Source organism: Pinus tabuliformis, chromosome 6 (genome assembly GCF_031772625.1).
Source record: "Pinus tabuliformis cultivar Carrire ecotype Pingquan chromosome 6, CPIR1, whole genome shotgun sequence".
Taxonomy (NCBI): domain Eukaryota; kingdom Viridiplantae; phylum Streptophyta; class Pinopsida; order Pinales; family Pinaceae; genus Pinus; species Pinus tabuliformis.
The window spans coordinates 2,106,131,506-2,106,275,684 of NC_142292.1; positions in this window are offsets into that span (position 1 = coordinate 2,106,131,506).

The window sequence follows — 144,179 nt, forward strand, 5'->3', positions numbered from 1 at the left end:
TCGACAGTGAAAGAACCATTGATACAAGTGATAATTACACTCACCAGGCACACGAACCTCACTTCTTGAAGACAAAGCAAACCACTCTCTTGTGTTGACAAGCAAGAGTTGAGGAAAACCTTAAGACAGTGGCAACCAGGCCATCATACCAGATGGGACTCCCACACCAAACAGTGTGAGGTCTAGTTAGGACTTCATACGGGGGTGATCCCCTAAATTTCGGCGGGTCCAGCACCATCAACAAGATCCAACTATGATCTACTATGATAATTATAGTTGCATCAAACTCTCTGCAAAACATGTTTTTCACGATTGATCTAAGCATATAGATATCTTGTATCACCATTAATGAGACTGTGTGCAGAGGTGGATAATGTTGTTAGAGTAAATTCTGGTAAAGTAACAAGATGCTAGCATGTTATCAAAGGCCTTGTCAAGAGCGAACTTCGAGTTCCTCAAGTGCAGGATAGGGGTGGGTCATAGTCCCTTTCTTACTGAGAGGGAGTGTTGAAAAAATGAAGAAAGAAATTATCAATTTGATTTTTTCTTAATTAAATTTGAGAAAATTTGAATTTCCACATAAACAAACAAATTGGACGCAGTTAACCTATGTGACATGACTTGTATCACCTAGTTTACTCAGTGAATTCGATTTGGAGAAGTTAGAGTTTAATTAAGCATGTGTGATTGCTAATTTATAGAAATGAAATTCAGTTATCTCAAGTTGTTTTCAGCTAAACTAGTTCCATCTGTTGGAGGAACTAGTGGAAGGTCAGTTGTGCAGTGGGACTTCATTCTAACTCAGTGATCATCCAATTAACTGATCAATTAGCCCAAAATAGCTAATCTATACAATGAATTCAAGTTCTCCAACTGTGGTGGAGATTCTAAGGCAGTGTAATATCAATTGTAGACTAGTCTTGAGTGAACATGTGTTGCATGCAGCCAGATGATCAACCTTGGGAATTGTGCAAACCATTTTGGAGAAATTCCTAAATAATAGGGGACTAATTTCTCAAAAATTGCACAAGAAAATAGGGGCTCAATTAGAGGTAGAAAATGGCTAAGTTTGGTTCAGAGCTTCTCAATGAGAAGAGAGATAGGTTATGCACTTGTAGGTTGTGCTCAGTTGAGGAAATAAATTGTAATACATATATATTCATCATATTAATGCAAACAAACAATGGGGTTTTTTAGTAGTTTTCTTTCCTCGGAAAAAATATTGTTTGCATGTTTGATATTTTTCTTCTAAATTATGAATTAACTTCCGTAGAGCAGTAGAGTAGGTTTGTGCCTTGTGATTTTTATTAAAACTTCATAAGCAAATGCAAATCTACACCATAATTTCTACAATTATCTTGTTGTCCACTTGACGGTTAAATGATAAAATTATGTTTCTTTTTCTTTGTGAAGAGCCACCCTCAAAGCCACATTAATGAATTTAGTTGGCCCAGTGCAACGACACATAAAGGGGAAATAAAATCAAACTAAAGTAAGACAATGAAATGAATTGTTTAGATCGCTATTTGCAATAAGAAGTATATTATATTTAATAAAGTTGGAAAAACATGTTCAGATTACATGATGTAAACTTGATAAGATAAGAAAATAATCATGTACAAAATTTATATTTTATAACTTACTTTACATCAGTTGAAAAAATTCCAATGCCTCGGGACAATGCTTTCCCACACTCAATAAATTGTCTTTATTATTCATTGTGAATAGTTTACATGAACATCCCTCGAGGACCTCCTCGACAAACCATGCCCTATGCCCTCTTGACTTATTATGTTGATATTTTATTTTCTTCGAGTGTTGAGCTAGCAAAAATCAAGGATCAAACATAACAGAGAACTATTCTAAGTGCTTTTCATAAATATGATCAATGAATGAACCATCAAGCCAATCTAGGTGGAAGTGTTCCTTTGCAACTTCCACCCAAAGACTAAAAATGTTAGAGGCCTTGATATCTAACCATTGATGCTCAATTTATTCATCACATATTACATGCACTAGAGACCTTAAGTCCCTAGCCAATTTAGGAAGTTACCTCCCAAGACAATTAGTGATGTTTGAATGGCTAGTGGTTGTGTTAGTGTTGGCATTGATGTCAACCAGAGTGGCATGGATGTTTGTCACAATAGATGCAGGAAATAATGTCCCAAGAGGACTCCCATGGTTGCTTCAGTAATCTGTAGAGAATCATCACAGTAGCAAGCTTATTGGAAAAGCCATAAAATGATGACTACAATGATGGTGGAGATGGAATCTCATGGTAGTTGCATGCTTTATGTAGAGAATCATCATAGTAGCAGTGATCCAAGGGATTAGTAAATTGCCCAAATTCAAAGTGTTCAAAGTACTTAAAACTAGTGCCAAAGCGTAGAGATCTCCGACCTGAATCCAACACAACTTGAATCACTCAAAACCGATATCATATGCTCCCGATATCGTGTTCTGATCATTTTCCCAAATAGGGAAAAAATTTGCAGATTGGACGCAGCACTACTGACTAGGAAGTCTGTATGCTGACTAGGCAAGGTGACTGGGAAATCTGATTATACCTTATGGACCAATGGTAGAATGCTAAGTGGCCTCCCCTTATTGGTTTGAGTTGGCAAGGTCCAATTGATCAATGGTTTCATTTCAGGTCCAATGACAGGGTGCCATGTGGCCCAATCATGGGTTGCCACGTGGCACCCCTGTGGCATGTAAAATTTTATTTATGGCCAAATGATCCTCTGTGGGAATCGAATGGGCGACCTCATGCTTGTCAATGCAGTGCTTTACCAATTTCATTGCGGGTGTTACTTAACATACATAGCAGTGATTTGTCATTTAAAGTTTCAGCGTTGCAGTGTTGGGAGAAGGGGTTAGGGCAAAGCCCTGGCCCCCGATCACCTCAAACCCACGAGACCACAGGTGGAGGGCTAGGGGCTCGGGCTTAGACCTGGCCCTAGGTCATGGGATGTGCATATAACCGGAGGCAGTTAGAGTAGAGCATTGGGCGACGGGTGTTAAGTTGAAGGGGGTCAGCCCCAAGGTCATATGTCGACCACATGATTGTGGTGGAAGGTGCTAAGGCTAGCGTGACAGACACAGGTGCTAAGGTTAAGCTCAACCTCAAGGCATATGGATTCACACAAGACCATGGGCGGAAGTAGGACATGGCTTGGCGAAGGACACAAATGTTAGGCCCCAACCCAAGCCATATGGCCTTTCATGTGACCCAACGCGTGGTAAGAATGGGGGCTCTGACAGTTAGGGTGGGCTGTTGGCCCAACCCTCGGCCTTGTGGGTCACTAAATGACCACAAACCTAAATCATAATGGGCTAAGTTGGAGGGGGCGGGTTTTTGGCCATGGGCCTCAGCCGCATGGCCCATGTGGCCAAAATTTTCCGCCCAAGGGTCATTGGGCATTTAAAACATCCAACAAAATGCACCTGAATTAGCAGGAATCTCATCGGCGCCAGGGAAAATTGGTGCTTGGAGGTTCTGTAAAAGGCACAATTCGTAGGACAATTAGCGGAGAGAGCAGTATGTAGAGTAATTGGCAGAAAAACTTCTTTAGAGCATAACTTCTTCATTTTTTGGCCAAATTGGGCCCAGCAAGATCCTAGCTGGGGGTATTTTACTATTCTTGAGCCATTAGAAACATAATTTTTACATTCAGAGCAATTTAAATCCATGTCAGCACAAATTTTATCACTTAATGAAAGAGGCCCAACATTGGAAGTTGGGCCAGGAGATGTAGCCCAACAAAGGGGTGAACTCCTTTATCATTTTGTTGTATTATGTTTCTGATATGGTATATTTGTCTATGTTTTTAAGTTTTTAACTAATTTTTAAAACCATTATTTTATGTACTTTTGCAAAGTGATCCATTACCTAAAAGACATAAAATTTACTTGTAAATTTTCCCATCACCTAAAAGACATAAAATTTACTTGTAAATTTTCCCACCACCTTCAAGTTTGGATTACAAATCAATTTGGTATCAGCTCTCTAGGTTATTTTGAAGGTTTGATTTTGTTTCCAAGTGTTTTCTTATTTTTACAAGGTTGGAGCTCAAAAGAGGATATGGAGAAATTTTGGAGCCAAGGTCTCAAATTGTTTCAAGGAAAACACACATATCTCAAGATTCACCAGTCATGGCACATGAAGAAGGTCCTGAAGGGATGTCTGAAGATGAGAGAACTTTCATAAAAGCTTTCTTTGAAATGTCTGAAATGGTGAAAGTTCTTTATGAGGAGAGGAACTCAAGGTTGCAAGGAGAGAGCTCAAAACCTCCAAAATGAAATGGAGGAAATGGAGACAAACATCCAAAAGGAAATGGAGGGAATGGTGAGAAGCCACCACCTTCACCTCCATCTTCATCCTCATCCTCATCTTCTTCTACTTCTACCCTTTCAAAAACACCTCCAAATTCTCCAAAGGGACATGGTAAACGCCTTTGTTAAAGCTTGACATAAAGTTTGAATTGCCTATGTATGATGGAGAGGTAAAATTGGGTTCGTTAGATTGAAGTGTATTGAAGGATACAAAGAATCAAGGATGATGAAACCAAAATTTAGCTTGCTTCTCTTAGGTTGGAAAGTGCAACACTCATTTGGTGGGAGGCCAAAACTCAAGAGGACATGAATAAAAGTGGTAAGGTTTTATCCTCTTGGAATGATTTTGTTGTTGCAATAAGAAGACAATTTTATCCATTATCATACATGCAAAAAGCTATAATGGATTGGAAAAACTTTAGGCAAGCTAAGGGTCAAAATGTGCAAAGCTATACTCAAGAATTTAGGAAAAGAGCTTTGATTTTGGGTATAGATTTATCCTCTCAAGACACTCTACTAAAATACATTGGAGGTTTGCATAGTTACTTGAGACACACAATTCTCATGTTTAACCCTACAAAACTAGATGAAGTTTCTGTACAAGTAACTCATTTAGAAGAAAGAGGGAAGAATGTCTATGAAGAAACTAGTGAGAAGTCATTTAATTCTGGAGACAAAATAAAAGGGAAGTTCAAAGACAGGGATAAAAGGTATGCTTCAATCAAGAAAGAGGGAGAAAAAATCACATGTAAACATTGTTCCAAAGAAGGCCATGATGAAGACCACTATTGGAAAATTCATCCTGAGATGAGACCCAAAACATTTAATAACAAGGAGAAAGAAAATATTGTTGCAACTACACAACAAGATCTAGGATCTAATTCTGGAGATGAAACAAAAATCATAGCCATGGGATTGAAAGGTAAGGATTCTATTGCAAGTACTAGTTCTTCTAGCAAGCCCATTGAAACTCAAAATGAAAGAGAAAGAATAGATATTTTCCATATTAGATTCATCACAAAACATAACAAAGTAGATACTTTGTTTGATAGTGGATCACAAGAAAACCTTATTTCAAAAGACATTGTCAAGAAACTAAATTTGGAAACCATTCCTCATCCTAAACCTTATCCTTTGGGTTGGGTATGTGACAATGCCAAATTGCAAGTGACAATAAAATGCATACTTAAATTCACCATCACTGCAAATTTTATTGATGAGGTAGAACTTGATGTAGTACCACTTGACATATGCGGGATTGTTTTGGGAAGCCCATACTTATATGATAGGAAAGCCATCTTTCATCGCCATGAGAACAAGTATCATTTGTTTAAAAATTGGATTGAGTATATTGTTAGAGCACATCGCAAGAAATTGAATTTGTCTCTTTTGAATGCTAGACAAATGAAGAGGGTTGTAAATTCTAGGCAAAATTTTGCGTTGTTAATGATTAAACACAAAGATGTTGAGGAATCTAAAGCCTTCCAAGAATGTGATGAAAAATTAAAATCTGATCTAGTTGAAGTTGTTAACACATGTGATAATATGTTTCAGGAGTCTAGTGTGTTGCCTTCTAAAAGAGGAAAACAACATGAAGCTCAATTGCGGCAGAATGCATCACTTTTGAACATTGGTATGAACAAGATGCCAGTGTTAGAGAATGCAGGGATCAAGAAGCAGATGCAAGAGCTACTTCATAAAAAGGACATTAGTTCAAATACATCTTCTTGTGGGTCTCCTAATGTTTTTGCTTTGAAGAAGGATGGTGCATTGCAATGGCGATCATATATTGTTAGGATTCAAGACAAGTACAAGGCTATACATGATAAGCATCGTATGGACTATAGTTTTTTAGGTTGGAGGTGAAGTAAGGCTTTCAATCAACAAAGAAAAGCTTCAAGATGAAAATAACTTAAAATTGGGTGAGTATCCTTTGATTTAAGATCAAGGAGTGAATGTTCAGATTCTTTCAATAGAATTTTTCTCTCCTGGATATCTTGAAGAATTGCAGCAAGATTCTATCTTTGACAGAAAAAAAAAAAAAAAAAAAACTTCAAGAAGAAGGAACTTGAAGTACTTTCATATGGGGTTCAAAGGTACAAAACCAAGCAAATATAAATGGATTGAGATTAGAAGGGTGAGGGAACAATACCCTCATCTGTTTGTTGACTGAAAATAGTATTTTGGAGGTCCAAAAGCTTCCAAATGGGAGTACTGATTCAAGGGATCAGTAAAGTGCTCAAAATTCAAAATGTTCAAAATTTCTTGAAATTGATTCCAAAGAGAATAGATCATCGAAATGAATCCAACGCAACTTGAATCGCTCAAAACTAATATTGTATGCTCTCGATATCACGTTCTAATCGTTTTCCCAAATAGGTAAAAAAATTGCAAGTTGGATGCAGAACTATTGACTGGGAAATCTATACGCTGACTAGGCAGGGTGACTGAGCAAGCTTACTATACCTCAAGGGCCAATGGCAGGCTTCCAAGTGGCCTCACCTGATTGGTCCAAGTTGCCAAGGTCTGATTGGTCAATGGTTTTGTTTGAGGTCCAAAAGCAAGCTGCCACGTGACCTAGTCATGGGTTTCCATGTGGCACCCCTATGGCATGTAAAATTTTGTTTATGGCCGAACATGCCTCCATGGGAATCAAATGTGTGACCTCATTCCTATCAGTGCAGTGCTTTACCAATTGTGTTGCTGGTGGTACTTAACATACATAGCATTGATTTGTCATTTAAAGTTTTGGCGTTGCAACGTTGGGAGAAGGGTTCAGGGCTAAGCCCTGGCCCCTAATAACCCCTTTCCCATGAGACCACAAGCAGAGGGTTGGGGGCTCTTTGTTAGCCATAATCCCAGGTCAAGGGATGTGCATATAGCCAAAGGTAGTTAGAGAGGAGTGTTGGGCGACAGGTGCTAAGGTGAAGGGGGCCAGCCCTAGGGTCGTATGTCAACCACATGACCGCGGCGAAAGGTGCTAAGGTTGGTGCAACATAAACGAGCGCTAAGGTTAAGCCTGACCTTAGGGCATATGGGGTCACACAAGTTTGTGGGTGCAAGCAGGACTGGCCTCAACGGAGGGCGCAAATATTAGGCCCTAGCCTAGGCCATATGACCTTTTATGTGACCCAGCGCGCGATAAGAACGGGGCCTCTGATGGTTAGGGCGGGCCGTTGGCCCAACCCTCAGCCCCATGAGGCACCAAATGACCATGAACCCGAACCTTCAGGGGCTAATCTAGCTGGGGTGGGCCGTTTACCCTAGCCCTCGGCCGCATGGCCCATGTGGCCAGAATTTTCCACCCAAGGGTCATTGGGCATTTAAAACATCCAAAAAAAATGCACCTGAACCGATGGGAATCTCGCCAAAGCTGGGAAAAATTGGCACTTGATGGTTTTGGAAAAGGCACAATTCATAGGACAGTTAGCAGGAGAGTTTAGTTTGTAGAGCAGTTAGCAAAAAAACTTTTCTAGAGCATAAATTCTTCAATTTTTTGCCAAATTGAGCCCAACAAGAACCGAAGTAGGGGTTTTTTACTATTCTGGAGCCATTACAGACCTAATTTTTACATTCTTAGCATTTTAAATCCATCTAAACACAAATTTGAGAACTTAATGAACGAGGCCCAACATCGAAAGTTGGATGAAGAGATGTCGCCCAAGAGAGGGGTGAACTCCTTTATCATTTTGTTGTCTTGTGTTTCTGATATGGTATATTTGTCTTTGTTCTTAAGTTGTTAACTAAGTCTTAAAGCCATTATTTTATGTACTTTTACAAAGTGATTCATTGCATAAAAGACATAAAATTTTACTTGAAAATCTTCCCATCGCCTTTAGGTTTGCATTACAGATCAAGCAAGCTTACTGGAAAATCCATAAAATGATGACTATGGTGGTGGGAGTTCAGCATTCCAAGCACAAGAAGAAGATTCAAGGAGAAAAGAGTGGCAGAGAGTTTGCAGCCATCCTAGAGTTAGCATATGGGCCCAAAGCCTATATCAGACCTCCCTCCATTGGAAAGTGCTTTGGAAGAGCTTTCCAACAGTATATGGAAGTCTAAAAATGGACTCTTGGATCAAAAGATATGGTCTGCCGAATTTCAAGGACTTGAAGTCCTAAGAAGGTTGAAATATCAGAGGTCGAAGCCAATCGAGACTTGATATTGAAACCCTAAAGACTAGAATATCGGAGCATCAGAGTAGGTTGCATCAAAGCTTATTATATTGGAGTTCATCAAAATATCTTTGGTCTGGGACATCAGAATATCATAACTTCTTAACAACAGTATTTTAAGAAGTTATGATATCCAACAGGGCTGATATTGCTAAAAACGTCGAGGAAAGTTGAGCCAAATTAACAAAGGATTTGATGCAAAACCAAGTTTGATCGGGACTTTTTCTCTCTCCTCCTTAAGGACACGTAGCAGCATGTCAATAGGACCGAGAAAGTGAAATGGATAGTGATGTAAGCATATCAGAGAATAGCAATATTGTAACTCTTATGAAAATGGTGGTTGAAAAGTTAAGTTGAAATAGGGGGGCTTCAATATTTTCAGGCACATGGTCATATGGATCTTAAAGGGACCAAGGGTTGAACAAAGGGAGCTAAGGATATCAGACTGAGTAATATCGTAACATTCTGTTTGTTGAAGTTACGCTACAGAAGGGCTCTATTACAACGTTAAGCCAACGGTCACAGGTCTCAGTTCTATGAGAAAGGAAATATCAAAGGAACTAAAGGAAAAGGGGGCAAAGGATATCAGAGAGTGCAATATTGGTACATTCTACCTATGTAAGTTACAATATGTTGTGCTCCAATGAGGCAGTACAACGAGTTTATTGGATGTATAATTCATCTAGATCTACAAAAGGATCTAAGACAAGGCAACGAGGACAACATTTAACAGAGACGAATTTGAGGGAATGAAGGAAGCAATCAGTTTCTTTGAGTACATGTCTGGTTGTGTTAAGTGTGGAACAGAGTGGCCATCCCTAAGGGATGTCAAGCTTTATGGATCAATAAATAAGAATGGGACTCTCGAAGGAGTGTGCAAGCCGCCTGAGAATTAAATTCTCATCATGGATATTTATGCAGTCAGACAGTGAAGAGCTCCAAGATCAATTGATGTCTTTAATACTGTGATAGGATTCACCCAGAAGATGCAACAACAACAAGAGGAGCCATGCCAAAGTACATTTGGATATTAAGTATATAGACAACAGAGACAACCTTGCGCATTGTGCTTCTGTGAATCAAAACCATCATTGCAATTGAGCAACTGGGGGAGTTGATCATATTGTGAAATTGTGGTGTAGAAGAGAGTTGTGAGAGTAGAAATAGAGGTCTAAGCACCGAGAGCAGACGGACTGCTTGTGCAGCAATAGTAGTGGGAGTGTTGTGAGAAGAACAACGAGGGCAGAGTTGAAGATGAGTAGAAGAGTGATTGTTGTGAAAATAATAGTATGAGCTGAACTGAAGTAGTTGCAGTAGAGAGCCTGTGTGAGAGAAAGCATAGTGCTTAGGAGATGTTGTTGTGAGCAGCGAGTAAAGAATAGTTGCATGAGACCAAAGGGAGTCAATGGAACAGCAAAAGGCAAAGAGAAGAAGTCGACTCTGCAACCAACCGTTTTTGTATTTTACTTGTAATGTATATGCCTCTATTTTCAGTTTGAAAATTGTATGAAATAGTAAAACAGTGGCTAGCATAGGTTGGAAATTCAAAAGAGGTTGGTGCCTCTTGGAAATTTTGTTCTTACTAACCAAAGGGGTTCGGTGCCTCCTGTAAGTGCTTAATTTACATCATAAACAAACAATAAATTTGGTGGTTTTTTTCCTCTAGTTTTCCATGTGAAAAAAAAACAATCTGTCAAATGTGTGTTTCTCATGTGATTGGTTGTATGAACATGAATGTTTAAACTTGTTTTTTACTTCCTTTATGAATGAATTCTCTCACAAGTAAAAAAATATAAAAAGGGACTGTAATCATACTAAAAAAAAGAAAAAATCTCACTATTACTGATTCACCCCACCAATAATTCCTTATTCCAACAATTGGTATCGGAGCACAGGTTCCTTCAGGAACAGTCTAACCACTGGAAGGTAGATTCATAAGGAAATATGTCTAGGAAAGAGATTCAAGAGGCTTACTCAAGTAGAATACCAATCCTTGATGGGACAAACTATACCTTTTAGAAAGTGAGAATGGAAGTGTATCTTATGTCCCTAGGAGTAGATGTTTGGACTTCAGTGCTAATAGACTACAATGTCCCTGATATTCCTCCCACTGATGTAGATGGTAAAATATTATGTGGAAATAATGCTAAATCTAAGAATGCCATTCTCTTTGGTCTTATTCAATCAAAACTTGTAAATGTTATGCGTTGTAATTCTGCTAGGGAAGTATGGGTAAAGCTTAATCAGAGTCATGAAGGCGATGAAAAAGTGAAGTAGGTGAAACTTCAAACTTTCATAATAAGGTTTGAGAGCTTGAGAATGAGTGAAGATGAAAGCATAGCAGAATACTTCCTCAGAGTTGATGAAGTAACTAATATGATTAGAGGACTTGGTGAAGAGGTCAAGGAAGAGATGATTTTTCAGAAAATATTAAGATCTCTGCCCATGATATTTAATGCCAAAGTATCAACTATTGAGGAAATGGCTAATTTAAAGGATCTCAAGATGGACCAGTTGCATGATACTCTCACAGCCTATGAGATGAGAGTAGGAAGAGAAAATTCTAAGCCTAAGGAAGAATCATTCAAAGTAACCAAAAATTCCAAGGAATACAAAGATCATCAAGATTGCTCCAGTTGTGAATATGATCAAGAGTTAGCTCAACTAGCCAGAAAAATAAAGCGTGGCTCAAGAAAATATAAAGGGAAGTCTCCCTTTAAATTTTTTCACTGTGGAATAGTTGGACATTTTTCTTCCAAATGCCCTTATAAAGAAAAGGTTGAAAAGGAAGATGAGCAAAAATTTGGATGCAACTCTCAGAAACATCAGAAGAAAAAGATCTATAAGAAAAATGGGTTCTACTCCAAAGAGGATAGATCAACACCAGAGTCATATAGTGCAAACTAGTCGGAGAATGACTCAGATAAGTATTTACTTATGGATTTTGAAATAGACTCCAAGAAACAAGGTATTATGGACTCTAAAGAGGAAGAAGAACAAGAAGGAATAATGGACCTTGAAGGGGAACTCATTAGTTCCCTTGATGAGTTAAAGAAAGCAAGGAAGAAGAATAAGCAGCTGAAGGAATAACTACAACATGTTGAAGAAGGTATGTATAAATCTGATAATGAGGAGTTTTCTTATCAAAAAGAAAATTTTGAAGAAGCTATCAAGAGAAAATATATTTTAGTTCTTCTGCTAGAAGAAAAATAAGGAACCTGTGAGAAACTAGAAGAAGAGAACAAGCAATTAAAACAAGATTTGCTCAAGTTAAGGAAGGAAACGATCTCAAAGACATGCAAAGATGATATTCTGTCTTTGAAATTTAAACTGGAAGAAGATAAATGAAAGGAATAAGTTCTTCAAGACTTGATCTAGGAATGGGAAGAGAATTGTCAGAGTCTTGAAGCAGAGGTTGTCTCTCCAAGAACTAATATTGAGGGGATAAAGAACGAGAATCGTTTAAATGAAAAAGTTGCAAAAGGCACAAGGAAACTAAACCAGATTCTAAATAGCCAAAGGCCATTGAGAATCAAAATAAGTCTGGTATATTCAAAGACACGGGAATCCTCTATGGAAATGATCAACTTTAGGTCTACGTGATTCAAAGAACCACAAAGATATGCGAAGAGTCTTCAAAGAAGAATCAATGAAGAAAAAATAACATCATGGCAAAGAGGAGACCATCAATGGAGAACAAATCAATCATCCAAACAACCAAGGTATCTTAATGCACAATCTCATAAGACTTCCAACAATAGGCATGCCTATTTATTTTATGGTATTTGTTATAAAAGCCATATGTTTGGACATAAAGTTGTTGATTGTAGAGGGATCAAAGTTGAAAGAAATGAAAATCCAAATATAATAAGCAAGGAAACTTTTAGGGGCTAATATTCGTAGGTGGGCTAATTTTCTATACTTTTTTTTCCGAAAAAAATATTCGACAATTTCCATATTTTATAAAAATAATTCACCCAAATTTTATAATATAAATTATTTTACCTTAAAAATCGCCAAGATATTATATAGACTAATATAATATAATCATAAATATAGATATTTTTACAAAAATATCGAACATTTTACAATTTTTCTATTTGAGACTAGTAAGATTTGCTAAGGTTTTTAAACTTTAAGATAAACTTCCATCGTTAAAATTTTCCTTGATAATAAGTACAGAATTTTAGATCTTAAAACTCTTCTCTTAGAGATCGAAACGCTTTCTCTCCCTTGTTAAGTGAATTAAAATGATTCAAATGTAATATTTTTGGGCACAAAGCAAGTGAGTGTAGAAGCATGTTTGAATACTAGTCTAAGTCTCAAAATTATAGACAGTCAGCTATCCAACAAGATAAAGGAGCTGGAAATGAAAGACTAAAAGGAGCATGTAGTGTGGACTTGCTTTATCAGCTCATAATCAAGAAAAAAAATGGTATGTGAATAGTGGTTATTCCAAACATATAACTGGGGATAAAAAAAAAAAAATTGCACTGAAATAAAATGATAGAGGAAATAATGTCACCTTTGGAAACAATGCTCTAGCAAGAATCAAGGGTAAAGGCATAGTCAGTTTTCATAAAAAATTGAAGCACAAAATGTGCTATATGTCTAAGGTCTCAAGCACAATCTGTTTAGTGTTAGCCAAATGTGTGATAATGGCGATGATGTGACCTTTCAATTTAAAGACTATAAGATCTGCAACATGAAGAATGGAAAACTGGTGGGAAAAGCAGTCAAAACCCACAATAATGTATATGTTTTTAACGATTCTAGGGTTAAATTCTATTTAAGCAAACCGAATTAAGCATGGTTATGGAACAAGAGGCTTGGGCATACAAATTTTGGCAGTTTGATAAAAGTTAGAAATATGGGCGTCGTGATAGGATTACCAAGACTATCAAGGCCTTATAACTGAATTTGCAAGTCATGTTCGTTTGGAAAGCAGACGAGGACTCATTTCAAGTCAAATTAGTTCTCCTCATCCAAACCTTTGGAGCCCATTCACACAGATATTTGTGGACCAACTAGATAAAAAACCCCAAAAGGAGAAAGGCATTTTATGCTGCTCATTGATGACTTTACCAGAGCTGCTTGGATTGTGCTCTTAAAAGAAAAGTCAAAAGAATTAAAGCATTTCAAAAAATTTAAAGCTCGATTAGAAAATGAGAAAGAATTGAAGATAAAATGCTTAAGATCAGACAGAGGAGGAGATTACACCTCAAGAGAGTTTGAGGAATTTTATGAAGAGCATGTCATTAAGAGGCAGCACTTAGTGGCTAGAACTCCACAGTAGAATGGAGTGGCAGAGAGGAAGAACAAAACAATCCAGGAAATGGCCAGAGAAATGTTGGATGAATCAGGTGTGTCTCACATCTTCTGGGGAGAAGTAGCACAAGAAACAGTGTATCTGTCAAACAGAACTCAACTCAGGCCTAACAGTAATAAAACTCCCTATGAGTTATGTAAGGGAATATCTGCATCAGTTAAACATCTCAAGGTGTTTGGAAGCAAGTGCTTCATGAAAAGGAATGATAAGAATCCTGGAAATTTTTACTCTCGTACTAATGAAGGAATATTTCTTGGGTACTCTACTCAAAGTAAAGGATATAAGTGTTACAACAAGCAGACAAAGAAGATTGAGGATTACATTGAAGTGATAGTAGATGAAATAGATTCACAACCTGAGTCCTCTAAAAGAAATATGAACTCATATGATGAAGAAAATTCAGATATAAGGTCCGCAAATCTAGAGGAAACAGATTCAAATAGTGAAGGTGAGGAAGCAGGCACAGCTCCAAGGTCAAAGACACCTTCCAAGTATGTACCGAAAGAACATCATGAGAGTCAGATACTTGGAGATCAAAGACATGGTGTCCAAACCAGGAGAAAACTTGTTGGCAATACAGGTTATTCAAGTCTGGATTTTTTATCACAGATAGAACTCAAGAATCTCAGCCAAGTAAGTGAAGACAAGTTCTGGTTGAAAGCTATGAATGAAGAACTTAACCAGATTGAAAAGAATGACGCTTGGGAGCTTGTTCTAATGCCTACAGAGAAAAATGTTATTGGAACCAAATAGGTTTTCAAAAACAAGCTATATTTTCCCAAATTATTTGTTTGTAGAATTCAGAATCATCGCTCTTGTAACATATAGGTCTTAGGAGTGGAGAGCTATTGAAAGAACTTGAGGACTTCGCGCTGGTTTGGAAGAGCGGCGGTAGGATTTCGGGAGCGAGGCGTCGCAGATCAGGGGTTCCTCCGTCGATGCCGCAGCACCGTCCAAGACCCACAGAACTTGGCAGCGACACGGGTGTTTGGGTTCTGAACCTATTTTCCATTCTGGGCGGGGGTGAGGTGGCTTCCTTGTTGCCTCTACCCCCATTTCCTCACCTCTGCACTGATCTTCCTATGCAGCGGCAGTGGGTTTTGGTTTGGTTTTCGCTGGCTATCATGTTGGAGCATTGAGGGAACAGGGATGTGGAGGATCTTTCTCTGCACTGTTTCGTGCCGCATCAATGGCTGGTTTCACTGGTTTTTTTGCTGGCTGCTGTGGATTTTTGGGGTAGTTTTCCTTCTCTCGTTTGGTCTTTTCCTAGAGGAGAGTTTTTGAGGGGGTGGGGAAGGAGGGCTACCCTGGCAGCTCTCTTCCTCATTTCGTGCCTCTCCTTCTTTTTTGGGCAGCCTGATCTAGAACTACTGTTTCTACTTCCTTCCACAGGAGCTTCTTTCTTTTTGCAGGGCTATGGTGCCGCTAGGTGTTGTACCTCTGCTGCTATTTGCTATTTTGTAATAGATTTGGGTATCCTGTCCGGGTCTGTTTTGTTGCAGATTTGCTGGGTTTCTCATTCCTATTGTTTGCTGCCCTTTCTAAGGGCTTTTTGGATACTTCTATGGGAGTATTGTTTTGTAGTGGCTCTGTCCACATTTCTATATATGCTTCATGCATCTACAACATGTAATCTTCTAAATCTTCTTATTAATGAAAATTACGAATTTTCTCCTCGAAAAAAAAGGTTTTCAAAAACAAGCTGAAGGAGTAGGGTGAAGTAATCAGGAACAAATCTCGATTGGTCTGCAAAGGGTATGCCCAAATAGAAAGGGTATATTTTGAGGAAACCTTCACACCAGTAGCATGGTTGGAAGCTATAAGGATCTTCTTGCTCTTGCCACCCATAAAAACATCAAGGTGTATTAGATGGATGTGAATTCTACATTTCTCAATGGATATTTAGAAGAAGAAGTTTACATTGAATAGCTAGAAGGAGTTATACTCTCCACAAATGAAGGTTTCATATGAAAATTGAAGAAGGCTATGTATAGATTGAAAAAGGCTCCCAAAGCTTGGTGCAAAAGGCTAGATAAATACCTTCAGCAAAAAGGCTTTACGAAATGCATGGTTGACAATAACATATATGTAAAGTCTGAAGGCAACCATCTACTAATCATAGTTGTGTATGTGGATGATATAATATTTGGCAGTGACATGGAACAATTGGGGCATCAATTTTCAAAATGTATGCAAAGAGAGTTTGAAATGTCTATGATCGAAGAGTCGTCCTTCTTCCCGGGTTTTCAAATTGCTCAGTCTCCACAAGGAGTGTTTATATCCCAATCCAAATATCTCAAGGAAACTCTAAATAAATTTGGGCTAGAAGATTGCAAGCCAGTAAGCACACCTATGACTACAAGCTACAAGTTGTGCAAAGAATATGCAATACCACTAGTAAATCATATTGAATACAGATCCATGATAGGAAGCTTGTTGTATCTTACAGCTTTGAGGCCAGACATCATGCAAGTTGTGGGTCTTGTGGCTATATTTCAGGCTTTCCCGCGTGAAATTCATGTTGTTGTTGTCAAAAGAATTTTTAAATATATTCAAGGAACAGAAGAATATGGACTGTGGTTTTCTAAGAGCGAAGAGTTTAAGTTGAAAGCCTACACTGATGCAGATTGGGATGGCAGTCTTGATGACAGGAAAAGCACCTTTGGTGCAGATTTCTTCCTAGGAAAATGCTTGGTGTCATGGGTTAGCAAGAAACAAGCCTCTATTTCTTTATTGACTGCTAAAGTAGAGTATATTTTTTTTGCTACCTATTGTACGTAGATTCTATGGATGAAGCAAAATTTAAAAGATATTCAGGTAGAGTCGAATGATCCTATTCCAATAATGTGTGACAACACAAGTGCCATCAACATCTCCAAAAATCCATTCATGCATTCAAAGACTAAGCATATTCCTATCAAGTTCCATTTCTTGAGGGAACAAGTTGCAACCAATATTGTCAAACTTGAATATGTGGCCACTAAAGAGAAACTTGCAGATATCTTTACTAAGCCACTGGCAAAAGAACCATTTGAATATCTCAGGCAGGAGCAGCGCAAAAAACAGCTGGAAGATGAACATACACTTTATGAGCTACGGCAAATCTGGGAAGACCGAGAATTGGCCCGAAAGAGACCCGGTGATTTGACACCGATTGATCGAGAGTCTATGCTCATCCGGGTGAACACTCATTTGGAGAATTTGTTGGCGAAGGAAAACAGAGACAAGGACATGCTTCGTCATATGAAAACTCACTATTGGGCTCGCATGCATGTTTGCAAAGCAAAAATGAAGATCCTTAAGAGGCGATTGAGCAAGGCACTAAAACGGTGGAAAAAGCCCGATCCACTCCAAATTTTGGCCGAGGCTTCATTAGCGGGGCACAATACATGATAGAGGGTCTTTACTCCGAATTTGAGTAAATTCGGAGAAATTTTTGTCATTTTTGAAAATTTTGTCCTAAAAACAGGTTTTTTGGCTCAACGCTTAGCGCGCGCGCGACCCATAAGTCCAAATCACAAATGGCTTGTAGTGTTGGATTTTTCATGATGAAATATACATGCTAAGCTATGGCCAAAGCATTTCATCAAGTTCTAGGTGACCAAAAGGCTCAAAAACACCATGAAAATCACCTTTCTACCACCTTTTGCACCAGCAGGAAGTACTTCCGGGAGAATGCACTTTTGGAGGGGCAAATGGACACCAAATTGGAAAATTTCACTTGGGTTGGAAAGTAGACATCCAGGGATTTCCAAAAAGCCAACCTGAGCTCAATTTGGATGTCGGGAAGTGCCCCAAAAATAGGTGGAAAGGCGCGCGGCGCATAGGGCTCAGGCGCGCGGCACACAGGGTTTTTTGGCACAATTTTCATCTTCAGCTCAGGAAACGAAGCCAGTTTGACCAGTTTTGACTTGTGATGTGATTTTTTCACTCCTCTTGATGTAATTAATGAAACATGATGTAATTTTGGCACTTTATTACTTGTTCTAGAAGATTCATTCACTAAAAAGTGAAAATTAAATGAATGAATCAGTTTCCTACCTTATAGAGGCAAGTTGTTTTGACTGCCCAGATTGTAGTGCTTTGTTTAGAATTGGTTGAAACAGCTCCTAGGATGATGAGCTCGACCCCTAGAGGCAAGGGAATGGGTTGGCTTGCCTATATTATGTATTTTCTTAGTCATTTTCATGGTTGGACTCTTGGGGAAAAGGTTTTGAGACTCTATTATACATTTTACTTCAGCATTTTGGCAAGGGAAAGACCAGGGTTTTGCAGCACTGTTTGGAATTCATGTGGCTTTATGTCTTGATGGTGTGCTTCTTTCAGTACTTGTAAGTTGTTATGTGTATCATTTTCCTTCTCTCATCTTCTGCAATTGAACAAATGAAGTGTTAAGGTAGAATTCATAATCTGTAATGCTCTGCCTTTAAGTTTGTTTGATCTCCTATGTTTTCATCTGTTTAAGGAGAATTCTTGAGGTTTCCTTGCTCTCCTTAGCTCCTCACCTGTCTGATCTACTCACCTCATTAGCTTTTAAGGCATCAAACAATTGCCTACCTTGCTCCAATCAGACCTCTGCAAAAACTGTGTCTCATCCCCGCACCCAAAATTGCCTTTCCCTTTGATTCAACAAAAACCCCAAAAAATCACCTTTAAACCTCTGCACTTAATACCTAGCCTAAGATTAGTTACAATTTTAGTCATCTCGAGCCTCATTGATTATATTTTTCCGAGATTGACCCAGAGAGAGCCCTCTCCTGTCCTCGTAGGGCTAGCTACGAGGTTGAGCGTGGTTTGATGTTGCCTTGAGTTTTGCCTTCCTCAGCCTGGGGCAAATTCAAGCGTTAACACTACGCATGAAAACATTGTTGGCACATTCTTCAACCCAAAAGGCATTACAGTGTACAGAAAACATCCCCACTCAGTCACGAAGGTCATCTTGCTTCTATCCTCAGGCGTGATTTTGTTCTGATGGTACCCAGAGAACCCATTAGTGAAAGAGTATGCTTCTTGGCTGCCCCCATTATCCAGGACCTCTTCAGTGAACAGGGTCGAGAAGGGATCATGCACGCAAGCATCATTCAGCTTCCTGAGATCCACACATATCCTTATTTCTTCTTTCTATTTTTTTTCTTGAACCAATATCGGGCTTAACCAATCAGATTCTTCCACTGGTTCAATAATTCCTGCAGTGAGCACCTTATCTAACTCAGCGCAAACCCTTTCCGTATACTTAGGATTAAGGCGGTAAGGTCTTTATTTTACAGGCTTTGCATCTGGTTTCAGGGTGATCTTCATGACACCCAGGTCTCCTATTATCCCTTTTAAATCAAAAAACTTCATGGGGAACAAATCCTAATAATCGTGGAGGAGCTCAATGACCTTGTCTACTGTCGCATCATCCCAATAGTCCCCAATATTTGCAAATTTTTGTTCTGCCTTTGTGCCAATGTTGACATGCCTAGTTTTTAGTGGCGCAGTTATGTCAAGATCCTCTATTTGCAGACCTTCAACCTCACAGTGACCTTCAGTTTCTGGAATATTAATTTTTTGGGGATCCTCGTCTTCTTTTAAAGTGGTCATGTTATAGCATTCCAGTTCGTGGCTCACCTGGGTAGTCCAATCAGGTTGGATCAAGTCCAAAGGATCTTGCGGTATCCTAAAGATTTCCGCTTTAACCTCCTGTAGCGCCATGTCAATACAGTTAAACCCATCCTCAAAGTTGAACTTCATTAAAAATCTCTGGCGCAAGATGTCTCATTCTTCAATGCCATGGCAGAGCTCAGTTTCCAAGTACCAATTCATTGCTATGACGCCCAGGGTATGAAAAAAAAGATGCACCCATTCAGGTTGAGGCTCCGCTCCATAAGCCTTAGTCCATTTGGCCAAGTGATCATGTGGGTCATCCCTTCCATCATACTTATCTGTCATCCACACTTTTGGCTGCCCAAAATGTATTCTCATTGTCCTCCTATAGTCACGCAAATCACCAAAACTATCCTTGTGCGTACCCCACCATCTTGCAGGCATAGCGTGCAGTACCCAGTCCAAGGCCTAGAAGTGATGTTTCTCTAGCACTTCTCTTTCAAATGCATCCAAAAAGCAATGAACATCAGTTATCCCATCATAATTAGGCAGATCCCTAACTTCGGATGACACACATCACAACGACTTGGTCGTCATATTACAACGCAGCATAGATACTTCATGCAGCCGATTCTGCCAGTGCTCCAATTCTTCATCTGAATATGACATGTAGGAGCTTTCGTGGTCCCATGCAAGACGTCTGTCTGCTATCGAATTCACCGAATCCTGGTCTCGCATTGTTATCTGGTAAATCTAGTCCAGATCGTCATCGCTTTCATAATCTCTGACTGGTTCTGTATAGCGTGGTCCCTTCGTGGGATCCAGCAGCACCACTACGCAGAGCGACTTCTTTTCAAATATCATCTTCTGCTTCTTTAGGTTGATTACCCCATTCATGTCAATGGCCCAATCAATTCCAAGGAGCGCAGGGTAGGGATTTCTATCATCCACAATCTCTATTACCTAAAAATCCACCAATGTGCTTGCGCCCTCGATGTCAATTGTGACCCCTTGCAGCCTCCCCATTGGGATAATTTTTTATTGATTCACCATTCTTAACTGTATCAGAGACCACTGGAGCACAGGTCTCCCCATTCTTTCCCAAGTCTGTTTTGGCAAAACATTCACGTCGGACCCCAGATCTAGGATAACTTGGTCCATCTCATATTCCCCTATCTGCGCGGTGAGTCTCATTTCACACCCAGTCCTTGCCTTATGCTTGCCAAGCTTCTTGACCACGCATGGTTCACCAGTAGCACCATCCTTACCAGTGCACTGATTGATCAGTTCCTACAGGCCCTTCACAACCTTACTATCATGGAGCAACTTCATGCAGGTCTCCAAGAATGTGGTAATCACAGATGGGTCCATTTCTTCTGCTGGTTTCTCCCGACTTCCTGAGGTAGAGGACTCAACGAAGCTTTTCTTTGCTTCCATCAATGTTTCTTTTGCACACTCTAGATCAAACCCAGTCTCCTTTTTTGGTGCTTTTCGGACCCATTCGCCGTCTGCACGTTGCTTGCCTTTACCCCCCCTCGGGTTGTAGTTTCACTTCGCAGCATAATGTTTACCTTAGGGTCTTCCTCGCGGGGCTCAGCCCTCATAATCTGGAGGTTTTGTGTCAGATGCAGAGGCTGCACCCCCTTTTCGTGAATCTTAGCCAATAATATTGGGAAATCCTTAATCACATGCTCAAACTGAGTATAGTAGCGACATGAAAATCATGTCAGATTCAGACAATCCCTTGCATAGTTTCGTGGGCCTCTGCAATTGTAACAAATCAGCTATCCTCGGCCTCTCCTAAGCCCTCCTCCACCTCGGCCCTAGATGTGCCCCTGATACTCACCTCGCGTTCCCCCAACGCCTTGGTTTGAAGGTTGTGTTTCTGTCTGCACTTTGTATTCAGGTATCCTGTCCATCATCAAGGCGTAACTTTGACAATTGTGCTCGTCATGGCCTACTAATTAACAAAAATTGTAAAAGATTTGTTGCAGTGTCTACACGAATTTCTGCAGCAAATGGAAATTGTCGGTCGCATGTTTCCCAGCCACCTAGCATATACCGCACCATAGCATAGACCCTGAACTTGGCCCTGTTGTGACCTCCGGTTGTAGAGGAATTGGTCCTCCTGCTACAACTTAGTTCACCAAGACTGGGCAATGATCCTTGTCATGCCCCTGACCCTTGCATTTTATGCACCAAACTTCTTTGTGCGCCTCTAGACGAGCTATTCTATCCTGCTTCAAGCTTTGCATTTTCAGACAATGGTTTTGCAACTGCACATGAATCTATTGAACCCCCAGATTCAGATCTTACATTGGTGTTTCATGCAATCTCGTTGCAATCTCCAAGACTTCTACCTGAGTCATAATCTTTTGTTGTGACAGCGCAACCCTTAGGTGAGGCAAGAGCAAAGCCACGAACCATTTGTGTTGTTGACCATCTGTTAAATTCACATTAGCTTCGTTGATTTTACACTTCAATCTCTAATCCAACTCCCAAGGGTTCTCACCTAGTTTCATCACGATTTCCTTGAATCCCACAATCGATTACGCTTCAGACTTAGGCCTACTGAATTCTTTATTCAACGCAGTCTGGATCTCTGCCAACATAGCTACCTGGTTATCATTAGAGTACTTGATGTACCAGGTTAGTGCACGATCCTGCAAAGCACTAACCAATGTCACCTTCTTCATGTGATCATTTGTGATGCCTTGAGTTTCCCATACAGCCTTTATGATGAACCAAAATTGGTCTGGGTCCTCATTTCCCAAGCCTTTAAACAACATCATTTTTACTGAATTCACCATACTAAACTGCGGTGGAGGTGGTGGTGGTGTGGGTGAGGTCGCAGGTGATAGTGGTGAAGATGGAGGTGGTGTGGGTGGATGTGGTATTCATGGGAACCCCTGTTTTATCAACTGAATTGCACTTCATGGAGAAGCCTATGCTACTCCCTCGTCATCACTCAATGGAGGTGCAATAAGTGGGCTATATTCAGGGCCCTTTCTTCCTCCATCCCTGAAAGGCTTTCCACTTCGTGAAGCTCCAAACATCAAGGTAACCGCATAACCCGTTGTTCACACAAGAGCATCTTAATCCAAGTATTTAGCGATTTTAAATACTTACCTCACGGTCCTTTAAAGAAGCAGTGCTTTGCTTCGTTGTAACTGACAGAGGTATCAACTGCGAACTCTGTCACAAATCCTCCTATGATGTGGTCGAGACAATGGTCAACATCGCGTGTGATCTTATCTTCAGAAGCTTCCAACCTCCTTACTAGCTCTAGTGTCCAAACAATCGGATTGTCAAGCCTCCACCTTCCTTGGCCATCTGTCAACTTCGTGATCCACTCATATAACTCAACCAGGAAGGAACAGAAGAAGATTTTGTATATTTTTGTGTACAGGTATCTATCAAACCATTGTTCTTTCGTCAATCGCGGATTCTTGTTTTCTTGCACTGCGAATTCATGGATCTTTCTACTCAACCAGGTTTCGACTTCTTTCTTAGTTAGATTCCAATGATATGACATCACACATCTCTCATGCAAATCTTGGTCTTGGCAACGGAAACATTTGTTGGCATGATGAGCACTAACCCAAGTTCAACGTTAGTCAGCCAAGAAAATCCCTACACTATCGTCCCCTTTGGCATCAGCCTGCGGAGCGCAGACCGAAGTCTCACCCGAAGCAATATGGGGGGATGCAGGAACCAAGTTTCCACACCTTGAGATGGTCGTGATGTCAATCTCTACCTCCTGACCCTGCCTTCATGCGTATCAATAAGCCTCTAGGGCTTATCAATGTTCCTTCTCTTCCATCCTTTAGTACCTCCACAGAGGTACCCAACTGATCTTCCCGCAGCCCTAACCAAAGGTCCAGGAACTTACTCACATCTATGACCATGTTACTATATAAGTTCCCAAGTTATCTTAAGTATTTACCTACTCTAACATGCATTTACAGTTATCTTTGCGTAAACCTATATTCTTGCTTACATTCAATTAACATTTATAATCAAATACTTTCGCGTATCAAATAAGCATTATAATGTAAACCCAGATCGTAACATAATATAATCATATGCATTAAAGAGAGACAAAATACATAGTGATTGTAGAATACTTCTCTTTATTGATATCTCAAGTTCAGTACAGACTCTATCTGTTGTGTGCACACAACTGCAAGGGTCCCCACACTCAACTGCGGACTTCCACCCTAAGCCTCTACGCACTCAGCTGCAGAGCCTCTACTTACGCTAAGACCCAAGAACACTTAGAACTTCTTACCCACAAACTCTTCCTTTCTTACTTCCACTAACTTGACTTAGACTCTTCTAAGACTCCCTTTTTATAAAATCCCATGTTCCATGTACCATGGGTAGATCTTTACAGCTGACATGAGACTTTACAAAACAAGGGCAGACAACCCTTTATGACTCTTGACATCTTCACACTCCGCGACCACAAAATGCAAAGACTTTACATCTTTATTACAAAATTTGGGATTTTTGCCCCAAAACATGGGATTTTAGCCCCAAAACTGACTCTTGCAGGAACTCGTTCCCAACAGAATGACTAGAGGTTGTGTTAGTGTTGGCATTGATGTCAACCAAACTAGCATGGATTCTTGTCGCAACGGACGCAGGTAGTAATGGCCAAGGAGGACTCCCATGGTTGTTGTTGTACTCTGTAGAGAATCATCACAATATCAATCTTATTGGAGAAGCCTTAAAATGATGACTACATTGATGCTCCAAATGGAATCCCATGGTTGTTGAAGGTGTTATGTAGATAATCATCATAGTAGCAGGCTTACTGGAGAAGCCGTAAAACGATGACTATGGTGGTTGAGAGTTCAACGTTCCAAGAAGAAGAAGAAGAGTCAAGGAGCAAAGAGTGGAAAAGAGTTTTCATCCATCCTAGAGGTGGCAGATGGGATCAAATCTTATATCATACCCCCCACCATTGGAAATTTCTATGGAAGATATTTCCAACGGTATGTGGAAGTCTAAAAATGGACTAATGGATCAAAAGATATGGTATGTCGAAGTTCATGGACTTGAAGTCCTAAGAAGGTTGAAATATTGGAGGTTGGAGCCCATCGGGACCTAATACCGAAATCTTGGAGACTATAATATCGAAGCATTAGATCAAGCCGCATCAGAGCCGATTATATTGGAGGTCTGCACATTAGAATACCGAAACTTCTTAACGACAGTATTTTAACAAGTTACAATATCCAGCAGGGTCGATATTGTTAAAAACATCGAGGAAAGCTAAGCCAAATTCATAAGGATTTGATGCAGAACCAAGGCTGATCGAGACTCTTTCTCTATTATCGGAAGGACATGTGGTGACATTTCAATGGGTATGAGAAAGTGAAATGGATAGTGATGTCATAATATCAGAGGATGGAATATTGGAGGATAGCCATATTATCTCTTGTGAAAATGGTGGTTGAGAAGTTACGATACACGGGGGCTCTGATATTTCCGAGCACATGGTCATATGGAGCTTAAAGGGACCAAGGGCTAAACAAAGGGAGCTAAGGATATCAGACTGAGTAATATCGTAACATTATGTTTGTTGAAGTTACGATACGTAAGGGCTCTGATACAACGTAAGCCAACGATCACAGGTATCAGTTCTATGAGAAAGGAAATACTAAATGAGCTAAAGGCAAATGGGGCCAAGGATATTAGAGACTACAATATCGTAACATTCTACCTATGTAAGTTACAATATGTTGTGTTTTGATGACGCAATAGAACGATTTTAATGGATGTATAAGTTAGTTAGATTTGCAGAAGTCTTTGAGACAAGGCAACAAGGATAACATTTGGCAGCGACATAGAACAATTGGGGAATAAATTTGTAAAATGTATGCAAAGAGAGTTTGAAATTTCTATGATCGGAGAGTCATGCTTCTTCTCGGGTTTGCAAATTTCTCAGTCTCCACAAGGAGTGTTTATATCCCAATCCAAATATCTCAAAGAAACTATGAATAAATTTGGGCTAGAAGATTGCAAGCCAGTAAGCACACCTATGACTACAAGCTACAAGTTGTGCAAAGAATATGGGATACCACTAGTAAATTAGACTGAATACAGATCCATGATAGGAAGCTTGTTGTATCTTACAACTTTGAGGCTAGACAGCATGCAAGTTGTGGGTCTTGTGGCTATATTTCAGGCTTTCCTGTCTGAAAGTCATGTTGTTGTTGTGAAAAGAACTTTTAAATATATTCAAGGAATAGAAGAATATGGATTGTGGTTTTCTAAGAGCGAAGAGTTTAAGTTGAAAGCCTACACTGATGCAAATTGGGATGGCAGTCTTGATGACAGGAAAAGCACCTATAGTGCAGATTTCTTCCTAGGAAAATGCTTGGTGTCATGGGTCAACAAGAAACAAGCCTCCATTTCTTTATCGACTGTTGAAGTAGAGTATATTTTTCTGCTACCTATTGTACGTAGATTCTATGGATGAAGCAGAATTTAAAATATATTCAAGTAGAGCCGAATGATCTTATTCCAATAATGTGTGACAACACAAGTGCCATCAACATCTCCAAAAATCCATTCATGCATTCAAAGACTAAGCATATTCCTATCAAGTTCCATTTCTTGAACGAACAAGTTGCAACCAATATTGTCAGACTTGAATATGTGGGCACTAAAGAGAAACTTGTAGATATCTTTGCTAATCCACTGGTAAGAGAACCATTTGAATATCTCAGGCATCATATAGGAGTTGTAACTCTTCTCTCCAAATGACTTCATTTTAGTAGGTGGTGGAAGCTACCCAGCATGTGGAAGCCATGGAAGAGTAGATTGCAATGGTTCAAGTGGAGGATTCAGAAAGTATTCCTTGCCATTGATGCCAAAGGGGGAGAAGATTACTAGGGCATCGAATAATACCATGTGTATCCTGAAGGGGAGATTATGGTGTTGCCATCAATGGTAAAGGGGGAGATTGTTGCAAATTTGGTGGTGTCTGAATGTGTTGGCTTGATGGGCCCTGACCCAGGTTCAACGTTAGTTAGCCAACCAAACCCCTACACTACTGGCCCCTTCGGCATCAGCCCATGGAGCGCGGACTGAAGTCTCACCCGAAGCAGTATGGGGGGATGCAGGAACCAAGTTTCTGCACCCTGAGATGGTCATGATGTCGATCTATACTTCCTGATCCTGCATTCATGCATATCGATAAGACTTTAGGGATTATCGATGTTCCTTCTCTTCCGTCCTTCAGTACCCCCATGAAGGTACCCAACTGATCTTTGCGTAGCCCTAACCAGAGGCCCAGGCACTTACGCACCTCTATGACCACGTTACTATATAAGTTCCCAAGTTTTCTTAAGTATTTACCTACTCTACCATGCATTTATAGTTATCTTTGTATAAACCTATATTCTTGCTTGCATTCAATTAACAGTTATAATCAAATACATTCACACATCAAATAAGCATTATAATGTAAACCCATATCGTAACATAATATAATCAGATGCATTAAAGAGAGACAAAATACATAGTGATTGTAGAATACTTCTCTTTATTGATATCTCAAGTTCAGTATAGACTTTATCCGCCCTGCGCACATAGTTGTAGGGGTCCGCGCACTCAGCTGCGAACTTCCACCCTAGGCCTCTGTGCACTCAGCTGTAGAGCCTCTACCTACACTAAGACCTGAGAACACTTAGAACTTCTTACCCACAAACTCTTCCTTTCTTACTTCCACTAACTTGCCTTAGACTCTTCTAAGACTCCCTTTTTATACAATCCCATGGTCAGTGGACCATGGGTAGATATTTACAACCGACATGAGACTTTACAAAATAGGGGCAGACAACCCTTTAGGACTCTTGACATCTTTGTGCTTTGCGACCACAAAATGCAGAGACTTTACATCTTTATTAGAAAATTTGGGCTTTCTGCCCCAAAACATGGGCTTTTAGCCCCAAAACTGACTCTTGGGGGAACCCGTTACTAACAGGCCCCCAACACAAACATGGTGACTCGCCCTTGAGTCACTCTTCGGACACAAAGATCTTGGTGTGAAGACCCCCCAGTTCGACCTGTACGATTACTACCTCGGCAGTGCACTGCGTAGTCACCTGCTTTATCTCCTCGACCAACTGCTCTGTCATTGGCCCTGCACTGTCAGCCTGAATCTTCTGCTGAGTCTCCTGCAGACTAGTCATCTTGCCTTCAATTGAGGTTGTGATCAAGTACGTCTTGTCAACCCAAGGCCTCAAGTGCACCTTCAGCACTCCCTCTTTGTGCTGAGCTGCATCCACATGTTCCTTCAATTTCTTGGCCTCCTGCAGCTTCACGAGTGTCTATGTGATGGCGACATTACGCGTTGTCCCTTTTACCTTGTCATAGCACTTCTGTAGCTCTCACACCTCTATTTCCAACCTCTGCAGAGTAGGGTCTTCTTGTAGGATGGTTAGTACTTCAAATTACTGTTTAAAGAGAGGTTTTAAGTCCGCCAATGCACTTTCTACTGTTGGTATTACCTCTGTTACAGTAGTCGTGTGCTTCTCCTTAACTTCTGGTGGAGTCGAAGGCTAGGCCTTCAACTACAACTCTGCAATTTGGAGGTTCAGCTCCAGTTGAACCTTTGCCAACTCTGTGTAGGCATCACGCACCTCCGTAGCGAGTTTATGAACATGCACATCTACCAGCTCATCCTCAGGAATGGCCAACTCCGGGACCATTCAACATGCTTCCTCCATGACCTGGAAAATGTGTGTTTTCTTGTTGGTCACGTCATTTGCAGTGGCAATGGCATAATCTTGTTGTACAGCCATCTGAGCATTATTAATCTTCTACTCATTGATCACTTGCAAAGCACGTTGTTCACGAGCCCTCAGTTCCATGATCACCCCATCCTGTAGTAGGTGGAGGGCCTCACTAGGAGGCACTACCAAGTTCAGTCCTACTTCCTTGAGGGCACTCACAGCGGGCCTTTCAACTTCGGTCTTTGTCGTCAGTGCTCCATTTGGCAACACTATGTCTTGGGAGTCCCTCGCGTGCAGCATCTCGGTGGCTTCTGAAGTACCAATGGCCAAACTGATGGATTCCGTGCTGGTCTGTGATGCTCGAATCTGCAGCTCTCACAGATGTACCTAAATCTCCCCCAACGCATGTTGTTGCTACTGCTCAAAATGTTGTAGCAGTTCCGTGGTGGCATCTTGCACTGTATCTCAAATGTCATTCGGATCCCCCTCTGTTAGGATGATCGGATCTACAGACATCTTGTTGGCCTTGGACTTCTTTCACGACCTTACTTTTCCTTGTCCTCTTGGACTCTTGATACAGAACTGAAGCGTCTACAGGTCCGCTCCTCCCTACTCTGTCTAATCATCCTCTTCTTCCTTTGCCTCTGGGGAGGTCGACTTTTGTTTGTTAGTGCCATGCTCCTCTCCTCCTGTTTGTCCGCATGTCTCCTGCATAGCAGCGCGATCTGCCTTAGCAGCCTTCTTTCTCCTTTTCTCAGTGAGCTGCTCCATCTTGAGCTTGGCCTCCTCCTTTTTGCAATGTGTGGTGGACTTTTTCAAACCCACTACCATGTCTGAAGCAATATGCCACTTTTTCGGCCAGCACTCAAGAACTACAGTGATCGCATCATCTGCTGCCAAGTAGGGCAATTCATGCCACTTCTACTCAGGGTTCTTCCACGCCCTGATTGATACATGGTGGAAGTCATTCTTTAATTCCACGTACTCTTGCAGTTTATCAAAGATAGTAGGCGACAACCATGTCTTGCGGTTGATGGCCATGTGCACGTTCATCTCCATCAAGATCCAAAAGATCTTGCTATCATTGATCCGTTGAGAATCCTTCATTGCCCACAACGAACCATACTTCACGACCTCAGTTAGGTCCGGTGTGACCGAGGGAAAAAAAATTTCTTCGGGTAACTCCCAGGCTACCAGCACGATGGACAGCAAGAGCCATGCATAGTGGAAGGTCTTGCTGAGATCCTGCGACTCACAGCAGTTTGCGAGGAATTCACCGCATAGGTAGCACGCCCAATTAAACTGAACCCCCTCCATGCATTGGGCCGCTAGAGCCACGACGAGCACTGGCGCTTCATCAGAGCAACACTTCTGCATGACCTTCCCTGCCAAAATCTATGTGGCCACTTTGACCACAGGGTCGGAAATACTTGTAATAACATAGTCACATGGCTTCTTTACTAATCTGAACTTCTTCTTCATGGCTTCCATGAGGGTTTGCTTGCCCGCCTTTCCACCAAAAATTATGGCCAGATTCTCCCCTATATATGGCAGTCGCGTGATCCTATGGATCAACATATCAGTGATGGGTATCGGCTCCTCCAGCTACAGACACCCATCATGTACCAAGCACAATAGTTGCTTGATTACTAGCAAGGTAATGGGTGTGCGATTGTAATGCAGCACCCATAGCAGGTTGAGCAGGCCTGCCTTATCCACACCTTTGAGCCACTTCTGCGGCTCCAATGCGGTCATCCCGGTGGTCTTATGGAAAACGTGGTGCATTAGTTGGTCTGTCGCCAAGTGAGGGAATCACTCAATGTCAGCTAAGTCCCAGTCCTCCAATTTCAACAGTGGAATCCACCCCAAGCGCGGTCCTTCAAAAACAATATGGTCCAGCAGCAGAGGTGTGTAAAAGGTGACCTTGCCCTCATCAATGTCCTTATGCACCTTGTCCTTCCCCTGCGTAGAGGGACGTACTCAAGCAATTCAGTAATGGGGTCAGACCCCTCAACTTCAACGTCCTCCATTTCCACCCCAAGATCCTCATCATCCATTGGGATATCCTCAATTTCCTCCTCCTTCGGTTCTAGGTTAATTGGTTTTCCCTTTTCTTGCGCGGTGGGCTTGTCCTTCAGTGGGTTTCTCCTAGGTGACGTGTGCACCAGCTACGGTGTCACGGCTTGCTTTCCTTTCTTACTTTTCGCACTATCATAGGTCAGGGTAGGCCTTGGTCTAGGCAACTGTGGTGACTTGGGGACTTCAACTGGTATCTCTGCAACCTCCGGAGCAACTCCCTCTACTTCCATAGCAACCTATAGCACAGCTAGTGGGCCCCAGTATTGCAGCAATAATTTTGCAACTCCTGGAACTCCCTTCTTTAATTTTATCAACCCGGTAGTTCGTAACAAACTTGGAAGCGACGGTGCTGTATGCACAAGTACTAGCTCTTGCCGCAGCTGTCACTTGGTCAGCTGGCACAAGTCCACTAGGAGCTTAAGACAACTTCTATGAGCTCTTAGAAGAAGATTTTTAATTGATGGATGAAAGCTAACTCGAAGGAAGCTAATCTATTTGCGAAAAGAGATTGAAATACTAAAGGAAAACGCAAACGCTAGCAAACCCTAATTCTACCAGCTAGTCCCACTGATGCAAAGGAGAGAATGAAAACTACTGAAAGAGATGCCATTACTTATATGAAGGTAAAATACATATGTCTAGACTACCTCTATCTGAAGGAAACATCTTTTTGTATTTTTTATTAAGTCGTCAGTTTCATCATGCATATGCTTTCACTGTTCTTTGACTGTGCAGGGGTGGATCAAGGAGAAGAAACGCTTGGAAGAGGTTGGGAAGGTTCAGAGAGTGTCTAAGGAGTCCCTAACACCCTTCCAGAGAGTTTCACAAAGTTTGGCTATCAAGAAACCTCATTTGTGAGCTTCTACAGGAAGTCTGCAGGGGTTCTATAGGATGTTTCAGGAATTTCTACAGGATGTTCAGAAATTTCTACAGGATGTTTAAAAATTGGATTTTGGAGGATGGGTGAGTGAGGGAAGATGCATGAATGGATATGGAGGTAGGATAGGGGTCTGAAGTGGCCCAGGGACTAGTGGATGGAGTGGTGAGAAGGTGTAGATAGCTAAGTTGGCTCAAAGAAGGCTGAAACAATGATGTACAAAAACTAGGGTTATGTGAGCAAATGTGGCAAACGTGAGGTAAGGATTCTAAGTAGAGGGTGGAGTGGATGGTGCTGATGGAGAATAAGCAGATGAAGGAGTGGTACAGGTGCTCTGCAAGTCGTTTTTCCAATCTGAACCAACAAAGACTTGTAAATTCAAAGACCTAGTTACGTTGACCTAATTTGCTAGCTGTCAGTAAAGAGAATGAACAGAAGTGTGACCTGCAATGAAACCATGTATTTTAACTCATGCAACTAAGAAAACGAAATTCTGAACTTGTAACCAACTTCTACGCATGAAAATCAAACACTAGTGATTGCATGGCAAAGCAAAATCAGTGTTTTTGTGGGCAGCAAAGTCATCCTAGTCACAACTCTTTATCCCACTGAGGGAGAGGTGAAACCACAGATTTTTGCTGGCCCTTTTCTTGAAGCTTTTTCTGTTAACAACCTATCAACTAAATCTGAGCATGAAAAGCTATTTTACTCATCAAAAACAACCTAAATAATAAAACAAGGTTTAAATCTAAATAACAGATTTTATTCTAAGAATGCAGCAAAGACACATGAAAGTAAACAAAGGAGGTATTGGGCACTTGAGATGGGCACAACCCCAAGAGCTACAGCCTCCTAAGAGAGATTTAGAGCTGGTGCAAAGATGGATTCATCTTTATTGATCAAAAGAAATGTTACATTCCAAAAACTGTCCACAAGGAGAAATTGAAAATGTGTTGAAAGCAAAGCTAATCTACTGCCTAAAAATCGAACTACAAAATGAATACAAAAATGACTAACTACTGGCTAACCAAAATGAGGCCCTAAGCCTTCTTATTTATACAAATTGAGGACCCCAACAGTCCTCCTAAACTTTAGGGACTCGGCTGCCCAAAACTTGCAGTTAACAGCAGTCCTACTTGACTTGCTTGGCTGCCCTTGTGGTAATTGATTTGGTGGCCCTTGAACTCCGAGCTAATGGTGGAGAATTCAAGGTAAGGGCCCATAAATGAAGGGGACACCTTCCTACAAATCCTCTCCCTTGTTCTCCCACGAATTTGGCTGCCAAGTGCTCATTAAAACCTTCAATTTTGTCTCCAAATTTACCAAAAAGGCTACACAAAGCACACATTAGACTTGTTGGCATAATGACTAACCCAATTCACTCTATTAGCATAAATATAATCAAAAAATGCAATAAACTAACGATAATGGTGGATTAAGTCGAATTAGGAGGTTGAATGAGCCCAAATAATTATCCATTTTTGGGGCTCATCATCACCCCCCTACTGAAAGTGTTGCTCATCCTCTGAGCAACCAATCTATCTCCTCGTCTTTGATGGCCCTGGTGGCCTCCCTATCATGCCAAGCTTCTGAAGTGATGGCCTCTTCTCGGTCATGAAACCATGCTTTTCGCTCTGCTCCTTCCCACTGTCTGCTCCTTTTCCTAGAGAATTTTCAGCTTTGGTATGATTGTGCAAGTATATTTAATCAGATGGTGGCAATGGTGGTGAAAGGAGGTGAAACCAGTGGAGTATGGAAGAAAAGAGTGGTTGCATGCCTCCACAACAGACTTCAAGCTTCAAATCCCTCTCCATAATCGATTCTGGCCTGCCCAAAGGTTCTACAGGATGTTTCTGGTAGAAATACAGAACTTCCTGTAGAAAGTCCTGTAGCTTCCTGTAGAAGGTTGAACCATGACTAGATTGTGTCTGAACCCTGAAAAAAATGAGTGTTCATGGAGGGGATGGATGTGAGGATGCCTGGGAACTTGGTAGGGACCCTTCTGCTTGTGTTGGGAGGCCCCCTTTCCGCATTGTGTTCCTGCAACCTGCAACAATTTCCAGGGATTAAACTTTTTTTTTTCTCTCTCTGTTTCTTCCTTCTTTTTCTTTCTTGTTGTTCCTAAAAAAATGCTTGGCCAAAATAACCCTGAGGTGAAAGAATCACAACATTAAAGACCATAGGAATCCTTCCTAGAAACGTTTCTAAAGTTGATGGATCAGGGGCCTGCAGAGTCTCCAAGAGCAAATGAATCATATCCAAGACATGTTTTGCATTGTCTCCCCATCCTTTTTCCAATCCCATTTCTTGTAATTTGTACTCAAACTCTGTATATGGTGTATTCTTGGGGAACTTTTTAAGATGTTCCTCTGCCTTTACCAAGACTGAGCGTAGCTTGGACAAACTTTGTATTCTCTCATTCAGCATCAGCTTCTGGCCTCTGTAGCTGTGTGCTCGAAGGAAACCCAGCAAGGGCTGCATGCTTTCTCTATCATGGAATAATCTTGAGGACAAATGCCGATTGAGAAATTGAACTCCACTACCAATGGAAGATGGCCGTGTTGGGCGAGGAAAAGATTCATGGAAGGGCTCAAGGTCTAGCTCCAATGCATATTTATCCTTGACACTTTCATCCACAAGGTGCTCCTTGAATTCCAAATATTCAGCCACAGAAAGCTGTTCAACAGCAAGTTCATCAACATTGACACGGACATAATCCCACACACCAGGCCTTGGCCGTACTGCAAGAACAATCCATGGTGGAAGAATGATGGCCTCCTGTGTGGACCTTAACACATCTCCAAATAGCCCATCTTTGAGCGTTTGAAGTTCATCATTCTCTCCCAATACCTTTGTTAGTCCATCTAATAAATGATGAGGCTGCAAAATATTCTTCCCTTGTGCTACATATCTCTCTTCAAGCTCCAAATTTGATGAAGAAAAACTCGGGCTTTTCTACTCTAGAAGGCTTTGCTATACTTTCCTGTAGGACGTCTTCCTGTAGAAATGCGTGTAGAGTGCCCCTGTGCCTCTGGGCAAGCCTGATACGCAGCAGAATCTTGAAGACAGGTAGAGAAACTGGTGGAGGATGACTAGTTAATCGTTTTGTGCATACTTCAGTTCAGGATGTGACAAGTGCAGATGAATAGCAGTTTGTGAGTTTTAGTCGAGCCTTCTTTAATTGCTGCGTGATTTGTGGTGAGGTGGCAAATACATGTGTTGACCATGCAGATGGAAGTGCTGCCACAAATCATCATATTTCCTACTTGTGATCACTCCATCAATCACGTTGAAGGTCAAACAGTCACCATTACTTGTTTCCCAATTTCCTCCTGAGATGGCTGAGTGCACGTGTCTTATTCACCCACCGAGTGATGTTGAACTGGATGAGGGTGGCCAGTTAGCTGGCCACTGATTTTTGTAATCCCAACCATCTCATTGCTCATGTTGTTTCCGAATTACATTCATGCAATTAGAGGAATGAGTTTTAGTCACGTACCTGAAGTCAAATGGTTGTTGTGAGGTGCTTTTTGTTGCTGCATGCAACTGTTTCGGTGGTTGCATGATGGATCCTTTGTGCTATAAGCTCTTTGCTATCTGATGTGTAGTTATTTTGCTTGTGCAGGTATCCTCTAGCCGGATCTAAGCTATTGGAGGCCGGGAAAATCATTCCACAGAAATTCACAATGCCGCTTTTCTTTGCACTGGAGGAAGAAAGAGTGAGGAGCCACACATGGATGAGAATAGCTAAGTCTAAAGGAGTAGCAGATATAGGCCCCTTGGAGGAACAACTCAAGGAGGCAAGAAGAGAATTGGCTATGGCAAAACATCTGGGAAACTACCAGCGAGTATTTCTATAGGAAGAGAATGAGAAGCTCAAACTACAGCTACAAGGACAGACGAAAGAAAGGGGCACAGCATCAGAGGACACCACAGCAGAACCTCAAGGCAAAGAAGGAATGCAAGCTGATCTTGAGGAACTAAACCAGCAACTATAGGAAAGAGAATTGCAAGCAAACATAGAGATACAAGCTCTCAAACAGCAGGTGCAAGAAAAGGAGGCACAATTGGCCTGCATGGCCAGTTGGGCTATGGATGCGCTGCAATGTAGGCAGCCGGCCAAATCTTATGGCCTATACCTACGGGACCAGTGGCTGTAATTCCAAATTAATGCAATAGCACAGAGGGGTATCTCCCAAATCCAAAACCCCCAGCAGTTCACAAATTTATGCAACAGCAGCTCAACAGAGGACAAGGCCAAGCTATCAGAGTTCTACCTCCATAATTTGGCCCTTCCAAATGTAACTTCATGGGACCCCAACACAGTCGTGGGAGATATGCAGCTGATGGAACTAACCTCATGGTTAAACCACGAAGAAAAGAGAGCGGCAGAGGTCAAAGATGTTATGAACCGAGAGTTACATGAACCACTGCTGATTAGAGCAGAGCCAGGGGACCCCACCGCATTGATATCAACCCACCAGCACCTAGCAACCAACTCTCAGGCTTTATTAAAATACATGGATCAGCAGGCTCAGGTTATAGTACACTTCGAGGATATGGAGCGATTATTAGGGGACAATTGTGTTCATGCTTGCACCCGTAGGTGGAACACATTGTCCCACAGCCTCAAAATCAGGGAATATCACACTCCAACTAGAATGAGGGAGGCCCTGGCACAGGTGCCTCTCTACAAGAAGTCCATGCAGAACCTCCAGGCCAGTTGGATCGGCCTCAAGCTAAGCCCACCTTTTCTTTTGGGATTGGTAGAAGGAAGCACAGAAAAAGAAGAGCATAAGCAATGGGAAGAGGTGGAAAGGAAGGCCGGGTTCCATGACAGTGAGGAGGACACTACTTCAGAAGCTTGGGATGTGAGAGTGGCGATTAAAGCAATGAAAGACGAGGAGCTAGACTAGTTGCTCAGGGATGAGCAATCATTTTAGCAGGGGGGTGATGATGAGCCCCAAATTTGGTAACATTTTGGGCTCATTTGGCCTAATTATCCTTGTTCAATCCTTCATTTTTCATAACTTATGCATTATTTTTTAGTATGTTTATGTCATTTGTACGAATAAGGGTAGTCACTCTTCCTAGGTGGCTAACATGTGCTCATTTCAGGTTTTTTGACACATGTTGGAGCAAAACCGAGCAGTCATGGGCTAGGAGACAGCCAAGCTTGGGTTGAGGATTCGTAGGGGGGTTGTCTATGGCATTAAATAGCCTCCCTCAGGATCTTCACCCCCAACTCTGAGCTCCAAAGGCCACCAAAACCGGATCTAGAAGGCATCCAAACAGATTTTTGGAAAGAGTTGTTCACTCACAGTTTGGGCAGCCAAGTCCCATAGATTTAGGAGGCCAGCTAGGGCCTTGTGGTGTATAAATGTTAAGGCCTCAGCCTTCGTGAGGGACTTTTGGAAACTCTTGCATACTTTGCACTACAGTGCTGCTAGCTCCATTTTGTTCTCTTGTAGCCATTGTTGGCATAACTCTTGACTTATGATTATTTTTTGATAATGAGAAGCAGTCAGATTTGATATCAGCTCTGAGTTTTCTATAGGAGCCATAGCTCTTGGGGTTGGGCCCAACCTGAGAGCCTAGGGCCTCCTTCTTTGTATTGTTATCTTTTATTTATGTATCATGATTTTCCTTTTATGCATTTGAAACATGTTTCTGTTGAGCTAGATTTAGTTGTGTTGGTTAAATAGGTCACTGCTGATCAATAGGATTGCTTCAGATGTGTAGAATAGATTGGTAGGATAATAATAGATAAATCTCCAAGAAAAAGGGTTATCCACACTCTCATTTTCACCTCTCCCTTATTGGATCAGGGGCTGGAATTGCAGAAATAGTGCTGCCCAACAAAAACACTAGTTTTCTTGACCATGCAATCTTTGGTGTAATGTTTCCATTTGTAGAAGTTAGTCATGCGTTCAGACATTTTGAAATGTTTCTTTGCTTAAGGGCTGTACATGGTTCTATTTATGAATAAAGCTGTCGTTCTTTTGTTTCATTGACAGTTAGATTAAATTAGCTAAGATTTCGATTGTGTGCAGGACTTAGTTGATTCGGTTAAGTGTACACCGTGCAGGGCATCTCCACCTCTCTCTCATCCAACTAAGCTTCGTCCAGGCCAGCTGCTCCATCTCCTAGTTAGGTTCCTCGTCTCACAATTATTCTTCTGCCCACGTAACCCTACCTTCTTGCTCCTCCATTGTCTTAGCCTTCTTTAAGCCAACCCAGCTTTCCACACCCTCTCACCACTCCATCCATCATTCCCTGGGTCACTTCAGGCCCCTACCTTACCTCCCTATCCATTCATGCACCCTACCTCACTCACCCATCCTCCAAAATCCAATTTCAAAACATCCTGTAGAAATTTCTGAACATCCTATAGAAATCCCTGAAACATCCTGTAGAACCCCTGCAGACTTCCTGTAGAAGCTCACAAATGAGGTTGCTGGATAGCCAAACTTTGTGAAACTCTCCAGAAGAGTGTTAGGGACTCCTTAGACCCTCTCTAAACCTTCCCAACCTTTTCCAAGCATTTCTCTTCCTTGATCCACCCCTGCACAGTAAAAATCCAGTTAAAACACATACATGATTATTTTGATCACTTATTCAAAAATAAAAAAAATGTTCCCTTCAGATAGAGGTAGCCTAGACATGTGCATTTTACCTTCATAGAAGTAATGGCATCTCTTTTAATAGTTTGCATTCTCTCCTTTGCATCAGTAGGACTAGCTGGTAGAATTAGGGTTTGCTAGGGTTTATGTTACTTTTTGGCTTCCAGTTTCTTTCTGCAAGTAGATCAGCTTCCTTTGAGTTAGCTTCCATCCATCAGTTAAAAAGCTTCTTCTAAGATCTCATAGAAGTTGGCTTAAGCCCCTAGTGGACTTGTTCCAGCTGACCAAGTGACAGCTGCGGCAAGAGCTAGTACTTGTGCATATAGCACCGTCGCTTCCAAGTTTGTTACGAACTACCGGGTTGATAAAAGTAAAGAAGGAGTCCCAGGAGTTAAGGCATTATTGCTGCAATACTGGAGCCCAACGTCTTTTTGGTGTCGTTGCACGTGTTAGCCAACTTCTATGAGCTCTTAGAAGAATATTTTTAATTGATGGATGAAAGCTAACTCGAAGGAAGCTAATCTATTTGCGAAAAGAGATTGAAAAACTAAAGGAAAATGCAAACCCTAGCAAACCCTAATTCTACCAGCTAGTCCTACTGATGCAAAGGAGAGAATGCAAACTACTGAAAGAGATTCCATTACTTCTATGAAGGTAAAATACATGTGTCTAGACTACCTCTATCTAAAGGAAACATCTTTTTGTATTTTTGATTAAGTCGTCAGTTTCATCATGCATATGCTTTCACTGTTCTTTGACTCTGCAGGGGTGGATCAAGGAGAAGAAATGCTTGGAAGAGGTCAGGAAGGTTTAGAGAGGGTATAAGGAGTCCCTAACACCCTTCCAGAGAGTTTCACAAAGTTTGGCTATCAAGAAACCTCATTTGTGAGCTTCTACAGGAAGTCTGCAGGGGTTCTACAGGATGTTTCAGGAATTTCTACAGGATGTTCAGAAATTTCTACAGGATGTTTAAAAATTGGATTTTCGAGGATGGGTGAGTGAGGGAAGATGCATGAATGAATATGAAGGTAGGATAGGGGTCCGAAGTGACCCAGGGACTGGTGGATGGAGTGGTGAGAAGGTGTAGATAGCTAAGTTGGCTCAAGAAGGTTGAAACAATGATGTACAAAAACTAGGGTTATGTGAGCAAATGTGGCAAACGTGAGGTAAGGATTCTAAGTAGAGGGTGGAGTGGATAGTGCTGATGGAGAATAAGCAGATGAAGGAGTGGTACAGGTGTTCTGCAAGTCGTTTTTCCAATCTGAACCATCAAAGACTTGTAAATTCAAAGACCTAGTTACGTTGACCTAATTTGCTAGGTGTCAGTAAAGAGAATGAACAGAAGTGTGACCTGCAATGAAACCATGTATTTTAACTCATGCAACTAAGAAAATGAAAGTCTGAACTTGTAACCAACTTCTACACATGAAAATAAAACACTAGTGATTGCATGGCAAAGCAAAATCAGTGTTTTTGTGGGCAGCAAAGTCATCCTAGTCACAGCTCTTGATCCCACTAAGGGAGAGGTGAAACCACGGATGTTTGTTGGCCCTTTTCTTGAAGCTTTTTTTGTTAACAACATATCAACTAAATCTGAGCATGAAAAGCTATTTTACTCATCAAAAACAACCTAAATAATAAAACAAGGTTTAAATCTAAATAACAGATTTTATTCTAAGAATGCAGCAAAGACACATGAAAGTAAACAAAGGAGGTATTGGGCACTTGAGATGGGCACAACCCCAAGAGCTACAGCCTCCTAAGAGAGATTTAGAGCTGGTGCAAAGATGTATTCATCTTTATTGATCAAAAGAAATGTTACATTCCAAAAACTGTCCACAAGGAGAAATTGAAAATGTGTTGAAAGCAAAGCTAATCTACTGCCTAAAAATCAAACTACAAAATGACTACAAAATGAATACAAAAATGACTAACTACTGGCTAACCAAAATGAGGCCCTAAGCCTTCTTATTTATACAAATTGAGGACCCCAACAGTCCTCCTAAACTTTAGGGACTCGGCTGCCCAAAACTTGCAGTTAACAGCAGTCCTACTTGACTTGCTTGGCTGCCCTTGTGGTAATTGATTTGGTGGCCCTTGAACTCCAAGCTGATGGTGGAGAATTCAAGGTAAGGGCCCATAAATGAAGGGGAAACCTTCCTACAAATCCTCTCCCTTGTTCTCCCACGAATTTGGCTGCCAAGTGCTCATTAAAACCTTCAATTTTGTCTCCAAATTGACCAAAAAGGCTACACAAAGCACACATTAGACTTGTTGGCATAATGACTAACCCAATTCACTCTATTAGCATAAATATAATCAAAAACATGCAATAAACTAATGAGAATGGTGGATTAAGTAGAATTAGGAGGTTGAATGAGCCCAAATAATTATCCAGTTTTGGGGCTCATCAACAGCCCTTTCGACTGTCACTACTTCCCCAATATCTACAGTTTCTGACAGTGTCGACATGACGCTATTCAATAGTTTCTGCCAGTGTCGACATGACGCTATTCAATAGTTTCTGCCAGTGTTGACATGACACTATTCAAAAGTTCTTGTGTCTCCTTTGGCAAGTGCTCAAATGCCAAACTCACTATCAAAGCTTCAAAGAATTCACGGTCCATACGCGCCTGAGAGCTCAACAACTCAATGCTAAAAATTCCAAGTGTTCTTCATTGGGAAGCCATATGTAATTTATAGGCCATTTTCAATTCAAATCGGACCATTCCCCCCAAAATCGGTTCATTAATGCTAGATTGGCGGAAGATTTTTAAGGATCTCGCCCATAAATTTCATCTTAAATGCCCCCCTCCCCCCCGGCTCCATTTTGCCATTTTTTCATCGTCAAATCATGAACAGTGACTTTACCGGTCACTTTCTAGCTAACCTGCGCGATTTTTTCTTGGGTAGTGCAGCCTTCTTCACACTTGTGTGGTCTTTGTGACATCTCCTCGTTCCACGCAGTTTCCTCATCGCATAGTTCCCCAACCTGGGCAATGTAGTTTATAGCCACGTGCCTCCTTTTAGCTGCTTGGAGCACTAAGACTGTGCTACCTTCATATAGTCACCTAGCCGGATCGCTAGTGTATGGCTTCAATCGGCTACCATTCACCTTTCCTTGGAAGGGACCCCCATTTAACTTAACCAATTGAATTGTTCCACCACTAGTAATCTCTTTGATGACATAGGGCCCCGACCAGTGCATCCTAAATTTCCATAGAAATTTATCAAACTTATTTTCATATAACAAAACCAGATCATTTACCTTAAAGGTGCGCAGTTTAATGTGTTGATCATTCCATGCCTTTTCGTGCTTCTTTTGAACTTGTTGATGAAATCCAACTAGAAATCGGTCCTCCTCAAGCTCTGCTAGTTGTGCAAGCCTCTCTTCCAAGGTTCTGCGGTCCTCCATTCCTGTGAGTGCCGCTATGCACAGACTAGGTACAATATATTCCATTTTCATCACAACTTCTATGCCATACACGAGTTTGAAAGGCATTTTCCCAAACAACTTCTTGCAAGTCGTTCGGTAGGCCCATAGCATCGTTGGTACGTGCACATCCCAGTCACTTCTCTAAGCATTATAGACCTTTGTCAGTGTGTTCTCCAGTATCTTATTGAATTCTTCCACCATCCCATTGTCCTATGGGTGATAAGGCATGATCTTCTAATGATACACTTGAAATTCTTCTACCAACACACTATTTGTTTCACTAAGAAAGTGTGTATCATGATCGCTCATTAAGATCTTTGGACAGCCAAAGATTTTTAATATGTATTCAAAAAGAAACTTTATTGTTGTCGTGCATGTACATTCCTTCACATCTTGCACCTCCGCCCACCTGGTCAAGTACTCAGTCGCGATGATGATGTACCACGCACCTGTCTTCTTTCTCGGAGGCTGAATTGGGCCCACAAAGTCGATCGCCCATTTCTCGAATGGTTGTAACGTCACCTGCGGCATCAAAGGAATTTCATCCCTCCGTGATGGCCTTCTAGTCCTTTGACATGCGTCACAAGCCCTACAATATGCTTTCGCATCCTTATGCAAAGTTGGCCACCACAATCCAGCACACAGAACCTTCTGCATTGTTGCTTTTCCTACATAATTTCCTCCTGTAGCTCCTCCATGAGCCTCTGCGAGGATGCTGCTTTGCTCAAATTCAGGTACATAACATCGCAATATTTCGTCTGACCCCATTTTGTACAAGTGTCCTACAATGACGGAGAAGTCTGCTACGCACACTACTAACTCCTTCTTCTGCTGGCTTGTATACCCTTTTGGAGCAGTCCCCATTGTCAGGAAATTTATGATATCTTCAAAGTGATTGTCCGCGATGTGCACTGCAAAGAGCTGCGTGTCATGAAGTCCTTCGTCCAAATTAGTGGGCTCATCTCTTGTTTCAATGCGCGACAGATGATCTGGCCCCACGTTCAATTGTCCAAGCTTCACAATAATTTCAAAATCATACTCCTGGAATAACAACCATCTGCAGATCTTCCCCCCCAAACACAAGCTTATTGACCAGGTATTTCAATGCAGAATGATCCGTATACATCTTAAAATGTCCACCCAGCAAATAGTGCCTGAACTTTTGGAGCATGTATACCATGGCTAGTCCTTCGCACTCTGTAGTGGAATAGTTCTTCTCAGCCTTGGACAACTTCCTACTCGTGAATGCTATAGGATGGTCCAATTCCCCCTCGCCTACCTATGTCAGCATGACCCCCAACACAATACATGAGGCATCCATGTGCACATGAAATTCCTTCTTCTAGTCCAGGAAGACTAGGATTGGCGCAGTGACCATTTTCTCTTTCAGCACATCCAAGCTCTTCTGGCATTCATCACTCCAACAGAACGTAACATCCTTTTTCAACAATTTCTCCATGGGTGTGGTGATCTGGGCATATCTCTTGATGAACTTCCTATAGTATCCAGTATGCCCCAGGGTTGTGCGCAGTTGTTTCACATTCCTTGTTGCCTCCAAGTTGATTATCATCGCAATCTTCGCGGGGTCTACCATCAATCCTTGTCTGCATGCCACATGACCTAGCAGGATCCCGAAAGGGACACAAAATAGACACTTCTTCAGATTGAGCGCAATTTGGTATCTCCAACATGTATCTAACATCAAGCGCAGACTTGCTACATGATGCTTGACCAGTCCAAACACTGTCCAATTGTCAAAGTATAACTCAAGAAACTTATGAATGAAGTCTTTGAATGTCGCAATGACTACACACGAAAATGTTGTTCGCACATTCTTCAGCCCAAAAGGCATTACAGTGTACTGAAAACATCCCCACTCAGTCACGAAGGTCATCTTGCTTCTATCCTCAGGCGCGATTTTGATCTAATGGTACCCAAAGAACCCATTAGTGAAAGAGTATGCTTCTTGGCCACCTACATTATCCAGGACCTCGTCAATGAACGGGGTCGAGAAGGGATCATGCACACAAGCATCATTCAGCTTCCTGAGATCACATATATACTTATTTCTTCTTTCTGTTTCTTTTCCTGAACCACTAGCGGGCTTACCCAATCGAATTCTTCCACTAGTTCAATAATTCCTACCACGAGCATCTTATCTAACTCAGTGCGAAACCTTTCCATATACTTAGGATTAAGGCAGTAAGGTTTTTGTTTTACGGGCTTTGCGTCCAGTTTCAGGGTGATCTTCATGACACCCAGGTATCCTATTATCCCTTTCAAATCAGAAAACTTTGTTGGGAACAAATCTTGATATTCGCGGAGGAGCTCAGCGACCTTGTCTATTGTCACATCATCCCAATAATCCCCAATCTTTGCAAATTTTGGTTCCACCTATGTGCCAATGTTGACCTACCTAGTTTTTAGCAGGTTATGTCAGGATCCTCTATCGCAGACCTTCAACCTCACGGTGACCTTCAGTTTCCGGAATATTAATTTTTTGGGGATCCTCATCTTCTTCTAAAGCGGTCACATTATAGCATTTCAGTGCATGTCTCACCTGGGTAGTCCAATCAGGTTGAATCAAGTCCAAAGGATCTTGTGGTATCCTAAAGATCACTGCTTTAACCTTCTGTAGCACCATGTCAATACAGTTAAACCCATCCTCAAAGTTGAACGTCATTAGAAATCCTTGGCGCAAGATGTCCCATTCTTCAATGCCATGGTGGAGCTCAGTTTCCAAGTACCAATTCATTGGTATGACGCCCAGGGTATGAAAAAAATTATGCACCCATTCAGGCTGAGGCTCTGCTCCATAATCCTTAGTCCATTTGGCCAGGTGATCACGCGGGTCATCCCTTCCATCATACTTATCTGTCATCTGTACTTTTGGCTTCCCAAAATGTATTCTCATCGTCCTCCTATAGTCATGCCAATCACCAAAACTATCCTTGTGTGTACCCCACCATCTTGCAGGCGTAGCAAGAAGTACTCAGTCCAAGGCTTGGAAGCGATGTTTCTCTGAAACTTCTCTTTCAAATGCATCCAAAAAGCAATGAACATCAGTTAGCCCATCATAATTAGGTAGATCCCTGACTTCAGATGACACACATCGCAACGACTTGGTCATCATATTACAACGCAGCATAGATACTTCATGCATCCGGTTCTGCCAGTGCTCCAATTCTTCATCCGAATATGACGTGCAGGAGCTTTCGTGGTCCCATGCAATACATCTGTCCATTGTCAAATTCACCCAATCCTCATCTCACACCATTATCTGGTAAATCTTTTCCATATTTTCATCGCTTTCATAATCTCGGACTGGTTCTGTATAGCACGGTCCCTCCGCAGGATCCAGCGGAATCACTACGCGGAGTGACTTCTTTTCAAATATCATCTTACGCTTCTTCAGGTTGATTACCCCATTCACGTCAGTGGCCCAATTGATTCCAAGGAGCGCAGGGTAGGGATTTCTATCATCCACAACCTCTATTACCAAAAAATCTGCTAGTGTGCTTGCGCCATCGATGACAACTGTCACCCCTTGCAGCCTCCCCATTGGTATAATTTTCTGTTGATTCACCAATCTTAATTGTATCAGAGACCACTGGAGTGCAGGTCTCCCCATTCTTTCCCAAGTCTATTTTGGAAAAGCATCCCAGATCGAGGATAAATTGGTCTATCTCGTATTCCCCTAACTGCGCGGTGACTCTCATTTCCCACTCGTTCCTTGCCTTGTTCTTGCCAAGCTTCTTGACCAAGTGCGGTTCACCAGTAGCGCCATCCTTACTAGCACACCGATTAATCAGTTCCTGCAGGCCCTTCACAGCCTTACTATCACGGAGCAACTTCATGCAGGTCTCCAAGAATGTGGTAATCATGGATGGGTCCATTTCTTCAGTTGGTTTCTCCTGACTTCCTGAGGTAGAGGCCTCAGCGAAGCTTTTCTTTGCTTCCATAATGTTTCTTTTGGGCACTCCAGATCAAACCCAATCTCCTTTTCTGGTGCTTTGCGGACCCATTCGCCTTCTGCAGGTTGCTTGCCTTTATCCTCCCCCGTTGTAGTTTCGCTTCGCATCATAATGTTTACCTTAGGGTCTTCCTCGTGGGGCTCAGCCCTCATCATCTAGAGGTTCTACTATGGATGCGGAGGCTGTGCCTCCTTTTCGCAAATCTTAGCCAATAATATTAGGCAATCCTCAGTCGCATGCTCAAATTGAGTACAATAGAGACATGAAAATCGTGTCAGATTCAGACAGTCCCTCGCATCCCCCTAATTCCTTGATCTGGAGGTCGCATTTCTATCTGCACCCTGTATCCAGGTGTCCTATCCATCATCAATTCGTAACTTCGACATTTGTGCTCGTCATGGCCTACTGATTGACAAAAATTGCAAAAGAGTTGCTGTGGTGTCTGCATGAATTTCTGTAGCAAATGGAAATTGTCGGTTGCATGTTTCCCAGGCACCAGGCATATAGCACAGACCCTGCACTTGGTTGTGCCATGGCCTCCAGTCGTAGAGGCATTGGTCCTCCTACTACAACATATTTTGCAAAGACTGGGCAAGGATCCTTGTCATGCCCCTGACCCTTGCATTTTATACACCAAACTTCTTCGCGCGCCTTTGGCCGAGCTACTAGCTCCTACTTCAGGATTTTCATTTCGAGACAAATGTTTTGCAACTGCGCATGATTCTGTCGAACCCCTAGATCCAAATATTGCATCGGTGTTTCATGCAGTCTCATTTCAATCTCCAAGGCTTCTACCTGAGTCGTAATATTTTGTTGTGACAATGCAACCCTTAGGGGTGAGGCAGGAGCGAAGCCACAAACCATACACGGTGCTGACCATCCATTAAATTCATATTAACTTTGCTAATTTTACACTTCAATCTCTGATCCAACTCCCAAACGGTCTCACCTGGTTTCATCATGATTTCCTTGAATCCCACAATCGACTATGCTTCAGACTTAGGCCTACTGAATTCTTTATTCAACGCGGTCTGGATCTTTGCCAGCATAGCTACCTGGTTATCATTAGAGTACTTGATGTACCAAGTTAGCGCGCGGTTCTGCAAAGCACTAACCAACGTCGCCTTCTTCATGTGATCATCTGTGATGCCCTGAACTTCCCATACAGCCTTTATGATGAACCAAAATTGGTCCGGGTCCTCATTTCCCAAGCCTTTAAACAACGACAGTTTTACCGAATTTGCCATACTGAACTGCGGTGGAGGTGGTGGTGGTGTGGGTGAGGTCGTAGGTGACGTTGGTGAAGATGGAGGTGGTGTGGGTGGATGTGGTATTTGCGGGAACCCCTATTTTATCAACTGAACTACACTTCGCGGAGAATCCTGCGTTACTCCCTCGTCATCACTCAACGGAGGTGATGGCCCTTCCTTCCTCCATCCCTGAAAGGCTTTTCGCTCCGTGTAGCTCCAAACATCAAGGTAACCACATAACCTGTTGTTCACACAAGAGCATCTTAATTAAAGTATTCAGCGATTTTAAATACTTACCTCGCGATCCTTTAAAGAAGCAGCGCTTTGCTTCACTGTAACTGACAAAGATATTGACCACGGACTCTGTCACAAATCCTCCTATGATGCGGTCGATCCAATGGTCGACATCACGCGCGATTTTATCTTCAGAAGCTTCCATCCTCCTTACTAGCTCCGATGTCCAAAAAATTGGATTTTCAAGCCTCCACCTTCCTTGGCCATTTTCCAACTTCACGATCCACTCGTATAACTCAACCGGGAAGGAACAAAAGAAGATTTCGTGTATTTCTATGTATAGGTATCTGTCCAACCACTGTTCTTTCATCAATCACAGATTCTTGTTTTCTTGCGCCGCGAATTCGTGGATCTTTCTATCCAACCAGGTTTCGATTTCTTTCTTAGTTAGAATCCAATGATACAACATCACACATCTCTCATGCAAATCTTAGTCCTAGCAACAGAACCATTTGTTGGCATGATGGGCCTTGACTCAAGTTCAACGTTAGTCAGCCAAGCAAATCCCTACACAACTAGCCCCTTCGGCATCATCCCACAGAGGGCGGACCGAAGTCTCACCCGAAGCAGTATGGGGGGATGCAGGAACCAAGTTTCCATACCCTTAGATGGTTGTGATGTCAATCTATACTTCCTAACCCTGCCTTCATGCAGATCGATAAGCCTTTAGGGCTTATCGATGTTCCTTCTCTTCCGTCCTTCAGTACCTCTGCGAAGGTACCCAACTGATCTTCGCATAGCCCTAACTATAGGTCCAAGCACTTACTCGCCTCTATGACCACGTTACTATATAAGTTCCAAATTTATCTTAAGTATTTACCTACTCTACCATGCATTTATAGTTATCTTTGCATAAACCTATATTCTTGCTTGCATTTAATTAACAGTTATAATCAAATACATTCGCACATCAAATAAGCATTATAATGTAAACCCAGATTTGTAACATAATATAATCAGATGCATTGAACAGAGACAAAATACGCAGTGATTGTTGGAATACTTCTCTTTATTGATATCTCAAGTTCAGTACAGACTCTATCCGCCCTATGCACACAACTATAGGGGTCCACGCACTCAGCTGCGGACTTCCACCCTAGGCCTCTGCGCACTCAGCTACAGAACCTCTACTTATTCTAAGACCCGAGAACACTTAGAACTTATTACCCACAAACTCTTCCTTTCTTACTTCCACTAACTTGCCTTAGACTCTTCTAAGACTCCCTTTTTATACAATCCCTTGGTCCATGAACCATGGGTAGATCTTTACAGCCGAAATGAGACTTTACAACACAAGGGCGGACAACCCTTTACGACTCTTGACATCTTCGCACTCCGCGACCACAAAAAGCAGAGACTTTACATCTTTATTACAAAATTTGGGCTTTCTTCCCCAAAACATGGGCTTTTTGTAGGTTTTAACCCCATACAGAAATTACCTCTATACAGATTTTAAAACACAGAAAATAAACAATGTGAGAGTATAACACATAAAACACATATACACAGAGATTTTCCCCTGGATCCCAAAACCAGGACTACCAGCTTGATTTTTCATTATATTCCTTTCAATGTTACAATGCATATTTATACATTCCGAAGCATCCAATACCATGGACCGAAAACCATCACGTCCAAAACCATGGACCGAAAACCATCGCGTCCAAAAACATGTGCGAAAAACCATACACAAAACCATAGGTAGGTCCACCCAACTTAATATAGGGTCCAAAAAAAATTCTTGGGATGTTGCCCTGGACCCCGTAGAAGGGGGCTACCTGCCCCCCTCAAACCCCCCTGCACAAGGGGGGCTCCACCCCCCCTCTAACCCCCCAGTTAACTACGTAGGCTAGTCGTGGAAAGAATATAACACAACCCAACACTCTCCCACTTGTTGTTTTCTTTCCACAGGGGGCCACAAGAGAGCTTAGTCATTTATCCAGCCCTGCAACGCCCATTGTTTCTCTACACCATGATAACTTATCAGAGCTCACAGATTTTGTCAATGCATCTGCAGTATTCTTCAAAGTGTCCACCTTTACCAGCAACACCTTTTTGTCTTCTATCATATCCCTCACAAAGTGATACTGAACATCGATGTGCTTTGTCTTTGAATGGTAAGTAGGGTTCTTTTCCAAGAAAATTGCACTTTGGTTGTCACAGTCTATCCTTATATCTCCCTTTACTAACCCCATACTTGAACACAATCTCTACAACCAAACTGCTTCCTTGCTTGCATGAGTGGCTGCCATGTATTTTGCCTCTGTAGTTGATAGTGCCACTACAGATTGTTTCTTACTCATCCAACTGACTGCACCTCCAAATAGGTTAAACACATACCCACTTGTAGATCTTCTCTTATCCAAATCTCCAACCCAGTCTGCATCAATAAAGCCATGAATATCCAACACTATGTCTAATCCTGGTCTTCCTTGGTAGCACAAACCATAATGACTAGTGCCAATCAAATACCTGAAAACCCGCTTCACTGATGTCCAGTGCTCCTTCCCTGGTTTTGACATAAACCTGCTCAATACTCCCACTGCGTGTGCAATGTTTGGTCTACTACAGGCCATTGCATACATTAGACTACCGACTGCACTCGCATATGGAACATGGGACATGTCCTCCTTGTTACACAGTAATTTGTCACCATTGGTCACCGTCCCTATCGCCCCGTTTCCATACATTGGAGGACGCATTCCGGGACCTGTGAGCGGTGACATAACCCAAAAACACTTGCATTATGTTCCCCTGAGTATGTACTTCATGTTCCCTGAAGACACCTTCTGCAAATTATCCCTGAGAAGTGCTCTTTTTCCATTGGTGCAGGTCCACAGTATCTTACCCGCGCCAATAACTGAGATCCTCAAAAGAGGGCGCGACCACTGGCGCTCTGTCACAGAACAACACCCGCGCCAGCCCAGTTTAGTAATGATTTTTGCCAAAAGCACGCCCATATGATTTTTTCCCTTCAGATCACGAAACCTTTTGAGGGAAAAATCCAGTGGATAGAGGTCGAGAGTCATCATCTATCCTTGACAACTATCCACAGTAGCTTTTCCGAGATAATGCCAATCCACAATGGGTGTCCTGGTTCATCGAATCTTTCTACCTTCTCCATCTATAAATATTTGTCCTCATGCATTAGACAAGCTAGTGCTAGTTGTTGAGTTCTTGAGTTCTTGGAGGAATGCTAGTTGTGATTATCATGAGTGATAATGAAGCGTAGAGAGGTTATGCTGCCGGAGAGGAGATACATTGCAAGACACATATAGTTGCTCGCCCAGCCAGGAGAGGTTCAACGTCAGAACCTTGGTTGTAACTTTTCCTGTCTATTATTAATTAATGAGCGACTGCTATTATAGTTCCAATCTCATTGTCTATTATAGTGATGTGTTGATTTATTTCCTTTCTGACTGAACTATAGTTGTGCCTTGGTAGATTTTATGTTGGTATCTGTTTCTTCCTTTGCATGTGCAGGTGTCCGTTTATGATCTGCTGGAGCGAGGGAGCGGGAATATCAACTCTGCTTCGACCATAGCGTTGGATTCCAGGTTGGTCTTCTTAATTCACCTTTGATGCATAACTAGGAACTTGCGTGGCAGCGTGGTTTGATTGTGGCTAGTTTTGTTTTAGGCTAGTGGGATCGCCTCTGTCCGCAGAGGGGATTTACCTATCCAACAATTTGGCGACTCCGCTGGGGAGAAGCTATTTGGAGTTTGTCTTGCATGTTAATTTTCTCTTGCTTGCTTGAGTGAATGAGCTTCTTAGGTCAGTTTTGAGTTTATTCTTTACTGTTTGATCCATCTAAGCACTGTCAGCCCGACCTGAGGTCGTGTTATTTATTTTTCTAGCCGGCAAGCTTAATTCGCGCGGTTATTACTCTGACAGTCGCGCCAGTTGGTGCATGTTGCTCAAAAACAACTCGCGCCAATCCTTTGGTAGCGCAAGTTGCAGGCTGACAGTCGCGCCAGCCCTGTAAATTTTGCCTGTGTATGGGTGGAAAGCTCTTTCAGCCTTTTTTTATATCTCTTACAGCCTCTGGAAGTGTGTTGAACCTCTGTTTGACTGGTATTAGCCTTTATCCTTCAGTTGTTTGCTTATTTCTATTGATTTTCGTCTCAGCCCTAGAACATCTAGTGACTTTGCATGTCTAGCCTTCTGTGGGAAGTTTCGGTCTCTTGATTATCCAGTCAACTTGTTGGTTGTGTTCCGCACCTATCCAGTGATTTGTTAAAGCTTGATCTTCTATGCTCTGAGTGATTCACTTCTAGCCTCTTTGGATTTTACTTGACTTCATTCGAACTTAGATTACATGGTTCATTGAAAGTCTTTGTGTTTTTCCTTGCTTGCATAGTTCATTTTGGTGTTTCAGAGTTGGTTCTATTTCATTGAGTGAACTTGGATTGTGTATATCTCTTAAGATTTGTTTAAATGCATCATGCCATCTTAAAGGAAAGAAAAACAAAATATCTTTTGCATCATATTAGTTAGCGTTTATTGTTATTTGTTGCTATTAAAAAGAAAAAGAAAAAATTTCATTTCTTGTTATTAGCTGCATTAGGATCTTTGTTGTTTGTTGAGTGATCATTTCGTTTGTGTAAAGATCTCAACCCTCCTGTAGATAGAATTCATCGAATCAAATGATATAGTTTTGGCATATAGTTTGCATTTAAGAAGTTTTCGAGATATCACATACGGTAGGACCAAAAAACTGAAACATAATCGAAGATAAACTTTAAAATAAACTCAATGAACATAACAACGCATTGGAACATAACGCAAATACTCTAGAGGTCTAGGTTAGAGACGTGTTCCGGCGTCTTTAAACCTGGTAGTTTATCGTCGAGTGGTTGGGTGATTCCTCCACAGTGAAACGATAGGTGCCAATACGGACTGAGCTCCCACGTACCGTCGCGTATATACGGGAGACCCCACTAGGCTATTATCCCTTATCCATAGGAAGCCGAGTCTGCCGCCTTACAAGCCGTAATGCACTGAACACAGCATTCGGGAAGATTGACTGCAGTACGGGAAGTCCTTGGTTTTCATCTGATTGCCAAGGTGTATAAGCAGTTTTACGGATTGTTTGGTAAACCTTTTACCTAGAGTCTCCAGAGTAGTCACTTTTGATCCTTTTCGGACTCCCTAAAAGAAAAGGTGTCGGTGAGCGTCTTGTCACTTCGTGCTCATTAAATATTCGAAGGAGACTAGAGTCATCTTTTATCCTTTTCTCGACTCTTAAAATATGAAAAGGTCAAGTTCAGTGTCTTAAAATTTATTGGCCACGATAACATCTACCCAATTAGATTTTGTTTGCGTTAGCTTGAGTAGGATTATTTCTCGTTCAATGGCAACCTTCCCGGCGCCCACCGGCCAAGGTGTTCCTCCTGATGGGAACCTTCGTCCATTTCCTTCTGTTGGAAATGTCGGTGTTCAGTATATCGCAACATTGTCTTTGCCTGGGTTGACCATTGGTTTACCCGTATGGTTGTTTTCAAACTCGGCGGTCTCGAGTGTGATAACTCCTGTTCCGCCACCACCTCCTCCACCCGAACAACACCATGTTGATTCTAAGGTGGACCCCTCCCCTTCTTCGCCCATTTTTGCGTCCTCATCTTCTACTTCGCCTGGTGAAACCTTGGATTTCAGTAACCAGGTGGCTAAGAAGAAGAAGAAGAAGACCAAAAAGAAGAAGTCTCCTAAGGGAAAGGTCGCATCTACCACGAAAATATCTGAAGTAGAACCACCTTCTGCTCCTCCGCGGAAGGCTAAGTCTCCTTGTCGATTATGCAAGGAGGACCATTTTCTTTCTGATTGTCCCGGTATTCCCAGGATCCTAGATATATGGTCCCGTGACCCGACTCGCCCCTTGTCGTCACAGATCGACGATATCTTATCAGTTGGTAAGAGAAAAGGGAAGGTTCGTTTCCCTTGTCGACTTTGTGAAGGTAATCATCTCCTTCGCCTTTGTCCACTTATGGATGAAGCCTCCCGTCTTTTGGAAAGTCTGTCAGTTCCCTTACCCCAACTACCCGCTGGATATCAGCATCTTTTTGCAACTGCAGATCATCTCTCCACCAACCAAGTGATCAAGCATGATTCCTCTTTGGTCCAGCCCTCTCTTCCCGAACCTAGCTGTGCTCCGCCTGTTCCAGACCAGTCCCTGGTCAGAACGAGTGTTGATTTACATTCATCATCTATGCACCACTTTATCATCAAATATGAACCACCTGAGTCCAAACCAAACGAAAGTCCAAAGTTCCAGATTACAGTTGACCCGGTCTTTCAAAAGGTCCAGCTTACAAGTGACCCGGTTTTGCCTACAGAAGTTCCATCCTTAGATGATCTTACATCTGAATCCAAACCAGACAAAAGTCAAAAGGTCCAGCTTATAAGTGACCCGGTTTTGCCTACAGAAGTTCCATCCTTAGATGATCTTACATCTGAATCCAAACCAGACAAAAGTCAAAAGGTCCAGCTTACAAGTGACCCGGTTTTGGCTTCCGAAGTTCCCTCCTCAGATGATGTTATCACTGCCAAGAATGAAGACCCCACCGTCCAAATTCTATTCATCAACATAGACTCTAATGATCAAGTGAGCATCCCTCTCATTCCTTCGCACCAGGAAGAAAGTCCATCAGAATCATATCCGGTTGTCTATCCAGTCCCACCTCCAAGCAACCTAGTTGTTTCCTTCAATTGGGATCAACTAGGCAATCCTCGGTTACCAGCCTCCATACCATTTCGAATTATAGTCCAAGTCTACCGCATGGTTATGGCCGGTACAATTATTGATGAGGGATCTCCTGTGAGTATCCTTTCTTCAACAGCTTGGGAAGCACTTGGTTCCCCACTGCTTCTGCCTGAGATAAGAAACCTTACAGGTTTCCATCGAGAAACAACTCGACCTTTAGGAATTCTTCCCAATGTACCTATCACATTAGAAGGGAAGACTGTTCAAATGGGCGTCATGGTAGTCCAAGGTCCGTTAGATTACAATTTACTCCTTGGACGAGACTATATTTATCGCATACGTGCAATTGTGTCCTCACTCTTCAGAGTGATGTGTTTTCCGCACGAAGGAAGGACGATCAAGGTCGTAGACCAACTTTCATTCCCCGGTTCACACTTCACATATAGTCATCTACCATTCCTAAATGGTCTTATTTCCACAGGAAATGCCTCAACATCCACTCCGTCATTCTGATGACGGCAGTTGACCCGGGCGCGTGACTGAGGCCCGGGGGGGCATGCATCCTCCTTCAAAATCGAGTCTTTCCAAGTAAACCTTCATTCCATCCACTCCGTGAATGCCATGAAGCTTGGGGGGCATGTACCTCGATTTTGCATTATCATGCTGGGGGCATGCAAAAATTTAATAAGCATAGTTTTTCGTTTCAAGCTTGTATAAACATGAAACCGAATCCAAGCAGAGTTCTCCATGGTTCAAGCTTGTGGAAAAAATGAACCCATACCTGATTTACATCCCGTGATTGCCTTTTATCTGCTAAATTCTGCTAGATGAGCCTTGGTTGTTTCATTCCATCGCCACCATCTCTTTGGCCGATCATATGCTTTCACCTGGTTGTTTATCCTTTCCTGAGGAACTGCAGCGATGAGTGGTTTTATTAGCCAGCCTCTTAACCTTTACATGTTTCGAGCAAGTTCCACCATTACTGGAACCAGTTGCTACCCTTTATACCACTCGTTCTTTCAGGACGAGTCGCCTTTACGCTCTTTTCTGACTCGTAAAATATGAAAAGATTGTTGAGTATTTTTCCTTTTTGACTCGTTAAAGAAAATAAAAATGGAGGTCTGCTTTCAGCTCTTTTCTGACCATTTAAAGAGGAAAAGATTGCCGAGTCGCTCCTCTTGACTCGTTAAATGTTAATAAGGGGCGGTCGTTTTAAGTTCTTTTTGTCGACCGTTAAAACATAAAAATATTACCGGGTTTTTGTCGTTTCAAACTCGTTAATGGTTACGAAACGACGTGGTTTTGACCGCTTTTTTACTTTTTTAGGTCGAAATCACTAATTATGAAAAGTACTCCTCGATCGTAATGATCGGGCGGTTCTTTCGGGTATTATTTTATACTTTTTCGGGCCCGAGAGACACAACTTTACGAAAAAGGACATCCCTGGAGTTTCCTTTTCTGCTGTCTTTTCAAACTCTCTAAACATGAAAAGACGCCGAGTTCTTACTTTGTCAGACTCGTTAAAACTTGATGACATCGGTCATTGGATTTTGTCACACCACAAGCATATGCTATCCCCATCAAGCTTGTTAAAAATAACTGGGGTACTTGCCAGAAATGGCGGGGGGAAAAAAAAAAATTGAACCATAATTATTACCGTGACGGCAGTATGTCGCTCTTGAACATGGCACTTTTCTGCTTTCGTGTCCAGGGTGGGGATATCTCATCTCATATCTTTCACTTGCTTCCATGGACTTGGGTACCTTATTTGACCTCTCATCCACTCATTGCCTCGTCATCATGACCTTTGATACATTGATGTCAAATACTGCCGATTCCATTAATGTGCCGCCGATATGTTCAAGAGAAGTTGACCTCTGCAAAGAAACAACCTCCCTCTGATAGTTCACACAATCTTGATTCACAACATTATCTCTCTGTCTCGTGTCGATGATGTGGGAAACATTATGGCCCACCTTCGATCAAGGTCACTTCCTGTCGACTTCAACTCATTATCCAGGAAGTTGATCTAGAGACTCCTTTCTGGTGCCTTGGAGCCTGCATGCCTCAATGGCAGGTTCTTCGTGTTCGACGTGAGGTTTTCATCATTGGCCTCCGATCGAATGATTCTACGGGTGTTCGACTTCAGATCGTTAATTCACACGCCGTAGATTGTACCTATAGTACCTTGAGGGCCATTGTCATTATTGGTGGTACCTCTCGCGTCTGTTAACAGTTTCCACTATTGACTAGTAATCAGACGATGTTCATGCGTGTTCGACTTCAGCTCATATATTCACATGCTTGAACTTGTACTCTTGTTCGGGTCGGGATGGAGCACAAGACCCTGGATTGTGTCTGTTGTAATCCAGGCGTGATTCTTGATACTTGACTCATTCACTGGATGGCTGCGACCATACCTGAGTCAATTCATTAATCCTAACCAGATGGCTGCGTCCATACTGTGGATCTAGATTATTTATGTACTCTCTTATGGATGGCTGCGACCATACCATGTACATCATGTAATTGAACTATCAGTCGTGTCTCTTAACACAGATCCTCGGCGGCAGCTCTATATATGTGTTCTTGTGTGTTCTTGTAAAGCATTTCACCCCTCTCTCTACCTCTCGGACTTCATGCTTTAGGGGGCATCTGTTACACAGTAATTTGTCACCATTGGTCACCGTCCCTATCGCCCCGTTTCCATACATTGGAGGACGCATTCCGGGACCTGTGAGCAGTGACATAACCCAAAAACACTTGCATTATGTTCCCCTGAGTATGTACTTCATGTTCCCTGAAGACACCTTCTGCAAATTATCCCTGAGAAGTGCTCTTTTTCCATTGGCGCAGGTCCACAGTATCTTACCCGCGCCAATAACTGAGATCCTCAAAAGAGGGCACGACCACTGGCGCTCTGTCACAGAACAACACCCGCGCCAGCCCAGTTTAGTAATGATTTTTGCCAAAAGCACGCCCATATGATTTTTTCCCTTCAGATCACGAAACCTTTTGAGGGAAAAATCTAGTGGATAGAGGTCGAGAGTCATCATCTATCCTTGACAACTATCCACAGTAGCTTTTCCGAGATAATGCCAATCCACAATGCGTGTCCTGGTTCATCGAATCTTTCTACCTTCTCCATCTATAAATATTTGTCCTCATGCATTAGACAAGCTAGTGCTAGTTGTTGAGTTCTTGAGTTCTTGGAGGAATGCTAGTTGTGATTATCATGAGTGATAATGAAGTGTAGAGAGGTTATGCTGCCGGAGAGGACATACATTGCAAGACACACATAGTTGCTCGCCCAGCCAGGAGAGGTTCAACGTCAGAACCTTGGTTGTAACTTTTCCTGTTTATTATTAATTAATGAGCGACTGCTATTAGAGTTCCAATCTCATTGTCTATTATAGTGATGTGTTGATTTATTTCCTTTTTGACTGAAATATAGTTGTGCCTTGGTAGATTTTATGTTGGTATCTGTTTCTTCCTTTGCATGTGCAGGTGTCCGTTTATGATCTGCTGGAGCGAGGGAGCGGGAATATCAACTCTACTTCGACCATAGCGTTGGATTCCAGGTTGGTCTTCTTAATTCACCTTTGATGCATAATTAGGAACTTGTGTGGCAGCGTGGTTTGATTGTGGCTAGTTCTGTTTTAGGCTAGTGGGATTGCCTCTGTCCGCAGAGGGGATTTACCTATCCAACACTCCTATTCTTCTTGTGTCTTGGGACACTGTTCGGCAGATAACTTTACACCTACATGGATAGGAACCTTCACCGGTTTACTATCCTGCATATTTAACCTTTGCAATATTGTCTCAACATACTTCCTCTGGTTTAACTAGAGCTTCCTCTTTGCCCGATCTCTTTTAATTTCCATGCCCAAAATATAGTTTGTAGCACCAAGATCTTTCATGTCGAATTTGGAGGACAATTGGGTCTTCAAATCCTGGATAATTTCTTTGTCATTTCCAACCAACAACATATCATCACATACATACTAGATAAATAACACGGTCACCAATTAATTTAAAATACACATAGTGATCTGCTTTGCTTCTGGTGATGCCAAGTCCCCGTATAAATGTATCAAATTTCTGATACCACATCCTTGGTGATGGTTTTAACCCATACGGAGACTTATTTAACTTGCATACCAGTTCTTTCTTACCCTTCACCGCAAAGCCTTCAGGTTGCTTCATGTAGATCTCCTCTTCCAGATCCTCGTGAAGAAATGTTGTCTTCACATCCATCTGTTCTACCTCAAAATCAAAAGCAGCAGCAACAGATAAAAGTAATCTAATAGAAGCTACCTTGGCAACAGGAGAAAAAATATCACCAAAATCAATTCCTGACACCTAGGAATAACCTTTTTCTACTAACCGAATTTTTTATTTCTCCACCTTTCCTTCTACATTTGTCTTCTTCTTGAACACCCATTTGCTTCCAATGGGTTTCCTTCTAGCCAGCAACTTCACCAGATCCCATACCTCATTTTTGTGCAAAGATGTCATTTCATCAACCATGGCATCTTTCCAGAGTTTGTCATCCTCTGAATCTACAGCTTCCTTCACAGTTCTAGGATCATCATCAATAATAGATAAAGAAAAATTTGAACAGAAAGTAGATGGACTATACCTTTCTGGTTGCCTTCTTTCTCGAACTGATCTTCTCACACCCGGAGTTTGTGGCTCTTGATCTTCTAATTCCTTCTATGTTGAAGAGTCTGATTCTTCCTCCTTAAGCTCAAACTCTATCTTCTCAAGTTCCTTTGGTTGGACTTCATGTTTAATAACATCTTTCACCTCTCTGAACACCACATCTCGGCTATACACAACCTTCCTTGTTACTGGGTTCCAAAGCTTATATTCCTTTAAACCATCCTTATACCCAATAAAGATGCACTTTTCAGATTTACTATCCAACTTGGTTCTTTTCTCCTTTGGGACATGTACATATGCATCACATCCAAATACCTTCAGATGTGAAAGAGAGGTTTTCTTACCAGTCCATACCTCTTGTGGAGTCTTATCCTCCAACGCTAATGAAGGTGATCTGTTGACCAGGTAACATGTTGTCTCCACCGCCTCTGCTCAAAATTCTTGTCCTAACCCGGCACCACTAAGCATGCTTCTTGCCCTTTCCATCAATGTCTTGTTCATTCTTTCTGTAACTCCATTTTGCTTGGGTGTGTATGGAGTAGTCTTTTGTCGTGCTATACCACACTTCTTACAGAATTCTTCAAATTCCTTGCTGCAAAACTCTCCACCATTATCTAACCTCAACACCTTTATCTTCTTCTCTGTCTAGTTTTCCACCAAAGCCTTAAATTCTTTAAACCTGTCAAAGACTTCAGATTTCTTCTTAAGGAAATATATCCATGTATTCCTTGAGAAGTCATCTATAAATGATACATAGTACATAGACTTACCCAGTGATGAAACCTTCACAAGTCCAAACACATCACTGTGCACAAGCTCTAATATCTGTTTCGTTCTCTTACCACTAGAGGGGAAACTCACCCGATTTTGCTTCCCATATACACAATTTTCACAGAAATAAAAATAGAGAGAGCTATTACTCATACCTTCTACCATACCTTTACCATGAAGTATTCGAAGGCCCTTCTCTCCAATATGTCCAAGCCTTTGATGCCACAACATGGTCTTCTCTCCAGAGACCACTAGATTTTCTGCTCCACTTTCAGGAACCACAGAATTGCTGCACCCATCAACAACAGTGCTACCTTTTAGCTTGTACATAGTTCCAATCCGAACTCCCCGCATCAATACCGGTGCTCCCCGAACCATCTTGCAAGTATCCTTCTCGAACACTATTTTTACACCTGCATCATCCAGCTTGCTTACAGAAATCAGATTTCTAGCCAATGTAGGAATATGCAGAACACCCAGAAGTGTTCTAACCCTTCCACCTTGTAACTTCAACTTTACTTTTCCACAACCAATGATTCTAGCCTTCCTATCATCCCCTAAGAAGACATCACCACCATCATATTTATCATACTCGCAAAACCAATCTCTATGGGGAGTGAAGTGAAAGGATGCACTTGATTCAATCAACCTTGCCTCATGATCTATGTGTGTACTTGAAGAAGCCAAGTACACATCCCCACCTTCATATGAGGCAGTTTTCACCTCTGCAGAAGGAGCATCATTAGATCCCTTTCCTTTGTTAGGAGCTTTAGATTTACAGTCCCTTTTGTAGTGCCCTTCCTTTCCGCATTTCCAGCAAACTACCTTTACAATTTTTCCTGGAGATTTAGATCTCCCTCTAGATTTATATCTCCCACTTGATGACTTATTTTTGTTTATGTTCTGGGACCGCCCTCGTACAGACAAGGCATCACCATTTTGGCTTTCCATATTTTTCTGTCTCATCTCCTTTGTCATCAAGGATGAGACTATTTCATCAAACTGCAAGGCAGTTGCATTGCTACCTATTACAATAACCAGACTATACCACGAATTTGATAGAGAACACAACAAACTGATGCACTTATCTTCATCTGAAATTTTAATATCAACAAACAATAACTAACTTACCACAGTATTAAATGTGTTTAGATGCTCTATCACCAAGTCTCCATCTTTCATCCTCATGTTATACATCTTTTTCCGCAGGAACAGTTTATTCACCAGAGACTTAGATTGGTACAAAGTCCCTAACTTGTCCCACAAAGCCTTCGACGTAGCTTTCCCTGATACATTTAGCAATACTGAATCTGAGACACACAATCGTATTGTGCTCTTTTCCTTCTGATCCAACTTCTTCCATTCTTCATTAGACACTCCCGTTGGTTTAATACCCGGCTCTACCGCAATCCACTGATATTTATCCACCAACATATCCTCCAACTTGAGTTTCCACAACTCAAAACTCTAACCATTAAATTTCTTGATCTCTATCTTTCTACTGCTCTCCATCTTCTTTCACCACTAGAATCGATCTTGTAGATCTCCCACTGAACAGGGTCTACCACAGGCCCAAGCAAAACCCCTCAGCAACGAAGGTGTCCCCTTGAAGCCAAAACAGCTCTAATACCAAATGTAGGTTTTAACCCTGTACAGAAATTACCTACATATGAATTCTAAAACACAGAAAATAAACAATGCGAGAGCATAACACATAAAACACATATACACAGAGATTTTCCCCTAGATCCCAAAACCGGGACTACCAACTTGATTTTTCATTATATTCCTTTCAATGTTACAATACATATCTATACATGATGAAGCATCTAATACCATGGACCAAAAACCATCACGTCCAAAACCATGGACCGAAAACCATCGCGTCTAAAACCATGTGCAAAAAACCATGCACAAACCCATAGGTAGGTCTGCCCAACCTTATATAGGGTCCAAAAAAAAATTCCCGGGGCGCTGCCTCGGACCCCGTAGAGGGGGGCTACCCACCCCAACTTCACAACGAAGAGGGGGCTCCACCCCCCCTCTAACCCCTTGGTTAACTACGTGGGCTAGTCGTGGAAAGAATATAACACAACCCAACACTTTTAGCCCAAAAACTGACTCTTAGGGGAACCCGTTCCCAACAGAATGGCTAGAGGTTGTGTTAGTGTTGGAATTGATGTTAACCATACTATCATGGATGCTTGTCGCAATAGATGCAGGCAGTAATGGCCAAGGAGTACTCCCATGGTTGTTGCAATACTCTGAAGAGAATCTTCACGATAACAATCTTATTGGAGAAGCCTTAAAATGATGATTACATTGATGGTCCAAATGGAATCCCATGGTTGTTGAAGACTTTATGTAGAGAATCATCATAGTAGCAAGCTTACTGGAGAAGCTGTAAAATTATGACTATGGTGGTTGGGAGTTCAACGTTCCGAGCACAATAAAAAGAGTCAAGGAGCAAAGAGTGGCAAAGCATTTTCATCCATCCTAGAGGTAGCAGATGGGATCAAATCCTATATCATACCCCCCACCATTTGAAAGTTCTATGGAAGAGATTTCCGACGGTACGTGGAAGTCTAAAAATGGACTCATGGATCAAAAGATATGGTATGCCGAAGTTCAGGGACTTGAAGTCCTAAGAAGGTTGAAATATTGGAGGTTGGAGCCCATCAGGACCCGATACCAGAATCCCGAAGACTAGAATATTGGAGCATCAGAGCAAGCCGCATCATAGTCGATTATATTGGAGGTCCGGGACATTAGAATATCGAAACTTCTTAACGACAGTATTTTAAGAAGTTACGATATCCAGCAGGGTTGATATTGCTAAAAACGTTGAGGAAAGGCAAGCCAAATTAGCAAAGGATTTGATGCAGAACCAAGGTTGATCGAGACTCTTTCTCTATTCTCTAGAAGGACATGTGGTGACATGTCAATGGGCTCGAGAAAGTGAAATGGATAGTGATGTCATCATATTAGAGTATGGAATATCGGAAGATAGCAATATTGTAACTCTTGTGAAAATTGTGGTTGAGAAGTTACGATACACGAGGGCTCTGATATTTCGAGCACATGGTCATATGGAGCTTAAAGGGACCAAGGGCTGAACAAATGGAGCTAAGGATATCAGACTAAGTAATATCGTAACATTATGTTTGTTGAAGTTACGATACGTAAGGGCTTTGATACAATGCTAAGCCAACGGTCACAAGTATCGGTTCTATGAGAAAGGAAATACTAAATGAGCTAAAGGCAAATGGGGCCAAGGATATTAGAGAGTGCAATATCGTAAAATTCTTCCTATGTAAGTTACAATATGTTGTGTTCTGATGAGGCAGTAGAACGATTTTAATGGATGTATAAGTCAGCTAGATTTGTAGAAGGGTTTGAGACAAGGCAACGAGGACAAAATTTAACAGAGACGAATTTGAGGGAATGAAGGAAGAAATCAATTGCTTCACGTACACATCTAGTTGTGTTAAATGTGGAATAGAGTGGCCATCCCTGAGGACTGTCAAGCTTTATGGAGCAATAAATAAGAATGGGACTCTCAGAGGAGTGTGCAGGCCACCTAAGAATTAAATTCTCAGCATGGAGATTTATGCAGTCAATCAGTGAAGAGCTCCAAGGTCCATCTCTATGTTTAATATTGTGACAGGATTCATCTAGAAGACGCAACAGTAGCAGGGGGAGCCATGCCAAAGTACATTTGGGCAGTAAGGGTACAGACAGCAGAGACATCCTTGCACAGTGTGCTTCTATGAATCAAAACCATCGTTTGCAATTGAGCAATTGGGGGAGTTGAGAATATTGTGGAAGTGTTGTGTAGCAGAGAGTTGTGAGAGTAGACAGAGAGGTCTAAGCACCGAGAGCATACTGAGTGCTTATGCAATAAGAGCAGCAGGAGTGTTGTGAGAAGAACAATGAGGGCAGAGTTGAAGAGAAGGCAGCAGAGTGATTGTTGTGAAAAGAATAGTGTGAGTTGAACAGAAGTAGTTGCAGCAGAGAGCCCGTGCGAGAGAAGGCAGAGTGCTGAGGAGATGTTGTTGTGAGAAATAAGTAAAGAAAAGTTGCATGAGACCAAAGGGAGTCAGTGGAACAATAAAAGATAGAGAGCAGAAGTTGAGTCTGCAACCAACCATTTTGGTATTTTACTTGTAATGTATATGCCTTTATTTTCAGTTTGAAAATTGTATGAAATAGTAAAACAGTGGCCAGAGCAAGTTGGTGCCTCTTGGAAAGTTGGTGCCTTCTAACCAAAGGGGGTCAGTGCCTCCTGTGAGTGGGTTCTCATAAATAAACAAATGTAATTAGCTTGGTGCTTAATTTACATCATAAACAACTAACAAAGGTTTTTTCCTCTGGGTTTCCACGTCCAAAAACACTATGTCAAATGTGTGTTGCTCATGTAATTGGTTATATGAATATGAATGTTTAAACTTGTTGTTCACTTCCTTTATGAATGAATGTTCTCACAAGTAACAAAATGTAAAAAAGGACTATAAGCATACTAGAAAAAGAAAAGAATATCACTATTACTTATTCACCCCTCCTCTTTTAGTAATTCCTTATTCCAACACATTATCTTTTATTGCTACGAATAACTCAATAAGATAGATTGATACTTGCAAGAAAAACGTTCAAAACAAAACTGATGAATCATCTTAACTTTTAAAACTAGAAATATAGTAAATATACTATGGAGTAATTGATTCCCTAATATAATATGCTTTTTTAGAATTAATAAAATTTAACTTTAAAAAAAAGTAGTAATTAAATTACCTTAAAAAATATTTGTAAATAATTAAATATAAAATAAAGTAATTTTGCTCCCCGGATGCGGGTGTTTAAAGCGATGGGACGGGAGTTGGAAGCTCGCCACATGCCGCTCCACGGGCATCACGTGGCACTCCATGCGAGAGGACGACGAGATCAATCCCGGTTTAATACAAAGGGACGGGGGACGGCAGCAGTGAATGCCCGGAGAGTGCACTCGATCCAGAGCATTGCTGCAGTAATGGCGGATGGGAATTCGAGGTGGGTAGGTGACGATGAAGAGCATATATCCGGTTTGGAGCAGGGAATTTTGGTCGTGTTGCATTTGTCTGGCCTCTCTGCCGTTGAAGCGGTCCCTTCTCAGGCGGTTGGGTATACTACGGAGCTGGTTCTGGTAATCGACAGTCTGGTTCACTTGGCAGTTTGCAGGGAGTCTCATCTCATTATGGTGAGACCCAGACAGAGGTTGCTGAGCCGTCGTGGTTCTTCCAGAGGCGGGGGTTCGAGCAGACCTGTGAGAGATGAAACGAGGCATTGCTGCCACTGTAATCTGGCAAGCTCCATTGGAGCCATTCCCCTGCACTCTGGCCAACATATGGATGTCGGGGCATCCGGCTCGGCCTCCCTGCCAACCTTTGGCTCCACTATTTTCAACTTCACCAGCTCTACGGCAAACCCGAGAATTAGTGCTCATGTCTCCATTCTGTTCATCGAGAACCCTCCTGAGGTGGATGATCCCATAGAAGCTCGGGAGCATGGGATGCAGGACTTCCATGGGGATGCAGAGCAGGCTCCGGCAGCTGAATTGGAGCAGGAAGAAAAGAGCCGGGCCAACGTCGAGGAAAATTCCAAGCATTCCCAGAATGCTCCTAATGCTACTACTGGGGAAGCGGAAGCGACCTCGCCTACTCATGCTGAGCCGGATTACTACGGCTGGTGCCCAATTGTGGAAGAGCAACCGGATGAGCCGAGTGAATAATCACGCCGGCGCCCTTGCTCTACCAGGTCGCTCCAGACTCAGTTGCCGTCTCCTGGTTTGTTGTTGTTTCAGTCAATGTTTTTTTTAGGATGTCAAAGCTGTTGGTTTTCTGTGTCAATGATGAAAGTACTTACTGTTTCCCCTGCGCGGGACGACTTGAACAGTTCTTTTTGTCTAAGACCCCTGCGCGGGCTTCCGTCTATGGACAGTCTTGGAACTTCATGGAACCACCCCTGCGAGGGCTTGCTATGAGGAATTATGTCTGGGTCTTTGTCAGTCTTAGTTTTTGTCTATGTCTGGTGCCCCTCGAGGGCAAGAGCATACTGGTCCTACCTGATGTAATTTTGCACTCTGTATATATTTAATAGATTAGCCTTGTTACCGAGAAAAAAAAAAAAAAATAATTTTGCTTTATAATTTTTTACAACTATTTTAATTTAATATAATTATTACATAAATACATTTTAATCAAATTATGTGAAGCAATTATTAATGCTTTTATGAAACTATATAGATTATTTGAAGCAACAATTAATGCTTTTATGAAACTATATAGCAAATATATTTGATTCGATGAAAATCTAAATTATATAACAAAACAGCTCCGCTTTATAATTTACTATAATATTATAGTATATAACAAAAACAACTCCACTTTATAATTTGTTCTACCATTTACTTTAATAAAATTAAAGTAAATATATACAATTTAACCAATTTCTTAAAACAATAATTATTGTTTCCTTATTTCTATCTTTGTAAAATAAAATAAACATTTACTTTTAAAAAAATCATAAATTTTTTTTTTTGTAAGCTTCGGTAGGACCCACTTTTTTTACAACTTCTCATTTTTCCCACTTTTTACAACCTCGCAGGATTCGAACTTGGGTGGGGGGTGTGAAAACCATCCGCCCCAGCCATTACATCATGCACGTCATGTGCAAAAAAAAAAGAAAAAAAAAAAAAAAATCATAAATTAATTCTATAATAAAAATCCAATATAAAAATCTAATAGTGATTAATTCCTAAAAAATTTGGAATAAAAGAATATATTGTTGTGTGTTATAATAACAATAACAATCTAATTTTAAAGTTAAGATTAAGCTAGACACCAAATTAATTTATAAGATTTCTTTGTTTGTGGGACAAGGGACTAATTTTTATCAAACGATTTGACTACTAAATTTACAAAGGCATATATATTCTAATCCCCTATTGTTTTGAATATGTGACCTCTTAAAAGGAAACACATACTCTTAACCATTAAACCCACTCAAAGTGTAAAATTAAAATTGAAAATGAAAAACCGCTTATTCTTAAATTATCCTTCATATATTCAGATTAAATCTAATTTCAAAATATTTTAACACTACCAACTTTTTTATTCTTTAACTAAGATAAATTAGAATGATCTTAAAATACTTCTTTTAATCTATATATATATATATATATATATATATATATATATATAACCTTTTTTTGTTAAGTTCAAATTAATATTTGTTTTTAAATATTAATCATTATCATAATCATAATCATTTTACTATAAACAATATGAATGTATGTAATTTAATTAATTTTTTTTAAAAGTTAATGGGGTTATTCTAAGTGGTGGAAAAAAAATGAAACCCCTCGCCCATATTCAGTGATTATAAATAACATAATAAACTTTATAATATTAACTAAATATTCATATAGAATATACAACATTATATCGATAAAAAAATAATAACAATAATTTCTTTTAAAAATAATAATTAATACTTTCATATGAAAAAGACAAAATTATCTATTACTAAATAATTTTAAGCCAATCAAAAATATCTATTACTCGATAAATTTTGAACCGGTTGAAACATTTAAAAAATGTTTTCATGCTCTGCGATGTTCACTTGTATTCAAAAACTATATTAAAAACATTCGTTGTTATATAAATTTTGTCACTTCTTAAAATCTGCACATGACGTGTATGATGTAATGGCTAGGGCGTATGGCTTTCGCACCCCCCAGCCATGTTCGATTCCTGCAGAGGCGCATATTTGATGACCCCACGCTATGGAGATATCTGAACGATATTTGTAACGGCTAATATTTGATGACCCCACGCTATGGAGATATCTGAACGATATTTGTAACAGCTATGCCATATACACTGTAAAAATCTGCGGGCTTCGGCCATATGATGATTTCTCTCTGAAAAAAAGAAATTCAAAATTAAAATACATATTCATATTAATATAAGAATTTCTTTACATTATTATTTCTTTTTCTAAAAAAAAAAACATATATACTTTTATGAAGGAATATATAAATCTAGACTATCTTCAAGTTAGTTAAAAAAACGCAAAATATATCATTCTTTTAAGGAGTGTCTTTTACTAGATCAAAATTTTACAAAATATGACAGAAGAAAAAACTGAATTGTTTCAATATATTTTAATTTGGCTCGTCATTAAATTTATAGATGCCAATCGAACATGTTGGGAAAGAGAGTTCTTTTTTAGATAGAGCATCCATTTTTTCATTCCACTTGCATAAAATGTGATAAGAAAAAATGTATTTAAAAGAATCGGTAACTTGTTGATTGTCTTGCAGCAGAGGCTCTAAACTAATGTTGTTTATAGTCACTCTCATGTTAGCCCAATTGATGACTAATTTGGAGTCTCCAATCATTTGAAGCTTGTTTATATTTTTCTTCTAAACAATTTCAAGCAAGAACCAAAGAGTAATGACTTCTACTCTATTATTTGATCCTCTACCAATATCTATAGTTCAAAGAATGTGTATCAATGAAATATAAGACATTGCCTACTCCACATCTTGGGAGTGCCCTTAGCTAGCTCCATCAAAGTAACCCTAAGGGATGTCATAGTTCAACTCATGGAGTGGAAGGAGTCCCTTGTTGAGGTTTTATGTTACACCAAAACCCATAGGAATTAGTAAACTTCCAAACTCTTACCATTATCTTGAGTGGGAAATTAATCCCTTGTGTATGAATGAAATATAAAACAATGCATGCTCTACATGTTAGGGGCTGGCCTTGCCTAGCCCGATCAAAGCAACCCTGGGGATGTCATAGTCTAGCTCAAGGAGTTGAGGGAGTCACTGAGGAGGAAACTTCAAATCAAACTTAAATTCTTTAGTAAGAAATTGTGCAAGGTTCTAGAGGGGGGCCCTTGTTCTGAAACAGTCTCATATTGTGAGCTTGTCATAAACATTCAACCAGAATGCATGGTATACCCGAAAATGACTTTACTGATTTATCAGAGAGACAGTCTTATACTTCTAGCAAGATTGGGTGATACCCAATTTGCTTTTTGATTAAATTCCTTCCAGACTACATATGCCTGCATTAACAAAGCTGCAACAAATAAATAAATGGAAGGTAGATTATTCTTGTGTTTTGCACACCGAGCATTTGCTTGGTTCTAACCATCCCCATTTTAAAAGAACTTTCCATGTCAATCGTTTGTCGTTGAGAGGAAACTATGTTGTTATTTTTTCTTTGAGAAGAGCACTTACTTTCTAGATTGTCTTCCACCACCATAATTTCGGACTCTCATAATTGTCTTCAACCAAGGCTCTATAGCCCAGCTTGGCTATGAAATTGCCATTCTTTGGATTCCTTAAACACCACATAAAATCGGAAAAGTTTTCCTTAAAAAAAATAAATTTGTACTAAAAGATTTTCCAATCAGTCTCATTTATCAGCTAAAATTCTCTCCAAGTTGAAAAATATGATTGATTTCTAACTACTTATTCTTCTTTCTTCTTTTTTTCTAAATATAATGGTCCTATCGCTGATCGAAACCACATACCATTAGGCTTAACTTTCGAAACTTAACCCTAGCGGAGCCAAAAAATCAAACCCGCACCTCGTTACATAAAACCAGCGGACTGGCAAGGGACCAATTAACCTACCTGCCCCCGTTTTTGCCTATGATTTAATTTAGCTATAAAATTTCATTTTTAAAAATAATAAAATAAATAAATAAAACTATAAAACATTATCTACTTCGAAATATGTACACCAAAAAGTTGATATTATGCCAAAATTTGGCACCAAGGTGCAGCTCTGGAGCCCACCACCATAAATTTTAATGGTAATAATGATGAAGAAATTCTGCATGACCAGCAGAAGCGTCAATGTTTTCTGTCACACAAGAAGTAGGCATGGACATTATTGAAGGCATATAATCATAACATAGAAGAAATAATTAAATGACAAAAACGTATTGCCAGTGAGTGCATGGCCCTATCTCGTATTCTGCACATCTAAACTTGTTACAGTACTAGCGACTCTTACCTACAGAGCTTAGATTCATTGCATTCAGTCTCAGTTTGTCTAGGCATGGCGTTTTCAAAGTAGGTACAGCAGCATCTATGTAGAAAACACGACACTAATAATTACATGGCTGCACTGGCATAAAACCACTCTTTGTTTCCCCACCAAAATACAATTTCATTTGAATTTTAACATTTTTGTATTGTTAGAGATTTTTAGGACTAACACTGTGTAATGAGTGTGACTCTTTGTTTCCCAACCAAAATACAATTTCATCTGAATTTTAACATTTTTTTTTATTGTTAGAGATTTTTCGGACTAACACTGTGTAATGAGTGTGACTTGTCTAAAGTTTTTGATGGTGACTTCATCTATTATTAAAGTCTCTGATGATGAATAGTCACTATCCGAAAAGTTAGACAGATCATACTTCGCAGTAACACTTTGTAATAGGTGTGACTTGTTTAGACAGATCATACTTCGCAGTAACACTTTGTAATAAGTGTGACTTGTTTAAAGTTTTTGATGGTGACTTCATCTATAAGTTTCTAATGATGAATGGAGTCACTATCCTAAAAGTTAGACAGATCATACTTCGCACTAACACTTTGTAATAGGTGTGACTTGTCCAAAATTTCTGATAGTGGCTTCATCCATCACTAAAGTCCCTAATAATAAATAAAATCACTATCCAAAAAATTAGACAAAATCACACTCATTACACAGTATTGGTCAGAAATTCTCTAACAATAGGATTCACTTTAAAAGTCTCTAATGACTCGTCCTTTTAATCCTTCTCTATTAAAAAGTTCTAAAATTTCTCCAACAAAATACAAATATTGTCTTCCATAACAGAGTTTAGCTTCTTATTATGAGACCAGATCTACAATTTCCAGATAAGTATTGATCTGCGTGCAGACCAGATCCCAATGGATAAAGTGAGTGGCAAAATCCAAACGCTTGGGTCCTCACAAAACGTACATATGGGATAATTTATAGGGATTATATGAACGACCAATAGGACACCACAAAGTTCAAATCACATACTGCTGTGTAGAAATGATGATAATAATAATTACATGGTTGTGCTGGCATTAAGCCGTAGTGTTTTTCCAAACCAAAATACAATTTTATGCGCAAGTTTAACATCCTTCGCTTATTTATTTATATTTTTAATTTACAACCCCAGCCTTTTATTTCACTGTTTGAGCACTTTATATAAAATAGACAGAATGAGAAGGGCTTGCTACGTAGAAAACCCTTTCTCTATTGTATGTAATTAAAATTAAATTGTGAGTAGTAAATTGAGAATTTAAAAGCTGAAGTTATTTTTTTTTGTGTTAATTAAGTTTCTTTAACGGGTTTAAGTTTAATTTAGTTTCACACAATTTTAGTGATAATATCTGATGTTAGATCATTTTTCCATTTAACAATAGGACTGACTCTTATTTAAGTTCAGGCTAGTTGTCAAAAATATAGTTTATAAATTAGGTATAGTCCATAACAAAGCATAACAACAATTAAAAAGAACAACTAACACAAAGACTAGAGATGAGTGGCTATAGTTAACTTCTTGTTGAGGTTATTCTTTCTTGAGCTTGGCATTCTTGCATGATTGAGTATAGTTGGGTGTGAGTCTTCTGAGATGTGGATGGGGTTGTTTGGTTTGCAGGCATTCCCTTTCCTCTACATGGCTTGTCTCTTTGGCACCTTGTTCACTGATATGCCTATGCCAAAGACTCCCTTAAAAAAAACCTCAAATTTTCCTTCAAAAATAGTTAGTTAGTGCCTCACTTCTTCTACACAGTGATGTGGCATGAGCCACCATTGCTTTAGTCGTCTAGTACGTCGCTATGAGATGGAATTATTTGGTCTCTCTAGTCCTAAAATTGCTAAGGTCACAATCCATCCCTAAGCCTCAATTATCACTACCTTTGGATCCATAACTTCCCATATGCATTGAACCTCTACATCAATGTCATAAATGGTTGCCTTTCCAATAGTAAGGCATACATATAGGAATTGGCTCCTAGCCCACACCATAACTTACTCTGCTCGAGTGATATGGTGTGAGCTTGACCCTTCGGATTTAACCTTGGCTTTGGCCATTGGAGTGTGCCCCTTCCCCACTCGATTTCGACACTTGGTAGGAGCCATGAAAATCAAACATAGAATGTTAGGTATTCTCAAAGCCCACACCACCTCTTCCATTGTATTGCGTGAGTCTTTGTGCCAAACCCCCTTGAACACATAGAATGACCTGATTGCAAATTGTTCATGGAAATTGGTCACATGATCAGGAGAAGAAGCGGAGCAATGCCACTCCTAAACAAAGATCGATGGTCGAGATTCCATGAATGCCAAAGCGACTAACCAGTTCAGCTATACCATACCTCGTGTGTATCTTCCAAATATCCAATCATCATCAGTACGTGTGATGTGAGATCAATCACCACATCCACGGTTCAAGATCCTTCCATAAAATAACATATTAATTTTTTTTAAACAAAATACAAATTGAGATATTGTGAAACAAGATATACAATTTCTATTAAGTATTGATCTAATTTGTCCTAGCTCACTAGAATAATAAAATATGTACAATATACACAATGGTAATCATGGGGATGTTATAATACTACTCTTGATGGGTTTCCTTAGCCAATGCATACTAAAGACTTGAAAAATATCATATGAGATTCCTCTACGTGAACATAGAAGGTGGTATAGTCTTAGATAAAGTTAACTAGAATATATGTTCCACCCCTGAAAACTAGGAAAACATGGAGAATATTAAGACCTATTACCCCATGACTTATAAGGGTGACTAGAGGATTGTTGCACTTGTGATTCTGATCACAAATCAACAATTCCATAGATGAGATATATGGATTGTCCATGGATGTTTACTAGAGACATTTCTAGTATTTTCTCAGTTGACCCCCATGATGTCAATTGTTTGAAGGAGATTATACGAGATAATGTTTTACCTTTTGTTGTTCCTCTCACACACGATGACATTTCTTCTTAATTAAGGATACTGAACCTATTGAAAATAGCAACAAGAAATGTTAAAAATAGCATCAAGAACAATCCTAATTTAATTTGTCCTTGAATTAAATTGTAATTCCACATCTCATGACAACTTGTAATACTTAAGTAAGTTAATTTGACTTAGTTAGCTCAGTTAATTCGAGTTGAGGGTTTAACTAGAGTCATGTAGAGTGTCTCCTACAATTAGGAGCACTACTTAATTTTATTTTGAGTTGTAATTATTTAATTTAGTCTAATTGAGTTAAAGTCAGTTAAACTAGTTCCAACTGATGGAGAAATTAGTGGGAGGTCCAGTAGTGGTGTGTTGCCTACAATAGTGGGGTACAACCTGTAGTAGTGAGGTGTTGCCTGCAGTAGTGGGGTGCTTCTTGCAGTAGTGGGGTGTTGCCTACAATAGTGGAGTGCAACTTGCAGTAGTGGGGTGAAACCTGCAGTAGTGGGGTGCTTCCTATCGAATAGTGGGGTGTTTCCTGAAGTGTTGTGTGGTGCTGCATGTAGTGATCAACCAGTAAACTGTAGATCCACTTATAATTAACTCATGCATTTCATATCAGAGAAAGACCCAGTTTATATTGGAGTTCAAGGACATTGTACTATCAGTTGTAAAATCATCTAAATTAAACAGATGGTGCATGCAATCAGAAGAAGGCCTAAAATAAATCATTCCTTATTTAGAAACTCACTAATTTTAACCATTAAAATTTCCTTTAAAAGGAGGAATGAAGGCACAAGTTTAATCATTGTTTTGGTGAGCACGAGTTGGTGAGACCAAGCAATAGGAAGCACAAGTTTGTGTGTGAAGATTGTGAGGGCAAGGAATTAGGAGCTTGGAGGCTTGGAAATTTGATTAAGTATTGGCCAAAGGCAATCAATTAGGTAGAGGATAGAAACTACTTGTGCAAGTTGAGCTCAAGGTTGAGAAGAGCATATTATATTCATACAAATTCCTTAACTAATTTAATACACAGATAGCAGGGGTTTTTAGCTATTGCTTTCCCAAGGAAATAATTGTGTTATGTGTGATTAAATTCTTTCTCTTGTATGCTTCGTGATTTCATCAATTAATTATTGTTTATGCTGATGAGTAGAGTATATTCAAGTCAATTGTTTTATCATATTACGATTTGCAGTTTGATTCTACAAGGAATTTCTACATGGTATCAGAGCTGAAATCACAATAGAATAGAAGAATTTGAAGTTTTCCTTGCATATTGATGGAGCTCTAGTTCAGGGCAGATCCAGAAGACCCTATGTGCAAACTTCTTACTTCCATTCCAAAATGGGACTTCTTTGGGTTCAAAGAGATACCATATCTCCTACACTTCTCAAAAACAATCTTCAAATGTTGCAAATGATCTTCATCAAATTTAGAGTACACAGTAATATCATCAAGATAAATAACAATAAACTTGTCTTTCTCATCAGCAAAGGCGATGTCCATGGCCCTTTGGAAGGTTTCCCCTACATTCATTAATCTGAAGGGAATTTTTACATACATGAATGTCCCCCATGGCATAGTGAAAGTTGTTTTATCCTGATCATCTGGATGTACCAAAATCTAATTGTACTCGGAGAAGCCATCAAGTAATGAAATCCTCCTGGAACCAACTACCCGTTGTAATATGTGATCCATTTTTGGCAAGGGATAATTGTATTTAAGAGGCACCTTATTAATATTTCTGAAGTGAACACGTAGTCTAATCTCTCTTGTCTTTTTCCTTACTGGGACTAAATTTTACAGCCACTTGGAAAACCTTGAAGGGACAACAATCTTTGCATCAAATAATTTTCTTACCTCCTTTTCTATGAGGGGAAGCAAAATAGGGTTGATTCTCCTTAGCTTTTGCTTAAAAGGTTTTTGACCTTCCTTGATAGGAATAGTGTGTTGGATAATGATCCTTTCATATACTTTTAAGTCCTCATATCCCCATGCAATAATGACATTAGAATACTCTCTCATAAGATCAATATATTTCTGTTTTACTTCAGGACCTAAGGATTTAGAGAGCTTCACAATTTTAGGTATGCCCTATGTTCCTATGTTGCAATCTTCCACCCCAACCTTAGTAGGAATTATTTTAGGCTTATGAGCCACATCATTGTGATCAAACAGCTCCTCTAGTGGGACTAAACCTCTCGAGATCGCATTATCTTTCAGTTGCAAAACTTCAAGGTCTTCTATATGCTTGTCAAGATCTTCTCTTATTTGATTTATGTAGGCTTCCCATTCATCTTTGTCAAGATCACTTGCTTCATCAATGTGCAGATTTGAAAATTCTCCTTTCATTTGCAAAAAATTGTCCAATTGTTTATCATTATCAAAGACTTGCCAATACCTTATATTGTCTAGGACAGTTGGCATGTGTTTAACTTCAATTTCATACTTCTTATTAGGATGAATGGGAATCCTAAATGTACTGGTTGAGGTGGCCAATGCATCAGCAATTACATTATGTTCTCTAGGAATCACAGACAAATTATATTCTGGAAAACATTGCAGAAAATCCAAGAAAACATTTCTATAATCCCTCATTCTAGGTGATGAGCCCCAAAAATGGATAATTATATGGGCTCATTCAACCTCCTAATTCGACTTAATCCACCATTCTCATTAGTTTATTGCATGTTTTTTATTATATTTATGCTAATAGAGTGAATTGGGTTAGTCATTATGCCAACAAGTCTAATGTGTGCTTTGTGTAGTCTTTTTGGTCAATTTGGAGACAAAATCAAAGGTTTTAATGAGCACTTGGCAGCCAAATTCGTGGGAGAACAAGAGAGAGGATTTGTAGGAAGGTGTCCCCTTCATTTATGGGCCCTTACCTCGAATTCTCCACCATCAGCTCGGAGTTCAAGGGCCACCAAATCAATTATCACAAGGGCAGCCGAGCAAGTGCTAGTAAAAGTGTTGTTAACTACAAGTTTTGGCAGCCAAGTTCCTAAAGTTTAGGAGGGTTGTTGGGGTCCTCAATTTGTATAAATAAGAAGGCTTAGGGCCTCATTTTGGTTAGCCAGTAGTTAGTCACTTGTAGGCAGAAGTTAGTTAGCTTATAGTTCGATTTTAGTCAGTAGATTAGCTTTGCATTTCAGCACATTTTCAAGTTTTCCCTTGTGGGCAGTTTTGATGTAACTCTTCTTTTCTTGCTCAATAAAGATGAATCCAGCTTTGCACCAGTTCTAAATCTCTCTTAGGAGGCTGTAGCTCTTGGGGTTGGGCCCATCTCAAGTGCCCAGTACCTCGTTTGTTTATCTTTATGTGTTTTTATTACATTCTTAGAATAAAATTTGCTATTTAGATTTAAATCTTGTTTTGTTATTTAGGTTGTTTTTGATGATTAAAATAGATTTTCATGTTCAGGTTGATTTGATAGGTTCTTAACAAGGAAGATCTTCAGAAAAAGGGTCAACAAACACTTTTGGTTTCACCTCTTCCTTATTGGATCAGGGGCTGGAATTGAAGTAACCGTGTTGTCCCAAACAAAAACACTAGTTTGCTTTACCATGCAATCCTTAGTGTACTGTTTTCATTTGCAGAAGTTGGTTATGTGTTCAGATCTCTAAAATGTTTCATTGCATAGTTGATATACATCATTCTCTTTCAACTAAAGCTGTTGTTCATTCACTTTATTGTTAGTTAGATTAGATTAGCTAGGACTTTGATTACTTGCAAGACTTTGTTGGTTCAGTTGAATGTATACGGTGCAGAGAATCTCTACCACTCTTTCATCCACCTAAGCTTCATTAGAGCCATCTGCTCCATCTCCTAGCTAGGTTCCTCGTCTCACATCTGTCCTCTTGCCCCCGTAACCCTACCTTTTTGTGTAATCATTGTTTCAGCCTTCTTCGAGCCAATTTAGCCATCTACACCTTCTCACCACTCCATCCACCAGTCCCTGGGCCACTTCAGACCCCTATCCTACCTCCATATCCATTCATGCATCTTCCCTCACTCACCCATCCTCCAAAATCCAATTTTTAAACATCTTGTAGAAATTTCTGAACATTCTATAGAAATTCCTGAACATCTTGTAGAACCCCTGCAGACTTCCTATAGAAGCTCACAAATGAGGTCTCTTGATAGCCAAACTTTGTGAAACTCTCTAGAAGGGTGTTAAGGACTCCTTAGACCCTCTCTGAACCTTCCCGGCCTCTTCCAAGCATTTCTCCTCCTTGATCCACCCCTGCACAGTCAAAGAACAGTGAAAGCATATGCATGATGAAACTGACGACTTAATCAAAAATACAAAAAGATGTTTTCTTCAGATAGAGGTCGTCTAGACACATGTATTTTACCTTCATAGAAGTAATGGCATCTCTTCAGTAGTTTTCATTCTCTCCTTTGCATCAGTAGGACTAGCTGGTATAATTAGGGTTTGCTAGGGTTTGTGTTTTCCTTCAGTTTTTCAATCTCTTTTCGCAAATAGATTAGCTTCCTTCGAGTTAGCTTTCATCCATCAATTAAAAAGCTTCTTCTAAGAGCTCATAGAAGTTGGCTTAAGCTCCTAGTGGACTTGTGCCAGCTGACCAAGTGATAGTTGCGGCAAGAGCTAGTAATTGTGCCTACAGCACCGTCGCTTCCAAGTTTGTTACGAACTACCGGATTGATAAAATTAAAGAAGGGAGTCCCAAGAATTGCAACATTATTGCTGCAATACTGGGGCCCACCACCTCTTTTTGGTGCCGTTGCCGGGGAAGCGTCAGAGTATTGGTGATTGTTGCTTTCTTCTATTTTCTCCTACAACCTTCTGCTAAGTAGTTTATTTCATTTCATTTCCGCAAAAGTAGAGTAGATATTTCCTGCTTTCATAGATTAGCATTTCAATTCTGCAATTTCATTTCTGCAAGCGTATATTAGCATTTTAGTTCCACAAGCGTAGCCTAGCATTTCATTCCTGCAATTTCATTTGAGCAAAATAGATTAGTCCTTTCCTGCTTTCATTTCAATTCCGCATTTTCATTTCAGCAAGATAGTTAGTTGCAGTTCAATCTATTTTAGTTTTTGCAGGTACAAGCAGAAAAAAGAAACAAAAATCAACCCAAAAGATTTCTTTTCATGCCTTGTAGGAGTAGAGATAATTCAGAAAAATGATTGCACAACACCCCCACTGCTTCACACAGCCAACCTTCTCTCTTCTTCGATGGCTGTGATTAAAGAACCCTTAGGTGGAAAGTAAGACATATCTGAAGAACCTCAAGGGAAGAAGAAGAAGAAACCATTCCTCTGGAGCGAATGGCTACAAGCAGAAATGTTGGGAGCAGTACCTTATCCAAAAATGAATTTGAAAATCAGATGGAAGATTTCAAGAGCGAGGTAAGACAGTTTCTTGCCATGCAACTGGATACCTTGCGGATCCAAAAGAAGCAAGAGGAAGCCAAGAGGGCTTTGGTCATCTTTTGTCCTAGGTGCACTAGAAAGCATCCTAGGAACGAATGTCCAATGCACTCCCTAGAAGTGTGTTTCGTCTGTGAAGGATACCATCCTACGAATTAGTGCCCTTCCTTGCCTGGACTTAAAGTTGCATATCAGAGAGCCAAAGGAGCCACTGAATCACTCTATTATATGAACCAAAGGAGGCCACATGGACCTAGATCTTACCAGCAGGAACTGCAAGGGACATCCGAGACCTATTATGACCCCTATCAAGCCACTTTCATGCCTTCTTGGGGTCCCCCTGCTCATCCTTCCTGGTTCACACCTCCTCCTTGTTCCTTCACCAGTTGCTCATTCGTTTCACTCTTATGCTCAGCCACAGCCTCAGTGGAATGCACCTCATCAGGGGTGGAGGCCCCAGTACAACTCTCCTCCCGCTCATTTGCCTCCACCACCTGCCCAACTACAACCCCATCCACATCCATCTCAAATATACACCCCCACTCAGCTACCCGTACCACCATTCCCAAAACCATACAATGGAGTAGCTCAATCCAATTACAATGCTGAGGCACAACATGTCCAAATGACTCCTCTTGAGCTCGATGATCTTCACCATAGCTCAGGAAGAGTATTGCAAAACAAAGATTATATTGACAACATTGAAGGACCAAAGGCAAAAGAAGATTCAAAAGAAAGGATCAAAGAACCATGGGCTGCTCTTGATGAAGAGAAGAGATCAGAATCAGAGATCAAGAAAGCTCCCTCATGGTTACCATCAAATCTTCCATGTATTCAAGAGAAAGATCAGCAAAAAGAGGAAGATGAGAAAGTCATGGTAGAAGGTGACATGAAACATGATCTAGATCAGCAAAAGGACCAAGGATATCAGAGCTATATTGAAATATGGTTTCAGACGGTCACTAAGTTGCAACAGTACTCTCTTCTTCAGCTATGTTTGATCCCTTCAAAGTCAAAGCATTTGGTCTCTGAAATCCGGATAGCTGTCAAAGCATGCATTTCAAGCCTCCACATCATCTTGTCTCTAATATCGATGTGCACATGGCTCCATTGGAAGTATTCTTATACTTGAAAAGAATTTTGTTTTTCAAGTAGGGTAGGGTAGAAAAAAAAAATTGAAAATAAGATGAAAATAAAAATCTAAGGTGAAAACCTCCTCGGAGGCGCCTTAGATTGGCTCATTGATTGAAAACCTCCATGAGGCAATCAATGGGTTGGAAATAAGAGAAAATAAAAAGGGAATAAGATCCCTGGGTGAAAACCTCCCTTGGAGGCGCCCAGGGCAGGCAATTAAGGTGAAAACCTCCATGAGGTGCCCTAGTTGTTTTTCAAAAAACAAAAGAGAAAAAGAAAAGAAAAATAAAGCTAATTTCCATTTAATAATTGCAGGTTGCAAGAAGGAAATTGCAGGTCAGGAGGATCGCTCAAAAAAAAGACAAAGGAAGTTATGTGCCTTATACAGGAAGTTTTGTGTCTTCTACAAGAAGTTTTGTGTCTTCTACAGGAAGCCTACAAACGAGCCAAAATTGATCTTTGAAGAGGACCTGAAGGCCGAGAATCTGTCCATGAGGCCTGCAAGCATCCATGTTTCCATCCCTCACCCTTCTCCATCATTTTTTCCATCTCATTGTGCTCCTTTCCTCAAAACTGTGTGTTCTACAGGAAGTTCCTGTAGAAATTACAGGATTTCTACAGGAAGCTAGAAATGGATTTGAAAAAGGTATTTTGGCAAACATGAGAGCTTCCTCAAGGGGTCAGAAGTCCTCCTGCAATCTTCAAACTCCTCCTCCATCATCTCCATGCCTGCATCACAGCCCAAGCTCAGTTTTTCTTTCCATGCAAAAACTTGCAGAATGCTTTGAAGAAAAAATACATAGAACAGAATTTGTTTTTTCCCTAGCTTGAAAACCATGCATCCATTTGCAAAATTGTTACAGGGGGAGTTGTATAGGGACAATGGCAACATGCCCGAGCAATTTCAACCAATTCTGGTGCGCGGTCTCCAAGAAATCAGCCTCCATCACCTTCAGCCATTTTTGCATTTTCTCCATATCCGTGCATCCGTTTCAAAACCTGTTTCATGGGGAGATGCACATGGGTGATAGTAGCCTACCCAAGCAATTTCAGCCGATTCCGATGCACAGTTTCCGAGAAATTGATCTCTGAAATCTTCAGCCATTTTCCATTTTTCTCGAAATTTGTGCATCCATTGATCGCAATTTTGCTATGGGAGGTGCATAATGATGATAGGAACATGCTCAACAAAGTTTCAGATTGATCCGGTCTATCGTTCGGGAGCAATGGCGAAAACAAGTTTCGGTCCTGTGAAAATTCAGCAGCAGCAGCTTGAGGGTGCAGATCTGAATGTGGAAGCCAGCTCCTGCCATGTGGATCCGACCAGAGGATACCTGCACAAGAAAACAACCAGGAATCAGCAGCCAAGCCATCATGCAACCACAGAAACTAGTGCATGCAGCAAATGAAAGGCCACAGCACCCCACAGCAGTCATTCAACCTCTAGGTATGTGACTGAAACTCATTCCTCCATTGCATAAATCTAATTTAAAAACTGCATGAACGAATGGAATACTGGGGTAAGCCACGAATCTAGCAAGGTTAAGTTGATTTCCTTCTCTAGCGCTCAGCCGGAAGTCATGCAGTACACGTGGAAAAATGACTCACGTGAAAATTAAAGCAACCGGGAGTGTTGGCTGTTTAAACCTCATTTCAATTGACGGCAGTGATTACAGGGGGAAAACACACAGTTCAGGAACAACACTTCCATCTGCATGTGGCCACGTACACCTGGCCACTTCACTCCCTCACCACAAATCACACAGCAATTACAAAAATGCTCGGCTGACTCTCACCACCCTCTATTCAACTGCGGTCACAACTGGAGCATGCATCCACCACGTCCAGCTCAGTTAACCAGTGGTCCTCTGCAAGATTCTTGCCTGATTTCTTGAGATTTCTGCCGTTTTTTTTTTAAATTCCCGCCTATTGGGCTCTACAGGAAGCGCAGTTTCATTCTACAGGAAGTCTTCTACAGGAAACGCAGAAAACAACCATGCAGAAGGAAAACCTGGGATTTTCGGCAAATTTCAAGCTCCAAACGAGGTAGGATCGGGGAAACTTCGTTGTGCATGATTTGTTGGTGTAAAATGGTGAATTGAACATGGCATTAAATTGAAAAAATGAGAGTAACAGTCTACCTGTGTATTCAACAAAATATGAAAGATTGCCTGCATATTCCACTGTATTTGCCCAAGTTCTTTCTCTGCACTCTGAAATCTCCTCATCATCTTTAAAAGTAAAGAAGATATATGTTGCAGTAGAGGCCACCCTGTGTGCATGGAAACCTGAATTTACATATGTATCTGTGTGTTGAGAAGAGAATTTGTGCCCTTATGCTCAGTTCTGCAAAAACAACATTGTCCTTTCAATAAACCGACAGTCGAATTCTGGGTGACAGAAACAAGGGAATTATTGCTATCTGGTATTGTGAGGAACACAAGAGAAACTCCTCCCTGGGTTCAGAAAACACCAAATTTAGTTGTCCTCTATTTTAGTGATTGGCTGTTGTTTTCCTGAGCATTTCCTTTTCTGATTAAAACATAAAAAGAGCACTCCCACCATGCCATGAGGATTCATAATGGGAGAACACATTGAAGAAGGTAAAAAAACCAATGGTGAAGGAACACAGAACATTCAAGCACAGAAAGAACAGAAAGAAAAAGGGGAAATGGGCAGATTGTTGAGCCTAAAACAGAGGAAGAAACAATAGCACAAACACTAAGGGAAACGATTGCAGAGTAGAGCAGAGGGGACTGAAAAAGTCCAAGCAGGTGAGGGCACACCCAAGGCAACCACAGCACAAGTCAAAGAGAAGGCACCCCCAGCCAAGCAAGCCAAATCAGGGAAAACTGGTTCTACAGGAAGCCAGCAGACTGTTTCTACAGGAAGCCAGAAAACTGCTTCTACAGGAAGCCAGAAAACGACCACTACAGGGTTTTCTACAGGAAGTCTGGGGAAAGGGCAGAAGAAGGAGAAATTGGTCGAGATTTTAGCTAGGGAGGCAACATCTGTGCTGGCCACCCTAATCACATTCTCCAAGCAGAAGGAGAAGCGAAAGAGGGAGCTTCCACTATATTTTAAGGCAAGAAGGAGCCTGCAGATAAGAACTGGTAGACCCCAACCACAGTCAAAAGAGCCAATCACAATTGTAGAAACCTCAGCTACACAAAAGGAGAGGTCTCCCTCCAAGGAATCCATCACCTATGAATGGGGAAGACCGAAGACATCCACCTGGAGAGAAAGAATGGAAATGTTGGACACAAAGGCCTCTCTACAGGATGCTGAGACAGTTCTACAAGAAGCTGAGAATTCTCTAGGAAAAGGAGCACAGGCAATGGGAAGAAGCAGAGAGAAAAGCATGGTTTCATGACCAAGAAGAGGACATCACTTCAGAAGCTTGGCATGACAAGGAGGTCACCAGGGCCATCAAAGATGAGGAGATAAATCAGTTGCTCAGAGGATGAGCAACACTTTCAGTAGGGGGGTGATGATGAGCCCCAAAAATGGATAATTATATGGGCTCATTCAACCTCCTAATTCGACTTAATCCACTATTCTCATTAGTTTATTGCATGTTTTTTATTATATTTATGCTAATAGAGTGAATTGGGTTAGTCATTATGGCAACAAGTCTAATGTGTGCCTTGTGTAGTCTTTTTGGTCAATTTGGAGACAAAATCAAAGGTTTTAATGAGCACTTGGCAGCCAAATTCGTGGGAGAACAAGGGAGAGGATTTGTAGGAAGGTGTCCCCTTCATTTATGGGCCCTTACCTTGAATTCTCCACCATCAGCTCGGAGTTCAAGGGCCACCAAATCAATTATCACAAGGGCAGCCGAGCAAGTGCTAGTAAAAGTGTTGTTAACTGCAAGTTTTGGCAGTCGAGTTCCTAAAGTTTAGGAGGGCTATTGGGGTCCTCAATTTGTATAAATAAGAAGGCTTAGGGCCTCATTTTAGTTAGCCAGTAGTTAGTCACTTTGTAGGCAGAAGTTAGCTAGCTTATAGTTCGATTTTAGTCAGTAGATTAGCTTTGCATTTCAGCACATTTTCAAGCTTTCCCTTGTGGGCAGTTTGATGTAACTCTTCTTTTCTTGCTCAATAAAGATGAATCCAGCTTTGCACCAGTTCTAAATCTCTCTTAGGAGGCTGTAGCTCTTGGGGTTGGGCCCATCTCAAGTGCCCAGTACCTCCTTTGTTTATCTTTATGTGTTTTTGCTACCTTCTTAGAATAAAATCTGCTATTTATATTTAAATCTTGTTTTGTTATTTAGGTTGTTTTTTATGATTAAAATAGCTTTTCATGTTCAGATTGATTTGATAGGTTCTTAACAGGGAAGATATTCAGAAAAAGGGTCAACAAACACTTTTGGTTTCACCTCTTCCTTATTGGATCAGGGGCTGGAATTGAAGTAACCGTGTTGTCCCAAACAAAAACACTAGTTTGCTTTACCATGCAATCCTTAGTGTATTGTTTTCATTTGCAGAAGTTGGTTATGTGTTCAGATCTCTGAAATGTTTCATTACATAGTTGATATACATGGTTCTCTTTCAAATAAATCTGTTGTTCATTCACTTTATTGTTAGTTAGATTAGATTAGCTAGGACTTTGATTACTTCCAAGACTTTGTTGGTTCAGTTGAATGTATACGGTGCAGAGCATCTCTACCACTCTTTCATCCACCTAAGCTTCATCAGAGCCATCTGCTCCATCTCCTAGCTAGGTTCCTCGTCTCACATCTGTCCTCTTGCCCCCGTAACCCTACCTTTTTGTGCAATCACTATTTCAGCCTTCTTCGAGCCAATTTAGCCATCTACACCTTCTCACCACTCCATCCACCAGTCCCTGGGCCACTTCAGGCCCCTATCCTACCTCCATTTCCATTCATGCATCTTCCCTCACTCACCCATCCTCCAAAATCCAATTTTTAAACATCTTGTAGAAATTTCTGAACGTCCTGTAGAAATTCCTGAACATCCTGTAGAACCCCTGCAGACTTCCTGTAGAAGCTCACAAATGAGGTCTCTTGATAGCCAAACTTTGTGAAACTCTCTGGAAGGGTGTTAGGGACTCTTTAGACCCTCTCTAAACCTTCCTGACCTCTTCCAAGCATTTCTCCTCCTTGATCCACCCCTGCACAGTCAAAGAACAGTGAAAGCATATGCATGATGAAACTGACGACTTAATCAAAAATACAAAAAGATGTTTTCTTCAGATAGAGGTAGTCTAGACACATGTATTTTACCTTCATAGAAGTAATGGCATCTCTTCAGTATTTTGCATTCTCTCCTTTGCATCAGTAGGACTAGCTGGTAGAATTAGGGTTTGCTAGGGTTTGCGTTTTCCTTCAGTTTTTCAATCTCTTTTCACAAATAGATTAGCTTCCTTCGAGCTAGCTTTCATACATCAATTAAAAAGCTTCTTCTAAGAGCTCATAGAAGTTGGCTTAAGCTCCTAGCGGACTTGTGCCAGCTGACCAAGTGACAGCTACGGCAAGAGCTAGTACTTGTGCCTATAGCACCGTCGCTTCCAAGTTTGTTACGAACTACCAAGTTGATAAAATTAAAGAAGGGAGTCCCAGGAATTGCAGCATTATTGCTGCAATACTGGGGTCCACCACTAGGGTGTTTGGTTTGATACTCACCTTTAATTTTTTTATCAACCTATTTTACCCCTTTGGGTCAGTGACCATCAATACTTGAGTCTGATTGACCTTTTTCTAGACCCATGACTCCTTTTTTTCCATTTTGACCCCTGGACGCTGGCACAACAGCCTATGGGAGTGTCCAAAGCCTCCCAGGCGCTCTCAGGCCTTCTCTGTGAGAGTGTACAGGGACTTTGTTCCCTCTTTTAGTGCCAGCGTTGAGGGATGACTTATAGAGTGCCTTAGTCCTTAGAAGATCAGTTTGATTTGTCATCTATTCGAGCTGGCCAGGGCTTATCAGCTAGAAGTTTCTATGACTTCTCTTTGTACTGAGCCTCCAGATACATCCTCTCGGGACCTCTCTTCTACCTAATTATATTGGATCATTCAAGAGGGTCAGCTAGTTTTGGAGAGTTAGTATTGAGAGCCTCATCATGAGCCTATGTTGCTATCTTGCTGCCAAAGTGAGCTTGTGAGGTCTTTTGCCTTTGGTTTACTACTCTTTATACTCATTTCTTGGACATAGTGGGGAAACTTTTTAAGATTGTGGAGAGGAAGCTTGGAGGTGAAGGTATAGCATTGTATTGATCTTTCATAATTAATGGAAACATATGTTCCCTTCGTTACATGAATTTTTGTTCATCGTGTTATATGGTTGTATCTATTGATTTTTATCTAACGTTCTTCCGAGGAAGATCACATGTCGTCTTTGTCTGGTTTTGATTATGTGCAGGGATAGAGATCTATTGCAGACATGTTAGATCGCTCGAGTGGAGCGCAAGATCTGCATCGAACTCAAAACCCTTCCCCGACATGCGAGGATTCCAAGCATGATCTCTTATCTTTATAGCATAGATCTGACTGTTGGCTGCACGATTGAACATTCGGGATTGGGATCGCTTTATTGTTTCATTGGTCTTGTATTTATCTGTCTAGTGATCTGATTTGGACACAATATCACAGAGCAACAGCGCCTTGCAGATTTAGCTACAACAAATTTTCTTAACGATCAGTTCTGAGTCCCCATGGACTAAAATCCTCTTGGCTCCTAACCTCTTCAAAACTTGCATTCCCAAAATTAGTGCCTCGTATTCAGCAACATTATTTGTGCATTCAAAATAAATATTATAAGAATAGAGCTTTGACTTGTCTACTTTTGAGCTCATAATCCATACACCAACTCCATCCCCTTCCTCCATGTTCCAAAGGCCCTCTTCATCATCAATGTGTTCTGATTTTGTTTCCAATTCTTTCTTCTGCAACTCATTTCCCTTTTCTTCTAACAGGATGACCCCATTTTGAATGTTTTCCTCCAAACATAAATCATTGTACAATACGAAGGAATCTATATCAGAATGTACATAATAAATAGGATAATTATTTGGTTTATCTTGATTGCTTACCATGTATTTCATCAGAGTTTCCCTGTACAACTTCCTTGGTTGTCTGAACACCAGGATAGTAGCATATGACATTTCCATCTATAGAGAAACCTTCAATTTTTCACCCCAAGATCTCAATAAAAGTATACCCTATTTTGGAGGAATGACAGCTACAACTACATCCATAACTATATTATTGGCTAGAATTTGAGTAAGAGTGACACACAAATCCTTGATCAAACCCAAACATTCACCTTACTTGAATCAAAAGAGAAAATATCTTTGTAAGGCCTTGTAATATCTAAACCAAGCTTTTCCATGACAACATTTGACATTAAATTGTGTGATGCACCTGAATCTAGCCTGGCATTGTGTAGGATCAAATTATGTATATTCAGGCTCACATAGAACAATGGCACATTTCCAACTTGAGAACCTTCTTCAAGTTCTGGATGAAACAAAATCTTAGGATGATCATCAATGTTGGAGAGGTAAATCCCCTCTGCAGACAGAGGCGATCCCACTAGCCCAAAATGGGTCTAGCAACAATCAATTCACGCTACCATGCAAGTTCCTAGTTGCATACTGAAAGTGGATTATGAGAACCAACCTGGAGTCCAACGCTAATGTCGAAGAAGAGTTGATACTTCCGTTCCCTTACTCCGGCAGGTCACAATCCTTGCGATCCCCGCGAATGGATACCTGCACATGCAAAGAACAAAGCGAATACAAGCATAAAATCCACTAAACACAACTATATTTCAGTCAGAAAGGAAATAGATCAAACATTATCATGATGAACAATAAGATCGGAACCATAATAGTAGTCGTTTATTAATGAATAATCAACAGAGAAAGATACAACCAAAGTTCTGACGTTGAACCTCTCCTCTGGCTGGGCGAGCAGCTATACATGTCTTGCAATAGACCTTCTCTCTCTCAGATTTCCGGCAGCATAACCTCCCTATGCTTCAAGAGTCTTACTATCACTCAAGACAAGCGTTATCACAACTAGCATTACTCAAAAACTAGCTTGTCAAATGCATGAGGACAGACTTTTATAGATGGAGAAGGGGAGGAAGATACAATGCATCAGGACACCCATTATGGATTGGCATTATCTCCAAAAAGCCGTTGTGGATAGATGTCAAGGATAGATGATGACTCTCGACATCTAGAAGATGAGCTTTATCCTCAAAAGACTTCATGACTTGAAGGGAAAAAACATCTAGGCGCGCGTTTGTCAAAAATCTTTACCAAACTTGGTTGGCGCGGGTGTTGTTCTAAGACAAAGCGCCAATGGTCGCACCCTCTTTTGAGGATCTCATTGATTGGAGCGGGTAGTACATTGTGGACCCGCGCTAATGGAAAAAGGGCACTTTTCAGGGATATTTTGCAAGAGGTGTCTTCAGGGAACATGAAGTACATACTTAGGGGAACATAATGCAAGTGTTTTTAGGTTATGTCACTGCTCACAGGTCCCGGAATGAGTCCTCCAAAGTATGGAAACAGGGGTAATAGGGACGGTGACCAATGGTGACAAATTACTGTGTAACAGATGCCCCCTAAAGCATGAGGCCCGAGAGAGAGAGAGGGGTGAAATGCTTTATAAGAACACATGTAGCTGCCGCCGAGAATCTGCATTGGGATATACAACTGATAGCTCAAGTACATGAAATGTGTGGTATGGTCGCAGCCATCCATAAGAGAGTACATAATAATCTAGATCCATAGTATGGACGCAGCCATCTGGTTAGGATCAATGAATCGACTCAGGTATGGTCGCAGCCATCCAATGAATGAGTCATGTACCAAGAATCACGCCTGGATTACAACAGACAAAATCCAGGGTCTTGCGCTCCATCTCGACCCGAACAAAAGGTACAAGTTCAAGCATGCGAATATATGAGCTGAAGTCGAACATGCATGAACATCGTCTGATTACCAGTCAATATTGAAAACTGTTAACAGACACGAGAGGTACCACCAATAATGACAATGGCCCTCAAGTTACTATAGGTACAATCTACGGCGTGCGAATTAGTGATCTGACGTCGAACACCCGTAGAATCATTCGATCGGAGGCCAATGATGAAAACCTCACGTCGAACACGAAGAACCTGCCATTGAGGCATGCAGGCTCCAAGGCACCGGAAGGGAGTCTCTAGATCAGCTTCCTAGATAATGAGCTGAAGTCGACAGGAAGTGACCTTGATCAAAGGTGGGCCATAATGTTTCCCACATCATCGACACGAGACAGAGAGATAATGTTGTGAATCAAGATTATGTGAGCTATCAGGGGGAGGTTGTTTCTTTGCAGAGGTCAACTTCTCTTGAACATATCAGCGGCACGACAGTGGAATTGGCAGTATTTGACATCAATGGATCAGAGGTCATGGTGACGAGGCAATGAGCAGATGAGAGGTCAAACCGGATTACCCAAATCCATGGAGGCAAGTGAAAAAAGAGATGAGATATCCCCACCCAGACACGAAAGCAGACAAGTGCCATGTTCAAGAGCGACATACTACCGACACAACGATAATTATGGTTCCATTTTTTCCCCCGCCATTTCTGGCGAGTACCCCAATTATTTTTAACAAGCTTGATGGGGATAATAATGCTTGTGGTGCGTCATTTCGACAAAATCCGATGTCATCAGGTTTTAACGAGTCTGACAAAGGAAGAACTCGGCGTCTTTTCATGTTTAGAGAGTTTGAAAAGACAGCAGAAAAGGAAACTCCAAGGGTGTCCTTTTTCGTAAAGTTGTGTCTCGCGAGCCCGAAAAAGTATAAAACAATGCTCGAAAGAACCGCCCGACCATTACGATCGAGGAGTGATTTTCATAAGTAGTGATTTCGACCTGAAAAAGTAAAAAAGCGATCGGAATCACGTCAATTCGAAACCGTAAACGAACCTGAAACGACAAAGGTTCGCCAATCTTTTCGTTTTTACACAGTCAGAAAAGAGTTTAAAGACGACCGCCTCTTATTTACTTTTAACGAGTCAAGAGGGAAAACTCGGCAATCTTTTCGTCTTTAAACAGTCGGAAAAGAGCTGAAAGTAGACCTCCATTTTTATTCTCTTTAACGAGTCAAAAAAGGAAAAATACTCGACTATCTTTTCATCTTTTACGAGTCAAAAAAGAGCGTAAAGGCGACTCATCCTGTAGGAACGAGTGGTATAAAGGGTAGCAACTGGTTCCGGCAATGGTGGAACTGCTCAAAACATGTAATGGTCAAGAGGCTGGCTAATAATACCACTCATCGCTGTGGTTCCTCAGGAAAGGATAAACAACCAAGTGAAAGCATATGATCGGCCAAAGAGATGGTGGCGATGGAATGAAACAACCAAGGCTCATCTAGCAGAATTTAGCGGATAAACGGCAATCACAAGATGTGAATCGGGTATGGGTTCATTTTTACACAAGCTTGAACCATGGAGAACTCTGCTTGGATTCGGTTTCATGTTTACACAAGCTTGAAACGAAAAACTATGCTTGTTATAAGTTCGCATTCCCCCAGCATAATAACGCAAATCACAAGATGTGAATCGGGTATGGGTTCATTTTTACACAAGCTTGAACCATGGAGAACTTTGCTTGGATTCGGTTTCATGTTTACACAAGCTTGAAACGAAAAACTATGCTTGTTATAAGTTCGCATGCCCCCAGCATAATAACGCAAATCGAGGTACATGCCCCCCAAGCTTCATTGCATTCAACGAGGTGGATGGAATGAAGGTTCACTTTCGAGATCTTGGAAAGACTCGACTTGGATTTTACGAGATCTTAATCAAAGATTCGATTTGGAAAGGAGGAGTTGTTTCATTTTTTTATGAGGTTGACCTAGGAAAAGAACTATCCTCATAACCCTTATTTCATTTTTTAATGAGCTTGACACAAGATCAGGAACTATGCTCTGCCAGACCTAGTTTCATTTTTTAAGGAGCTTGACATAGGAAAACGAACTATGCTCCGACCAGACCTAGTTTCATTTTTTAAGGAGCTTGACACCGGAAAGGAACTATGCTCCGCCCAAACTTCATCATAATGAATAGGAAGTCCGGGCTTCCAAGAGTGCCACTCTGGGTGGAAGGGTAACATCTCGGAAGTCAGGACCCAATGCCCCCAGGACACTGTGCACGACGGCGGCATTGTTGGATACAGGCACGGGATAGGTGGCCACGTAGTTGATCTGTGGTGGAGCAGATGCAACTGGTGGATGAAAACCAGGAGGGGATGACGACTGCGCAGGAGGGACCCATGGACGAATGAATGATAATTGATCGATAGTCACAATTCTTCCATCGTGTGGAAAGCAAACCACACGGAAAAGTGAAGAGACAAGGGCCCCCATGGCAGAAACATAGTCACAGCCAAGGAGAATACTGAAATCTAAAGCACCTTGGGTAACCGATACGTCTATATAGACGGTTTTTCCTCCCAAAGTAATAGGGAACTTTGGAAGGATCCCTAATGGTTGACTAGTTCCTCCATCAAAAGCCGTCAGATTCGGCGCGACTGGCACAAGCTGTGGGGAACCCAAAGCTTGCCAAGTAGTGGCAGGCATAAGACTGACAGATGCACCCTCATCCAAAACAGTGCCAGGTATTGCCTTCTTATAGGTGTGTACCGTGATCCAGAAAGGCACATGGGATGGAAGGCGGGAGGTGGTCAAACGACTCCAGTCGAAGGAAACGACTGAACTACTTGGTGGGGGACTCGTATGATTGCCCCCCTGCTCTAAAGGGACCGAAGCAGGACTCTCGGGAACAGCTGGGATAGGAGAGTCATTTCCGTACTCAGGAGAATCTGAGGAGACGAGAAGAACATGGGAATGATGCTCTTCCGAAACAGAGTGGTCGACGGGTGGTGAACTCGAGTCGACACTCTTTCCGATCAATGGCTGGTCTGGAACAGGCTTGGCGGAGCCAGGTTCAGGAAGAGGAGGCTGGACAAGAGAGGAATCTTGGTCGATCTCTTTGTCAGCAAGGGAACGATCTGCGACTGCAGAGAGACGTTGATAGCCAGTGGGAAGTTGGGTTGAGGGAGCTGTAAGACTTTCGAATACAATGGAGGCTTTATCCATGAGTGGACAAAGGTGGAGGGGATGATTTCCTTCACAAAGTCTACAAGGGATTCGAATCTTCCCTTTTCCCTTAACATTTCCAGGTGATAAGGTAACATCGCCATGATCTCCAGAGGACGATGAGGGGTGGGCCGGATCGTGAGACCATACTTCTAAAACCCTGGGAATGCCAGGACAATCGCGAAGAAGATGGTCCTCCTTGCACAACTTACAAGGAAATTTGACCTTCCGCGGAGGAGCAGAAGGTGGCTCGACTTGAGTTGTACTTTTAACCTCTCGCTTAGGAGTCTTCTTCTTCTTCGTCTTCTTCTTCTTCTTCTTAGCCACCTGGTTACTTGAATCCAGACTTTTGCCAGGCGAAGTAGAAGATGAGGACGCAGAAACAGGCGAAGAAGGGGAGAGGTCCACCTTGGAATCAACATGATGTTGTTCGGGTGGAGGAGACAGTGGAACAGGAGTCATCACACTCGGGACTACCGAGGTTGAAAACAACCATACGGGCAAACCGATGGTTAACCCAGGCAAAGACAAAGTTGCCATATATGGAACACCGGCATTTCCAAAATAAGGAAATGAACTAGGGTTTCCATCCGAGGGAACACCTTGGCCGGTAGACTCGGGGAAGGTTGCCATTGAAAACGAGAAAGAACCCTACTCAAGCTAACGCAAACAAGATCTAACTAGGTAAATGTGAATCGTGGCCGAATAAATTTTAAGACGCACGGACTTAACTTGACCTTTTCATGTTTTAAGAGTCGAGAAAAGGACGAAAATATGACTCTAGTCTCCTTCGAATGTTTAATGAGCACGAAGTGACAAGACGCTCACTGGCACCTTTTCTTTTAAGGAGTCCGAAAAGGATCAAAAGTGACTACTATAGAGACTCTAGGCAAAGGGTTTACCAAACAATCCGTAAAACTGCTTATACACCTTGGCAATCAGATGAAAACCAAGGACTTCCCGTACGGCAATCAATCTTCCCGAATGTTGTGTTCAGTGCATTACGGCTTGTAAGGCGGCAGACATGGCTTCCTGTGGATAAAGGATGATAACCTAGTGGGGTCTCCCTTATATACGCGACAGTACGTGGGAGCTCAGTCCGTGCTAGACCACTATCGAGTCACAAGAGGAGGAATCACCCAACCGTAATGTGAAACAATAGTGACTAGGTTTAACGACGCCGGAACACGTCTCTAGCCTAGACCTCTAGAATGTATGCGTTAAGTTCCAATGCGCTGTTAGATTTATTCAGTTCATTTTATGGTTGATCTTTGATTAGGTTTCGATTTTCAGGCCTTACCGTATGTAATATCTCAAAATTTCCTAGATGCAAACTATATGCCAAAATATATCATTTCATTCGATGAATGCTAACTACGAGAGAGTTGAGATCTTTCAATCGAACAAAACGATCATAAAACAAACAGTGATAACTCTAATGCAGCTAATGGCAATAAAAGAAACTTTTCTTTAAAGTCATTAATCACTAACAACAACGAAAAAATTTAATTTCCATTAACTAATATAACGCAAAAGAGATTGTTCGTTTTTCTTTTATTGCCAAAATGCACTAAGTAAACTTTGAGAGATACGATAACAGAGAGAAAAAAAGCAAATTTCACTCAATGGACACAATCAAGTCTTTGAAAAGAAAGGCAATCCTTCAAACCAAGAAAAACTCCAAAATCTCAATAAGCCATGTGATCTAGGCTCAAAACGAAGCCATATGGAAATCAAGCAAAAAGAACTAAATTGCTCGAATAACCCAAAAACAAGCTTCAAAAACCACCAAACAGATGCAAAACAGTATCCAAAAAGTTGACTGGATCAAGAGAAGACTGAAACAGAAACTGGCAAACACCCAAAGTATGCAAATGTAATCTATGCACACTTTTCATTCATATCCTGAAAATGAGAATTCTAATTATGCAAGTGTGATCTATGCAAGAGAATTCTCAAACACACAAAGATTCTAATGTAATCTAAGAACCAATCAAGTGCAAACCAAGAAAAACGGGTGAGAGTTCCAAAGATCATAAACTAAAAACACTCAAAGGTGATTAACACTCATACACAATTTAGCCCCCCCCGGCGAATGAGGGGGAAATTTTTTTGCAAAAACAAAAGAAAAAAGATGCAAAATTGTGAAAAGATCGAGACAAACCTCCAAGTAATGATCAAAGGAAATCAAATTAATAATTTGCCAGAAAAAGACTCAAAACCAGTCAAAAAAGACTCTGATACATTCAGATGATTGAACAAAACAGGAAACCCAAGCTTGGGAGGCTGTAAACAAGCAAAATGAACAAGTTCACAGGGTTGGCGCGACTGTCAGGAAGAAAATTGCGCTAATTAAGCATTGGCGCGGGCTATACACTGGCAAGTGGCGCCAATTGGCGCGACTGTCATGAAAAAAAGAGCGCCAATCAAGTTTGCTAGCTCTGATCGACAGTATTCAGACAGATCAAACAGCAAGAAACAACTTAAAAACTAACCCAGAAAGCTTATTTACGCAAGCAAGTAAGAGAAAACCAAAATGCAAGACAAACTCCAAGCTGTTCGGTTCGTAAACCAAACCGGAGATTGACTGAAGTGGAGTTGATCTACTTCGCTAATGCAAAGCAATAGCGTTTCGAAGGCTGCCTGGCCGTGCTTCAGCTCCGTCCAAGGTTTATGAATCAAACAACAAATAGCTCCTCCCCAGTGGAGTCGCCAAATTGTTGGAGAGGTAAATCCCCTCTGCGGACAGAGGCAATCCCACTAGCCCAAAATGGGTCTAGCAACAATCAATTCACGCTACCATGCAAGTTCCTAGTTGCATACTGAAAGTGGATTATGAGAACCAACCTGGAGTCCAACGCTAATGTCGAAGAAGAGTTGATACTTTCGTTCCCTTACTCTAGCAGGTCACAATCCTTGCGATCCCCGCGAATGGATACCTGCACATGCAAAGAACAAAGCGAATACAAGCATAAAATCCACTAAACACAACTATATTTCAGTCAGAAAGGAAATAGATCAAACATTATCATGATGAACAATAAGATCGGAACCATAATAGTAGTCGTTTATTAATGAATAATCAACAGAGAAAGATACAACCAAAGTTCTGACGTTGAACCTCTCCTCTGGCTGGGCGAGCAGCTATACATGTCTTGCAATAGACCTTCTCTCTCTCAGATTTCCAGCAGCATAACCTCCCTATGCTTCAAGAGTCTTACTATCACTCAAGACAAGCGTTATCACAACTAGCATTACTCAAAAACTAGCTTGTCAAATGCATGAGGACAAACTTTTATAGATGGAGAAGGGGAGGAAGATACAATGCATCAGGACACCCATTATGGATTGGCATTATCTCCAAAAAGCCGTTGTGGATAGATGTCAAGGATAGATGATGACTCTCGACATCTAGAAGATGAGCTTTATCCTCAAAAGACTTCATGACTTGAAGGGAAAAAACATCTAGGCGCGCGTTTGTCAAAAATCTTTACCAAACTTGGTTGGCGCAGGTGTTGTTCTAAGACAGAGCGCCAATGGTCGCACCCTCTTTTGAGGATCTCATTGATTGGAGTGGGTAGTACATTGTGGACCCGTGCTAATGGAAAAAGGGCACTTTTCAGGGATATTTTGCAAGAGGTGTCTTCAGGGAACATGAAGTACATACTTAGGGGAACATAATGCAAGTGTTTTTAGGTTATGTCACTGCTCACAGGTCCTGGAATGAGTCCTCCAAAGTATGGAAACAGGGGTAATAGGGACGGTAATGTGTAACAATCAACATATCCAACTTTTAATGCTTTGATAATCTGATTTATGTATACTCCATTCTTGATCAGTTCAGTAAATGGAATAGAAATTTTGATTTTTGATATCTCATTTTCCAAACTAAAATATGATTAACCCTTTTCTACCTCTTTGGTGGTTGCATCTTTCTTTTCAGGAATCTCTTTTGTAGGATCTGCTTTCTTCTGTCTTGTAGAAGGTGCATCAGCTTGGGATTTCTTCGGGGGATTAATTGGCAACTTTCTATTTCTCAAATTATATTGTTTTTGTACCTTCAAAACTGCATTTTGATACCCTTCCTTATACTCTTTTGACTCTGTAGACATGACATATTTCCATGACTGTGAGAACAAATCTTGCTCTTCTTCTGTTAAAAATATGGTGTCCTCTGTTTCACCAAAATAATGAATGTGATCTTGAACCTGATCTTGATCTTCTGTTGTCATTTCCTCCTCTTCTACATAGTTCTCTTGAAAAGGAGGTCTGATCTACTACTGATCTGCTGGATTTCTCTGCTCTCTTTGCTTAATTTGAATATGTTTCCTTCTGAAATTAGGATTTCTGATTTAGGGACCTCCCTGTGGTTCTCTTACAACATCTTTGTCTCCCAGAGTCATTCTCTCCATCATCTTCTCCATGGTCTTCACCAAAGTGTCCAACTTAGCATATGATGATGTAGAAGTTTCCTCCTTGATAGCTACCCTCTTTTCAGTCTTCATCTTGGATTTCTTGGCCAGCAAGTTAGCTTCTACACTAACAACATTCTTCTGCATGTCTTCCAAGGTAGTTTGGTTTCTCTCCCTTAGTTGGTAGGCCATCTCAGCATCAAATCCATCCAGATAGTGAAGTAGGGCCAATCCAGGGGGAGGCTTTATGTCTGCAGGGATGGAATTGTAAACCTTATTGAATCTGGTTGAGAAATATTGGATTGTTTCTCCTAGAGCTCTCTTCAAATTTTCATACTCAGCCGATATTTGAAGAGGGTTCTTTTTTACTTCCCACCTCGCCAGAAAACTTCTTTCAAGTTGTTGGAAACTAGTAATACTTGCAGCTGGCAAACCTCTAAACCACTTCTTGACTTCTCTGGAAAAACTCTAAGCTAACAGTCGCATTTTAACATCATCATGGTCAACCTCTTCTAGATCTATAAAATCACTCATCTTATCAAGATGTTGTTGTGTCGTCAAATCCCTTGTACCATCAAACAGAGGCAACTGTTGGGCATAATTTTGTGGCATATCATTAAGTTGGACTTTTAAATCTAATGGGGCATAGCAGGTAGCCATGACTCTAGTCTGAGATGTATTTGTCATTAGGGGATTTTTGAGGTCTAAAATGGGCCTCCTAAGAAAAATGTACAACCCAAATAAACTTTATAAGAACCAATAGGGTTCAAGATGATGATGTCAACCATGGGGGATGATTCACCATTTTCGGAGTTAAAAAGTAAAAAACTAATAAAATAATAAAACTACTTTTTCAACTCGTATTTTCAACTTATCTCCCTAAGGTTGGATTAGTCGTGGGATGTAAAATTTAATTTCTCATCCAAGGAGTACCCATGTTGCATACTTTAGATGGACCCTGCTATATGAAAAATGAGAAATGAATTAAAAAAACATGATTGCAATCACGTTTTTCATGTATTTCTCATTTTCCATGTAGTAGGGTCCATAGAAAGTATGCAACATGGGTCTTCCGTGGATGAGGAATCAAATTTTGCATCCAACGAGTGTTTCTGCTCGAACTTTGAGTAAATTTGTAGGGATATAAGTTGAAAATACGAGTTGAAAAACAGTTTTTTTTGTTTTCCCTCTAAAATTTGATGACATAATCTAATATTGTTTAGATAATCTTCGGCAAAATCACATAACCAATCTTTTGTCAATGCGTTTCGAACCAACCAATGTGGTTCATCGTCAGGACAAGTTGAAGAACCAATCCGGCTTAGCGTGATTTAATCACGCTAAGCCGGATTGGTTCTTCAACTTGTCCTGACGATGAACCACACTGGTTGGTTCGAAACGTGTCGACAAAAGATTGGTTATGTGATTTTGCCGAAGATTATCTAAACAATGTTATGGATCACAGAAGTCTAAATTCCTTAATAATCTAATATTATTTTATTATTTCCACTATTATTTTATAATTTCCTTAGGAAGCCCATTTTAGACTCAAAAATCCCCTAATGACTAGTTGTTGTACTTGATTATGAAGATGAAAGAGGTGATGGAACTGTGATATCTTGGGTTGTTGTGATGGGAGGAGTATAGACAACAGATACAATCGAAGTAGAACAATATGGACTCAAAGGCAAGGTAAATGGAGGAGCAAAAGATGTTGGGATAGTCTGCTGAAATATAGGTGACTTCTCAGCAGCCTCGTGCAGTTGATTAACCAAGTCTTCAATCTTATAAAATTTCTGCAAAATGTATCTATCAGACTTTGAAACACCAATTTTCTAAGATGGAATATGTGGTTTTATTTTAGATTCACCAATGATTGTCTCAGACACAAAAGATTCAGATTTAGATCTGAAAATATCTCGCTCAAATGGCAGGTCATAATCAATGTCTTGAATTGTTACAATACTCTCATGAAGGGTGAAAGATCTCTGTGGAGGGTTTTTACTTGCTTCACCTTATTCAAACCTCTTATTTCTAACTAATTTCTCAATGTCACTTACAACTTCAGGGGGATCAGGATCTGGATGTGATTTTGTATGGATCTTTCTAGAAGCCAAATTTTCCAAGCAATCAGCTTACAGCTAGGTCTAAACACAGTTTTTCGATGAATATTCAGCTTGATTGATACCTAATTCACTGTCACCCATAGGAGCTAGAATTAAGATTTCAAAACAAAGATTTATCCAGGCAAAATTTAGCCTTTGTTTTCCCAACAACGGCAACAGAATGTTAGCACTCTGTGATTTTCACTAGGCTGAGGAGAGAAATTTCAGAGGTAACCACAAAACCACTTGTAAGCTAGAATCTAGCCCTTATAGCTTTAGAGAGGGCTCTCTATGTCTAGGAAGTTCAATTTATCAAATGTTAGGCTAGGTATAGTGCTGAGTAGGGTATGAATTTTAAATGTTTGCTGGTAGGAGAGAAGACAGATCCATTGGGCATGGAGTCATGTCAAGTTGATTGTTTTTCCCAGTGATAGGATGAATCGAGAAGGAGTCTTCTATAGGGGAAAAGTAGGCAATCTTGGTAGTGAAATCAGATCAATTCGATGTAGGAGGGTGAGTATAAGAAAAGTGGAGACAACACATAGAGCATCAAAACTGTAAATGAATTATAATTGATGTTTTAAGAAGAAAATATGGAGTGCTTGGTAAACTATATCAGAGCATTATTAAAATGAATTCTGAAACAATATTGATTTAATCCAAACCTTAGGATACAAATTCAAGATGTGGAAATAATATAAGATAAACTTACATCATAAGAGAAACACAGCACCATCAAGAGCTGACACAAGAATCCCTGTAAATCACACCTCTATATTCATTCAATAGAAAATATTTAGATAAATACATGCACAAAAGTATTTTCTTCTCAACCTATCCAACCCTTTTCTCCTTTAAAATCATATCATAAATAGGCCAAAATGAATCAATTCCCACCCCTATGGGTCAAATTCCTCATTAATATTTCAGTTTCTAATTTCTGCAATGAAAATAGAACTGACTGCCAAAGACTAGAGACTACATAACTAAATCATTTCTAATAATTTCTCATTAATTTTTTAGCCCCAAAATGAGTTTTTCAGCTACTGAATACTTTATTACAATTAAAAAAATCATAAAAACAAATTACATCAAGTTTTGACCAAGTAAACTAGCCCAAAAAAGAAGACTCTCTAGAAATGCAACGCCTAGCATTGCGCTTTTCCCTAATTCTCCAGAAATGTAAAAACATAGTGAAGAAATGCAGTGCTCCATGGTTGTAATATCTTTGGTTGAATTTTGAGCTTCTTGATGACTCCAACATGTGTAAACAAGTCTGAACATGGATATTTTCCCCTTTGGAAGTTTTCTTTTACCGCATAAAGCCTCAAACTTCAACAAATTCTTCTGTAGCCAAAAACGCAACGATAACTTCAAAAGTGCAGCACCATCCTTTTTTATGGTTTGAGTGACATGGATGCTTCTAGACAAACTGCACACGTTGATGATGATGCTGACACTGCAATAATCATTCCATATACCTCTTTCAAGCCTTCCTTCACCAAAAATGCAAAATGTTCATATCCACACCAAAAACCCTAACCCTAAGGCTAGCTAGGGTACAAAATACTGTGAAAGTTGCTTCTTCACAACCTGACTTCAGAATCCTGACTAGATATGGTGCAAGATGGACTATAAGAAAAAACATTATCACCTGAAACTTCAACCCCATAACCAAGCATACTTTAGGCAAAGTCAAAAATCAAAACTGTGTTATTTTCCTCTTCCAGCATTCAAATTTTGGCTGCCTCAGCCAATAGGTCTAATTTTCCTCTGTCTTTCTCCTGCAACTCCCTTAACTATTTTTTTTTGGCTCTTATTTCTTTCCTCATCAATATATTATGCCTACATACATTTTTCATTTGCCCTTGTAGTGGAATGGATCTACTCAACATGTATTTGGAATTGTCCATAGTTGGGTGATAGATGTCTAGAAGGTCTCTCATTTGTTTCCTGGCCATTTCATCCTATTGCTTGAGCTCGGAAATTTCCCTGTGAGCTTCCTTCAGTTGCCTTATCAACCTATTAAAAGTGTGCTTCCCCTCATCTACCTCTATCTTCTCCTCTTGCACTGTCTTCTCTTCTTGGATTTGTAGCTTCCTAGATGAGGATCTGGTAATCCTAGCTACTGGAACTTCTTCCTTCTTAACATCCTCTTTGATTACCTTTTCTTTGCCCTTGGATTTGGTAGCAGCTAGTGTAGCTTTAACCATTAGCATATCTTCACTAGGTTGAGTTGTCTTTTCTAGAATAACCTTATTTAGTTGACTATTTTCCTGCTGCAATTGTTCAATCGTCAAATGGGCCTTTTTCAATTATTCTTCTAATTCTAAAACCTCCCTGACTTTATCATCAACAAATTCATCTTCTGGTATGGTCTCCATGGTCTCAAATGTCTGCTCCAAGGGCATCTTTTTTGCAGCATACCTAGTGAGAAGCTTCTTAGGGACATCCACCACTTCTAGAGAAAATTGTAGCTTCTTGCCTTTCTTCTTATAGATTGCACTATAACTGAGGGCCTCTTCGCTGAGCTTCAAGTTGGTTATTGAATTTCCTTGACCACTATTGAGGGTGTTTCCTTCTTTCTCAAGGTACTAGTTGGCACATCATCCACCAACTTTGAAGAATCAACAAATGACTACCATGATTGCTTTTTTTAATTCAAATCCTCCAATACCAACAACTTAGTTAAGGAAAAGTTGAAAAGGCTTGGCTCCACTTGACTTTGTTTTCCCTGCACTTTGTCATCCATCTTACTGAGACTCCTAAATATATACAAAGGAAAATCCAAGAGACTTTTCCCAGTAAAATGCGTCAAGAGTCTAAAATGGTATTGGTAAATACTTCCAAAGCTCCCCTCACATGTGAAGTACGTCTAAATAGTCTGCAAAAGCTTATTGTGATGTTCAAGTAGATACTCTTTAGGAACAATGGCCCCATACTCCTTGTCTCTATACTCAGGCTTCAAAAACTCTTTATAATGTTCAATATCAAGGGGCATAACCTTCAACCATTGTTCTCCCTGAAGGGGAATATTCATTGCAATTTTTATTGTGACCTCTATAACTAGAAAAGTGAGTGCTCCAACCCTAGCCCTAAACCCATCAAATCTCATGGAAAACTCCTTAGTAAGTTGTGCATTATACCTTTGAATCTTTTCACAAAACCTAATACATCCCACTTGCTCAAAAGAAACTTTGATAGTTGGGTCTGCATTAATGAATGTGAGGTATTGTGATTCAAATCTGACAATAGCACCTTCCTTGTGCTTTCCTCCCTCTAGAGTTGACATGGTTTCTTGTTTGTAGCAGGGGATATTGTAGGGTTTTTGATCCAGAATGGATTTTGTATGTCAAGTTAGAATATTACCATACGTTGACGACCAAGATGGTCCTAGGTGGAAAAGTTCTTCTTAACTTGTGCAGAGTTTGATTGTCCTAATTGACTGCAAAACTAGTGCCAGGATGAAGGGTTCGACGCATTGACTTCGGTGATGTCTCCAGATTTCCGTTTGGCCTGCTAGTGATGGAGAAAACATCTGTCGAAGTTGAGGTGTCGAAGAAGGCCTTGCAGGCCATGTGGCGTTTCTGCAGTTAACACGTGGCATCGAGTCAAATCTTATCATTGGTGCACATCTCTAGGTTCATATTTTAGTTGCAGGTGAATGTGGAAAGTTTGGGTGCATGGTAAGATTTTTGGGATAAAACTATATGTTTAAAACCTAAGGCTATGGTTCAGTTCAAAACTATGGATTAAATTATATTATTATACCATAGGGGCACATGTATTACCTAAGAGCTAATGGCACATGTAATAGTTGTAACATATATACCCTAATGCGAAAACCTATGGTGAAAACTATGGTGCATATGGCGGAGATATTACAAGGTTACAACATATGGCTATGGTGTAATGATGTTTGGAGCACATATATGGGCACATCATTTAATGCAACCGTCGAAAGCGGTGTTACATGCCAACAGAAGTTCACAGTTATGCCTCACTGTCGGAGTGCCAAACAGGAGTTACAACAAACTGTGCCACGGGGGTTGGTTTAGTTATCCACTGGAAATGTATGATAAACAATGTCTGGTCAGTGCCACGGGGATTTGCGAGCATGGAGCGGGTCCAGTCACCAACGGAGAAGGTCCATGGCGCGTAGAGTATGGATATGTTGGCATCCAACGTAGAATATTTATGGCAGTCCATTTGGCTTGGAGTAAATACACATCAACTGTGCGGGGTTTAGGTGCCAGGATTTTGTTGACCGTTGGGGTTCATAACCGCCAGTCCAACAGTGTTGCAGTCCAGTCACATGTTAACATTTGATTCCACGGGTCTACATTTTAAAAAACCACTGGAGATATGTTATAACGATATGTCAAGACCACGGGAGGTAGTATATCAACACCAAATCCGTCGGGAGCAGTTCAACGACATGCCACAGTATGCAGCACGTCAGCAACAATCTGTTGGGGAACAGGAACAGGTTGAGCACAGTTGGCGCAGTGTTGTGATGGCACGGTGGCATTAGAAATGGAACGAGGTTTGTGATATCATTGGTTACATCATATGCCACAAGATGTAGTTGGTATGGACCACAAACTTTAGCATTAAAATTATGTTATATCATATGGTTTCAAATCATGGATAAGCGTCGAAATATTAAACCATGGATAATGTTTGTTATGTCGCATTGTAACGTTGGAAAACTTCCATATGCCAATTTTATGTTGGTTCCAACCATAAGATAGCTTTGGATGGGTTTTAATACCACGGTCCAATAGTTTAATAAAACATATATCATCTATGCTATTTCGATGTTATTTCGAATAGCCAAAAGTTGTTTTAAACAAACTTAAAACCAAAAATAACATTGAAAGGTGTATAAAAGGAGGATTGTCACACCATTCAAGGAGGGGAGAGTTTTCCATCAAGAAGCCATTTCTTCCTCAAGCATTAAGGAAGGAGAAAGTTGCATCCTTGTGTCAAAAGAGAAGAGAGGCGTTTCAGAAGCCCATCAAGTCTCTTCTATTTCCAGAGGCGAAACCCTTCAAGAAGGAGGTTGTACTTCAGTTTTCAAGCGATAGTTCAGTGAAAGAAGCTTCAGGGTCAGAGTTTGGACATTTGTCTACAGATGCTCTTTTGAGCATTTCCTGGCCATCCTTTGGCCAATTCAGGAACAGAGACATGCGCTGGAAAGTTGTTACAGACGGATTTCTTTCTACAGTGACCAACAGTGCCTGCGAGCACAGATCAGCTGGAAAAATCACATGTAAATAAACTCTTGAAGCACATCTAATAGAATGGTCAAACATTTTGAAGCGGACCCGAAGACGTAGTCCAGGAGGGACGAACTTCGTCATCAAACTCTTATTGAGTTTGTGTCTTTTATTTTGATGCTTCTACGTAATTTACTTTTGATGTTTTAAAGCATAAAGACAACTTAATATTCCGCTTGAATTTCTCATTTATGCAATTCTTGGTTCAATGCTCTATTTAAAACACAATCGCCCATCAGTTTAATCTTGCACTTTTAGAGAGGACGATCTAATTTCTGTATTTCAGATCAGTTTTTAATGGAAACTTAATTTGTGCAGCAAGTAATAGCAACAATGGAAATATGCCCCAAATTTTATCTTTGATAGCAAATTAAGAAAGAAACCTAGTGTATCATAGACTAATCAGCACAAATACCTGCTGGAAACCCTAAGACAACTAATATACTTTTGATTCTGGGGGAAAAAAATTCAAAGGACAAGTGCAGTGCCAGAAGTGCATCGCATGAGGAGATAGGCTTTCAAATACTTCTAAAGCACAAAAAATCACAATAGGAGCTTTAAATTCAGTTCAAAGGCATGGCACACCTTGCATATGGAGGCTCCACAGAGGAAAAAACACAAACTCAGGAAAAAGAAACACAAAAGTGCAGCAATGATAAAGACGCAACTATTAGGAGAAAATGTAGCGAATGGAAAAATCACAATGATTGCAAAAATGCAGTGATGGTGAAATTAAGGTATCTTGCAGGTTTCTATGTTATTTTCTCAACTCATGCATGTAATTGGGAAACATTCAAGACCAAGGAACTAAAATAAAATAGATTTTGCACCTGTGGGAGAGATTTTATCATCGGGTGGAGAGAAATGCAACACTGTGTGGAAACACAACGCTCCCCTGCCTCCTTTGCACAGCAACCAAGCACGACCACCAACGAACTTGTGATGGGAATAATGGAGATCTGATAAAACTTGTATGAAGACAACCATGCAAATAACCTCCCAAAGTGGTCGAGCGCAGATTTTGATGGCGATAATTATGTTTTGAATATTAAAAACCAAAGCACAGGAACTATCCTTTTGACTATTTCAGCCTTGTTGATGTCATGACCAGTCATGATTTGATATCTAAACTGACTCAAGACAACTATTATTTTGTGCCCATGATGACAAAGCATGGCAGCACAATATTTCTCATGATCACTTGATGTAACTTTAACCCCTAGACGTTAACTTGACCCCTTGGGATAAAAGACCATCTTTGTAACCCTTGATAGACTTTGACATATTCACAATGGATCATAAAAAAATTATTCCCACCTAAGACCTAAAGCATTATTTTCCATAATATCATAGCCATACTTTATGCTTTTGACAAAATTCGAAAGACAATTTATTTGTTTGATTACTATGACTATAAGATACTAACAAAACCTTTTCTGGGTATTAGATTAAAAAAAATTCCCTAGCCTCATAGACACAATTTTGGACTAGAACACATGTTCGTTGCTACCAAAAAATTACACTCCCTATTAGGAAGAAAGGTGTTCTCCACTACTCCCATCTTGTCCCTGAAGTAGAAAAACTTTGCCTTACCCAAGGCCTTCGTGTGAATATCTGCAACCTGTTGATCTGTGGGAACACGTTGTATTTGAACTGACCCACGTTGCACACAATTTATGATGAAGTGGTATCATATGTCGATATGCTTCGACCTATCATGAAACACTAGATTCTCATAGAGCCTTATGCAACTTTTATTATCAAAGTAGATATTGGTTGAATCTAATCGCTAACCAAACAAACCTACTAGCAGCTTTTGAATCCAAATATCTTCACATGTGGCCATGCTAGCTGCCGTGTATTTTGTCTCTACAAAACTCAATGCCACGGTCTGCTTCCCGTTGCACCAAGATACAACCCTTGATCCAATACTGAAGCAACACCTTGAAGTGATTTTCCGGTCCACTGAACTGTCTACCCAGTTTGCATCTGTATATCCACACAAAATGACACCATCCTTTCAATTATATTGCAAATCATACTCCATTGTGTCGCTCAAATACCTCAACGCATGCCTTGCTACTGCAAAGCACCCTCTTTGGCTCCACCATAAACTGACTAAGAGTGTTAACTATGAAACAATGTCTGGCTTTGTGTTGACCAGATAAATAAGAGATCCGATGAGCTACCTATATAAGGTTGGGTCCACATCTGTGTCCTATGAATCATCTATCTTCCTCCAATTGGTAATCATAGTCATGGACATGGGTCTGCAGTCCTGCATCCTAAACCTCTTCAGTATCTCCATATTATATCTCCCTTGACCAAGGAAGATCCGGCCATTCATCTGTCATACCTCCAATCCTAGGAAGTAATGCATTAGACCCAAGTCCTTCATCTCGAACTCAGCTACCAAGTCCATCTTGCAGTCCTCTATGAGCAATGATGACCCTGTCAAGAAGAGATCATCCACATACAAACCTAGGATGAGTGGCTCAGCCCCTACCATCAATAGTATAGGTTGGAATTTTCTTCACTCTTCACAAAACCCATTTGTTGCAAGTAGTTGTCTATTCGAGCATACCATGCCCTGGGAGATTTATTGAGCCCGTATAGTTCTCTCTTTAGCCTACACATATGTGTGCCTATATCATGTGTCTCATAACCTTCTAGTTGTTCAATATACACCTCCTCCTCTACTACCATGTTCAAGAATGTTGTCTTGATGTCCGTCTGGTGAATATGACATCCCATCTGCATTGCCAATGAGATCACTACCCGAATAGAGGTATATATGTACACTAGTGTGAAGGTATCCTCGTAATATATGCCTTCCCTCTGCACATACCCCTTGGCCATCAAACTTGCCTTATACTTCTCTACACTGCCATTTGCAACATATTTTATCTTATAGATCCATCTGGAGCTGACTACTTCCTTGTCCACTAGTCTAGGCACAACCTCCCATACATCATTAATCATGATAGAGTTTTACTCCTCCACCATGTAATCCTTCCACACTTGATGTTGTGTAGCCTCCTCATAATTGGAAGGTTTCTTGTCGACGACCTTTTTCACCAACACCTTGTACCTATTTTGTTGTTTGTGCTCCATCTTTCTCGTCCTGGGAGTCCCCACAAACTCCTGTGCATCCTTCAACATCTACTGAACCTCTCTATTCCTCCTCACATTGGTGGTGGGTGGAGCTTCCAGATCCTATTCCTTCCCCTGTTGCTCCATTTGTTGTGAACTCATAGGACCCTTTGCACCTAAGCTAGTGCTCACACTGGTAACCGTACTCGGTTATCCCTATGATTGTCCCTACGGTTGTTGCTCAACCCTTCTAACTTTTGTTGGCTCATTATGATCACTTGTTGGCAACTCGCAAGATCTCTTGAAGGCTTTCTCCTCCTGGAACTTCACATCCCATCTCATGATGATCCTCTTGCTACTCAAAATGTAGATCTTGTATGCCTTCGATGTTTTGCTATAACCAATGAAATATCCCTTCTCTGCAATTTGATATATATTGGTGTGTTTCTCATCCGGCACATGACATTATGTTATACTACCAAAGATCCTGAAGTGCCCGACCTCTGGCTTCTTCCATGTGAAGACCTCCTTTGGTGTTATCTTGCCCAATGCTTTGTGAGGAACAATGTTATGTATATAGAGTGTTGTGTTTCACACATCAAAGAACTCGGACATATCCTAGTCATACAACATCACCTTTTCTACCCCAACAATCGTCTTGTTATTCCACTCCATTACTCCATTTTGTTGTGTATTGTATGGATTTGTCCACTTCCTCTTGATTCCCTCCTTCGCATAGAACCCCATGAAGTCATTATCTGTGTACTCTCCTCCATTGTTTGTACGAAGCACCTTGATCCTTTTTCCTATCATGTTCTCCATAAGAGCCTTAAACTCTTGGAAGTGATTAAAGACTTCATCCTTCATCTTCAAAAAGGAGATCCAAGTCTTTCTGGAGTAGTCATGTATGAAGGTCACGAAATACCCGTACCCTCTTAGAGATCTGATGGACATTGGGCCGCAAATGTCTGAGTGTACCAATTGCAACACACCATCGGCTCTATTGTCACTTCTTGGGAACATTTCTTTAGTGAACTTCCCAAGTATGCACCCCCTGCACATGTCATCATGTTTCGTGCTCAAATATGGAACCCCAGTTACAGTCTCCCTGAGACACCTAAGTCCTCAAGGGTGTAGATATCCTATCCTCCTATGACAAAACTCTCCCAAGTCTCTGCCATTGCTACTACTATTGCTAACCAATGCCTTTCGAAAACCAAACTGCAACCTGTATAACGTGTTTCTTTGAACTCCAATTTGCTTGACCTTCTTCCAACTCTAGTGTTTAATGTACACCTTCTGCCCCACGAAGTAGTGCAGATACTGAAATTTGGTTCATACCCAAACCTATCACACGCAATAGATTTGTAACATTAGTGTTCTTTCCAAACTCCCTCTGAATGTTGATGGTACCTCTCCCAACTAGAGTACACTTCGTCTAATTCCCATCTAAATCTGGAAGTCCATCTCCTCCTCCTTGTAACTGGAGAAGAAGTCTCTAAATCCCGTCATATGTGTTAACGCTCCATTTTCTATGTACCAGACACCTGTGGACATGGATCCGGAGAGGAAAGCTATGAGAGAAAATTCATCTTCTAGCTTGGAATACAAATCCTCAATGTCTGTAAAAATTGTTTTTTTCTTCCCCTTATTGTCCTTCTTCCCGTTAGGACAATGGCTGACATAGTGACCATGTTGACAAAAACCAAAACATTTGACCTTTGGTAGGTCCTTCTTCTTATTCTCTCTTTTCAAGCCTTATCCCTTACTTGGACCCTTCTTCGCTATAGCTTTTCCTGCTAGAGCGACATTTTCTTGCTCCACCTTTTGTGCCTTCCCACTGCTACTAGTGTCATTTGTTGGAAATACTAAGAGGGGGGTGAATCAGTATTTCTTAAAAATTAGTAACTTATTAACATTTTCAAAGAATTAATTCAAATCATAAACAAACATATATTAAGTAAACAGCAGAATTTTAGGTGGAAACCCTTCCGAGAGAAAAACTACCAAATGATTTTCTAATAATTTATGAGTACATTAACACTTCGGCTCCAACTAAAAAAGGGAAGCCCCAACTCCCTAGTACTCTAGTAAAACGTTCAATTTTCCAGCACCAACTAGAAGGATGCTCCACAGGCCTGGTTTTATTAGTTGTTGCTGAAATGATGCTCCAACACCCTTGCAAGTCCAACTTGCCCTAGCACCACCCTACCACCTTGAAGTGTTTCCAGGCTCCAACCTGAAGGTAACTTCAACCACCTGCCTAGCACCACCCAACCACCCTAAAAATGATAATGAATTTGGAAACTATTGTGGGATCTCGTGCCAGGGACAATGACCCACTTAGAATGAGTATACTTATGCGGACATTTGTGGGCTTTCATACCAGGTATAATAACCCACTTACAAGATGTTCAATAAAACCCTTATTGTCAATGACACCCTTACACAAAGAACAAAACCCTTGCTGCAAATGAGACTCTAATGAAACCCTTACTACGAGATCCAAACTAATGTCCAATTGACTCTTTCTGCCAAAGAGCTGCAAAGTAATAGTAACAGTGGAAAGTTTAACAGTGTACCTTTATTCGGAGATATTTCTGAAGCAATACATTTTCTAATGCCACTATACTTTTGTTGTATTGTTCAATATGAGATCCTCATGACTGCACCTGATCTTATAGTTGCAAATGATAAAAATTGTAATCATGAACCTAAGGCTAACACATCTCAAAGAGAAGATCTACAAATGAGGATCTTGTTATTGTCTTAACATCTTTCCACAATTTATTCAATACAATTTGCCACTACAAAAACCCTTTGAGAAACCAAAGAAACTTGGATGACAATCTACAATATTATATCAAGCAAAATCATTGTCTTGAATCAAGGCATCCTAAGCTCTTCAAAAATAGGGCATGCATGCAAACCATTCTATAGGCTGCTTCAAATCAAGCTAATAATGATCATATCTAAGTCAGCATAATTAGAGCTTCAAACATATGTATGAAATGGTATCTTTAGTACAACGAGCTCTGAATATTTAATGAAGAGGTTGTGTAACACTTAAAACCATATCTGAAAGAGCCCCTTACTTCTTATTGACTTCTTCAGAATGATAAGGCACTGCAACAAGGATGACAGTGACGAAACTTCTCACACTTATAGATGAATTAGTTTCGCTATAAAATGTTGTGTACAAATGCCACAGGTTTTCCTTCTGGCTCCTTTCTAGGACCACGTATCACCACAACAAATTATGTTAGTTGAACAAATGAATTTAATTTACTAAGTTCGATTCAGTAGATGTAAAAATACACTTCAGAAAATTAGGCGCAAACCATTTTGTGACATCAATGAGCCCTGGAACCTTGGAATAGTATGCCAAGAGAGTAATGAACTAAGATCCGCACTCAATTATCAACCGATATGTAAGAGTTAAGACTTGATATAGGTCAAAACACCATTGTTTTGGAATCTCACATGAACCGATCTTATTTGGGTTTTATAGAGATAAAGGATTGAAACCTTCTTGTTCTGGGATATTGTCCTAACAGGGTTGCTCCATACCACAAAACGCAAGTCCGCGGAGATTGATGTGATTAGGTCACTGACCTCAATCCGCAAATTCGAAAGATGAAATGTTCACTTTCCCTTGCCCTAATAGAGGGTAGTAATACTTCAGAAAGATATTTCAAGTTGATGATGCATTGATTCCCAAATGATATGCCATAGAAGACTTGGTGATTAGGCTGACCTATGCTCGGATATCTATTCTTCGGTACTTTTTCCAGGCCTGTAACAAACAAATGGCCAAATCATATGTTAATTGAACCATAGATTCTCACTACTTCTTGATCAATAGTCTTGTAATTGATGCCCTAATGAGGGTCGAAACCCTTCTTCCTACAAACAAACCAACAAATCCCAACCAAATATCCAAAACAAGAGCCAAACACCTCAATGTCTCTCGACTGATCTGATCAATCCTCCAAAGGGCAAAAGTAATGATATTAGAGCTTCAAAAGATATTCATGCAATGCATACATTAGGATGGAGGTCTAATTCCTTTTTATAGATTTTTTAGGGGCTCCTATGAGGTAGTTGAATTCCTATTTTGGAGGGAGATTTTAAATTTGGAATTAAATTACCTTTGAGAACCAAAAAACCCTTTTCTTGATTTTAATGTTGAAATAGATTAGAGTACCCTCAAAAAAATAACCATTTTCCATTACTTTGATTGATGGAGAAGAAATGTGTTACTTGACAAAGGAGGTCTAATGCCACATCATCATCCTTTGGAGTGTATGCCCACATGTTGGGGGATTCATTTTCAAACAAACATAATTCCAAAAATATGAAGGATCTCATGGTGTTCCACATACCAACAATGTAAACTTTGAAACGGGAACTATAAACTCAAAACGGGAACTCTGACCAAAAAACCCTGAAAAAACATCAAAAACAGTGCTAAAAACGAAAAATGTGTATACTGGAACGATGATTTTATTTTTTAGGGGTCAATTTTGAACATGTTTTAAAAATGGCAATGACTACAAAATTTACTGCGAAATTTTCCTGCAAAATATAGCTTAAAAACAAAAGTGATGATACTGGAACAATGACTTTTTTTTTTAGGGTCAATTATCAAATTTTTTTAAAAATTCTAGTAAAACCAAATTTTTGTGCCAAACAAAGTTGTTTATGAGGAAAAAAACACATTAATGTTTTTGGTAGGATATCATTTTCTTTCCTAAGTATAAATTCAACATGTTTTCAACCATAACATGTTAGATACAAAAGAAAAATGATTCCAGGAATTGCCCAGCCACCAGCCGGGTGGACGGGCGGGCCGCTAGGGTGGGGCCAGTCCAGCCGCGCCACCCCGGCGGCCAGCCTGCCCACCCGGTTGGTGGCTGGGCAATTCCGGGAATCGACCAACCACTAGCTGGGCAAGCAGGCAAGTCATCGGGGTGGCACGGCTCGTGACTGGGTGATTCCCGAAATCCCCCAGCCAACAGCCGGGCAGGCTGGCGGGTAGCCGGTGTGGCGCCAGCCCAGGCTGCGCCACCCGGGCGGCCCGCCTGCCCAGTGGCTGGGTGATTCCCAGAATCACCCATCCACCAGCCGGGCGAGCGGCTGGTGGCCGGGCAATTCCCGGAATCGCCAAGCAACCAGCCGGGTGGGCAGGCGGGCCGTCGGCGTGGCACCAGCCCAAGCTGTGCCACCCCGGCGGCCTGCCCGCCCGCTCAGCTGGTGGTTAGGTGATTCCCGGAATCGCCCAGCCAATAGCCGGGCAGGCGGGCAGGCCACCGGGGTGGCGCCAGCCCAGGCCGGGCCACCCCAGCGGCCCGCCCGCCCGACCGGCTGGTGGCTGGCTGATTCCCGCCACCCCGCCTGCCTGGCTGGTTGGTGGCTGGGTAATTTCGGGAATCGCCCAGGCACCAGCCACCCGCGCCCGCCCGACTCGTGGCTGGGTGATTCCGGGAAATCCCAAGCAGCTGGAATGACCCAACCACCAGCAACCCGCCCGGCTGGTGGCAGGGCGATTCCCGGAATCGCCCAGCCAGCAGCTGGGCGGGCGGACGGGCCACCGAGGTGGCACCAGCCCAGGCCGCGCCACCTTGGCGACCCGCCCGCCCGCCTGGCTGGTGGCTGGGTGATTCCCTCTACCCGGCTGGTGGCTGGGTGACTTCCAAAATCACCCAGCCACAAGACGGGCGGGCGAGCGGGCCGCCGGGGTGGCACAGCCTAGGGTGGCACAACCACGGTGGCCCGTTCGCCCGCTCGGATGGTGGCTGGGAGATTCCGGGCCGCCCCACCCCGGCAGCCCGCCTGGCTCGTGGCTGGGTGATTCTAGGAATCACCCAGTCGGAATCACCCAGCCACCAGCTAGGTGGGCCGTTGGTGGCTGGTTGATTCCCGGAATCACTCATCCACTAGCCGGGCAGGCGACTAGTGGCTGGTTCATTCAGGGAGTCACCCAACCACCTAACGGGCGGGCAGTTGTGCGGCTGGTGGCTGGTTGATTCCCGGAATCACCCAGCCACCAGCCGCCCGTAATCAACCAGCTGCCTGCCCGGCTGGTGGCTGGGTGATTCCGGGAATCAACTAGTGACCAGCCGCCCGCAAGGTTGGTGGCTCCGCCCGGCTGGTGGCTGGGTGATTCCAAGAATCAACCAGCCACCAGCCGGGCGGCTAGTGGCTGGTTGATTCCCGGAATCAACCAGCCACAAGCTGGGCGGCCATCTGGTCGCTGGTTGATTTCGAGAATCAACCAACCACCAGTCGGGCGGCCGGCTGGTGGCTGGTTGATTCCAGGAATCCCGACAGGTGGCTGGTTGATTCCGGGAATTAACCAGCCACTAGCCGGGCGGGCTGCTAGTAGCTGGTTGATTCCCGGAATCAAACAGCCATCAGCCGCCCGCCCTGCTACTGGTTGGTTGATTCCGGGAAACAGCCAGCAACCAGCCGCGGGGAATCACCCAGCCACCAGCCGGGCGGCCGGTTGGTGGCTGGTTGATTCCGGGAATCAACCAGCCACCAGCCGGCCGCCCGGCTGGTGGCTGGTTGATTCCCGGAATCAACCTGCCACTAGCCGGGCGGCTAGCTGGTGGTTGGTTGATTCCCGGAATCAACCAGCCACCAAATCAACCAGCCACCAACCGGCCACCCGGTTGGTGGTTGGTTGATTCCGGGAATCAACCAACCATCAACCGGGTGGCCGGTTGGTGGCTGGTTGATTCTGGGAATCAACCAGCCACCAGCCGGGCAGAGCCACCAGCCGGGTGGGCGGCTGGTGGCTAGTTGATTCCGGGAATCAACCAGCCACCAGCCACCCGCCCGGCTGGTGGCTGGTTGATTCCCGGAATCATCCAGCCACCAACCGGGCGGGGGAATCACCCAGCCACCAACCGGGCTATCGGTTGGTGGCTGGTTGATTCCGGGAATGAACGAGCCACCCGGTGGGCGCTCGGCTGGTGGCTGGTTGATTCCGGGAATCAACCAACCACCAGCCGGGCGACCCACTGGTGGCTCGTTCATTCCCGGAATCAACCAGCCACCAGTCGCCCACCCGGCTGATGGCTGGTTGATTCCAGGAATTAACCAACCACCAACCGGCCACCTGGTTGATCGCTGGTTGATTCCCGGAATCAACCAACCACCCACCGGTCGCCGGGTTGGTGGCTGGTTGATTCCGGGAATCAACCAGCCACCAGCTGGCCGCCCGGCTACTTGCAGGTTGATTCCAGGAATCAACTAGCCACCAGCCACCCGCCCGGCTAGTGGCTGGGTGATGGTGATTCCAAGAATCAACCAGCCACCAGCCAGGCGGCCGGCTAGTGGCTGGATGATTCTTGGAATCCACCAGCCACCAGCCGACCGCCCGGCTCGTGGCTGGTTGATTCCTGGCATCACCCAGCCACTAGCCGGGCGGGCGGCTAGTGGTTGGTTGATTCCCGGAATCATCCAACCACTAGTCAGGTGGCCAGCTGGTGGCTGGTTGATTACCGGAATCAACCAGCCACCAGCCACCAGCAGGGCAGAGCCACCATCCAAGCGGGTGGCTGGTAGATGGTTGATTCCGAGAATCAACCAGCCACAAGCTGGGCGGCTAGCTGGTGGCTGGTTGATTCTCGGAATCAACCAGCCACCAGTCAAGCGGCCGGTTGGTGGCTGGTTGATTCTCAGAATCAACCAGCCACTAGCCGGGCGCCCGGCTGGTGGCTGGCTGATTCCCGGAATCAAACAGCCACCAGCCGCCCGCCCGGCTAGCGGTTGGTTGATTCCGGGAAACAGCGAGCCACCAACCGCGCAACATCACCCAGCCACCAGCTCGGCGGGCGGCTGGTGGTTGGTTGATTCCCGGAATCAACCAGCCACCAACCGGGTGACCGGTTGGTGGCTGGTTGATTCCGGGAATCAACCAACCATCAACCGGGTGGCCGGTTGGTGGCTGGTTGATTCTGGGAATCAACCAACCACCAGCCGGGTGGGTGGCTGGTGGCTAGTTGATTCCGGGAATCAACCAGCCACCAGCTGGCCGCCCGGCTGGTGCCTGGTCGATTCCGGGAATCAACCAGCCACCAGCCACCCGCCCGGCCCACCAGCCGGGCGGGGGAATCACCCAGCCACCAACCGGGCGGTCGGTTGGTGGCTGATTGATTCCGGGAATCAACCAGTCACCCGCTGGCCGCCCGGCTGGTGGCTGGTTGATTCCGGGAATCACCCAGCCACCAGTCGGGGAGGCGGCTGGTGGCTAATAAACCAGCCACCATCCGGCCGCTCGCATAGTGGCTGTGTGATTCCCGGAATCACCCAGCCACCAGTCGGGGAGGGCGGTTGGGGGCTAATAAACCACCCACCATCCGGCCGCCCGGCTGGTGGCTGGGTTATTCTGGGAATCAACCAGCCACCGGGCGGGCTGGTGGCTGGTTGATTCCGGAGAATCAACCAGCCGCTAGCCGGGCGGCCCGCTGGTGGCTCGTTGATTCCCGGAATCAACCAGCCACCAGTCGCCCACCCGGCTGGTGGCTCTGCCCGGCTGGTGGCTGGTTGATTCCCGGAATTAACCAACCACCAACCGGCCACCCGGTTGATCACTGGTTGATTCCCGGACTCAACCAACAACCAATCGGTCGCCCGGTTGATGGATGGTTGATTCCGAGAATCAACCAGCCACCAGCTGGCCGCCCGGCTACTGGCAGGTTGATTCCGGGAATCAACCAGCCACTAGCTGGCCTCCCGAGTGGCCTCCAGCTGGTGGCTGGTTGATTCCGGGAATCAACAAGCCACCAGCCGCCCGCCCGGCTGGTGGCTGGTTGAATCCAAGAATCAACCAGCCACCAGCCGGGCAGCCGGCTGGTGGCTGGATGATTCCCGGAATCCACCAGCCAACAGCCGCCCGCCCGGCTGGTGGCTGGTTGCTTCCCGAAATCACCTAGCCACGAGCTGGGCGGGCGGCTAGTGGCTGGTTGATTCCCGGAATCATCCAGCCACCAGCCCGGCAGAGCCACCATCCGGGCGGGCGGCTGGTGGCTGGTTGATTCCGGGAATCAACCAGCCACCAGTCGGGCGGGCGACTGGTGGTTGGTTGATTCCCGGAATCAACCAGCCACCAGCTACCCACCCGGCTGGTGGCAAGGTGTTTCCCGGAAACACCCAGCCACCAGCCGGGCGGGCGGTTGGTGGCTGGTTGATTCTGAGAATCAACCAGCCACTAGTTGCGTGGCCAGCTGGTGGTTGGTTGATTCTGGGAATCAACCAGCCACCAGCCGTCGTCCCGGCTAGTTTCTCCACCCGGATGGTGGCTGGTTGATTCCCGGAATGAACCTGCCACTAGCAGGGCAGCCAGCAGGTGGTTGGTTGATTCCCGGAATCAACCAGCCACCAACCGGGTGACCGGTTGATGGCTGATTGATTTCGGGAATCAACCAGCCACCAACCGGGCAGAGCCACCAGCCGGGCGGGCAGCTGGTAGCTGGTTGATTCTGGGAATAAACCAGCCACCAGCTGGCCGCCAGGCTGGTTGATTCCGGGAATCAACCAGCCACCAGCCGCCTGCCAGGCCGGTGGCTGGTTTATTCTCGGAATCATCCAGCCACCAGCAGAGGGGAATCACCCAGCCACTAACAGGGCGGCCGGTTGGTGGCTGGTTGATTCCGAGAATCAACCAGCCAACCGCTGGCCGCCCGGCTGGTGCCTGGTTGATTCCGGGAATCAACCAGCCACTAGCCGGGCGGGTGGTTGGTTGATTCCTGGAATTAGCCAACCACCAACCGACCGCCCAGTAGGTGGCTGCGTGAGTCCCCCGCCCGGCTGGTGGCTGGATGATTCCGGGAATCAACCAGCCACCGGCCGGGAGGGCGGCTGGATGATTCCGGAAATCAACCAGCCACCGGCCGGGCGGGCGGCTAGTGGCTAGTTGATTCCCGGAATCAACCAGCCACCAGCCGGGCAGCTAGCTGGTGGCTCTGCCCGGTTGGTGGCTGGTTGATTCCCCAGCTGGTTGATTTCGGGAATCAACCAGCCACCATCCACCCGCCCGGCTGGTGGCTGGGTGATTCCCGAAATGAACCAGCCACCAGCTGGGCAGGCGGCTGGTGGCTCGTTGATTCCCGAAATCAACCAGCCACCAGCCGCCCGCTCGGTTGGTGGCTCTGCCCGGCTGGTGGCTGGTTGATTCCCGGAATCAACCAGCCACTACCCAATTAACCCGCCACCAACCAGGTGACTGGTTGGTGGCTGGTTGGTTGGTGGCTGGATGATTCCGGGAATCAACCAGCCACCAGCCGGGCGGAGCCACCCGCCGGGCCTCCCGGCTGGTGGCTGGGGTGAAATCACCCAGCCACCAGCCGGGCCTCCTGGAATCATCCAGCCACCTGCCGGGCACCCGGTTGGTGGCTGGTTGATTCCGGGAATCAACCAGCCACCAACTGGTCCAGTTGGTGGCTGATTGATTCTGGGAATCAACCAGCCACCAGTCGGGCGGGCCGCTGGTGTCTGGTTGATTCCCCGAATGAACCAGCCACCAGCTTGGCGGCCAGCTGGTGGCTGATTGATTCCCGGAATCAATCAGCCGCCCGCCCGGCTAGTGGCTGGTTGATTCCCAGAATCAACCTGCCACTAGCCGAGCGGCCAGCTGGTGGTTGGTTGATTCCCGGAATCAACCAGCCACCAACCGGTCACCCGGTTGGTGGCTGGTTGATTGCTGGTTGATGGAATCAACCAGCCATCAATCGGGTGGCCTGTTGGTGGCTGGTTGATTCCAGGAATCAACGAACCTCCAGCCGCCCGCCCGGCCGGTGGCTGGTTGATTCCCAGAATCATCCAGCCACCAGCCGGGCGGGGGAATCACCCAACCACCAACCGGGCGGCCGGATGGTGGCTGGTTGATTCCCGGAATCAACCAGCCACCAGCTGGTCGCCTGGTTGGTGCCTGGTTGATTCTGGGAATCAACCAGCCACCAACCAGGCGGAGCCACTAACCGGGCGGGTGGCTAGTTGCTGGTTGATTCCCAGAATCACCCAGGTTGGTGACTGGGTGATTCCTCCACCCGGCTGGTGGCTGGATGATTCTGGGAATCAACCAGCCACCGGCCGGGTGGGCAGCTGGTTGCTGGTTGATTCCCGGAATCAACCGGCCACCCGTTTAATGTCTGGTTGATTCCGAGAATCAACGAGCCACCAACCGTCGCCTAGTTGGTGGCTTGTTGATTGGCCGCGCAGGCGGCTGGTGGCTAGTTGATTCCCGGAATCAATCAGCCACCAGCCGGGCGGGCGGCTAGTGGCTGGTTAATTCCCGGAATCACCCAGCCACCAGTTGGGTGGCCATTTGGTGGCTAGTTGATTCCCGTAATCAACCAGCCACCAGTCGGGCAGGCGACTGGTGGCTGTTTGATTCCCAAAATCAACCTACCACTAGTCGGGCGGCCAGCTGGTGGCTGGTTGATTCCCGGAATCAACTAGCCACCAATCGCCCGCCCAGATGGTGGCTCCGCCCGGCTGGTGGCTAGTTGATTCCTGGAATCAGCCAGCAACCAGCCGCCCGTCCAGATGGTGGCTCCGCCCCGCTGGTGGTTGGTTGATTCCCGGAATCAACCAGCCACCAGCCGGGCGGGCGGTTGGTGGCTGGTTGATTCCCGGAATCAACCAGCCACTAGTCGGGAATCAACCAGCCACCAGTCGGGCGGGTGACTGTTGGCTGGTTGATTCCCGGAATCAACCAGCCACCAGCTGCCCACCCGGCTGGTGGCTGGGTGATTCAATCACCGGAATCACCCAGCCACCAGCCGGGCGGGCGGCTGGTGGCTGGTTGATTCCCGGCGGCCAGCTAGTGGCTGGTTGATTCCGGGAATCAACCAGCGACCAGCCCCCCGCCCGGCTAGTGGCTCCGCCCGGCTAGTGGCTCCGCCCGGCTGGTGGCTGGTTGATTCCCAGAATGAACCTGCCACTAGCCGGGCGGCCAGCTGGTGGTTGGTTGATTCCCGGAATCAACCAGCCACCAGCCGAGCAGAGCCACCAGCTGGGCAGGCGGCTGGTGGCTGGTTGATTCTGGGAATCAACCAGCCACTAGCTAGCCGCTCGGCTGGTGCCTGGTTGATTTGGGGAATCAACCAGCCACCAACCCGGTGGAGCCAACAGTCGGGCAGGTGGCTGGTGGCTGGTTGATTCACGGAATCAACCAGCCACCAACCAGCCGCCCTGTTGGTGGCTGGGTGATTCCCCTACCCGGCTGGTGGCTGCATGATTCCGGGAATCAACCAGCCACCGGTTGGGTGGGCGGCTGGTGGCTGGTCGATTCCCCGAATCAACCAGCCACTAGCCGGGCGGCCAGCTGGTGGCTCTGCCCGGCTGGTGGCTGGTTGATTCTCGGAATCAACCTGCCACCATCCGCTCGCCCGGCTGGTGGCTGGGTGATTCCCGGAATGAACAAGCCACGAGCCGGGCGAGCTGCTGCTGGCTGGGTGATTCCCAGAATCAACCAGCCACCAGCCGGGCGGCCAGCTGGTGGCTCGTTGATTCCCGGAATCACCCAACCACCATCCGCCCGCCCGGCTGGTGGCTCTATCCAGCTGGTGGCTGGTTGATTCCCGGAATCAACCAGCCACCAACCGGCCACCACCCAATCAACCAGCCACCAACCGGGCGACCAGTTGGTGGCTGGTTGATTCCGAGAATCAACCAGCCACCAGCCGGGCCTCCCGGGTGGAGCCACCATCCGAGCCTCCCGGCTGGTGGCTGGTTGATTCTGGGAATCAACCAGCTACCAACGGCCCCCCCAGCCACCAGCTGGCCGCCCGGCTAGTGGCAGGTTGATTCCGGGAATTAACCAGCCACCAGCCAGGCAGAGCCACCAGCCGGGCCTTCCGGCTAGTGGCTGGTTGATTCTGGAAATCAACCAGCCACCAACGGCCCGCCGGCTGGTGGCTGGTTGATTCCCGAAATCACCCAGCCACCAGCCAGGCGGGCGGCTGGTGGCTGGTTGATTCACGGAATCATCCAGTCGGGCGGCCGGTTGGTGGCTAGTTGATTCCGGGAATCTACCAGCCACCAACCGGTCTGGTTGGTGGATGATTGATTCCGGGAATCAACCAGCCACCAGTGGGGTGGGCCGCTGGTGGCTGGTTGATTCCCGGAATCAACTAGCCACCAGCTGGCCGCCAAGCTGGTGGCTGGTTGATTCCCGAAATCAATCAGCCACCAGCGGCCGGGCGGCCAGCTGGTGGTTGTGATGAGCCCCAATTTTTGGTACAATTTGGGCTCATTTTGCCTACTTGCTCTGCTCAAACCATTCATTTTTTATTGCTTATGCATTCATTTCTTGGTTTATTCATTTTGTTTGTAGGAAGAAGGGTAGGCATTCTATCCACGTGACTAATACATGATGATTTCAGGTTTTGACATTAAAAGGGAGCAAAGACCACGAAAAAGGAGACAAGGAGACAATGAGGTGGCACTGCTGGTTTTTAGGAGAGGATGTCCACGGTCTTGGGGACCTTCCTCGTAATTCCCACCATAGCTCCGAGCTCCAATCCATCTCCCCACCGAGCTTAGAGGCAGCCAACTGTTCTACAGGAACAGCAGTTATAGCTGTTCTACAGGAACAGCAGTCATAACTGTTCTACAGGATCAGCAGTTTAACCTTCAGTTGGACAGCCGAGCTCCACAAATCAAGGACACCTGTTGGATGATCATTTTGCATAAATACTGAGGTCGTAGCCTTGGATAGAATCTTTTTGAACTTTTGTATTGCTCTTGTAATTTGGAAGTACGAGCTACAGCTCGGGTTTTTGTTCCTTTTGTAAGCCAATTTTGGCATGTCATCAGACTTTCGTTTATGAATAAAGGCAGGCAGATTTTGATCTCATTCTGAGTTTCTAAGGGAGTTATAGCTCTCAGGTTAGGGCCCAACCTGAGAGCAATAGATCTCCTCAGTGTTGTAATGTTATTTGCATTTCGTTCCAGCACTTTGAGTTTTTACTTTAACATGCAATTCGAATTTACAGTTTGTTAATTTAGTCTTTTTCATGAGCTTAGATAGGATTAGTTTATGGTGAATTTGTTTCCAGTTGCTTAGGTTAGAAGAGGATAGATATAATTCATTGGAGCTCCAGCAAAAGGTTGTTAAGGCTCACTGCCATCTCTGTTAGGGATTGGGGTGCAGTCCATAACCAACCACCAAAAAGAAACGCAGTTCTTCTCACTTCCATGCAAGCTGCAACATAGACATTTTCGTTGAAGATCCATCCATGCACTTTTGACATTGAACCATACTTCTACATTTCACTTCCATGCACGAGTTTCATTTCTTGGTTTTCCATTGCTGTTCATAGGTTTCATGGCACAGTTATCATAGGTTAATGAATTTCTCGTTTTTGGTGCATAAGTCATTTGTTTCATTTACGCTGCTCCTTATCATTCCACTTCCTTCTTCTTCTTCTTGATCTCTCCTCAATCCACCTACTCAGCCTCTGTCCAGCTCATTTACCCTCCAACTCATCCATTAATCACTTAGCTCCATCTACTTAAACTTTCGTTGATCCCATCCTTCCAACCATCAACCCACTGTATGCACTTTTCCTCCATTTGACTTCTCTGCTCCTGAGCCATCACCAGCTCCATCTCCATCTCACCTATCCTCCCACACCACTCCAACACTTCACCATCTCCCAAAACCTTCCACGGCCAAACATCCTGTAGAATTGTACAGACTTCCTGTAGAAATCCCTGAGTTTCCTGTAGGATCCCCTGCAGACTTCCTATAGAAGCCTGCAAACTCGGTTGCTGAACATCCGAACGTGGTAGACTTCTGTGGACTGATGCTAGAGACCCTATGGGACCTCCCCTAGCCATCCTGACCTTGCCCATGCTTTCCTTCCATTCCAACCGCTCCTGTACAACCAAACCCTAATCAAAAGCATCATCACAATAAATCCAACCACTTAATGAAAAAATACAAAAACATGTCTTTTCAGATGCAAGTAGCTTAGATGCATGTATTTCAGTTCACTACAAGTAATGGCATTAGTGGTAGTAGTTTCATTCACAGTTTTGCGTTGTAAGGGTCTAGCTAGTCAAATTAGGGTTTACTAGGGTTTTCATGCTTTATTGGCTTTCAGTTTCTTTCTGCAATTAGACTAGTCTCCTTTGAGTTAGCTTTCGTCCATCATTCATAAAGCTTCTTCTATGAGCATATAGAAGTTGGCTTGAGCCCTAGCGGACTTGTGCCAGCTGACCAAGTGACAGCTGCGACAAGAGCTAGTACTTGTGCATACAGCACCGTCGCTTCCAAGTTTGTACGAACTACCGGGTTGATAAAATTAGAGATAGGAAGCCCCAGGAGTTGTAGCATTATTGCTACAATACTGGAGCCCACCATCTTTTTGGCGCCGTTGCCGGGGAAGCGTCAGAGTATTAGTAATTGTTGTTTTTCTTCTACTTCCTTACTCTTGCCTTCTGCTAAGTAGTTTACTTCATGTCCATTCTGCAAAAGTAGCATAGCATTTCCTGCTTTCATAGATTAACATTTCCTTTCTGCAAGCGTAGACTAGCATTTCAATTCTTGCAATTTCATTTGAGCAAAGTAGATTGGTTCTTTCCTGCTTTCAGTTTAATTCCGCATCTTTCATAGTTAGTTGTAGATCAATCTGTCTCAGTTTTGCAGGTACCAAAAGAAAAGCAAAGCAATCAAAAGAAAAAGAAAGTCTTTTCCATTTCATGCCTCGTAGGAACCGAGATAGATCAGGCAAATTCCTACCAAACACCCCCACCACATCACTGAGTCACCCTTCTCTCTTCTTTGGCGACAGTGACCCAGAAGAACCTATAGGTGAACATCCTGAGATATCCAAAGACCCTATAGTAGAAGAAGAGTTAGAGACCACTCCGTCTGAAGCTATGGCTGACAATAGAAGAGAAGATGAGAGAATAGAAGGTGCCTTCCCCATCCGAGAGACCAATGGAGAGATGAAAATGAAGAACATTAGCCCCTCCGCCTTACCTCACTTCCATGGGCTGACCACTGAAGATCCGGATACCTTCCTGTTTGAGTTTGTTGTCCTTTGTAGAACCTATGACTATACTGAAGATGAGCAAAAGTTGAAACTTTTCCCTTCCACTCTTAAGGATGCAGCACTACGCTGGTTCATGGGCTTACCTGGGAATAGTATCACCACTTGGGCTCAGATGCAGCAAGCTTTCAATACCAAGTACCGGGATTACTGTAGGTCCAAGGAAACAAAGGGGGAAATCTTTCGGATGTCCATGGGAAATGATGAGTCCTTAGAGGATTATGAGGAGAGGTTCCAACTAAGCTCTAAGCGGGCCAGGTGCACACTTGACCCTGAATCCCTCAAGTTGGTCCTGCTCCGAGGAGTCCCTGAAGACCTCTTAGATACCCTTCACATGTTAGCTGGGGGGGACATTTACCAACTGCCTTATGAGGACATCAAGACTGTGTTTAGAAACCACTCCTGGGAAGCTCGGAAACGAGGTAGAGGAAACCACCTCTCAACTAGTGTCCCTTTCTCCAAACATGAGTTTGCAAATCAATTAGAAGATCTTATGAGTGAGGTGAGACAAACCATTGCCATGCAGCTTGACACATTCAGGATTCAGCAAAAGAAAGAAGAGGCTGAGAGAGCCTTGGCTGTCTTCTGCCCTAGGTGCACAAGGAGACACCCTAAGAACGAATGTCCATTGCATTCGGTTGAAGTGTGTTTCATTTGTGAGGAGGACCATCCCACAAATCAGTGTCCAACCTTACCTGAGTTTAAAGCCATGTACCAAGGGACAGAAGCTCCCATAGAGCCTCTCTATTACCTCAACCAAAGGAGGCCTCAGGGATCTAGACCTTATCAGCAGGGGATGCAAGGGGCATCTCAAGCTTATTACAGCCCCAACCAATCGACTCCTATGCCTTCCTGGGGTCCCCCTGCTCATCCTTCATGGTCCATGCCTCCTCCATGGTCTTATCCACCTCAGTACCCCACTCAACCTACTCCTCATTCATATCACTCACATGCCCAGCCACAGCCTCAATGGAATGCACCTCAGTCGGGGTGGAGGCCCCAATACAACACTCCTCCTGCCATCTTTCCTCCACCACCAGTTCAACCTCAGCCATTACCTCCTGCTCCTCCAAGGCAACCTCAAATGCCTGCTCAACCGAACCCAAACCCCAACAATAGACAGGCCCAGCAGGTATACACTGGGGAAACCTCATGCCCTACCTATGCTGTGGAGATCCAGGAGATCAATCTTCGATCTGGAAAGACTCTACCAGATCGCCAACCTCCTCCCCCAGAGGATGAGGAAGATAAACAGGAAAGTGAACCAAAGGTTATTCCACCCTTTCCTGAGAGACTAACAGCCACCACACAACCCAACCCAGAGGAGGATGAGCTTCTGGTTGAGCTCAAGCAGTTGTGTGTAAAAATACCACTTCTCCAAGCCATCAAGGATGTGCCGATATACAACAAGCTGGTTAAGGAGAAGTGTTTCAAACACCCAGGCAGACGGAAGAAAGATGCCTCAACTATCAATGTCATAGGACAACTGTCTAACCTTATGTTAGGACAAGTCATCTGCCCAAAGTACCTAGATCCTGGAAGTCCTGTAGTAGATGTTCACATCAATGGCACCATTATACCTCACACCTTGATTGATCTAGGGGCTGCCATTAATGTGATGACCAGGGATACCATGCTTAAGCTTAATCTTCAGGGTTCCTTGAGGAAGACCTCGACAGTACTGCAATTAGCAGATTGCTCCACCTTGACTCCCGAAGGGATTGTGGAGGATGTCTTGGTCTCTATTGACTCTTGGGAATACCCTGCAGACTTCCTGGTTCTGCAACCAAAGGCCAAGCTTACTGGATATCCTCTCATTTTGGGAAGGCCTTGGTTAGCTATTGCAGATGCTTACATAAGTTGTCGTGCAGGAAACATGACCATCAAAAATGGTCCCATGTCCAAGCAACTAGTCCTATACCCTCCTGCCTAACCCTCCTTGGAGCATGACTTACCACTCTGGTTGGAAGAAGGAGAGGAAGACGAGGTGTACTCAGCACCTCTGTGCACCTTAGATACCACTAGAAGAGACCCCCCAACCGAGGATGACTTGATCGAGACCTTGATCCAGAATCCACCTTCCAGTGCACTACCCTTAGAGGAATTGGTGGAGGATGCCCAAGCTAGCACCTTAGTGGATCTTTGTACAACCAACCCTGTTACTCCCAGAGTCAAGAATGTGGAGTTCGGCCCTGAGAAAGCATTGAAGATCAGCTCCTCCTTATCTCCTTCCCATGAAAAGGAGCTGTGTAGTCTGTTGGCCAACCACCTAGATGCTTTTGCTTGGAGCTATAAGGAAATGAAAGGAGTCCATCCTTCGGTCTGTACCCATCATATATACATCAAAGAGGATTGTAAATCGGTTAGGCAACCTCAGAGGAGAATGAATCCATCCCTTAAGGACATTGTCAAGGAAGAATTGCAAAAATTGTTGGATGCCGGATTCATCTACCCCATCTCAGATAGTGAATGGGTGTCCCCTCTAGTGTTGGTTCCCAAGAAAAATGGGAAATGGAGAATCTGTGTGGACTACCGAGAACTGAACAAAGCTACCAAGAAGGACCATTTCCCTCTACCTTTCATAGATCAAGTGTTGGATGGACTGGCAGGAAAGAAGTTCTTCTCTTTCCTAGATGGGTTTAGCGGGTACAACCAAATCCAAATCATCCCCGAAGACCAAGATAAGACCACCTTCACTTGTCCTTGGGGTACCTTTGCCTATCGAGTCCTTCCCTTTGGGCTATGCAATGCTCCTGCTACCTTTCAGAGAGCTGTCTTGAGCATCTTCTCGGAGCTGGTCCATGATGCAGTAGAAATCTATATGGATGACTTTACTCCTTATGGGGCCAACTTCCAGGAAGCATTGACCAACCTGGGAAAAGTCCTAACCAAATGCACCGAGATGAACTTGTCCCTTAGTCCCGAAAAATGTGAATTCCTAATGACTGAAGGGACCGTGCTAGGCCATACCATTTCTTGCCAAGGGTTGCAGGTGGATCCTAAATAAATTGCTCTCATCAAGAGGGTTCCACCTCCTCAAAAGGTAAGGGATGTCCGGAGTTTCTTGGGATTAGCAGGATACTACCGGAGATTCATTAAAGATTTCAGCAAGCTAGCCTCGCCATTGTTTGGCCTGTTGGCAAAAGATGTGGAGTTTAATTGGACTGACGATTGTCAGAGGACTTTAAATGAATTAAAGGACAAGTTGGTGTCAGCCCCAATCCTGAGAGGTCCAAACTGGGCCCTACCTTTCCACATCCACACTGATGCCTCGAACAAAGCCATAAGTGCAGCTTTAGGACAAGTTGAGCAAAAACTTCCATATGCCATTTACTTTGTTAGCAAAAACTTGTCCAAAGCTGAGCTGAATTACACTGTAACCGAGAAAGAATTCTTGGCTGTGGTCCATGCACTGAACAAGTTCCGACATTATATTACTGGTTACCAGACCTTTGTACATACTAACCATGTTGCTATTAGATATTTAATTAATAAACCAGATGTGAATGCTCGTATTATTAGATGGTTACTTTTATTGCAGCAGTTTGATTTGACCATTGTTGACAAACCAGGTAGAGAAAATGTTGTTGCTGACTTTTAATCTAGATTGGATTTGTCTGCAGATGAGGATGGAACAGTGGATGACCAGATGCTCGATGAACATCTGTTTGCTATTTCAGTACTCTCTCCATGGTTTGCTGATATAGCAAACTATCTTGTTTCAGCACAGTTCCCTCCACACCTATCTTCCAGAGAGAAGAGCAGAATCATCAGAAAAAGTGCCTCATTTACTTGGATCGGGGGTAATCTGTTCAAGCTTGGCCCCGATCAGATCTTAAGGCGTTGTGTAAGGGAGGAGGAAGTCTTTGATATCCTCCTCACTTGTCATGATGGGCCTTGTGGAGGACATTTTGCAGCAAAGAGAACTGCCTTCAAAATCCTGCAGGCAGGCTACTATTGGCCCACACTTCATCAAGATGTCAGAAGATATGTCAGTCAGTGTGACCAATGCCAAAGAATGGGAAAACCGACCCAAAGGGATGAGATGCCTCTCCAACCTCAAGTGACTCTTGAGCCATTTGAGAAGTGGGGCATGGACGTTTTGGGCCCAATCAACCCCTCTTCGAGGCAAAGGACTTACATCATTGTGTGTACTGACTATTTGACAAACTGGGCCGAGACCAAAGCAATCAAAGCAGCAACAAAAGAGAAGGTGGCCGAGTTCCTAAGAGAAAACATCTTCTATAAGTTTGGCTATCCAAGAGAGCTGGTCACCGATCAAGGGAGCCAGTTCACCTCCAACCTGGTTGAAGATCTCCTAGCTCATCACAAGATCAAGCATAGGACTTCCGCCCCTTATCACCCTCAAGCAAATGGGCAGGTGGAAGTCACCAATAGAGCATTAGAAGGGATCTTGACTAAGGTGGTGAGCAGCAGCAGAAAAGACTGGGCAGATCGCCTGGTTGAAGCCACATGGGCTTACAAAACCACTTGGAAGACCACCACCGGCTTCAAACCGTATGAGCTAGTCTATGGGAAGAAAGCTTTGTTGTCCATTGAGTTTGAGTACAACACATTGAGGATGGCAGCTCAGCTGGTTCTAGATCTCAGCCATGCACAACAAGAAAGGCTACTGCAGCTGAATGGACTGGATGAGCACCAAATGCAGGCCCTCCTTCACTCAGAAGTGGTTCAACTTCAGAGAAAGGTGTGGCATGACCAACATCTCCATGACAAGTAATTTCAGCCGGGAGATTGGGCTTTGTTGTATGACTCCAGATACAAAGATTTCAAGGGGAAGTTGAGAACCAGATGGCTAGGACTATATGCAGTGGAGAAATGCCATGACAATGGATCTGTCCTCATTCGAACCATTGATAAGGAAGCCATTTCCATGCTTGTCAATGGGCATCGATTGAAGATCTACAGGAGACCTCTCTCAAGACAAGAGTTCATCAAAACTATGGAGAAATCTGTATTGGTCATAGAGAAGGGTTCTGCCTCTGCTTTTGGCATACCCTGAGGGATATGAAAAAAAAATTAAAAAAAAAAATAAAAAAAATAAAAAATAAAAAACTAAAAAATAAAAATAAAAATAAAAAAATAAAAAAAATAAAGATCCTTGGGTGAAAACCTCTCTAAGGCGCCCAAGGCAGGTGGTAGGGGTGAAAACCTCATTGAGGCACCCCTATTGTCTTTCAAAAAAAAAAAGAGAAAAGGTTTGAAAAAGATCCTTGAGTGAAAACCTCTCTGAGGCGCTCAGGGCAGATGGCACGGGTGAAAACCTCTTTGAGGCGCCCCTGTTATCTTTCAAAAAAAAAAAAAAAAAAGAGAAAAAACAATAAGCAAAATATGGTAAAATTGCATGCAGGTTGCATATGTTCTATGGAGAAGAGGAAGCCCTTCAACTCAAAGCCAAGGGTCCTTATCATGCTGTCAAGGAACCTCACCAGCACCTCCTCCAAGGGTACCCATGTTTTTTCAAGGTATGTGCAATTTTATCATGGTTTGAATCTTCTACAGGAAGATGCTGTTTTTCTACAGGAAGATGCAGTCTTTCTACAGGAAGGCACAGATTTTCTACAGGAAAGTACAGACTTTCTACAGGAAGGCCGAACTTTCTACAGGAAGCTCTGTGTTCTACAGGAAACTTCCTGTAGAAGTTTTGGACGGCCCAGAATTCATCTTAAAAGAAGATTTAGCGACTATGGATTGGTTTGGATGCATGCAAGCCTCTCTTGGCACCCTTGCACATTGCTGTCACCTTGCTCCACCATCCTTGTCGACATGCGACCAAGTTCCCTGCACCAACAAAGAAGATCGATGAGTTCTCGCGGGAAAAGCCATTTTCAAAGTTAAACAAATGCTGGGATCTCATACCGCAGGCATTAAGAGCTCCGGGAACGTGATTGAAAGGCCAGAACCTCCGTCGTGCAGCATGCACCCAAGGAGAAAGGACTGTTACAAGACACCTCGCGGGAATCCTGTAACAGTTCAACCTGCTCGAGTGGATACCGTTCACAGCACCGCCATCTGAAATGAAACGCGGGCGCATGCAAGCAAAACATCCACTCCATCGTTGGCAGCCTGTAACCACGAGCCTCCGGGTCTGTGTAAGTCACATGCAGCAGGTAGATCCACTCACCATCGTCCAAGAACTGGAAAAATCGTGTGCAGCCACGCAGGTAAGTGTCTCAACCCTTCCTTCCATCAAATCGCATGAATTTCACTTTGAAATTGTTTGCATAGCGTAAAATTGAATGGTTGAGCGGCCGTATGGCCAGTCGACTGGCCACGTCGGCTAGTTAAAGTGTAATTGGATGTTTGGGTGGCAGCCACGACAAAGAGAATGAACGGCACGCACGTGAGAACACTCTCGTCAGAAGCATGAGTTTAACAGGAAAAGGCGGCGGCAAATCTGTGGGAATGGATGCGGCAGTAAGTGAATACGCAGGCGAATGATGGATGACGTCGCCCAACGGTCCGGCGAGGACAGCTCATCCCCCGCGCCACGGATTGCGCCGATTCAAAATCTAATCGGCTAGATCATGCGCATGCATTTATCATCCAACACTTCAAACTCGGGTGGCTATTCTGATCTCCTCTGCACTTTGATACGCCGAGCTGTTGGCTACCAGAACGCCGGTGAAGCACACCTTGAACACGGGCCAACTACAGTCCTCCCCGAGAATTGCGCACTGCTTCTACAGGAACGCAGTTCTACAGGAACGCAGTTCTACAGGAACGCAGTCTACAGGAACGCAGTCTTCTACAGGGAAGCGGGTGCCTCACGAAAAAAGGTGGCCAACTAAAGAGGTAACCCTGAACTCTTCATGCAACTGGTTAGTAAGAGTGGCAAGACCATCGTCCACAGTCTGGTTGGTGGAATTGTTGTTTGTTGTGCCTATGCTGTCGTTCTACAGGATGTCAGTTTAGGTAGACTGTGTTGAATTTTGTGGATTATATGCATGCTCTGCCTTAATAGACCAAATCTCTTTTGCATTTGCCACCTTTAATTAAAACAACCGTGTTCATCATGCCGGGTGGGTTTATAAGACGGGAACCCACTGATTCAACCAAATTAAGGGAAAACCCGGCAGTGGTAGAGCTCTTCACCAGAGCACAATGGATGTCTTTTTGTGATAAGCTGCAGGGCTACGATGATGAAGTGGCCGAAGAATTCTTGCAGGCTCTGAAGCCTAAATCCCAGACACTGGCCACAGTGAACTTCAGAGGTCTAAGCCTCAAGCTCACCCCGGAACATATCAGTCGGATCACAGAACTTCCTATGGGTTTGCCGTGGGATAAGGAAGAACGAAAGCTGAGTCAGCAGGCAAAGAAAGAATTCTTTCCACCTGAGGAAGAATTCTCGGAGGACAAAAATGGGGTGCGAAGAACGAGCCTGTTGCCACCATGGAATGAAGTCAGTTTGCAAATCATGAAATATATCACTTGTGAAGGCCGTTTCAGCATCGTGTATGCATATCACTTTCGGCTGCTCACTGAATTGAGGCACCGAATTGACCTTCCTGTAGAACAAAAATTGAGCATCCCTTATTACCTACTGTAGTCTCTAATGGAGTGTGCCACAAAGCTGAAAGAGGGCATACCAGATCAGATAGCCCACCATGGGTTGATCAAGCTTCTTGTGGATGATGCATTGCACTCATATAAGGTCCCCCTCTCATGGGAATCTTTCTGGAATTTAACAAAAGATGGGGACATTAAGATGTTGATCGAAGAAACGGGTTCCTCCAGCAGTGAGGAACAAGAAGCAGTGGCCGAGGGACAGAGAGAAGAAGGCCAGAAGACCCCGACCATAGTACAGAAGAAAGAACAAAGGAAGAAGCATGAGGAAAAGGAGGACAAAGAAAAAGTTGGCACACCAATCTTGTCAGCAAAAGAAAAGAGGATGAAGAGCAGAATGGACAAAGCTGAGGTGGTCCACGTCAGCCCAAGTACCTCAACAGCACCTGCAACCAAAGCAAAAAGCAAAGCTCAGGCAGGCAAGCAAGCAGAGGTGGAGACACCTGTGTCTACAGGAAAGCAAAAACAGGCTTCTACAGGAAGCCCAAAAACAAAAACAAAGGCTTCTACAGGAAGCCCGAAGATCATTGAGAAGCAGGCTTCTACAGGAAGCCCAAAAGTAAAGACCAAGGCTTCTACAGGAAGCCCGAAAATCATTGAGAAACAGGCTTCTATAGGAAGCCCAAAAACGGAGACAAAGGCTTCTACAGGAAGCCCGAAATTGCAAAAACAGGCTTCTACAGGAAGCCCGAAGACAGAGACAAGGGCTTCTACAGGAAGCCCGAAATTGGAAAAAGGGGCTTCTACAAGAAGCCCGAAAGTCATTGAGAAACAACCTTCTACAGGAAGCCCGGGAATGGCTAAAGTCGGGTCTTCTACAGGAAGCCCAAAAGCGGGAAAGAAAGAACCTTCTACAGGAAGCCCGAAATCTGAAAAGGAGGGGCCCTCTACAAGGAGCTCTGAGAGAGAAAAACGCAAGAAAGAGAAGGCTGGTATTCTAGAAAAGGAGGCAGCAGCGACGCTGGCCGCCCTCAGTACACCTCCAAAGCCGAAGGAGAAGAGAGAGAGGGAGACCCCTCTACCATCTGAGGCCAGGAGAAGCAAGAGGATAACCACGGGCAAGCCACAGCCTCCACCCGGCAGCCAAACCATCTTAGGGGATGTCCCTACTTCACCCAGTGCAAGAACCCCCTCTAAAACATCAGCCACCCCCGAGAAGGGGAGCCCAAAAATAACTTCCTGGACACGAAAAATAGGCCAATCGCCTTCCGAAGCCCGGCTCAAGGAAATAGGAAAGGGGGAAGAAGCATCACCTTCATCACCACCAGGGGCAGCGAAGGCAGGGCTGCCAAAAACGGGAAAGGAAGAAGCACCACCCTCGGTAGAAAAGGCAAGGCCACCAAAAACAGGAAAGGAAAAGCATGCTCCGGGCTCTAGTTCTCGACCAAAGACGAGGAGCCAGGGCAAAGTTGCTCAAGGATGAGTAAATAGTTTAGCTGGGGGGTGATGATGAGCCCCAATTTTTGGTACAATTTGGGCTCATTTGGCCTACTTGCTCTGCTCAAACCATTCATTTTTTATTGCTTATGCATTCATTTCTTGGTTTATTCGTGTTGTTTGTAGGAAGAAGGGTAGGCATTCTATCCACGTGACTAATACATGATGATTTCAGGTTTTGACATTAAAAGGGAGCAAAGACCACGAAAAAGGAGACAAGGAGACAATGAGGTGGCACTGCTGGTTTTTAGGAGAGGATGTCCACGGTCTTTGGGACCTTCCTCGTAATTCCCACCATAGCTCCGAGCTCCAATCCATCTCCCCACCGAGCTTAGAGGCAGCCAACTGTTCTACAGGAACAGCAGTTATAACTGTTCTACAGGAACAACAGTCATAACTGTTCTACAGGATCAGCAGTTTAACCTTCAGTTGGACAGCCGAGCTCCACAAATCAAGGACACCTGTTGGATGATCATTTTGCATAAATACTGAGGTCGTAGCCTTGGATAGAAGCTTTTTGAACTTTTGTATTGCTCTTGTAATTTGGAAGTACGAGCTACAGCTCGGGTTTTTGTTCCTTTTGTAAGCCAATTTTGGCATGTCATCAGACTTTCGTTTATGAATAAAGGCAGGCAGATTTTGATCTCATTCTGAGTTTCTAAGGGAGCTATAGCTCTCAGGTTAGGGCCCAACCTGAGAGCAATAGATCTCCTCAGTGTTGTAATGTTATTTGCATTTCGTTCCAGCACTTTGAGTTTTTACTTTAACATGCAATTCGAATTTACAGTTTGTTAATTTAGTCTTTTTCATGAGCTTAGATAGGATTAGTTTATGGTGAATTTGTTTCCAGTTGCTTAGGTTAGAAGAGGATAGATATAATTCATTGGAGCTCCAACAAAAGGTTGTTAAGGCTCACTGCCATCTCTGTTAGGGATTGGGGTGCAGTCCATAACCAACCACCAAAAAGAAACGCAGTTCTTCTCACTTCCATGCAAGCTGCAACATAGACATTTTCGTTGAAGATCCATCCATGCACTTTTGACATTGAACCATACTTCTACATTTCACTTCCATGCACGAGTTTCATTTCTTGGTTTTCCATTGTTGTTCATAGGTTTCATGGCACAGTTATCATAGGTTAATGAATTTCTCATTTTTGGTGCATAAGTCATTTGTTTCATTTACGCTGCTCCTTATCATTCCACTTCCTTCTTCTTCTTCTTGATCTCTCCTCAGTCCACCTACTCAGCCTCTGTCCAGCTCATTTACCCTCCAACTCATCCATTAATCACTTAGCTCCATCTACTTAAACTTTCGTTGATCCCATCCTTCCAACCATCAACCCACTGTATGCACTTTTCCTCCATTTGACTTCTCTGCTCCTGAGCCATCACCAGCTCCATCTCCATCTCACATATCCTCCCACACCACTCCAACACTTCACCATCTCCCAAAACCTTCCATGGCCAAACATCCTGTAGAATTGCACAGACTTCCTGTAGAAATCCCTGAGTTTCCTGTAGGATCCCCTGCAGACTTCCTATAGAAGCCTGCAAACTCGGTTGCTGAGCATCCGAACGTGGTAGACTTCTGTGGACTGATGCTAGAGACCTTCTGGGACCTCCCCTAGCCATCCTGACCTTGCCCATGCTTTCCTTCCATTCCAACCGCTCCTGCACAACCAAACCCTAATCAAAAGCATCATCACAATAAATCCAACCACTTAATGAAAAAATACAAAAACATGTCTTTTCAGATGCAAGTAGCTTAGATGCATGTATTTCAGTTCACTGCAAGTAATGGCATTAGTGGTAGTAGTTTCATTCACAGTTTTGCATTGTAAGGGTCTAGCTAGTCAAATTAGGGTTTACTAGGGTTTTCATGCTTTATTGGCTTTCAGTTTCTTTCTGCAATTAGACTAGTCTCCTTTGAGTTAGCTTTCGTCCATCATTCATAAAGCTTCTTCTGTGAGCATATAGAAGTTGGCTTGAGCCCTAGCGGACTTGTGCCAGCTGACCAAGTGACAACTGCGACAAGAGCTAGTACTTGTGCATACAGCACCATCGCTTTCAAGTTTGTACGAACTACCGGGTTGATAAAATTAGAGATAGAAAGCCCCAGGAGTTGTAGCATTATTGCTACAATACTGGAGCCCACCAGGTTGGTTGAATCCCGGAATCAACCAGCCACCAACCGGGTGACCGGTTGGTGGCTGGTTGATTTCGAGAATCAACCAGTCATCAATCGGGTGGCTGGTTGGTTGGTTGATTGATTCCGGGAATCAGCTAGCCACCAGCCACCCCCCCGCCCGATGGCTCATTGATTCCCATAATCATCCAGCCACCAGCCGGGCGGGGGAATCACCCAGCCACCAGTTGTCCTCCCGGCTGGTGCCTGGTTTATTCTAGGAATCAACCGGCCACCAACCGGGCGGAGCCACTAGCCGGGCGGGTAGCTGGTTGCTAGTTGATTCCCGGAATCAACCAACCACTAACCGGCCGCCTGGTTGGTGGCTGGGTGATTCCTCCGCCCGCTGGTGGCTGGATGATTCTGGGAATCAACCAGCCACCGGTCGGGTGGGTGGCTGGTTGCTGGTTGATTCCGTTGATTCCCGGAATCAACCAGCCACCAACCGGCCACCCGGTTTATGGCTGGTAATCAACCAACCACCAACCGGCCACCCGGTTGATGGCTGGTTGATTCCCGGAATCAACCAGCCACCAATCAGTCGCCCGGTTGGTGGTTGGTTGATTCGACTGCCACCAGCTGGCCGCCCGGCTAGTGGCAGGTTGATTCCAGGAATCAACCAGCCACCAGCCAGGTGGGCGGTTGGTGGCTGGTTGATTCTCGGAATCAATCAGCCACCAGCCAAGCGCGCGGCTAGTGGCTGGTTGATTCCCGGTATCACCCAGCCACCAGCCGGGTGGCCAGTTGGTGGCTGTTTGATTCCCGGAATCAACCAGCCACAAGTCAGGCAGGCGGGTAGTGGCTTGTTGATTCCCGTAATCAACCAGCCACCAGCTGCCCACCCGGCTAGTGGCTGGTTGATTCCCATAATCAACCTGCCACTAGCCGGGCGGCCAGCTGGTGGCTGGTTGATTCCGGGAATCAACCAGCTGGCCGCCCGACTAGTGGCTGGTTGATTCCTAGAATCAACTAGCCACCAGTCGGGCGGCCGGCTGGTGGCTGGTTGATTACCGGAATAAACCATCAACCAGCCACCCGCCCGGCTGGTGGCTGGTTGATTGCGAGAATCAACCAGCCACCAGCCGGGCAGCCAGCTGGTGGCTGGTTGATTCCCGGCTGGTGGCTGGTTGATTCCCGCAATCAACCAGCCACCAGTCAGGCGGCCAGCTGGTGGCTGGGTGATTCGCCCGCCCGGCTGGTGGCTGGGTGATTCCTGATTGGGCAGCAGCCACTAGCTAGCCACCCAACTGGTGGCTCGTTGATTCCCGGAATCAACCAGCCACTAGCCGGCCTCCCGGCTAGTGGCTGGTTGTTTCCCGGAATCACCCAACCACTAACCAGTCAAGCGGGTAGTGGCTGGTGCGGCCGGCTGGTGGCTGGTTGATTCTGGGATTCAACCAACTAGCAGTTGAGTGGTCTGCTGGTGGTGGTGGCTGGTTGATTCCGGGAATCAACCAGCCCCCAGCTGGCAGCCCGGCTGGTGGCTGGTTGTTTCCCGAATAAACCGGCCACCTGCTGGCCGCCCGGCTGGTGGCTGGTTGATTCCCGGAATCACCCAGCTACCAGCCGGGCGGGCGGCTGGTGGCTCGTTGATTCCTGGAATCAACCAGCCACTAGCCGGCCGCTAGGTTGTTGGCTGGTTGATTCCCGGAATTACCCAGCCACCAGCCGCCGGAATTACCCAGCCACCAGCCAGGCGGCTGGTGGCTAGTTGATTCCTGGAATCAACCAACCATTAGCTGGCCGCCCGACTGGTGGCTGGTTGATTCCCGGAATCACCGAGCCACCAGCTAGGCGGGCAGCTGGTGGCTCATTGATTCCCGGAATCAACCAGCCACCAGCGAGGCAGACGGCTGGTGGGTGGTTGATTCCCGGCTGGCTGGTGGTTGGTTGATTCCCGGAATCAACCAGTGGCCGGCTGGTGGCTAGTTGATTCCCGGAATCACCCAGCCACCAGCTGCCCACCCTGCTGGTGGCTACGTGATTCTAGGAATGAACCAGCCACCAGCCGCTCGCTCGGCTGGTGGGAATCACCCAGCCACCAGCCACCAGCCGCCCACCCTGCTGGTGGCTAGGTGATTCTGGGAATGAACCAGCCACCAGCCGCTCGCTCGGCTGGTGGGAATCACCCAGCCACCAGCCGCCCGCCCGACTGGTGGCTGGTTGATTCTCAGAATCAAAAGCAAAAGGAGAGATAGTTAACATTTATCAAAAACCACAATTATTGATTAACTATCTTATAGACATTTGTCAGATGAAGGAGATTGGGTTCTGGATTTATTTTCTGGCTCAGGTAAGTTTTATTATATGGAATTGAATTTCAATATGTTATTTTTTAATTAATATGTCATTGTACTAATTTAGTTCATTATTTATTTTGTGCTTGATAATTAGGTACAACGCTAGCATGTTGCCTTCAAAAAGGAAGAAATTGCATTGCAATTGAAAAAGATCCAGTACAGTGCAATTTCATTCAGCAAAGAATTAATGTTCTTCAATTTCTTCCAGATGCAGTGCAAGAAATTGGGTTGAATAAAGGGGACTTTAGTGAATCACGTGTGGCAAAAAAGGAAAAGGAACCCCAACCACCATTACATGGAATGTTTGGAAAGACATACATTGGGAGATTCGCAGACATCAAAGACACATTAGAAGAAGAAAGTGAGCAAAAGGAAACATAAAATATTGTGGAAGAAGACAATGATGAAACTCTAGAGGACGAAGAGTTTGAATTACGTGATATTGTTGATTAAATTTAAGTTATGCTTGTAAATCAAGCTTTGCAATGTTTTGACTTTGACATTTTATGAGAAGAATAAACACTCAATTAGGGTTGTTATACGTTCAATATTTGTAATATGTGATTTTCGCATTGATTTTTAAGTTAATCATTATTTTTTGAAAAAAAAAAAATGATTATTAATATTTTTTGACATGAAATTCATAAAAAAAAGCTATTATTTAACCGTTTTTTGTTAAAATTATCGTATAAAAATTGTGATTTTGACATGTCAATTCTAACAAAAAATTATCAAAACATGTAGTTTTTTAGTTATATTTATGTTAAAAATGGTTATTTTTATGTTCATTGTTAAAAAATATTGTTTTTTAGAAACAATTATTTCATATGGATTCAAAAATTAATTAAGGATGTATAAATATGTAGAATATCGAAAATTCTAAATATCGACCTCCTAATTTAAAAATGCAAAACACTAAAAACCTCACTAAAAAAAAAGTTAAAATTAAAATTAAAAACAAGAAAATGTGAAGAAAAAGGCCACTTCAAAAATGATCAAATTTACAAAATAATTATTTATATTTTATACTTAGAAAATTTAAAGCCAAAACACAGGTCTTTTAAAAAAAGGGGGTGATGCAGAATACTCGCTTTTTTAAATCAGCATGAAAATCACTACCATTCTAAAACGATTCTAAAACGTAATGTACATAAAAAAATTAAAGTGCCAAAAAGTATGCTCTAAAAAAAACATGTTTGTTCTGCATCACCCCTTTTGAAAATCAGGTCACTTTTTTTCTCTCTCTATGAAACAGGTAACAGTATCAGTTACCTTTTCAAAGTTTACATTGTTATACCACCAGAGTCGGTTCAACGTAGAGAATCCAATAAATATGATACAAATGAGAAAAACCGTGATTTTCCATGTCATTTTGGTCGATAAAAGGAGGGGCATCTTCTAGCACTACTTGGGTTGACATCAATGATAATCACTCCAGTGAGTTAAATCAATCCATAGTGTTGGGTTGTGTTATATTCTTTCCATGGCTATATTAGGTGGGCGGACCTACCTATGGTTTTGTGCATGGATTTCGCACATGGTTTTGGGCGCGATGGTTTTCGATCCATGGTATTTTGTAGATCCAATCAAGAGAACTATGGTTATGTTCTAATCCAGGGTTAATGGATTGGGGTTTATGGATGCTTCAGCATGTATATATATGTATTGTAACATTGAAAGGAATATAATGAAAAATCAATCTGGTAGTCTCGGTTTTTAGATCTAGGGGAAAATCTTTGTGTATATTTGTTTTATGTGTTATGCTCTTGCCATTGCTTATTTTCTATTTTTAGAATTTGTTTGCAGGTGATTTTTATACGGGGTTAAAACCTACATTTGGTATCAAAGTTGTTTTGGCTTCAATGGGACGCCTTTGTTGTTGAGGGGTTTTACTCGGGCCTGTGGTAGACCCTGTTCAGTGGGAGATCTGCAGGATCGATTCTTGTGGTGAAAGGATATGGCGAGCAGTGGAAAGATAGAGATCGAGAAATTTAAAGGTCAGAGTTTTAAGTTGTGCAAACTCAAGGTTGAGGATCTGTTGGTGGATAAAGATCAGTGGATCACAGTAGATCTGGGTACTAAACCAACGGCAATGTTTGATGAAGACAGGAAGAAGTTGGTTCAAAAGGAAAAAAGCACAATATGATTGTGTGTCTCAGATTCAGTATTGTTGAATGTATCAGGGGAAGCTATGGTAAAGGCTTTGTGGGACAAGTTAGGGACTTTGTACCAATCTAAGTCTCTGGTGAATAAATTGTTCCTACGGAAAAAAGTTGTATAACCTGAGGATGAAAGATGGACACTTAGTGACCAAGCATCTGAACACATTTAATACTATGGTAAGCAAGTTATTATCTATTGATATTAAAATTTCAGATGAAGATAAGTGCATTATTTTGTTGTGTTCTCTACCAGATTCATGTGATAGTCGGGTTATTGCAATAGGAAGCAATGCAACTACCTTGCAGTTTGATGAAATAGTCTCATCCTTGTTGACGTAGGAGATGAGACGGAAAAATATGGAGAGCCTGAATGGTGATGCCTTGTCTGTACAAGGACGGTCCTAGAACCAGAAAAAAAAAAAAAAAAAAAACATCCTCGAGTGGGAGATCTAAATCTAGAGGAAAACCTGTAAAGGTGTGCTGGAAATGCAGAAAGGAAGGGCACTACAAAAATTACTATAAACCTAAAGCTCCTGAGAAAGGAAAGGGATCTAATGATGCTCCTTCTGCAGAGGTGAAAACCACCTCAGATGAAGGTGGGGATGTGTACTTGGCTTCTTCTGCAAGTACACATGTAGATCATGAGGCATGGTTGATTGACTCAGGTGCATCCTTTCACTTCACTCCCCATAGAGAGTGGTTCTCTGAGTATGAGAAATATGATGGTGGTGATGTCTTCTTAGGGGATGACAGGAATGCTAGAATCATTGGCCGTGAAAAAGTCAAGTTGAATTTGCAAGTTGGAAGGATTTGAACACTTCTGGGTGTTCCGCATATTCCTGCATTAGCCAAAAATCTTATTTCTGTAAGCAAGATGGATGATGCAGGTGTAAAAACAGTGTTCGAGAAAGATACCTGCAAGATGGTTCGGGGAGCACTAGTATTGATGCGGGTAGTTCGTATTGGAACTCTGTACAAGACGCAAATCAGCACTGTTATTAATAGGTGCAACAATTTCCTGAAAGTGGAGCAGAAAATCTAGTGGTATCTAGAGAAAAGGCCACGCTATGGCATCAAAGGTTTGGACATATTGGAGAGAATGACCTTCGAATATTTCATGGTAAAGGTTTTGTAGAAGTTATGTCTAATAGCTCTATGGATTTTGATTTATGTGAAAATTGTGTATATTGGAAGTGGAATCGGGTGAGTTTCCCCTCTGGTGGTAAGAGGGTGAAACAAATATTAGAGCGTGTGCATAGTGATGTGTTTGGACATGTGTCAGTTCCATCACTAGGTAAGTTTGTGTACTATGTATCATTTATAGATGACTTCTCAAGGAATACATGGATATATTTCCTCAAGAATAAATATGAAGTCTTTGACAGGTTTAAAGAATTTAAGGCTCTGGTGGAAAACTAGACAGAGAAGAAGATAAAGGTGTTGAGGACAGATAATGGTGGAGAGTTTTGCAAAAAGGAATTTGAGTTCTGTAAGAAGTGTGGTATAGCACGATAGAAGACTACTCCATACACACTTGAGAAAAATGGAGTTGTAGAAAGAATGAACAAGACGTTTATGGAAAGGGCAAGAAGCATGCTCAGTGGTGTCGGGTTAGGACAGGAATTCTGGGCAGAGGCGATGGAGACTGCATGTTACCTGGTCAACATATCACCTTCATCAGCGTTGGACGATAAGACACCACAAGAGGTATGGACTGGTAAGAAAACTTCTCTTTCACATCTGAGGGTATTTGGATGTGATGCATATGTAGATGTTCCAAAATAGAAAAGAACAAAGTTGGATAGTAAATCTGAAAAGTGCATGTTTATTGGGTATAAATATGGTTTAAAAGGTTATAAGATTTGAAACCCAATAATAAGGAAGGTTGTGTATAGACGATATGTGGTGTTTAGAGAGGTAAAATATGTTATTAAGCATGAAGTCCTACCAAAGTAACTTGAGAAGATAGAGTTTGAGCTAAAGGAGGAAGAGTCAGACTCTATAGCAGAAGAGGAATCATAAGATGAAGAGCCACAAACTTTGGTTGTGAGAAGATCAGTTCGAGAAAGAAGGAAGTCAAAAAGGTATAGTTCATCTACTTTCTATTCAAATTTTGATTTATCTATTACTAATGATGATCCCAGAATTGCGAGGGAAGCAGTAGATTCAGAGGATGGAAAACTCTGAAAAGAGGCCATGGTTGATGAAATGGAATCTTTGCACAAAAGTGAGGCTTGGGATCTGGTGGGGTTGTCGGCTGGAAGGAAACCCATAGGCAGCAAATGGGCGTTCAAGAAGAAGATGAACGCAGAGGTGGAGAAATAAAAGCTCGGTTGGTAGAAAAAGGTTATTCCCAGGTGCCAAGAATTGATTTTGGTGATATTTTTTCTCCTATTGCCAAGGTAGGTTCTATTAGATTACTTTTATATGTTGTTGCTGCTTTTGATTTTGAGGTAGAACAGATGGATGTGAAGACAACATTTCTTCATGGGGATCTAAAAGAAGAGATCTTCATGAAGCAAGCTAAAGGCTTTGGGGTGAAGGGTAGGAAAGAATTGGTATGCAAGTTAAAAAATTCTCTGTATGGGTTAAAACAATCACCAAGGATGCGGTATCAGAAATTTGATATATTTATACCGGGACTTTGCTTTACCAAAATCAAAGAAGATCACTGCGTATATTTTAAATTAATTGGTGACTCTGTTATTTATCTGGTCTTGTATGTGGATGATATGTTGCTAGTTGGAAATGACAAAGTGATTATCCAGGATTTGAAGACCCAATTGTCCTCCATATTCGACATGAAATATCTTGGTGTTGTAAACTATATTTTTGGCATGGAAATTAGACGAGATCGGGCAAAGTGGAAGCTCTGGTTAAACCATACGAAGTATGTTGAGGCAATATTGCAAAGGTTTAATATGCAGGATAGTAAACCAATGAAGGTTCATATTCCTGTAGGTGTAAATTTATTTGTTGAATAGTGTCCCAAAACACAATAAGAGGAAGAGGACATGTCCCATGTTCCATATGCAAGTGCATTCGATAGCCTGATGTATGTGATGGTCTATACTAGACCAGACATTGCACATGCAGTGGAATTATTGAGCAGGTTTATGTCAAAACTAGGGAAGGAGCATTGGACAACAGTGAAGTGGGTTTTCATGCATTTACATGGCACTAGTGATTATGGTTTGTGCTACCAAGGAAGACCAGGATTGGATAGAGTTTTAGACATCCGTGGCTTTGTTGATGCAAACTGGGTTGGAGATCTGGATCAAAGAAGATCTACAAGTGGGTATGTGTTTAACCTATTTGGAGGTGCAGTCAGTTGGATGAGTAAGAGACAATCTGTAGTGGCATTGTCAACTACATAGGCAGAATACATGGCAGCCACTCATGCAAGCAAGGAAGCAGTCTGGTTATAGAGATTGTGTTCAAGTATGGGGTTATTACAGTGAGCTATAAGGATAGACTGTGACATCCAAAGTGCAATTTTCTTGGCAAAGAACCCTGCTTATCATTCAAAGACAAAGCACATTGATGTTCAGTATCACTTTGTGAGGGATATGGTAGAAGACAAAAAGGTGTTGTTGTTAAAGGTGGACACTTTGAAGAGTACTCCAGATGCATTGACAAAGTCTGTGAGCACAGAAAAGTTCTCTTGGTGTAGAGAAACAATGGGCGTTGCAGGGCTAGATCAATGATTAATCTCTCTTATGGGCCCATGTGGAAATAAAACAAGAAGTGGTAGAATTTTAGGTTGTGTTATATTCTTTCCACGACTAGCCCTATATTAGGTGGGCGTACCTACCTATGGTTTTGTGCATGGATTTCGCACATGGTTTTGGGCGTGACGATTTTTGGTCCATGGTATTTTGTAGATCTGGTCAAAGGAACTACGGTTATGTTCTAATCCATGGTTAATGGATTGGGGTTTATGGATGCTTTGGCATGTATATATCTATATTGAAAATTTGCAACATTGAAAGGAATATAATGAAAAATCAATCTGGTAGTCCCAGTTTTGGGATCCAAAGGAAAATCTCTGTGTATATTTGTTTTATGTGTTATGCTCTCACCATTGTTTATTTTCTGTTTTTAGAATTCGTATGTAGGTTATTTTTCTACGGGGTTAAAACCTACACATAGGCGATCCCAATTTGAAAGCTTGTCTCCTCCAGAAATCACTTGAACGAACATATGTCATTCCTTGGTAAACCCATTGAGTGTTATACACACTAGCTCATCATCACTCGGCTTATCTCCAACTGCAACTAATTTATCTCTGATAGGCAAAATTCTGGAGAGATAGGAAGTTACATCCTCGCCCTTATGCATCTTGATGGTTCTTAGTCGTTCTTTGAGCATCACTTTCATGTTTTTTGAAGGATTCAAGTACACTTTCATGATGGCATCCCACATTTCCTTTCTTAGTGAGATGTGGAACAATATGATCCCTGACTCCATCAAGAATCATCCTCTTCGCTTTGCCATTATCCCTCCTGGACTCATGTATCATGATGGAATCCACAGGTACAACAACATTTGTTGTAGCAAATTCATTCAGGCCAAATTTGTCCAATAAGAAGTACATTTTGACCTTCCAAAATCCAAAGTTAGAGGCTCCATCCGATATGTCTTGATCTCTCAATCTTGTTGCAGCCATCTTTGGGAAAATCTAGAAATTCAACGAACTCGAATGAACTGGAGAAATAAACTGAAGAACTCAAACTAGGTTAAAACCCTAGTGTGTTTCTCTTCATGTACCTACGCAGATCTTCCTTATTCCCACAGATCCGCTTTGGTACCATGTGAAATTTCCAAGATTATAGTAATGAATTAATTGTTATTTGTCGTAATCATTTTTCAAGACAAATAAATTGCATAAGTTAGAAGATTAATTTTTGGTTGTTGCAATCATGCAAATTTCACACATGGTTGATTGGATGTTTCTATTTTATGAGCAGAGAGTCTAAGGGTTTTAAGACCCCTTTTCCCTTAGTTGGTTTCGATGGTGAAAAATTCCACCCTAGCTAATCTCCTCTCTTTTTGTCATCTATTTGGGGTTTTTCTAAGGAACTTCTCATCTAGTTTTTGGCAAGCAAAGGAGAATTTTGTTGGTTATTGGCTTGAAAATACTCTGTGATTTATGTGGCTAATATCTAGGGTAGCTAAGGCAAATTTGGGAGCAACGAAGACCCTTTTAGGGTTTGTCTGTGTCAGCACAAGGTCTTAAAGAGTAATTATGGTGGAAAGAGTTAGTAAGGCCTCCTCTAGGGCTGTGGACCTGCTATCACATTTCATTAAGTTTGAAATTTTTTAAATGCTGACAATTGTAGTATCAGCGAAAATTTTGTAATAAACAGGGAAAACGTTGATGATGGGACTATCAGCACTATTGTAATTTTGAAAAAAAATTTAAAAATACATTGACAACGGGAGTGTCAGCGTTATCGAGTGTTTGAAACTGCAGACAAAAGAGATTTTGCAGGTAATCAGGGTATCAGCGCCAAAGCAATGAAATTCAAATCTTTGTTTTGAAATCTGTTGACATGTTCCACGTCAACAAAAAGGTAATTATTGCCCGAACACGTTCTGTTAGATCCGAAAAGGAGAAATCACGTGTTGAAAGGATCATTTCTGCCGCCAAAGAGGTATGTGGGTTTAGTTTTAATGATCGAAGGGTTAAATTATTGATATCTATTGTCAGTCAGTATAATAGTACACGACTAAACATGTTTTTCAATAAATTGCCCCATATAGAAAATCACTCGTTTCAGTTGTGATTTTTATTATCTTCTTGTTGACACCTAATCATGAGGATTGGGTGAACAGTTGTAAATAATGTAAATAATAAATAATGGAAAAGGAAGACTCATCGGGAGATGAAACTCAAGTCACTCCCTCATGTATATAATTATGAACAATCTAAATAAATAAACATAATTTCATTTGAGGAGTTACCTCCTGGCCTGACATGGTATCGGAGCTAGCGCCATTTTTGGCTTCCCTCTTTGCTTTGTAGCTCCCAGTCTGTCATATCTTCCATTATTCTATCTTCTATCCTTTGTCCATATACTTCTCTGCGTTGAATTAATTAGATGTTGTGTATTTTTTATTATGGTTAGTGCACTCTCCCAGTAGTGTTTGAAGCGTTGAACATTCTTAGCTTGATATTCCTCTGTCACTCTAGTGCACCTCCTCCCATTGTGCATACCATTCCATTGTCCCTACGTAATCAGCCCATTTGACTTGGCCTAACATGGTATTTTTCCCTCCGTTGCACAGTCCGCCCAATTTTCTATGTAATTGGACAGTGCATTGAATTATATCTGCGATTTATCTTGTTCACCCACTGATTCCTTAGAAATCGACATTGAGTTGGGTTCTCTCTGCGTTGAAGTTGGAATGTGCGAACCATCCTAGACTCCCTTGAAACCTACGTTGAGAATTTAGGTCTTGTGGACACACCATTTCTGCCACGGCTTTCCTGTGATGCTTCATTCAAAAAATTGTTCGTTGAAAGCCCAACTGCCTTACATTCCTTTGTACAGCCCTCGTGGACCCTCTGAGGCAATGGTCTGCTTCACAGCATCCATTGCACCTGCAAAGCAAGGCAGTTGACTGGGAGGAGGCATTGGATGACTCTGGAGCTTCACCTTAATAGTGTCAAAGGGGTGCCCAACAACAAGTTGTGCCACTCCCCCAATGGATCTTAATCCAAAGATGAAGTCGAGTTGTTGCACGAGCCCAAGAGGACCTGGAATGTAAGGCAAGCTGAGATCTATCGGGTTGTTTCATATCTGTGTTTCAAGCGATTTCATTGTTGGAGGAAGCAGAGGAGCCGTGGTGCAGTGGTTGACTATGTTCGACCCCAAGAGCGGTGGCTGACTGCACTCAATCCTACGCAGCGTAACTATGGTATGGTGCAGCGTAACAATTCATTCAAGGCTTGTAAAGTGAATTCCGTGTGATGGCTATTTTCAAATGAGTTGTTTTTTACTACGAT